Here is a 141,494-nt window from a genome sequence, read left to right as displayed (position 1 = left end):
CCTCGGGCACTGAGAAAGAAGATTATTTTCCGCTGGACCCATCCGTTCCACACACGCCCCACACACGACCCCACTGGGAAGAAGGCCCTGGTGAGTGCTCCCCAGGAGCCATGTGCCCCATGGGGCAGGGATAGGCAGGGAGGGTCTTGCTGAGCCCATGATGCTGCTGAGTGAGGGGAGAGAGGGTCTCATGGCCATAAGGCCCATTCATACCACAGGGTCTACAGGGATAGGCATGGGTCAGCCTCATCTCCATCTAGGGCTGACTAGGCGTCTGCCCTGTGGAGGTGCCAGTGTGTATGTGTTTGTATGACTGTGAGTGTGTGTGTGTGCGGGGAGGGGGGAGGTTGGCACAGTTCAGGGGTACAGAAATTCAGTCGTTGCTCCTCTTTCACTCTCTCCCCCTCCCCCTATTGCAATGACAACCCTCCCCTTCCTAGTGTGTCCTGGAGTCCTCGTGAAGGCAGAGAAGGTTGGGGTGAGCTAGGACTGCAGAGGAAGTGGTGGGGTCACGTGCAGGGGTTAGAGCTAACAATTTCCACTCCAGGTCAGGTTTAATCCTTAACAGAGGAGCTGTCCCCAGGAAAAGTGGGCAGCACTTGGGGCCGCTGAACGGCATGTCCTGTCCCAACAGCCCCACCCTTCCCTTCCGGGGTGCTATCAGTGCCTGTGGGCAGTAGCCTGGGGCCTGGATGCAGGGCAGTCCCCATGGAGGGGTAGTATGGACCATGAGGGGGTTTCATGGGCCCTGAAGGTATGTCACCACCAGGTCCAGTGGGGCCCAGACAGTGGCAGAGTCTTTGGAGCCCCACCTCCCCATGGCCTCTTCTAAACCCCACAGTGAACTTGAAATCCTAAATCCAATGATTGGAGAGGCCTCTGCCCAGGGGTCTCAGAGCCCCAGAGTTTTTTTTAAAAATCCATGCCAGATTCCTTCCCAGACCTTTCTCCAGAGATTCAGATCCCACTGGGCGGGGGGGGGGGGGGGGGGCCGGGGGCTCAGGCCTCTCTATTTTTAAAGAGCTATCCGATTATTAGGGTCGCTATGAGTCGGAATAGACTTGATGGCAGTGGGTTTGGTTTTTTTGGTTTTAGTATCTGATTTTTTTTTAACCTTTTTGTTTGGAAAAGCTTCAAGCCTACAGGACAAATAGAGGGAGCGATACAATGAACACTTGCATATCCTGCACCTTGACTTAAACAATTATTTAAGTTTTGCCATATTTGCTTCATCTACTTGCTGAAGTATTTTGAAGTAATTTATGGACATCACAGCATTCCCCCTGAAGTATTTCAGCCTATTCTTACATAACTCCAATACTTTTTTCCCTGGACAAAATTAACAATTCCTAAACAGCATCTACATTCAGTCTATGTTGAAACGACTCCAATAGTCCCCTAAATGTCTTTTAATGCTTTGTTTACACCAGAATCCAGGCAAGCTACATTTGGTCAGTATGTCTCTTAAAAAAAAAAAAAAAGCCTCTTTTAATCTAGAAGAGTCTTTGCCAATTTTTTTCCCCCATAGCATTGACTTACTATATTGAAGGGCCAGTCATCCCATAAGTGGGTAAGAACATGGCTGGGTCAGACAGCTCTCTGTACAGATGCAGAAACTGAGGCCTGGACAGGGACAGGGAGTCTGAAGCAGAACCAGGTCTCCTGGGTCGCCTCTGGGCCCTTTCTCTGTGTCCCTGCCCCAGGTGCTCCCACAGAGCCAGCCCCTTACCAGGGACCTGACAAGAACTCCCCTCTGCAAAGGGCCATGGCCCTGGGACCCGCCCTGTCCTCTGCCCCAGTGCATCGAGGAGCTGCAGGCCAGGCTTCATACCCACCCCAGGCCAGCGGCAGCCCCCGCTTCCCCCTGCTCTGAGCAGGGCACTTGAACAAATCCTTCCCATGCAGAAGTCTGTATGGTTGCTAACCGTTCACCAGCAGCTGCAGGGAACGGTGATAAACTTTATGAGCATTGGTTGTTCCAGGAAGGAAACCCAAGTGCTGAATGGGGGAGGCGGGGAGTGGGAGCAAGAGGAGAGTGTGGGGCAGGAGGCGTTCCCAGGGTGGATGGGGGATGGCACCCACACCAAGCTGCTTGTGCCTTTCTTGCCTCATACTACACTCACTTCCTCCTCCACCGGCTGGGGAGGCCAGGAAAGCCAGATTTGAAGCTTATAGGGAAAGAACATGGGTCCACCTGCACCTGGGCAGAGGGGTTGTGGGCAGAGTAGGGGACAGGGCCTGGAGGGGGTGGGACTGGGCCCCCTCTGCCCCAAACACGGGGATGGGGTGCTTGAGTGAGAACCACTTAAGACCCCAGCCTGCTCTGCTCAAATGCCTCTCAAGTGCCTGGCCCCCCTTCCCCCTGGCAGGCCCCATCCCTCTTTTTGGGGTCCTTCCCTCTGCGAACTGACCCAGGCCAGACCTAAAGCCTCCCCTAAGGCCTCCCACCTCAGGAGGTAGTTCACCCAAGGCAGCTGAGTGGCTCTGGCCCACCAGGAAAGCCCTCTATCCTGCCATCCCACCCCCACCCCCTAACTCCCTCATTCCTCCAACCCCTCCCCACCTGTGCCACCCAGCCACCCCTCTCTGCCAGCCAGACAACCTTTAAAAGTGTTTGTGTGACTGTGGAGTCGGGGGGGGGGGGTTGTGAGAAATCTAACCTTGATGATGAATTCTAAGCTTTTTAAAAAGTCTGCCTGGTAAAGGCAGGAAAACTTCAGCTGCCGTTCTAGGCTCTCTGAGGATAGGCCTGGGAAAACCCACAGTGATTATAAGAATGTCCCCTGGTCGCTAGGGCAAGGAGGTGGTTGCCGGCCTGGAGTTTTCAAACTGAGTTAATCCCTCCCTGTGCATTTCTGGCAATGACAATGTCTGCTGCTGCCCTCTGCTGGGAAAAGGCCTCGCTTGCGGTCTCCCTGAAGAGCTGGCCAATTCAGCGGTAGGGTCTGAAGGCCAGTAACACACACACACTTATACACACAAAAACAAGTTTGATCACCATTATTGTGCTTTGACCCTAACAAGCTGTTGCTTCTTGCAGCCATAGACTACCATGCTAACCACTGGCAAACCCTCACAGCTCTGGCCTCACAGGCCCCTTGCATAAGACGGGTGGCTGATCGTATTACTTAGAGGCAGAAAGGCGTAGGGAGGTGTGCTGGAGTTGGGAAATGTGTAGGTCTGGGTGTTTAGTAATATCTGAGATCCTGGGTGCACCTTCAAAGGGGTAAGGTCTGAAGAAGCCAAGAATGTCTGGCAGGGGGCTGTTAAAGGTGTTACTAAGGAGCCCAAGAACCCGCCCATGCTGTATATGAAGTCAGGAAATATTAGGGATCTTGTGGGGTGGGGGGAAGTCTCACTCTACAGGGTCACTATGAGTCGGTATCGACTCAACAGCAATTGGTTGGTTTGGTGGGGGGAAGAAGCCCTTCCAGCCTCTGTCCCCCACCCCAAGGTGCAGCCCTTCTAGAAGGTTCAGCTTTTTGAGTCATCTTCCCCCCATGTTTCTCTCGCTCTGACAGCAAGATCAGAACATTGCTGGTGCTGCTAAGTACATCTGTCAGTGGCTGAAGGCTTCTAAACTAATAATCGCTGTATTAATATCATATCTGATCCACAAGCTGGAGAAATTTGGGGAGATTTTAAATGTTAAGAAAAAAGGAGAAAAAAAAAAATCTCCCCTCAAAGGATAAAATCGGCCCCGAAATAAGTTTCCGCGATGGAAGAATATGAAGTATTGTGTTGGAATTCTGGAAATCAAGCCTTCCCCGGGAAACGGATGCTCTCCAAAGCCACATATTTCAGCCTCGCCTGGGCAGTTGATGTGTGAAGTTCCCAAGTGTATGTATTAATCCCACTGAGCCGGGAGCCCCGGGCTGGGGGAGCCAACAGGCAGAGGCTGCACCCTCCTACGGCCCTGGAGTCATTTTCAGAATGGATTCTGAAACTTGACTTTTTTTTTTTCCTGGAAAATAATTTTGTGTCTTTGCAGCCTGGATGGCCCCAGATTATACACAGCCCTCCACCCTGTGAGAACCTCCACAACTCTCCTGCCCATTACCACCTAAGCATTTTTAAATGGTTTTCTGATCCTCTCATCTCTAATAGATTAAAAAATGCTCCCTTGGGCGTTGCAAAGACATTGACTGGTACTTGTAGGGAACCTCTGGCTCCGAGAGGCCTGTGACATGTACATCAGAGCTTCGGAGGCAAGAGGGCAGGCCATAAACCACGCTGCTTTGGACGCTGCGGCCTGACACATTCCGTGTTGCAGGCTGCTTCCGCTACCAGCGCCTTAATTATCTGCTCCCAGAACTTCCATCCCACCACCTCAGATTTACTGGGATGTTGGGATGTGGTCCTGGAGGCTTCAGCACCTCAGTGATCTCAGGGGACTACCTCACCCCTAGGAGTAAGCTCAGGACCAGACACACAGCCCCACCCCCGCCACTTTGTGGTGGGGACGGAGCGCAGAGGCGGCAGCTGCAGTGCAGGGGAGGGCGTTAAACTGGGCAAAACCAACCCCAGCACCTCCACTCCACTGTCCTCACACAACCCTCCCCCCACCAAGTCACTATGTCTTGGCCTGTCCTTGCTTGTCCACATTGCTCCCTGTAAACAAACTCTCCGAAGCAGGCGGTCCCCTCAAGCGCCCCAAGGCCGAGCCAACATCTCCCCTCCCTCCGGACCTCTCAAACCACTGCCACCCCAATCTCAGCCGAAAGCAATATATCTCATTTTTCAGCTTAATTTTTTCCTAGCAGTCCCCATGCGACACTCATTATACTTTTAGTATCTGTTGATGGAGAAAATGATGACAAAAATGACCAGGAATTCAATAATGCCTTTAAATCAATTTGTATTTTGGTAATCACCAAGCGCTTACATCCATTTGAGAAATAATCATGCTCCTTGGGTATCGCTTTTCTAGCCTGCAAATACTGTTTGTAGGGGTGTGGATTTGGGTAAGGTCTTGACCCACGCACAGCTGGGGAATGCCTCCCCCGCGGCACTGTGAATCCACACTGCACAGTGCTTTGTCAAACAGTGTCCCTGGAAGACCCTGGAAGGCTCCCATTTCTGATGTAAGTCCTGGGCAGGACCCTGGCCCTGTGAGCCTGACTCAGGTCTTGGGACTCCCAGAGGAAGCCACTCCTCCTCCAGGGAGGCTGCACACCGAGTAGGGCAGCGTGGACATCGACTTTAGAAGGAGGCGCACTTGCTGCTTCTGAGTCCCAGCTCTGGTGCTCACTAGCTCTGACCCCCAAGAAAAGCCTCCAGCTTTTCTGACCCGCAGTTTCTCCATCTGAAAATTATGTTGAGAAACAGAGGATGACTGTAATGCCAGTGGTCCACAGTAGATACTTCGTCGTTATTGTTAGCTGCTGTTGAGTTGGATAGGACTCATGGAGACCCCATGTGCAATGTTGCCCAGTCCTGTGCTATATTCACAACCATTGCTATGCTTGTCTATTTTTGCAGCCACTGTGTATTCTGAGTGCCTTCCAATCTAGGAAGCTTGTCTTCCAGCACTATATCAGACAATATTCTGTGTGATCCATAGGGCTTTTATTGGCTAATTTTTAGAAGTAGAACTCCAGGCCTTTCTTCCTAGTCTTAGTCTGAAAGCTCCATTGAAACCCATCCAACATTGGGTGACCCTGCTGGTATTTGAAATTCTGATGACATACTTTCCATCATAATAGCAACACACAAGCCACCACAATATGACAAACTGACAGGTGGTGGGACGCTTCCTAAGAGTGGCTATTATTATACAGGATATATTTGTGCAATGAAATATTTGAGTGCCTGACTCAAGTGAAGTCTCTTTCAACTTAAGGGCCCCACATTGGGTATTTAGCTGTGAGTTGATAAATTAGTCAGGATGGGCTAGGTTGTGCTGCATAACACACAATTCCCAAATCTCAGAGGCCCAATATAGTAAAGACTTATTTCTACCTCATGCTGTGTATTGAACAAGTATAGTCACTCAGGGACCCAGGCTGACAGAGGCTCCATCTCAGCACTTGCTTCCAAGATCACCATGGCGGGGGGAAGGAGATGTGGGGAACTGCTCTTAAAGCTTCCACCCCAAGTGACACATGTCACACTCATCCACATTATATTGGCCAAAGCAACTCATATGGCCACACTTACCTTCAAAGGGGAAGGGAAGTGCAATTGTACCACACACCCGTAGGGAAAATCATAGTCTTTGTGAATAGCCTTGACAACAACCACAGTGGGCCAGTTTGTTTCCAGTTATGAGGAGCTAACAGGCTTTGGTAAGATAGAGTCCCTGACTAATTTATTTCAAGTTTGAATCTTTACAAGTTTGATTTATGGTTTCATCTGTCATTTATTCCTAAGATGGGAGTGGCAAGTTCTAAAAGAGGTGTATCATCTATAATTTTTAATGGACTCAGATTTAGCATGCGGGTAGAGGTTACATATACAACGGCTCTCAGGAAATAAAATGTGCCGACTCGGAAGGACAGACAAGTTACTTTGCCCTCATCCACCTCCACTTGATGGTTGGCATCTGTCATTCTGTTTGGCATAGCGAGGTCTAGGGTTCTTAGAATCACTGGTATTGTCATCTGTCCCCACTCTGGAAGCCAAATACAACTGCAGGCCCTGTTATCTGTGTCACCCCTTCCAGACCAGGGATTGTCTTGCAACCCTGAGGCAGACTGGCTGTCATTCAGGCCCCCTGGGGCTGCAGAGAGGATGTGTTCTGACACAGACAACCTATGGCCTCGCTTAACAGCCAGGCTCCATGGCCAGGCCCCATCAGCAGAAATTAGCCCTTGAGTCTCCTGGAGCGGGGCCTGGAGTGGTTTCATTCAGGACACGACCCAGTGATAGGGCAGGAGGATGCAGGGCCTGGGGCCATTTGTCCACTCTTGCTGGGACTCTAAGCAGAGCTTTCCTGGCTGGGTATCTTGCCCCCTTCCCTCCTCCTTGCCTCCTCCTTACCCCCTCCTGTGCCTCCCCAAGGAGTGCTAGAAAAGGATGCTGGGCAGGGGCCTGGGCCATGGGGCTGTGGGAGGTGTAGGCTGCAGAAAGGGACATCTGCTTCCCTTGAAAGCACTAAGGGGAGCCCAGGGTATTAGGCAAGTACATCAGGATGGAGGCATGAGCCCTGTCTCAGGCAAGCACCTCACCTGCCTTCCCAGCCCCCAGGCTGACTCATGGGAGTCAGTCCTTCAGTCCTGAGAATAACCTACGCAGTGACAAAAGCCTCACATGGTGGAGATACTTGGTGGCGGACTCTACAAAGGATCCTAGGCGTGTTTTCACTTGAGCATGGTGACAACGCTGCAGCGGTGGGCGGCAAACCAAGGCTCAGAGCGGTGGTGACCCAGTTCATCCCAGGTGCCTCAGTGAGCAGGTGGGGATGACTGGGACAGACCCTGGGCTCCTGACTCCTTGCCCAGTGCTCTTAGGAAACAGAACACGGCACAAGAGACTGGTTGAAGGCCAAGGCTATGCTGATGACAGAAGGTCTGGGCTCAGAAATGTCCTGTCAACTTGAATTATTTATGGAAGGAACGGAAAAAATGGAGGCCTTCCCCACCCCGCCCCCACAGAGCTGGAGACCACATGTAAAGACAGTGACAGAAACCTCCGGCTTCCTTAGGGGTCCAAGGTCAGCATCAATGCCAAGGGGAGGCCGCATGCAAAGCCCACGCTGCCCAGCTCAGGCCCACGTTCAGCTGCTGAGGCCACCCTCCCTACCAGCCTTTGTCAGAATCGCAGACCACACACCTCAGGAGCCGGAAGGCCCTCAGACACCACCTAATCTACCCCTTCAGATGACCCTTGAGAGAAAGGGCCTCAGTTTGCCCAGTTGCCAAGCCCAGATTTTTAAATACTACAGGCTGGCTGCCCAGCCGACACCCAATTACTGCCAATCCACCCCAAGTCTAGGGGCAGGAGAGTTTGCATTGCTGTGGGCTGTCTTGGAGGCCCAGGGGTCTTCCTAACTTGCTTTGTGCTGAGAAGATACAGCTGGGGCTTCTGAGAATGTCCAACGGTGGAGGTGGGGAGAACATCACAAGGTTGCAGAGGAACCAAGTTGGTGCTGGGAATGACAGCATCCCTCAGGTCTGGCTGACGTCCCTGCCAGAAAGCCTAGGGCAGGTCAATACCAAGCCCCAGCTCTAGGTAGGCCTCCCTCGAGACCCCTGGAGATGGCTTCCACAGAGGTGTGGGAGTGATGCTCTCCCCACTCTAGCCCGACTGCCACCAGGATGCACACTTACTGTCATCGGGTGGGGAGGGGAGGCCAGGCGGTTGTTAGGGTAGGAGTGGACAGGCCTAGAAAAATTGAGTCCCTGTCCCAATGCTGCAAGTGACTTCCAGGTGGCTTTGACCAAGTCCCAGCCTCCTTGGGGTCAATTCTCCTGACCTTCATAGTAGATAACAGCCCTCAGCAACCCTGCAGTACGGCAGGTGAACACACAGACTCTGGAGCTCACGTGCCTGAGTTCAAGTCCCTGCTCTCCTCAAACTAGCTGGGTGAACATAGGCAAGTTATTTAACCTCTCTGTGCCTCAGTTTCCTCATTTGTAAATGGGGTTGATATCCCATCTCACAGGGTAATTGCAAGGCTTAAATGGGTTAATCTGTATATTTAGAATATTGCCAGGCATGCAGCAAGCACTGTGTGTTTGCTACTACTTATTATTTCTTCCCCATGCTGCCACTGTGAGGCGATACCCACATCCTTAGAGCTCCCTGGGGGGACAGGAGCGTGCAGGAAGAAGAGGTAGCATGAGGACCTGCCTGGGACACCACGTGGACCAGTCTGCACAGCTGAGCTTGCATCTGGGAGGCCAGGTCTGGTTAGTGCTGGACCAGCCCTGGGGAGACATGTGAGGGATGAGGGCCTGGGTTCCTTCCAGGAGTGGCTATAAATGAATTTTACAGACTGGTTACCAGATGTGCCTCTGCCTCCCTCCCCCCAGGGACAGGTCACTGGCAAAGGGCGGCATGCAAGTGAGGCCAGAGAGAGAAGTGTCAGGCTGCTGTCTTGGTTTTTCTCTTCTCTCTTCCTTTATATTGTCTCCAAATTTGCAATTAGGATTGGGTTTGCCAAGCAACTACATCTTGCCCAATAACCGAAGGAGACTTAAGATATCGACTCATCTCTAGATAGCGACTCATCTCTAGGTTTCTCTCCACCTCTAGATACCTCCCACCAACTTCTTTCCTCAGCTCCGGGAGCAGGCTCCCAGGGGGGCTCACTCTGCTGCACTGGAGCAGAGCTGGGGGAAGGCCAAGGTTCTCCTCTCAGGCACAGCCACTCATCATTAGACCTCAGTCCTCCCCACCCAGGGCCTCACCCCAGCAACCTCAATCTCCGCCATCACATTCCAGCCATGCAGGCCCCTTCTAGAAGACTTCACCCTACATCCTGCCCTTCGCCTTCCTATAAGGGGCACTGTGGGCCTGCAGGACAGGAGCTGACGCAGGAGAGGCCCCACGTGCTGGGGAATGACAGGGCCGGGCTGCGGCTTTCAACGCTACAGCAGGCTGAGGCCCAGGCAGGTGGGCCTGAGCACACTGATGGACACCGCTGCAGGTGGAGCCAGCCGGCTGTGCCCGGGGCCCGGAGGCCCGGACTAAAGGTCAGAGGGTTAATCAAGCCTAGTGATCCCCCAGCCTGGTGGAATACTTGGCTGAGAGTCCAACAGAGAGAGAGAGAATTAATAACTTGGTGGTGACGGGCACTGCTGTGGGGGCATCCTTTTGGGCAGGATCATCTGAGCAAGAAAAGTCTCCTGGGTACTCTCCCGACAAAAGTCAGGACGTCCATAGGGGCTGCATTTCCAGCCCAGGGTCCCTCTATAAGCCTGAGATCTGGTAAAGCCACCATGAGGAGGGTAACGGGAGCAGCAGGTAGAAGAGGTGGACCCAGCCTGGAGGGCGAAGCGACCCCCGCTTCACTTTTGGATCTCCTCTGGAATAGCCAAGGACCCTGAGCAAGTCATCTCAGGCCTCAGCTTCCTCACATGCAAAGTAGTGGTGCTGAAGCCTGCCTTTTCTGCGGCCCAGAGCTGTTGTGAGAACCTGACCACAATGACAATAATGCTAGCCCAACCCACCACCATTGAGTCGATTCTGAATCACAGCAACTCTATAGGACAGAGCAGAACTGCCCCATAGAGTTTCCAAGGAGCACCCAGCAGATTCGAACTGCTGACCTCTTGGTTAGCAGCCGTGGCACTTAACCACTACATCACCAGGGTTTCCAATAATGCTAGAAATAATGACCGAGTCCTTTGTTCTGGACACTGGGCTGACTGCTTTACAGGCCTCATCTCAATTTTGTCTGCAATAATTCCATTAGGTAGGTATCATTATTATCCTGTTTCACAGATGGGGAAACTGAGGCACAGAGAGGTTTAGTCATTTGCCCAAGGTCACACAGCAACTATGCAGAGGAGCTATGAAGCAAACAGATGCTGCCCAGCTGTGCTGCATGACAATAAAGCATTCCTATCCCCCAATCTCCCTCAAGACAGTCAGTGCCCCAAAGGCAGGGACTGCTTTCTTCTTGTTGGGCCTGGGCTGGATGTTCCCAAATGGAAGAAGCAAAAAGGACAAGAGCAATTAACACACAGCCTCTGCACTCCAGGAACTTAAAGCCGTGTGTATGCTTTGATTTTTTAAAATGTTTTAATATTTAAATTCAAAAGGTACAAGATGCTATTTCGTGAAAACCCTCTCTCACACCCCTGCTCCCCAGAGGCAACCACTGTTAACCAGTTTCTTGTAACAGATTATTCCAGAAGTAATCCATGTGTATGTACAGTCGTGTTTAACTACCGCTCCGGGCAGTGGCTGCAGTTGTGTGGGCCCTTCCACATCTGCCTCCCCAGCACACCACCTGCCTCATATGATTTCCACCCTCCTCCTCCGCTTTCCAGAGGCCACCAGTGAGAGCCTGCAGATGGGAAACCACTGTGCTTTGACAGGGATAAAGGCCAAGAAGGAGAAAGTTGAGGACCGCTGACAGCCCCAGGTTGTGTCCAAGAGCTTCTACTTCCCTTCGTGCCTTCCTCACGCAGACTGTGCCAGGTGCCCCACTCCCTGTGCCTCACCATGGTCATACAGGACAGCACTGATGCAGGGGATGGAAGAGTAGGCGTGCGACTGGAGCCCTTCCTGCACCAGGTCGGAGGCCACCTGAGTGTGATGCAGTATGACGAACACACCGTGTGCAAGCCCCTCATCTCCCAGGAGCAGAAGTTCTATGAGTCCCTGCCACTAGCCATGAAGCGGTTCACTCCTCAGTACAAAGGTGAGTGTCCTGGAGCCAGGCCGAGGGGGTGCGCCACACGGGGCAGGGCTTGTCTGCACACACCCACTGCTTTCTCACTGCTCTGTGCGTGTGTAGGGTTGCCATGGAGACGTGCCCCTCTCCTGCAGCAGCGATGGATGGCCTTAATTGCCCTCGCTGCTCTTAACTCCTCAACCCTCCAGGTCTGGAGTTGAATGCCATTTGGCTTCCTTGCAATTAGCTCAAGCTGCCAGGTTTTGAGGAATTCAGAGTGGAATAGAATGATACCCCAGCCTGAGCCCATCCCATGAGTTTTCTGGTCTGTGCCCTGGGGGTGTCATGGCCAGGTCACCTGACCACGGCTGGTAAACACAGGACAGGTGGAGGGCCCCTTAATCTCCCTCAGGAGGCCCAGGCCTGGGACAGGATATGAAGGAGATGAGAGCAGCTGGTTCAGGAAAACAGAACCCCCACTCTCAAGCAGGAAGGGCAAAGCTGGTGGAATGGGCTGCCCTCCAGGTATAGCTGGGGCAACTTCTGTTTGCACTGTGTGTGGTCCACATCTGGGCACAAGATGAGCTCTGGGGACAGGGGGCTTCATTAAAGCCTCCTACTTGAGCATCACCCCAGCCATGAGCTCTGCCTCACCCTCACCACAGGTAGTGTAGATGATCAGCTATGCAGGCTCATCTGAGGGTGCCATGAGGGGCCCTGACCCAGTTTTCTCCCTCCTGGCATAGAAACACCACCTCCTGTGTGAAGCCCCGAAGGTAGGTGGTGGAGCACCCCGCTAAGTGGTGGTACTTTAATTATGACGCCTTGGCTCAAATTTATCAAGTTAGCAGAGCCCCCAGGGTTGGTCAGTTAGACGGTTAATCAAGGGTTCATCAAGCATGGCATTGCCCCAGCCTGGTCACACCTTTGGCTGCTTCACCCACACCCAGCCTCAGTACGTGAGGCTCACCAGGTTCAGGGTGTGGCTGCCAGGAGGCCAGCCCCAGAGATGGGATGAGGGCTCAGGGGAAAGGCCTTCTTTAAAGGATTTTAGACTTCATGGCTGCGAGCTTCTGCCCTCATGGTCCAAGTATCTGTGGCGCAGTTAATGATAATATCAAAATAAGTCTGTCAGAAACTTACTCAGTGCTAACTGGGAAGCACGGGACTTATCTATACCAGTGTTTCTCAAAGTGTGATCTGGAGGTCATTGACTCTGCCAGAACCACTGATCACTGGCAGGTGTAGGGGCCATGCAGGCTCCCAGCCTGTACTCCAGACCTTCTGAATCAAAACCCCTGGGGGCAGGGCTCAGGAACCTGTATTTGGTATGCCCCAGATTGGGAACCACTGGTAGAGGTGGCCAAGGCCTTGAGTCCCAGGCCTTGCTTCCAAGCACTGTTCCACACATGCCTGAACCTCAGTCCTGCCTGCAAGGACCTCTGGAGCGTCTGAGACAAGATCTATCAGCACCATACACAGGTCTAAGGCTCTCCTCCTTTCTCAAGAGATGGGGGGACAGTCAGTGTGCTGCCTGTGCAGGCCTCCTCCATCCCCCAGCTCTGATCTCCCCTGTGGCCCTTGGGGTCCACAGGCTGAGTATTGCCCAGCTGGTTGTGGGTCACTGCCCATCTTGTCAGAGCACCCACTGGAATTAATGCCTGTCCTTTCGTGGCTGAATTCAACCCAGCAAAGGGGTGGCAGGACCTCATGTGGGGCGGCATTTCACACTTGTTAGACACAGCTCTGTAGCTGAGATGGCCAGGGCAGCCTCAGGCAAAGCAGGCAAGTCAGGGAGGCTTGGCCAGTCTTCTAGGGACCCCAGCCCTGTTCCCTGTCTCCTTAGAGCCCATGTCCCTCTGGGGGTGAGGGGTGCCACTCTCAGGTACTGGTCTACTGTCCAGACCTCTGCTTCTCTGCCCTCTTCTTCCCTGTCCGAGGTGCTACCCCCTCAGGGCTCCGCTAACTCGATAAATGAATTTGAGCCAAGGTGTCATAACTAAAGCATCACTTCCTACAGCAACGCTCCACCACCTGCCTTCACATACAGAGGCTTCATACAGGAGGTGGCGTTTCTACACCAGGAGGGAAGGAACTGGGTCAGGGCCCCTCATGGCACCCTTATATGAGCCTACATAGCTGACCACATACCCCACCTGTGGTGAGGATGAGGCAGAGCCCACGGGCTGGGATGATGCCCAAGTGGGAGGTTTCAATGAAGCAGAGATGCGGATTCACTGACCAGAACACAATTCATGTGGTACCATTGTCCAGGGACCAACTAACGAAATATGCACGTTAAGGGGACTAGAGAAAGAAGCCCTGGTGGCACAATGGTTAAGCCCTTGGCTGCTAACCAAAAGGTCATCGGTTTGAACCCACCAGCCACCCCACAGGAGAAAGATGCAGCAGTCTGCTTTTGAAAAGATTTACAGCCTTGGAAAACCTATGGGACAGTTCTACCCTGTCCTATAGGATTGCTAAGAGTCGGAACTGACTTGACAAAAATGGGTTTTTTTTTAAATGGGTTAGAGAAAGGCCTAGAACCAGTATCCTCACACTCCCAGACACTTGTGGAGAGGCAGGAGAGAGGTACTGGGGTCAGGTTTCAGACAGGAAAGAGAAAGCGTCCCCAAAGGGCTCTCAGGCTCTTCAGGCTTCTTGTTTCGCCTAGTGAGAATATCCTCAGCTAACCCCTAGTCCTTACTGTGTCAGATACTACTGTTAATAGTTAAAAAAAAAAGAAAGGTTCTTTACCATGTACTAATTCACGTAATCCTCACAACAACCCTCTGAGGTAGGTACAATTATTAGCCCCTTCTCATTGATGAGGAAAGTGAGACACAGAGAGGTTACCTGACTTACCTGAGGCCACAACCAGTGAGAGGTGGAGCCAGGTTTCTGAGTAGGGGCTTTCGGACACACGGGCTCCCAGCTACACAGTTACTGAAGAGACATACTCCTGGGACGTCAGTGCTCAGGGGGTCATTTAGCCCAACGAGGAAGGAGATGTGACTTTCCCAGGGTCACCTGGTTAATAACCTTAGGTCAGGGAGATGAGAATGCTCAGGAGGCTGCCCTTTCCTTCCTAATAGGGATAGTCCCCCAGAGAGAAGAGCAGTTTCTGAAGGGACCACGGCATGCAACAGGGCACACCCTCTCCCACCTCACCGCCCTGCACACAACGGCGGAGAACACTGGGCAGGGACGCCATTCCATTATCAGAATCTCACCCTGGGCCTTTCGCCAGGCTCCTCAGAAAGGACAGCATCTGGGGGCTGTGTCCCTCTGCTTCCCAGTTGACCTGGGAGCATGAGGACATACTCCTAGGTCCAGTTGGTTAACGGCTGAGCCAGATTCATATTACAGATGGTGGCAAGTAAAGGCTCTCTCAAGTTTAAAAATAAATACATGACAGAATATTAACGGAGGCTGGGGAAGTTGCTCAGCCAAACCGAAATTGCTGAGATGTTCTGGGCATGCCAACCATGGCAGTAAGCACTCTTGTCTGGATTGAGGTGTTGAGGGGGAGGGCTGGTGAGTAGGCAAATGGGGGCCCCGGCTGGGCCTCTACTCTACTGATCAGTTAGCAGCAAGTGCCAGGAGCACATGGGCCTTGAGGCCCCTTCCTCACGGACCCTGGGACACACATGGTAGGCTGGAGGCCAGGCTGGAGACAACATCACTCTTGGTTAAAAGAATAACCCAAGCACCAAGGCTGTCTGGATCCCACTGACATGTGGCTCTTATCAAGGGTGGGTAACTTGAGACTATTTGTAGGGGGTGGTCTGCCCTGGGTCCCATACAGCGAGTCCCAGGCTTTGGGGCAAAGGACTGAGCTGAGCCATAGAGGGGGTGTATATGTGAGAGAGAGAGACAGACACAGGAACAGTCAGAGGTACAGAGAGAGACAGAGACAAGGAAGACACAGAGTCTGGCTGGGCAGCTCTGACTATATGAGAAATAGAAATGACTTTTGGATTTTATTGGTTTTGGGTTATTTGCACCTCTGCTCTCCTCTGTTCATTCAGACACAGAACTGATGAGATTAGACAAGAGCTGGAGCTGGGAGATGCTGAAGAAGGTCACATCTCTTGTCCCTCCAGGGAGGCCTCCTGTGTCTGGGGCGCCCTGACACCATGGTTTCGGGTGGGCCTGTCGCCATAACCTCACAGTAATTGTACAAGTGGAAAAGCCACGGGGCTTGAACTCTAAAGATCTGAAGAGGCCCTGCCCTTGGCCAACACACCTTCCGGGCTCCCCAGGCAGCCGGGAGGCCTCGGAGCTCCCCAAAGACAAGCATGGGGGCCAGCGAGCCCTCCCCTTCTTGCCTCTGGAGGGATTGGCTCTGGGACCTGGTTTAAGTTTCCAGAAGGTCAGTCCTCCTCCCTGGAACAAGCACAGCAACTCTCCTGTCTGAGGAAACGGCTGGAAACGTAAACACCTTGTCCTCTAGTTCCTGATGCTCCCAGCACTCTGTGCTGATGACTCCCTTGTGAGAGGGGGAATTATGGCTCCTCTGTTTCCCTCCCCTGGAACAGAATGACCTAGAACAAATGTGACGGGGGATGCAGCAAGAGCGTTCCTCAACCACTCACAGCGTAAACACGAGTGTGACACTAGGCTCTCCCAAAAAGCCCTTGGTCAAGGGTTCCCTGTAACAGCTTGTTCCTTCTCATGTCCACGCTACCAACTGAGTGGCCTTGGGCAAGTTATTCAATCTCTCTGGTTCTCAGTGTTTACATTCAATTAGCTTACAGGTTTGTTCAAATTTAGAAATAACAAATGAAGAGCCCCTAGAATAGTGCTGGTGCACAGTAGGCGTAAGGGACACAGTAGTTACCATTACTGTTGTTTCCCAAACTTGCTGTCAGCCCCTTGGTCTCATGAGCAGAACAGCTATGGTGGGCCTGGCGGAGGTATGAAAGCCGGTGTTCAGGTAAACTGTAAAATGCCAGGCTGGTGTACAGCACTGGTGTAATTATCATTATTACTTCACAGGACACAGAAACCTGGGGTGGGGTGAGGAAAAGTGAAGTTATTTAGGAGCTGGGGAGAACTAAATGTCACTCTCAGGCTGCAAAACTAGGCCACTGGGAATCTGAGACGACAGGACTGGCCCAGGGAGACCGCTGTGCGAGGCACGGCTGGCTCTGAAAAGCAGCTTGCTGAATTATAGAGCAGCCCCGAAAATGAGTGTCTGCACTGACCAACCCAGGAGGCCTGGGCAGGGACGTGAGCAGGGAAATCAGCTACCTTGACTGGTTGCTCAGCAGAAATGACCACTTACTCTGAGAAGGTGACCAAGTGGCCATCCCAGAGACTTCCAGGGTAGTTTTAAGAAGCTGCTAGGGGCCTGGGCACCCTGAGCCCTGGGTGGGAAGGGGAGAAAAATACCCTGGAGAACATGGTCACACGCAGAACCCCCTCTCCCCAGGATCCCAGCGGGAAATGAATGGTGCATTCCAAGGGGTTTAACTGAAGAGAGTTTCAAGGGAGTGTCTGCAGAAATGCATGCAGGATTAAGGGAACAAGGGATGGTATGACACCCAGGGACTAGCGACACTTGGAAGCTGTTATCACCCCTAGGCCTGAGCCCAGTAAGAGTTGAGGCTGTAGGGGAACACAGCCATGACCAGAACCACAGCAAACAGAGAAGAACCAGTGGAATAAGTACCCCAATGTTTCTCCCCACAGCCTCCCATCTCCTGCCAGTGCCTCCCATTGTGAAACTAGAGAGCAAGGAAGCCCACTGGTACACGGAGTCAGCCTCTCAGACGTGGAGCAAGGGGGAGAGTGGATTATGGGTTGGGTGAGGGAGGAAGAAAACAGAATACACGCAGCAACAGTTGCAGGACAAAAAGGGAACCAAGTGCTCTAGAGACATGGGTTCTCACAAAATCATTTGTGTAGCTGTGTCCCGTGTCACTACCAAGAGTATGGTTCCCTCTCCAGCAAAACTCTGCAGAGGCCGCCACCCACTGAGTACCACATCCCATGGAGGAAGGTCTGGGCTCTGCCACTGGAGCACAAAGTCTAAGGAGAGTGACCACAGAAGCAGTGATGTAGATGCCAGAGCTAATTGCCAATCTGGCCAATGCTCCAGAGGAGACCAATTAGCATGTTTGTTACATGGGTTTCCGTGTACTCTCCACTTTCACAACCAGTGATTGGAGTAGGATATTGTGCCTTGATTTCAAACATTGATGGTTAGGAGGTAACATCTGTTGGAAATTTCATAAGTCTTTGCTTCATTTCGAAGAACCACCTTCACGTGCTGAGGTGTCTAACCAAAGGAAATGGCGAGTATTAGTGTTAAGGCCAGACACAGCACGGAGGTAAACGAAGGGGCAACTGAAAGGCCTGATCCCCAAAAGGCTGTATGAGGAAGGCTCCCTGGAAGAAGCTGGTCAGTAAAGATAAATCGAGGGGGCAGAAAGGATGATGGAGGAGGTAAATGGGAAGGGGATGGGCCTCAACTTCCTTGACTGCCACTCTGCAGCACACCCCTCACCCTTCCTGCCCTGACGCTCACCAGTGCACCAGATGGTGCCTCTCCTCACAGAGGACCAGCAGCCCTGACGCTCCAAGGTTGGGCATGGTTTGGTGGGCTGTGGCATGCCTAGGAAGGTGTGACTGTGCAGCAGGAACAAAATGTACAGGACTGGCTTTGTTTAAAGTACAAACGGGCAGGGAAGTGGGATAAAGCCAAGGCAGTGCAAAGACTAGCCCAAGGCTGTTTTCTGTAGATTTCTTGAGTTGGCTCTGGGCTCATTCTGGAACAGGATGGAGTTCAGGTCAAACCAGGTTAGTCTCCATAGCTCTTCCTGGAGAGAGGAGCTGGGGGAGGAGGGGAGGTTGGCAGTACCATTAAACTACAACTCACAGTGATGTCACCCACTGCCTAGTGTCACTTGGAAGTAAATCCCCCCGTCTCTCCCCTTCCCCTCTCTTTGTGTTTTGCAGGCACCATCACAGTGCACCTCCGGAGAGACAGCATGGGTCACCTCAGCCTGGTTGCCAACCCACTGAAGGAGAACCAGGGGCCCTTCAAGGTCTCCACTGAGTCGGCAGCAGTAGCAATATGGCAGACGCTCCAGCAGACCACCAGTGGCATCGGCAGTGGCACCCACCCCCTCACCCAGTGGCAGCACGCCCAGCTGGCACACTCGCTCAAGGAGAGGTAAGGGTCCCTCAGTAGGCTGACAGGTACCTGCACAGCTCCCACCTGTGCCCAGGGCCGGCGGCTCCCCATTAGGGCTGGAGTCGAGAAAATGAGAAATTCAGATGAAGGTTCTGTTTAGAATAACCAGTGTGACCCAAGAAAGGAATGAGTTTTCTTTTATGCCACTTCTAGAGGGAGGGATTACAACGTATTTTATCTCCGAAGCTGATGTGAAGGCAGGTATTGGGCGTACATTTGTTTAATTAAATACCTGTTTCACTGAGACCGTGAAGTGCCTCCGGAGGAAAAATGCACAGAGCAGGAAGCTTAGGATAGTTTACATAAAGGAAGAAGCGGGCTTATTTCTCTCAGAAGCCGCCTTTCTCCTTCGCCCTTGGGACAGGCCCAGGAGAGTGGTTAATAAGGCGCTTGGTGGGCTCTGGAAGAGCAGGAGGCTCAGGGCACTGGAGGTCCTTGGAGAGGTCGCCAAAAACTCTGAAAATGCGAGCTGACCTTTCTTATACGAAAAGCCTCCCTGGGGATTTTTAAAGCATTTATGGGAAACAAAAGGGAGATAATACAACGAAAATTCCTTTCCCTAAGGAGCACTGCGGATCTAACTAAGCCTCTTGGCTCCAAGTCAGGAAGCAGGTGTGCATTATCTCCATTTCACAGATAGGGAAGCCAAGATGCCGAGAGGGCAGATAGGGCAGGAGAGGAAGGGTGGATGAAGGCTCCATGACTCCCACAGTCCCCATGCACCACCTCCCCCCCGCCCTGTGCCATTTGGAGGTCTCAAAGAGGTGTTACAACCATTGATTTACATGGTCCTCACAGTAATCCTTTGGGGGAGGGGGAAGGGGAAGGTAGATCAGGCCTTGCTACTCCATTTCACAGATGAGGGTACTGAGGTACAGAGAAGATAACCACATGACAGAGTAACAGATCCTAAAACCCCAGGCTACTGATTCCTAGGGGTGTCGGGTGGAGTGGTGGCCAGCCCCATACTGTGTCGCCTCAAGAGTAAGATAATTAATCCAGATCACTTAAAAGTGAATTTAAACTACCTCAGCCCTCTGAGGGGGTGACATCTAACAAATTATTCTGAGGTTTAGAGAACCACCACCCCCACACCCCCCCCCACCCCCCACCCCCGCCCCAGAGAGCTGCAGTGTGGTGTGTCTGGCTCGGGGGTCTTGAGTTGGGTAGAGAGGGCCCTCCAAGGTCCTGCAGGCATCTCCGGCAGCCTGGTGAAAGCCCTCAGGAGAGCAACCCTCAGGTCAGCCTGAGTCAGAAGCCATCCCAGGAGAGCCCGGTCAGTCACCTCTGACCTACGGCTTCCCTGATTGATGGCACTGTGCTTCCCTCACCAGCCCAGCCAAGGCACTTCTGAGGTCCGAGTTCCACTTCAATGCTGAAGTCTCCTCACCAGTGGAAGACACCAGTGGGGACCAGGCCGCGAGAAGGAGCTTCAATCCGTGGGGCCTGCACTGCCACCAGGCCCACCTGACCCGGCTGTGCTCCGAGCACCCAGAGAACAAGCGGCACCGTATCCTTGCCCGTCCTCCCCACTGCATGTGGCCTGAGGGACAAAAGGCCCACCCAGTGGGGGGCAGGAAGGGTGAAGGGCGAGACAGAGAAATTGAAAGAGACAGACAAATGTGGGGGAGACAGACAGACAGACAGACACACACACATACAGGGCTGCAGGAAGAGGGGACAGGGCGAGAGAGATTTGAAGGGAAGTCTGAACAAGCCCTCAAACCTGAGACCTATAATAAATCAATCCCTCCAAAAGAAAAATCAGAGTATGGGTGTCACAATGGGAGTTGAGCTGAACACAGGGCCCCTGGTAGGGCCACTGGCTGTGTCTCTGCTACGTGGGCAGTAAGGCTGGGCTGGGGATCTCTGCAGGCACACAGGAATGATTGTTGCCACCCTGGATGGGGGCAGCAGGGGCCCAGAGGGCTCGCTGGGTCCCCCACCCCCACGTTGGCCTCCCTTCTATCCTTCTGAACTCGCCCTGCAGACATCTTCCCGAGAGGATGGTTCCTCCTTCGGGGTGCACTATGCAGGGAGGTAGACCCCTCATCTTCCAGCTGCCATGTTCTCAATGTAGGCTTGAAATGCCCCTTTATTACCGCCGGGCTCTTTCCTGCAAATTGGTGGCTGGTTTCACAGTATTTACTAAGATACATCTGCAACCCTAATCCCTAAGAAGCTTTTACAGGATAACTACTCTGCTGAAATTAATATTCCTGCAACTTATCTTCAAAGCTAACATCAACCTACTTCTCCCAAAAGGTACTGGCCCATTCAGTGACTTTAGGTGTTAGCCTTATGATTTTCTGCCATAAAATATAAATTGGACACGGCCTGCCAGGGATTTCATGCCTGCATTTGATTCCAACCTAAGAGCAAAAAGGAAAAGGGAAAAAACCTTGTGTACTCATAACTCCCCATAAATAAATGAACTTATTAAAGCAGCCTGCAAAGTTAATACTGTACCTTGAATTCTCAATAGCAGCAACGGGCTTGTCTGTAATAGAAGAAATGGGAGTGAAGGGAAGATGCTCTGAGCAGGGAATTTCCAGAGCATCTTCCCAGGCATGATGGCTGCCTCCTGGGAGGCAGCGGCCTCTATGTCCTTGGAACTTTCCTTAACTTAGCGTGACGAGGGTTCTTGTTGCTGGAAAACGTGGTGTCACAGTATAAGCATCCCTGCATCTTGGACCTGAAGATGGGGACACGACAGCATGGGGACGACGCGTCAGAGGAGAAAAAGGCCCGCCACATGAGGAAGTGCGCACAGAGCACTTCCGCCTGCCTGGGCGTACGCATCTGTGGCATGCAGGTGGGTGGCAGAGGGCTGGCTGCAGGAGTAGCATCCTGGCATGTCCACTGGGGGGCAAGTGTGTCTCCCACCCAGACACCACAGCCCCCGACAAATCCTTCACTTTGGGGAGTAACAGAGGAGGGGGCCAGGCGCTGCTCTATCAACAAGAAAATGCATATTCTGGAATATGTTACATTGTGGTTTTTTAAGAGCAGGATAAGCCAGTACCATTTGCCATCGAGTGTCAGAGTAGAATCGTGCTCCATAGGGTTTTCAATGGCTGACTTTTTCGGAAGTAAATGGCCAGGACTTTCTTCCAAGGCACCTCTGGGTAGGTTCAAACTGCCAACCTCTCCGGTAGCAGCTGAAGGCATTAACCATTTTCATCACCCAGGGACTCTTCTGTCAGGACAAACAAAACAAAAAAACCAAACCCACTGCCATTGAGTCAATTCTGACTCATGGAGACACCATGCGTTGCAGAGTAGAACCAAGCTCCACAGGATTTTCTTGGCTGCAATCTTTATGGGAGCAGATCACCCGGTCTTTCTTCTGTGGTGCCACTGGGTGTGTCTGAACCAACAACCCTTCAGTTAGCAGCCGAGCAGTGTAGAAAACACACCATTTTTTAATTCTGTCTCAGTCTTTGGCAGCTGAAACTTTCCACAGTGGCTGTGTGGGTCTTGCCCATGTTGAGAGCTGCCCTTTGATGCCAGTGTGTGAGCAGAGGCTGGGAAGAGAACTAAGAGAAACAGACTCTCTGTGCACGCCGTGGCTTCCTGCTTTCCCATTCTCTTGAATGATAAAGCTGAATCCTCTTCTCAGAGGCTGTAAGACAGTGTGCTCTCTGAATTCTTATTAGCCATTCCCCCTTCTTAATCCACCTTTTCTGCTGCTTTTTGCTATCTGTTCTGGTTAACAAAGTGGGAAGGTTGTAACTTGCTAAAGCCACGCAAACAAACAAAAAAAAAACCAAACCCACTGCTGTTGAGTTGACTCCGACTCATAGTGACCCTACAGAACAGTGCAGAACTGCCCCATAGTGTTTCCAAGGAGCGGCTGGTGGGTTCAAACTACCGACCTTCTGGTTAGTAGCCAAGCTCTTAACCACTGCGCCACCAGGGCTCCAAATCCAGGCAAAAAAAAGGGCAAAGGAGCAGTTAATTTTTTTATTCGCCAGGCTCCATGCTTCATTTTTGCTGCTCTTATGTGGCTTATGGCAGGGGCTGCAGGAGAACAGAAGGAAATCAATGTCCTCCACTCGCTCACCCTTATAGGCTGTCTGCTCAGAGCAAAACCAGACACCCATTTGATGGTGAACGTTATAGCTTTCCTTAATTGAAACTGCCACCTCTTGAAGCTGGAAGTGGAGTCTATAAATTTGCTGCACAGATGTCCCTTGCGAGACTTGGAATGCAGTCCTCAAGAGGATGGAGTGTGATGATTTGTGGGGTAAATGGAATCTCTCTCTGGACTTCAACCTCCGGAAATGGATCTGATCTATTTAGAAAGTGAGGCCTGTCATGTATTTATGACAGCTAATTTAGCAGCTGATCTCCAGCCCTCCAAAAGATAACACCAAGTTTATCATATCTTGCTGATTTTCTTCAACATTGGCTTTCCGTAAACATATCATGTAATCTGAAGGTAGGAGGGTCCTACAGAACTGTCTTGGCCAGGTATGGGCAGCCCTTGCCAGGTGTGCCAGGTGGAGGTGTGCCAAGTCACCCTCTGGCCATGCCCGCCACTGGCCTTGGTTCAGCCTCATTGGAATGAAATGGGGGCGGTTGCTGCTGTCCCTCCATCAGCATCTCTCTTCCATCTGCTCCCTTCTGGTGGCCAAGACGTGGCAGGGGAGGGGAGAGGGGATGGTGCCAAGGAGGGAGCCACCAGCACCACAGAGTTGTGAGCTTCCTTCTTCCACCCAGGCCCCCTCAGCTATATGAGGTTGCCTAGAAACTCCATCCACATCTGATCTAGCCTGTCTTTTTATCTTCCTGCAATTCACCCCACTCTACCCCCAAGAGCCATTCGTTTCCTTCAAATCTGCAGAGAAAGGACTTCATAAACTTTGTTGGGGAAAAGGTAATCTAGTTGGCTTTCTAAGGCCATTGACTGTGATTTCAGATTCCTAGTAAAGCTTTCTAGCTTGGGTTTGCTAATATTTGAATTGAACAGGGCCAGATGCCAGGTCTTAAATCATGATTTGGAGGTTGACATTGGAAATTCACAAGAGAGGAGATCCAAGCCTTTTCATCAAGGGTGGAGGGTCACCTCTTTAGGGTGAGGGATCTCGAGACCTTGGATTACTATTAAAGGCTTGAACAGGAAGCACTTTAAAATGGAAAAGCTATCTACATTGCTGCTTGATGCAAGATCATCTTGCCATTCATTTCAGCCACCCTCGGAGCCATGGTGGCACAGCGGTTAAGAGCTCAGCTGCTCACCAAAAGGTCGGCAGTTCAAATCCACCAGCTGCTCCTTGGAAACCCTACAGGGCAGTTCTATTCTGTCCTATAGGCTTGCTATGAGTCAGAATCAACTCAACAGCAATGGGTTTGGTTTTTGGTTTTGCCTTACTTCTCCTGGAAATCTGTTTTATACATCACGTTAGCTTGTGATGCTGCAGCTGTAGCTGATATAAGGTTTTTCCAAGTTTGCAACTGTCCACATTTTCTCTTTCTTTTTTTTAATGTAAGGTTTATCAAACTGATAAGAAGTACTTTCTCTGCAAAGACAAATACTATGGAAGAAAACTCTCAGTCGAGGGGTTCAGACAAGCCCTCCATCAGTTCCTGCATGATGGGACCCGCCTCCGCACAGAGCTCCTGGATCCCATTCTGCACCAGCTCCGGGCCCTCCTCTTGGTCATTAGGAGCCAAAGCTCATACCGGTTCTACTCCAGCTCTCTCCTTATCATCTATGATGGGCAGGAGCCCCCAGAAAGAACCCTAGGCGGCCTGCATCCTCAAGAGGCTCCACAGATGGCCCTCACCAAAGTTGACATCCGGATGATCGACTTTGCTCATACGACATACAAAGGCTCCAGGAATGAGCTCACCACCTATGATGGACCAGACCCTGGCTATATTTTTGGCCTGGAAAACCTTATCCAGATCCTGCAGGATATCGAAGAAGGAGAATGAGACTCACTGGGCCCATGTGGATTTTTCTAGGGTACAGATCTCAAAAGGGACTTACTGGTAGCTAGGGCAGCCTAGACAGCCCTCAGCTTTGTGATAATCACATCTACCTTCGAAAGCCACCTCTATACATGTTTATATATATAAACAGCAGCTAAAGAAACCAGCTCTGGTGGTAATTCCCCATACCCTGGCATCTTGTAGAACGGACGATCAGTACCAAGTAGAGCCATTTTGAAGAACGTTGGACAGGCGCAGCATGAGTTAGAGGCCAGTACTACAACGAGGTTCTGGAGTATTTGCATCTAAAAACGCTGTCTTGTCATGCTGCAATCCTCGCAAGCTGTGAAGCAAAAAACCTTACTTGAAGAAGCCTTGATGCTCATGAGTTTTCTGCTCATATGGGCTACCTGCTCCGAGAGCAGGTAGAGCTAATGAATGCTTCTTACCTCCCTGAGAGGCATTTTAGGTGGAACAGGATGAAGTGGGACAAATCTGCGCACTGCCTCACCTTGCTTTGTCCCCAGGTTCTGAATGGATAAGAACAATCCCAGACCAGAGCCCTGGCAAACCAAGACCCCAGGTTCTCCATTTCTGCCTGTGGAGAAGGGGTCTCCTTACAGACTTCTGAGTGCCTATTGGAGGTAATGATCCTGCCAGATTCTGACCATGGAGAGGCTCCCACCATAAAAACGCAGCTTCCAGTGAGGGTGGAATGCACGTGAGGAGGAGACACGAGCATTAAACTACATTCTTTGCTATTTATTTATCTTGGGGGGTGGGCTGGGAGAGTCAGAGAGAGGAGCCCTGGAAGACCAAAGAATCCAGGGCAATGTTTACAAGACTGGTGGACAAGTGTAAAAATGCAATGAACAGCAAACAGTTCTAATTAATTCCTTCTTCTGCAGTGTGGAAACCTATTACAATGGCCTTGAGTCAAGCACTGAAATATGTTACCCAATTAGGGAAATAAATTTGTTAATAAAATTGCTGAGGTCACCAGTAATTATTTGGTGCACCTTATCGCCTTTTCTGTTTGTTTATTCTAATCATCACACTGTATGGTGGTTGGAATTTATGGGAGACTAAAAAAAAAAAAAAAAATTATTATTTTTTTTTTTTTTAGAGTATACAGCAAGAATAGTTCACCAATTTCCTGCAATCCTTCAGGGAACCCGAGTGGCAAATGGTAGCTAATAAAATATTTGCATGTATCCGCAAGGTAGGCAGGCACCAGGCTTGAGAAGTAAGTGGTCCTTTTGTGTGAACCTTATAAAATGTAAGATTAAATCACAATTTTTGGATTCTCAGAGGTAATTACCATCAACTTTCCAAAATCCACACTACTAGAAGCAAAGAGTGGCCTGGATAATTAAAAAAAAAAATTTTTTTTTTTTTTAAATTTTAGAATACATTAAATGGAATTGAAAACAGGTTAACTTGCCTAACTGTGTTTGGCCTGGGTAATGATACAATTAATTTGCATGCTCTGTGCTCATGGTGGGAGAAATGAGTCAAAGCATGTTGGGTAGTGTTATGGATTGAATTGTGTTCCCCCAAGTGCGTGTCAACTTGCCTATGCCATGATTCCCGATATTGTGTGATTGTCCATCATTTTGTCATCTGATGTGATTTTCCTATGTGCTGTAAATCCTACCTATATGATGTTAATGAGGCAGGATTAGAGGCAGTTATGTTAATGAGCCAGGACTTAATCTACGAGATTAGGTTGTGTCCTGAGTCAATCTCTTTTGAGATATAAAAGAAAGAAACAAGCAGAGAGATGGGGGACCTTCTACCACCAAGAATGAAGAACCAGGAGGGGAGCATGTCCTTTGGTCCCAGGGTCCCTGTGCTGAGGAGCTCCTAGAGTAGGGGAAGACTGATGACAAGGACCTTCACCTAGAGCTGACAGAGACAGAAAGCCTTCCCCTGGAACTGGCCCCCTGAATTCAGACTTCTAGCTTCCTAGACTGTGAGAGAATAAATTTCTTTGTTAAAGCCATCCACTTGTGGTATTTCTGTTATAGCAGCACTACATAACAAAGACAGGTGGCAAAAGGAAGTTAGACTAAAACTAAATATTTGCTAATGACAAAAAAGAGCCCTAAATACTGCTTGTCATGGGCCACTTCCTTGCCTGAGAAGCTTGCACCTCACGACCAAGTCCAAAGTTGCCTGGCTTAGCTTCTGATTCCTCTACCACTTCTCAGCCCTGGACATGTGGGCCTTAGCCGAGGGTGGGGGTGGTGAGGGAATGATCAGCTGAGATCTAAGTCTTTGAGGGCTGGTCCATCCCATGTCACTAAATGTGCCACAACTGCTCTCCATGGGCTGTGCCTTTATCCTGTCCCTGCCCACATGATGCTCCCTGCCTGCACCATTCCTTTACCCCATGATGCCCTCCGCGTATGAGGCCCTCTTCCTCCTCTCCACATCATTTGAGGCCTGGCCCAAGTTCCCACCTCTCCCTGAAGAGGTGCCAGCCAAAATACAGTTTGTTGCAAAGAAAGAGACAAAGCTGGTTACTGGTGTTACATCCTTTTTACAGGGCTGCTGGACTCAGTAAGTCTGGAATCGCGTGTACAGTTTTGTGGATTGAGAAATTCAGCTGAATAAAGACCACCTAGTTGATCACAATCTGGAAGAGGGAGAAGAACAGAAAGGTATGGAAAGAAGAGAAGATGATGGGGTATGAATGTCTCCAATCCTCACTTGAAAATGGCAGGAGTGAGGGAGCTCTAGGTAATCCAGCAATCAGCAAGTGTACACTGCACAGCTATCCCAGTGAATCTCTTTGCTAAGTGTTGTAGAAGGCTCAGCTCTTCGGGAGCTTAGATTCCAGTTAAGGAGGCAAGAATAACACACATGAACCGACAATAAACTACACAAGCTAGTACCTAATCATACAGGGGATTAAACTGTGTGGTGCAGATGATCAAGCCTATAATTTAAAGTTGAAGATGCAACTGAGGGCAGACTCATCATGGAAACTGTTGGAGGACGTGGGACCTCATCTGGGTCCTGAAGGACGACAGGAGTGGGGAAGGGGGCTGGGTGATCAGTTGTGGGGGAGGGGGAGAGAGATAAAGTCCAGCATGCTCATGGGTCTGTGAACAGACCAAGCCATTCGGAATGGGGGTTCTGTGGTTGCGAGGAGTGGAAATGAAGAAAGGGTAGAGGTAGAGTGAGGCCAGATGGTGGAGACACTTGAAAACCTGGCTGAGTAGCTCATTCATTTGTTTGTGATTTCATTAATCTGTCCTTCCTTTCTTCCTTTTTTCTTTCCTTCCACCCATCTATCTAGCCATCCAACAAATATTTACCAAGTATCTGGTACATATGGCACAGTGCTAGGGCCTATACAGTAAACAAGGGAAATGTCAAGATAGTGACTTTATCTTTAAGAACCTTATAATTGAACAACAGACTTAAGACCCCCATATGAAAATACAATGGGTGCTTTACTAGGAGATGAGGGCCACGTGCTCACCTGTGCACAGTGTGACCCAGGGGTGCAGAAGCAGTGAGGTCCCACTGCCACACAGGGTGGTAACAGAGGTAGTGTTTGAGCTATACTTTGAAAGTGAGTCGAGTCTGACAGGTGATATAGAAGGGGCAGATGTTTTAAGAAAGGACAGACAAGCATGGAAATGGGAAATCAACCATTCTTTTCAGGGAACAGCAAGTGGTCTTTGTTGGCTGCAAGGGGTCGATGTACAGAGGAGCACAGAGAGAAAAGACAGAAATGGAGAAACTCCAGAACCTGAGAACTAGAAAGAACTTCTGACCTTTCATCTCTGCTGTTCCCTATTGCCTGGAACACTGTAAGAGGCTCTTGGTTGGCCTCCCTTCCCCACACTAGGTAGCTTTCTTCTTTGTATGAATTAACAAACACACAGGTATTAGTCAGGATAGGCTAACTGCTCTAATAATGCCCAACTCTCAGAAGCTTAACACGTTACCATCCAATGTGGGCAACAGAGAGCTTCTGTTCCACACAGTCATCCAGGGACCTAGGCTCCTTCTATCATGACACTACCATCTTCAACACATAGCCACAAGGTCCTGCTGATAGGTAAGAGTTAGACAGCATGGAGAAGGGAGACCACAGTCCATGGACTAGAATTAATCATGTGGCCCTACCCAGATGCCAGGGGACTGAAATATAGTTTAACTGTGTGCCTAGGAAGAGGAAATGAGTTTAATGAGAACTCAGCCAACCTCTGCCAACTCCCCTTCTCCATAAGCCTATGTCAAGATGGTACCTCACTTAAGGAGGGAGAAATAGAGAGATAAAGAATAAGTGGAGAGTGGGAGGGGAGATCCAGGCCTGGCAGTGCCAGGGCTACGGGTTCTGATCCAGATCCTTCCCTAGCTGTGTCCTCACATACCACTAGTGTGCTAGGACCCTGGGTTAGCATCTCCCTCTCCCTCAGTTTCCTCCTCCTCATAGGGACTGTGGCTTGGTTCTCGAGAAAGGTGATATGGAAGAACAGTCGTGGACAGGGAAGAGCAGATGCGGGTCATTACCACGTCAGTAGAGCAGCCTCCCCGTGACCTCCCCGCCAGGAGCAAGGACAACTAGGAGACAGACATCCACCGTCCCCCTGGTGCCCCCTGTGTGATTAAAGAGGTGCCTAAAGAGCAGAATGTTATTACAGCTTCTCCATAATGGAGTGTCATCAGGAAGCCCTGGGCTCTGGGCAGTACCCTGGCAGCTGCATCACTCTTCCCAGCTGCACGGAGCCTCTTAGACCACGCCAGGAAGGGTAGGAAGCAGTCTCAGAAAACAAATGGCAAGGCAAGACCGCTCATCAGCAGCTTTTCAAAATGATCTAAACTTTGGACTTTTGATTTAAATCCACATCCTCAGTGGCCAAAAACATAAAGCAGAAGATGAGGGAAGGAAATCAAATGAAAGCATGGATGCCAAGAACTAGAGGGTAGGGAGAGAGGAGGAGTAGCTGCCTCGGGACAAAATAGCACCGGGCGAGAGCCAGGTTTGGGTCTTTTTTATTACGCATCTCTCAGTCACCCTCTCTTCTTTATGAAGCTGTCCCGAAATGGGACAGAAAGTTTGAGAGCTAATCCAAGATCAAAATCTGGAAAGACACCTGCCTGATTTATTCTTAGCCTTTCTCCCTCAGTCCTCCAAAGAGGAATATCTTAATGGGGCAGCCAAGGTGGGGTGGGGACAGATAGGCAAGGAAACCCAGACCTATATTCTAACATTGTTCTCTTCAGAGTCATTTATTCGACAAATATTTATTGGAAGACTCCTGTGTGTCAGGCCCTGTTGTTAAATAGTGACCAGTACTCTGAGGCAAAAGAGAACAGAGGGTGATACGAGGAGAGGGGGCTGGGAAGGCCTCCCTGAGGTGACATTTGAGCTGAGAGCAGAGTGAAGGGAGGGAGGCAGATACCTGGACAGATGACAAGATGTCTCAACAGCTGAGGAGCTCTGAGTGTATCAGGACGGCTTTAGGGCCCAGCTGAGGCCCATCCCAGCACACCTCAAACAGCAGCTGTCTTGAAAGAAAGGGAAAAAATGCTCACCTCCAGAATAAGCCAGCAATCTACTGCCGGCCTGACCCTTTCCACGGGGCTACCTTCATGTGGGGAGATACAAGGCTAGGTGCTCTCACGCAAGTCCAGACCCACTTTCTGCTGTAACCTATCTGGGTATTCAAAAATATTGCAACCAATCATTTTCTCCCGCTGAACAAGCTGAAAGAGGAAAAATCAGGCAATTGGGCCCTGCCATGCAGCTAAGTATTTAATTCCTTTTTAATGTTTACATTATTAACACCAGCTTTACAAAACGATATTTTTACTTTCAAGCGATTTAAATAGGCAATTCGGTGTCTAGATCACTGGAATCATTATAGTGTGAAAAACTAAAGCGGTGCTCCCCTCCCTCCCTGCTCTTTCCCCTGATGGTGCCTTGTTTCTATAGAGAGCAAATGGGGCCTCATAAAGCCCAAATACCCACTCCAAACTACTCAGAGGTGCGGGGTGGGCGGGGGGGGGGGCGGTGTTCAATGAGCCAGGGGTGGCAGCATTAGGGTTTGGGGTTTGGAATGAGTGACAGCCAGCAGGTGGGTGTTAAAATGGTCATCGACTTCCTGAGGGGCTGGCACCATGAAGCCACATTCCAAGCAGTGCCTATTAATGTGCCCAGAATGGCGCTGGGTGATTGACAAGCCAGTGAGCCCAGACTCTGGCTCAAACCACCCACAGGTACAGGGGGAGGGGAAAGAGGCTGAAATAAAACAAGGCGGGAGGAGGCCCTGGAGCCCCCTGGAAAATACTAAAAGCTACTACGGTCTGCTGGTCTACTCTGTGCCAGCACTGGCCAAGCGCTATAAAACTCAAAACCAAACTCATTGCCCTCAAGTTGATTCCAACTCATAGCGACCCTATAAAGCGCACATAAATACACCATGTGGTTTCCAAGGACAATGCCGCACACTGGCCTGAAGAGGCTTCCTGATGGAGCGGTGAAGAGAGGGGCTCTGGAGCCATTCAGCCCAGGGTTCAAGTCCCAGCTCTGCCACTTACTAGCTGGTGTTCTTGGGCAAATCCTTACCCTCTCTGAGCCTCAGTTTCCACCTCTGTAAAATGGGGATGATATTGACACTTATCTCTGAGGGCCACTGTGACTAAATGAGTCAATATGTGTAAGGCACTTAGTGCCTGGCACATGCCCTGGTGGCGGAACAGTTATGCACTCAACTGCTAACAGAAAGGTTGGCAGTTCAAAACCACCTAATGGCTCTGTAGGAAAAAGACCTGGCAATCTGCTCTAGTAAATATTACAGCCTAGAAAACCCTATGGGTCAGTTCTACTCTGTCACATGGGGTCGCTATGAATCAAAAATCGATGAGACAGCACCAAACAACAACATAGCATATACTCCGGGTCATTGAAATGCCCATTTTAAGATGAAGAAACCAAAGCTTAGGGCAGTTAACCCACCCAAGGTTGGCTGCTCCAAAGGCCTTTGCCTTTGTTGCCCCTCTGTCTGGAAACCGCTCTTGCTACCTTCATGTGGCTGCCCCCGGGATGACTCAGACCTCTGCCAAACATCAGCTCCTCTGAGATGGTCACTGAGACCACTCAGACCCCACCCCAGCCCCAATCACTGTGGGCCTGGCACCCTATCTTGATATCTCCCTGGCACTTAATCACATCGGAAATAATCTTGTTCACTTATTAAATAAAACAAATAAAGCACTTAGAACAGTGCCTGGCACAGAGTAAGCATTCAGTAAATAGTGTCAATGACCGTCATCATTATTATTGTATGTTTGCTTGATTGTTGACTGCCTCCTCCCACTTAAATGTAAAATCCAGGGGAGCAGGGCCCTCATCCCTCTCATCCCCCATTCCATCCCCAGTTGCTAGAGAAAGCGTCACCACATGAAGGAGCTCAGGGCTGGCTTCGAGCATGAGTGGCTGGGGCAGTCACACAGGGCCCTGCAAGCACAAGGGCCCTACCAAAACAAAACCAAACCCAGTGCCATCAAGTCGATTCCGACTCATAGCAACCCTATAGGTCAGAGTAGAACTGCCCCCATAGAGTTGCCAAGGAGTGCCTGGTGGATTTGAACTGCTGACCCTTTGCTTAGCAGCTGTAGCATTTAACCACTACGCCACCGGGGTTTCCTACAAGGGCCCTACACTTGGTTTAATGCTCTGCTGTTGCTGTCCTGAAATCCTTAACGCTTTTTAAACAAGGCCTCACATTTCCATTTCGCACTAGGCCCCTGCAAGTTACATGGATGGTCCTGGATGAATGAATGAGCAAGCCCAGATTCCAACCCAGGTCTGCCTGACTCCAAGATCTCGATACTTAACCATCAAGCCAAACAAGCCTCCAGATGGGGGAAAGGAGGGTGGGAGCCTTAGAAGGAGGCATTTGTCTGAGTTTCCCCTGGCGTCCAGCTGTTCTTCTCAACTTTCCATAGCACTTGTGCCTCATGTGGAGTGAAAACCATCTGCTGTCACTTAGTGTCACTCTTCCTCTTGGTGAGGACAGGGGAACCTCAGTTCTGGCCTCCCAGGATGCTGCCTGTTGTGGGGCGGGGGGGGGGGGGTGGTTCTCTTAAACCCCCAGCCACAGTGGGGCCTCAGGGCACCCAGCACAGCCCTAGGCGCCTGGAGTTTGCTAGTAAAGGGATACAACCCTTGCCCTTTGGGCTTCAGGGCAGCCATAAAAACCATGTGGCCATGAATACAGCTGTTGCAGAGAATGGAGCAGGGGGGTATTACTGGGCTGGGAAGGGGGCGGGGTTCACCAGAGACACTTTCTGGAGGTGTCCTGCCCTTGAGTGGATTTTCTACTCCCCTTGCACTTTCCCTACACCTCAGGGTGGGCACCAAACTCCCTGGGTCCCCAGAGGATCTCATTCACTAAGACTTTACTTTTAAGCCTTCAGAACAGTTTCTTGTGGCACCCTGCTGAAACCACTGTTGATCTTTGCTCCAGTTAAACTCCTCCCTCTTCCTCTAGCTCCCATTCCTGCCCCAGGCCTGGCTCTTGCTGCTCTGTGTCCTTCTATTCCCACACATACAAATTCTAACCATCCCTCCAGCCCAAATGCCATTCTCCAGGAAGCCCTCCCCGATTGTTCTCCTCCTACTCCTTCCTTTCTCCAAACGACCTCGCATTCTCTAATACTTCAATTAAAGCCCTTGTCACTTTGAACTTTGTGTTTTTGTTAGGCAGCCACGCCCCAATCCCACAGTTAACTCCTTGAAGGCAGGAGTCTCCTGGGATTCCCCTTTACCAAGTATGTGCATCGAGAAGGAAGAGGTAGGTGGAAGCTAAAGCAACGGATGGCACTGGCTGAATGCAGGGCCCGGAAGACATCGAAGTGGGGTGGAGGCTTTCTTGCGGAAAATCTGGAAGGTGGGGCAAGATCCTGAAAAGAAAAATCAGGATACTCCTCATCATGGTGCAGCTGGGGATGTATAAGAGGAGGTTCGGTAAAAACGGGTTTTTCCAAACTGAGTCAATCCAGCTGACATTGCTCACACTAGGAAACGGGAAAAGTGCCCGGTTGCGGGGGGTGGTGGTGGGTGGCAGGCACTAGAGGCCAAGGAGGGATAAAAAATAGAGGCTGGGGAGAGAGGGACAAAAGCTGAGGAGCTCTAAAGAACGAATTGTGGCGGAGTGCCAAGTGATAGTGACAGTGACAGGAACAGTGGCCATGAGGAGAAAGAATGCGAAAGGGGGCTCGAACAATGTGTGCAGGCTACGTGTTTAAGTTCAAACACATCTCCATCGAATAACAACCTGTATTTACATGCAAATATGTTCACTTATGCAAATTGGCAGAGATCTCGGAGGAAGGTTTTTTAGTCTCGAGTTTATGCAGTCATTGAAAAAGAGAAGCAAAGCTGTCCCTGGGGTGCTCCACGTCTGACTCGCCCCTGGGAAATGGGCCTGTTCCAGGAGAACGCAGACTCAATAGCTCAGCTTGCAGAGACAGGTGAGCAGCGCCCCTAACCGGAGAACGGCTTGCGCCCGCGAAGACGCGCATGCTCACTCCTCCCTCCCGCCCCACCCCGGGAAGGGTGGTGAACCTTAGTGCGCACGCGCTGTGCCCGCGCCAGCTCCACCTCTGGGGCGGTGACAAGCGGGGCGCAAAATGGCGGCTAGCCGGTACCGGCGTTTTCTTAAGCTCTGTGAGGAATGGCCCGTGGACGAGACCAAACGGGGCCGGGACTTGGGTGCTTACCTGCGGCAGCGGGTAGCACAGGCCTTTCGGGAGGGAGAGAACACGCAGGTGACCGACCGGACTGTGGCGGTTGGGGAGAGGGGAGGTGCGGAAAGGACGAGGCAGGGCGGGGCTGACGCACGGCCCGATGGCGGCGCGTGCGCATGCGCGCCTTCCCTTGCAGACCACGTGTGCGCGCAGATCCTTCCCTCCCGGTGCTAGAGAGCGGCAGGGCCCTTCAGTGGTCTCACCTGGCTGCACCTTGGCATCACCGAAGAAAGTTTTTTAAAATCTAGGTGCTCCAGACCCACCACACCATATTGAATCAGAATCGCTGGAAGTAGGTATTTTTAAAAGCTCCCAAGCGATTCAAGGTGCAGCCAGGGTTGAGACCCACAATACCAATCGCAAGGTGGTGACCGTCGCAGATTTGATCCTCCCATGACACGGTGCCATTTACCTGGACTGTTGTGCATTGATGGAGGTGAACCCCAAGAGCCCCAGCAGGGCCCCCGCTAAGCCTTTGTGTTTTTCCTGGGCCCGTAATGTAAGTCCGTGCAGCAGGTTTAGGTTCTAGATTGATGCCCCCGCGTGTGACTGGTAATGCTCTGAGGTTTCCTCATTTAGCACAGCACCCACCATATGCCAGGAACTGTGCTAGATGCTGGGAACATAGCTATAAATTAGATCAGGTCCTCTGTCATGAAGTTTACATTCTAGTTCAGGACACATGAAACAAATATAAAACAGTGCAGATAAGTACTACCATGAATATAAAAGAGTACCATGATAAAGGAGTAGCAGTTATGGCAGTCATGAGGCCGTTCTGAGGAGGAAATGCATAGGTGAGATTAAGGAAAGTGGATGAGCTAGCAATGTACACTTGACTGGAAGGGCATTCCAGGCAGAGGGAACAGGTAATACAAAGGTCCTGAGGCAGGAAGCAGATTGGCATGTTAGAGAAAGCCAGAGTGGTAGAGGGTAGTGACTGAGGTGGAGTTTGGTGATAAGAGTTGAGGCAGACAGAGAACGGCAGGAGCCAGGCACAGTAGAGCGTTATAGGCCATGTTTAGGAGTTGGATTTTATCATAAGCGCTGTGGGAAGCCATTGGGGAGGTTTAGTCAAGATACCAATATGACCTGATTTAATTTTTTTTAAAGACCCCTTTGGTTGTATGGAGCCCTGGTGGTGAAGTTGTTAAGAGCTATGGCTGCTAGCAAAAAGGTCGGCGGTTCAAATCTACCACCTGCTTCTTAAAAACCCTATGGGGCAGTTCAGCTCTATCTTAGAGGGTTGCTATGAGTTGGAATCAACTCGATGGCAACAGGTTTTGGTTGTATGGAAGTCCGTGAGTGGTGCAAACAGGTAATGCATTTGGCTGTTAACTGAAAGGTTGGCGGTTTGAGTCCACCCAGAGATGCCTTGGAAGAAAGGCCTGGCGATTTACTTCCAAAAAATCAGCAGTCGAAACCCTGTGGAGCACAATTCTACTCTGACACAAGTGGGGTCATCAGTTGGAATCTACTTAAAGGCAACTTGTTTTTGGTTGTATGTGGTGTATGGATTATAGGGGACAGGAATAGAGGATGGAGAGAAGGCTACTATGGTAACCCAGGCAAGAGGTGGCAGTGGCTTGGATGAAAATGGCAGCACAGAAGGTGGAAGTAGCTGGAATCAGGTTGTAATTTGAAGGTCAAGTCAGCAGGACTTGCCAGTGTATTAGATGTGGGGCAAAGGGTAAGAGAGGAACCAAACGTAACACCTAGATTTTCTTTTTTGTCCTGGTGAAAGACGGTGCCATTTACTGAGATAGGAAAGACTAGATCAGGTGGGGTTCTGGGAAGACCGTCTTGAGCCTGGTGTTAGACATATTAAACTTTAGACGTCAAGTGGACTTACTTCCAAGTGGAAATATCGAGTAAGCAGTGGGATATTTGAGCCTGGGGCTGAGGCAAGAGGTCTGAGATGTGACATAAGATACGTACACACACTCTAAGGAAATGACTTTTAGGAAACTTGGCCAGGACCTGTCAAAGTGAGAACATGTTCGTTTGCAACTTAGGCCAGCACAGAGCCCAGACCAGCCCTGATGAAGCAAGAACATGCCTGATGGCATCATTGTAACCGTATTACTGACTGGGTGGCAGGAGTGGAAGGTGTCTGGCCCAGGGCCTCTGTATGTGTGCGGTCGCATTACACTCGGGGCCCTCATGTCTGTTACGGTGGCCTTCACTGGGCCAAACTATAAAGATCTTGAAGGCAGAAATCATATCCAGTTCCAGCTCTGCAAACTGTAGACTTTAGAGCTGAGCTCCCTACGAATCTTTAGTGTGAGCTTTTTGAGAATAGAGATGATGCCATTTTCATCTTTCTCCCTCCAGTGTCTACAGTAGCTCATAAAAGACACTCAGTAAATGTCTGAACAGAAGTTAAATGAATGATTGGTTATGGCTGATGAGGTAGGAATCATTTGAATATAGTTGCAGATGTAGCAGAACTAGATGGAAGTATTTCTGTGTCTTGAGTGGTGAGAATGAATTTGAGGGCTTACTGTGTTTGGGGAGTGCAGGAACCACAGAAGGGGCACATAACCTGGTCCTTACCACCAAGGAGCTTATACAGGCCTATAAACAATATTCAAGTAGCTAACCCAGCTGGCAGAAGACACGGAGGCTAGATCCTTGTCTGCAGGCTGCTTCCTTGGTGAGGTGAGAAAGCACGACATTCACCTACTTGATCATTAGGGGAGAGCTTTCTCTTTGGGAGTTGTCATCCTTTGTCATCACCTGGGGAGATGGTTCAGGATCAGCCAAAGGCCCACACAGGTTTGAGTCATAGCTGCAGCTGATGAACGCATTCCGGGTAGGGGGAGCCAGTGCATCATGGTGCAGCAGGCACATTACTCAGGACCATTGTCATGCTGCTTCATCCTGGTGTCACCTGAGAATGCACCTGGGCTTAGGAAATCACACCTGGGCTTAGGAAATCACACCTGGGCTTAGGAAATCGGTGCTATGATATTCGGAGGGAGCAGTTCTTTGCTGGAAAGGAAAACACCTGGTGAATCACTCCCTCTCATACCCCTGGAACATTTACAGAGACCTTGAGAAAGAAAGGTGGTCTCGGAGGCTCCTCACTAAACTGCAGCAGGCGGCAGTGGCTAGACCCGTTGGCTGACCGGTATGGAGCTCCCTCCTTGGCTATGCCAGTTTCCAGAAAGGTGGAACTGGGGGCGGGGGAGTTCGGTGCAGTTCTGCTCCTGTAGATTTTTTTGTTTCTTTGTGGGGGAGAGATAGGCAGTTTTCCCCTCAGCCTCTTGGCTTCCTACATCTTAACAGTAACATCAAATGGGCATACTTTGGCATGCATGATCTCATTAATTTACTCCTTAGAGCAGCCAAGTGAGGTAGCTATTATTCCCATTTTACAGACAAGGAAACAAAATCAGAAAAATAAAACTACTACTTCCGGGTCCCATGGGAGTAAGAGACAAGATTGGGTCAAGGCCAGCCACCCTGGCCCTGGTCTGGCATTGTCTCCATGGTGCCTGACCTGCCTTCAGCTGCCATTCCTCCCGAGTTATCTCTCCTTGTTACAACTGCCTCCTGTTCCACAAACATCAAGCCACTGTCTTGCCCTCTTTTCTTGCTCAAACCTTTTTGGACCATGGACAGTTTGAGCAAAGAATAAAACACCTCCCCATGGTGACCTTAGCTGCTTACCTTGCCCCAGCCATGACCTCCCGGTATGGATGGAAAGAAAGATGGTTCTCAGGTGGGTTACCAATGCAGAAAGACCAGATTCACTAGAAAGCAATTTAATAATTCAGACTGTAATACAGAGTACGAAAACCACTGCCTCGATTTATTCCACCTCACATTGCCCTTTGAGGAGTCGTCATGTTCCACCCTGAACCCACCAAGAGGGGAGGAGATGGTGGGAAGCAGGAACACGCATACCACCTCTCACACCCTACATCCTATTGTAAGGTTTTTTCAAGTTAGCGTTTGTGGGTCTGTCCCCTTTGAATACAGCTTCCTTAAGAGAACACGTGTTCCCTACAGCACTGAGAGCTTAATCAAAGAGAATCACAACATGGGGGAAGGTGGCACAAACAACTGTAATTGTTGACTTAACTACAGGGAAAGGAGCACATCCCCGTAATGAGTTTATTAGGTGCCCAAACAGCCTTCCAAAAGATCCCGACTGCACACCAGCACCCACTCACCTAGCGGGGGCGCAGCTCTGAGGAAGGGATCTGGAGGGGCTGCCACCCGGCAGGGGCTTGCCCACCGGTGAAGTCTTATGATGGCAATGTATCCAGGTTTAAATAAAATTGGCCCAGTTTGAAAGGATTTAAACTTTGTCTTGGGTTTATAGTAATGTAAATGATATTTCTAACTTCTCAGAGGAGAATGCAAAGGTTTTATCTAATCGTGTTTTCTTAGTCATCCATTGGAGGACTGGCCGTTGGCATTCCTTGACGTAACAGGGAGCTCCCCAGCTGTCTGGCACATGCTGGCAGCGGTAAAGACATCTCAATATGACCCCTCCCCTGACACATCTTTGTACTTATAACATTGAACCCACTCCAAAACGAGTTGGGAGGAGAATCATCTCTAAGAAGGAATGCAAACATCTCCATCTTTCTGTTGTTTTTTGTTTTTGTTTTTTTTTTTTGTTCCTGTTTTTGAGAATGGGTTAAGGTGATGTTTAGACAAGGGCTGGCGTTTACTTGTACATATTTAAAGATCTAGGTGCCCCTTCATGAAAGGTAAATGAGTGAACATTTTCAGTGGGTCACCAGCTATTCACAGGTCTTTTGGAGGCTGCCCATTCCCTCCTAGACAAGTCGCAGGCAGCTTTGTGAGGCCATCAGTGCCCTCTGATCTTTGTCCCAGCCTGTTTCCAAGTTCGCTTTTCAACACCCCAACATGAGCCCCAGCTTCAGTGAGGATGTCTTTTCATTGCCTCCCAAATTGCCTGTAGTGTACCCAGAAAAAACCCCAGTGCACCTGTAGTATAAGTAGGGCTTAACCTTTGAGAGTTGAGAGCAAGTTCTGAACTTCCACACCACTGCCATCACCACCAAAAAAAGAAAAGCCCAATCACACAGAGCTTGCCAAAAATTTGGTGGCTTCCCAGGCCCTTGAGGCCCTACCTGGGCTCAGCTTAAGCCTGAAACATCCTTGTCCCCATGCCTTTGTCATACCTTCTAACTCCCAGTCACTCCTTGGATCCTCACCCCAGCCATCCTGAGGTCCAGCTCAGAAGTCTGCACAGGACTCTGGCTTCCCCTCACTCTCAGGAGGCCCTCCATGGACTGTCTCTGCAGTAACACTCAGGTCGTCCTTCCCCGCCACGCCTGCCCTGTTAGCACGGCCTGGTGACAATCTCCTGCCTTTGATCCCTGCAGCATCCCAGCGTTCCATGACTGGCAGTTCATTACAGGCTGCCTGTGGCATGTTTAGTTGTTAACATGAGCATGTCTTGTCTCCTCAGCTTGATTGCCAGCTTCTCCAGTGCCAGGACTGGGTCTTCCTCTTTATGTCCCCCACAGCCCCCTGGCAGAGCACTCTGTATAGTAGGTGCTCAAGAAATACATTTTCAATCAAATTGAAGGGAATAGGCTCCCATAACAGAATGAACTCATTTCAGAAGTTCATCACCAAGTCATGAAAACCTTTTTTCATAGATCCCCCTGGACCGAATCCAGCTCTACCTTAATTAGCAAAGCAATTTGCAACACCCTTTCCCAAAAGTGCTTATACGTCCCTTTGTGTGACTAGAATAGGGGCCGCTGTACCAACTGCTGTCACCACCCAAAATTCAATTTTGAAAATCGAAATCAGTGCCTGCGGCACTGATGGAGATTTGTATGTATAAAAGTTTAATACGGTAAAGAGAAATTTACTGATGACTGAGCAGGGGAAATGCAAAAAGAGCAGAAACAGAGCTGTAGAGGACACTTTGTCAGCCGAACATCTATTTTATCTACATTTAGGGAGCAGCGCTGAATTTTTTATAATGTCCCTACTGCTGCCATTTTCAAACCCAGCACTGCTATTAGTCCTAAAATGTCCGTAATCTCATTAGGTGTGAATGCAAAATCAGGTAATTTAAAGCTCATATATAGGAATCTTTCTAAAAATACACAGTACATTTCATCAGGAAAACTGTATATTTCAAAATACAGGAATGTTTGTGCTGGAGTCTGTGAATAAAGTGTAGGGCCTAGGTGTGTGGCAAGGCTTCTGGAATTAGACGAGTGTCTCAGCTCATTTCCTTTAAAGTACTAAACCAGACTGTTTTCATTGCTGAGCCTGGGTTGAGTGTGACTGTTGTTAGCTGCCATCAAGTTGGCCCCCAACTCATGGTGACCTCATGTACAATGGGACAGAATGGCTGAATGGATCTGACCATTGCGATCCGTGGGGTTTTTCATTAATTTTCGGAAGTAGATCGCCAGGTCTCTTCCTAATACGTCTTACTCTGGAAGCTCCGCTAAAACCTGTTTAGCATGATAGCAGCATGCGAGCCTCCACTGACGGGTGGTGGCTGCGCAGGAGGTGCCTTGCCTGGGAATTGAACTTGGGTCTCCTGCATGGAAGGTGAGAATTCTGCCACTGACCACCACTGCCCTCTTGAACCCAGAATTGGCCATGGTGCCATCTCTCCTTAGACGGTAAGAACTTGGCTAGAAAGTTGGCAGACTTCAAACTCCCGTCACCTCTACTACGCTACTTTTACAGCCTCATGTAGACACATTCCTGACTTCAAACGGGAAATTAGATGACGAGTCCATTTTTAGGACTTACAGGTGTTTGGTTCCTTCTTACATTATTAATTAAGCTCTAGGCATTATGTAAAATATCCAAGAGACTGTCTATTTGACACTGGAAATTTTAAGAGGTTAAAGGAGCCCAGAGAGTCACAGTTTTTATACCTGGACCCTGCGACCACTCATATAGAAACGTTCTGCAAGGGTGACCCCATCCTCCCTCTCTGCCCCTCCTCTCTGCCCAGCTGCCCTGTCAGAGACAGGAAAAGACGGAAAGAAAGAATGACACCCTTGTAATCCACTTGAGGTTGTGGTAAGAGGTAACTGAGCAGACCTCTAGCAAATTCTCACTGTTAGAGAAGTTGGAGGAGACGCAAGAGGGAAACTTTGGCAAGATTTCTGAAGGCGAAGATCTGGCTGAGATGTGGGTTTGGTAGGAGGCAGTCTTAGAAGACTTTCCCAAGCTCTGTCTTGGTGGTCTGACAGCAATGTGGGGAGCCAGGAGAGAGACGCCTAGAGGAAGGCAAATTGGTGGCATGAACTTTCCTCAGAGGTTGGCTGGGAAAAGGAAGAGATGGTGGAAATAGTGGTGAAAGGGGAAGGTCCAGGTGACAGGTGAGTGGTCATTAGGTAAAGAGCGGCGTGGCAGACATCTCCTCACCCGCTGCCAGGCAATGTTGTTCCACCAAGGGCAGACCATGGAGCGCTCAGTGATCACAGAGAGCCACGAGAGACAGGTATGGGAGCCTAGTCAGGTACACTGATCCACTGATAATGTCCTTACCACCATTCCTTGGACACGGGCTTAAGGAGCTCCCCCCACTTCCTTCTTGGTGGCTGTCTGTCCAGCAGTTCTTCCCTGGCTCCCCAAGCAGGGTCAGGTGTCCACCTCCACCAGCCCACAGCACTCTGGACACACCTCCTTCACTGCGCTTATCCCCAGAATGACCGTGACCTGCTTCTTTCCCTTTTTAGTGTATGAGGTGGAGAGTTGGATCTGTGTTTACTACCATGACTACCATCATTACCACTAATAATAATATTTTTGTTGGGTAGGTGCCGTCAAATCAGTTCCGACTCACAGTAACCGTATGTACAACAGAACAAAACACTGCCCGGTCCTGCGCCATCCTCACAGTCGTTGCTATGCTCGAGCCCATTGTCGCAGCCACTGTCAGTCCATCTCGTTGAAGGTCTTCCTCTTTTTCGCTGGCTCTCTACTTTACCAAGCATGATGTCCTTCGCCAGGGACTGATCCCCCCTGATAACATGTCCAAAGTATACGATACGTAATCTTGCCATCCTTGCTTTTAAGGAACATTCTAGTTGTACTGCTTCCAAGACAGATACGTTCGTTCCTTTGGCAGTCCATGGTATACTCAATATTCTTTGCCATCACCACAAATCAAAGGCATCAATTCTTAGATCTTTCTTATTCATCGTCCAGCTTTCACATGCATATGAGGCGATTGAAAACACCATGGCTTGGGTCAGGCACACCTTAGTCTTCATGGTGACATCTTCGCTTTTCAACACTTTAAAGAGGTCTTTCACAGCAGATTTGCCCAGTGCAGTGGGTCTTTTGATTTCTTGACTGCTGCTTCCGTGAATGTTGATGATGGAGCCAAGTAAAATGAAGTCTTTGACAGCTTCACTCTTTTCTCCATTTATCATAATGTTGCTTATTGGTCCAGTTGTGAGGGTTTTTGTTTTCTTTATGTTGAAGTCTAAGGGCTTTTGTTTTCTTTATGTTGAAGGCTGTGGTCTTTGGTCTTCATCAGTAAGCACTTCAGATCCTCTTCACTTTCAGCAAGCAAGGTTGTGTCATCTGCATAACGCAGGTTGTTAATGCATCTTCCTCCAATCCTGATGCCCTGTTCTTCTTCATAGAGTCCAGCTTCTTGGATTATTTGCCCAACATACAGATTGAATAGATACGGTGAAAGCATACAACCCTGAGGCACACCTCTCCCGACTTTAAACCACACAGTATCCCCTTGTTCTGTTTGAACAACTGCCTCTTGATCTATGTACGGATTCTTCATGAGCACAATTAAATGTTCTGGAATTCCCATTCTTTGAAACATTATCCATAATTTGTTATGATCTACACAATCGAATACTTTTACATAATCAATAAAAACACAGGTAAACATCTTTCTGGTATTTTCTTTCAGCCAGGACCTATCTGACATCAGCAGTGATACCTCTGGTTCCACGTCCGCCTCTGAATCCGGCCTGAATTTCCAGCACTTCCCTGTCCATATACTGCTGCAGCTGCTTTTGAGTGATCTTCAGCAAAATTTTACTTGCGTGTGATATTAATGATATTGTTCATTAATTTCCCAATTCCCTTGAATCACCTTTCTTGGGAATAGGCATAAATATGGATCTTGGCCAATCAGTTTGCCAGGTAGCTGTCTTCCAGATTCCCAAATGGTGTAGACAAGTAACTGCTTCCAGTGCTGCATCCATTTGTTGAAACATCTCAATTGGCATTCCATCAACTGCTGGAGCCTTGCTTTTTGCCAGTGCCTTCAGTGCAGCTTGGGCTGCTTCCTTCAGTACCATCGGTTCCTGATCATATGCCACCTCCTGAAGTAGTTGAACATCAGCCAGTTCTTTTTGGTACAATGACTCCGTGTATTCCTTCCATCTTCTTTTAATGATTCCCGTGTCATTTAATATTTTGCCCGTAGAATCCTTCAGTATTACAACTTGAGGCTTGTTTTTTTCTTCACTTCTTTCAGCTTGAGAAATGTTGAGTGTGTTCTTCCCTTTTGGTTTTCTACCTCCAGGTCTTTGTACATATCGTTATAATACTTTTCTTTGTCCTCTTGAGCCGCCCTTTGAAATCTTCTGTTCAGGTCTTTTACTTCATCATTTCTTCCTTTTGCTTTAGCTACTCAGCGTTAAAGAGGACATTTCAGAGTCTCTCCTGACATCCGTTTTGGTTGTGTCTTTCTTCCCTATCTTTTTAATGACCTCTTGCTTTCTTCATGTATGATGTCCTTGATGTCATTCTACAACTCATCTGGTCTTTGGTCATTAGTGTCCAGTGTGTCAAATCTATTCTTGAGATGGTCATTAAATTCAGGTGGGATATGCTCAAGGTTGTACTTTGGCTCTAGTGGATTTGTTCTGATTTTCTTCAGTTTCAACTTGAACTTGCATATGAGCAATTGATGGTCTGTTCCACTGTCGGCCCCTGGCCTTGTTCTTACTGATGATATTGAGCTTTTCCATTGTCTCTTTCTACAGATGTAGTCAATTTGATTCCTGTGTATTCTACCTGGCAAGGTCCACTTGTGTAGTCGCCATTTATGTTGGTGAGAAGAGGTATTTGCAATGAAGAAGTCGTTGGTCTTGCAAAATTCTATCATGCAATCTCTGGCATAGTTTCTATCACCAAGACTACCAATTCTTCTTTGTTTCCAATTTTTGCATTCCAATCACCAGTAATAATCAGTGTACCCTGATTCCATGTTTGATCAATTTCAGACCGCAGAAGTTGGTAAAAAATATTCAGTTTCTTCATCCTTGGCCTTAGTGGTTGGTGCATAAATTGGAATAAGCATCATATTAACTGGTCTTCCTTGTAGGCATATGCATATTACCCTATCGCTGACAGCATTGTATTTCAGGATAGATCTTGAGATGTTCTTTTTCATGATGAATGCAGCACCATTCTGCTTCACTTTGTCGTTCCCAGCGTATGGACCATATGATTGTCCCATTCAGAATGGCCAGTGCCAGTCCATTTCAGCTCACTAATGCCTAGGCTATCAATGTTTATGCGTTCCATTTCATTTTTGACGATTTCCAATTTTCCTCGATTCATACTTTGTACATTCCAGGTTCTGATTATTAATGGATGTTTGCAGCTGTTTTTTCTCATTTTGAGTCGTGCCACATCAGCCAATGAAGGTCCCGAAAGCTTTACTCCATCCATGTCATTAAGGCTGACTCTACTTTGAGGAGGCAGCTCTTCCCCACTTGTTTTTTGAGTGCCTTCTAACCAGAGGGGCTTATCTTCAAACACTGTATCAGACAATGTTCGCTGCTATTCATAAGGTTTTCACGGGCTAATTCTTTTCAGAAGTAGACTGCCAGGCCCTTCTTCCTAGTCTGTCTTAGTCTGGAAGCTCAGCTAAACCTATCTGCCATGGGTAACCCTGCTGGTATTTGAATACCAGTGGCATAGCTTCCAGCATCACAGCAACTCGCAAGTCCCCACAGTACGACAAACTGACAGACTCTTGGGGGCTAATAATTATAATCCTAACAAAAACTTATCAGTCACACCTAACAGTGCCGTTCCAGACACGAAATTCAGAGCAGTCATTACCTCTATCCTCACACCGCCCTCGGAATTAGGGACTATAATTATCCTCTCTTTTAAAAGAAAGGTTAAGTTGGTCAGTACTCTTCAAAAATGTGGATGCATGAGAGACAAAGTAAGGCCGAAGAACCAACCCAGATTAAAGGAGACGAAAGACACACCACAACTAAGCGCAGCAGGTGATGTTGAATGGAGTTGTTTTCTGTAAAGATTATTACTGAGACAAGTGACAAAACTGGAGTAGGAACAGTGGATTAGCTAATAGCATCGTATCAATGTTAAAGGCCCTGAATTTGATCGTGGAACTCTGGTTATGTAAGAGAAAGTTCTCATCCTTAGGAAATACACACTGAAATATTATGGGATGGGAGGGGCATTCTGCCCTATTTTAACTCTCAAATGGATCAGAAGAAAAACGTGTCTGGATAGAGCTAGAGAATGATATCCACTCGACGGCAACTAAGAACAACAGAATGATAAAGCAAATGTGGTAGAATGTTTTTTAAAGGAGGAGGGTGGTTAGAAAGCATTGAGTGTCTGTTGATGGTGATGGAACACTTGGCACCAGATGCTGGTGATGGTTGCACAACATAATGTAATTGGTGTCACCGAATTGTACGGGTAAAACATGTTGACTTGGAGAATGTTGTGTTAGATATGTTTTTTATAACAATAGGAAAAAAGACGGGGGTTTGAGTGATTTGCCCAACATCCCATAGCTAATACATGACGATGTTAAGATCTGAGCCCAGCAGTTTGACTCCATGCTCTCTCCAGCCATGGAGATGCTTTTTCCTTAGCATCCTCAGCTCACGGAGGGCCAAGCACAAGCAGGTCTCAAGGAATGTCTTGTTGTTGTTGTTGATAAAATATATATAACATAAAATTTATCGTTTTAACTATTTTAAAATGTAAAATTCAGTGGTATTAAGTGCATTCACAATGTTGTGTAACCATCACCACTACTATTTCTAGAACTTTTTCATCACCCCAAACAAATTCTACCTATTAAGGAATAACTCATTTCCCACTCCTCCAGCCCCTGGTAACTTCTATTCTACTTTCTATGAATTTGTGTGTTATAGACACCTCATAGAAGTGGTATCATACAATATTTGTCCTTTTGTGTCTGACTTCTTTCACTCAGCATAATGTTTTCAAGGCTTATCCATGTCATAGCATGTATCAGAATTGTACTTCTCTTTATGACTGAATGGCACTGGCAGTCCCCAGGTTATGAACATCCAACTTACGTACAACCCATAGTTACAAACCCACCCTGTAAAGCCTATTAAAAATTCAAGGCACATACAATGGTTTGTAATAACAAATGGGCACCAACATATTATTACTACTGTATTATTATGTTAAAGATGTTTTTGTGTATCTGGAAGTGTTTAATGTTTTTTATGCATACAAAGGTATACTGTATACTTAGATAAACTTTTGACTAACTGATGTTAGATACTAACTATTCCAACTTACGTACAAATTCAACTTAAAGATAGATTTAGAAACTGAGCTAGTTCATAACCCGGGGACTGCCTGTATTCCGTTGTATGGATAGAACACGTTTTATTCATCCATTCATCTGTTGGACACTTGAGCTGTTTCCACCTCGTGGCACTTGTGCACAATGCTGCAGTGAACATCAGGGCACAAGTGTCTGCTTGAGTCCCTGCCTTCAAGCCTTTGGGTATATACCTAGGAGTGGGATTGCTGGATCATATGGTAATTCCTGAGGAACCACCAAATTGTTTCCCATAGTGGCTGCACCATTTTACACTCCCACCAGCAATGTACAAGGACGAGGTTCTTCAATGAACATCTTTTCAATTTAAAAGTAAACAGATCTGCACAAGTATGAAGAGAGCAAAGAAAAGATGAAATGCACAACTATCTTCTGATAATCTAAATAATATTCTTTCAAACTCCGTGCCAGCATTATTCTTCTTTCCCCTTGGTGTCATGCATGTTCTGTTCTCTTGTTAGTTCTTGGTTATGCATGGCCTGCTGAAGAGAGAACGTTCAAATGCTTTGCTCCGCAGTGTGTGCTGCAGAACCAGGTTCCAGCTGGACTTTCCCTGGAAGACCCGACCGTCCAGGAATTAGAACTCAACTGCCAGCCTCGTATTTTCCCATTTGCTCTTTCTAGTCAGCCTTAGCCCCAATCCACTCAGATAACGCCTTTGATTATTATTCAGTGGACAACGGCTACCTCCTCAGCCCATGATCCATTCTCCTCTGATGTGGCTACTTGGGCATTCTCAGGATGAGTGGCCTGAACCTGGGGAGGGGTCAAGTGGAGCTAAATGACGGATCGTCTTTTTTGTTTGCTGTGAAATGGGGACCTCATTTGACACACACAGGCAGAAGCGGAGCTGCCTTATTAAAACGCTTAACTACTGGTTTATTTATGCTCTGCCTTCTTCGAGAAAGGATTTAAGTTGGAAAGATCCATCATTTGAATTCAGGGGAAAACGTAAAAGACAAGGTTTTGTTCCAGGCAGCCTTCAGAATTCTTGGCAGAATAAGGAACTATAGATAAATAATAACAAGGGCAGAAGGAGGGGGAATTAAAAAGAAAGGTGTGAGAGAAAAAACCACTTCTCTGTGTGCCCCCTGTCTTCCCTGGAGTTTCCAGCAGGGGTACCCAGACTCTTTCTCCCCCCACCACCCCCCCCATTCTGTTCACAAGGTCTCCACCTTGGTGTCCGGGCCTTGCCCCTTTTAGCAGAACCTGACTGGAGTCTGTCTTGGTTCTCCTTAGTTCACCTATTTCGTCTTAAAATACCACTTTCTTTTTTCTTTCCTTCTCGTAAAATTTCAACAGCTCCCCACTTCCCACAGATGAAAGCTCAGATGATTTTTTTTTTTTTTAATTTCACAAAAGACTCTTTCTTTAATACATTTCATTTTGAAGGTCTAACTGAAAAAGCTTTTTCTTTTCCTCCAGCCCAGTTTCTTCTACCTGTATTCAGGCCCTCAGCTAGACTGGGTCTGATCTGAAGCAGAGCAGAGCATCCTGCCTCTTCTGCCTGGCCCCCCACCTGCTCCACCTGGAAGCCCTGGCTCCATTTAGAGCCCGGTCTAGTCTCCCTTCATGCACTGACCACTTGAGCACATGGGGACCCCCCGCCCGAATTCTCGTAGCCTACTCTGCCTCCAGCACACCCCAGGGCCCACCTGTATGAGGCAGGACCTTCAATACTGAATTTTTATTATAGGGTCTCCAAATAGCAGCTGGCATGGTGGTTCATAAGTTACAGGTGCTCAGCAGATGTTTGTTTGGCGGTTGATGGATGGAGTTTTTCCAGCAGGTTGGAGAGCTGATGGGGCGGAGCCATTACTCCAAAGAGGGGCTTTTTCACAGCGGGAGCCTCAGGCAGGCTTGCTTCCCACGGAGCTGAGTGGAGCCAGGGAGTGCTGGCTGCAGACCTGCCAGCGGTGAATGCCTCACTGGATTTCTGGTCAGCGGGGGCCGGGCTCCTTTGCTCATGTCTTTGGGGTTCTTTGTTTTTCAGATTGCAGAGCCTGAGGCCTGTGATCAGATGTACAAGAGCTTAGCACGACTCCATTCAAACTATTACAAACACAAGGTGAGTGGGCAGACAACCAATAAGAGTAAGTGGAAATCTGATTATTCAGTGTTTTGTAAAGAATTATGGTTTCGTTACTTTCAAACACGACCAGTAATTTCAACCAAGCCAACAAAGGTACCTGGTAGCAGCTTTTAAGGCACCTAAATAAAAGCTATAAGTATGAATAAAAGCCATGTATTTTATATGCTAGAGTATGTTTCTGGAAGTAACTGACAACTCTTGGGCCGTATACAGATTTTAAAGGAGCCCTGGTGCCACAGTAGTTAAGCACTCAGCTGTGAATCAGAAGGTCTGTGTTGTGTTATTCCATCCAATCTGATGGGACTGTTAGTCTCCCACACTCAGGTGATAAAGGTGGAGTGATTGGGGAAGGCCCAGCCCGGCTTTTCCTCAGATCCTGACGTAGTTACTGTCAAATTCCTATTTAGTGAGGTCTCTCTCCCAGGCTTGAAAAGTGTGTTCAGTAACCCCACAAGTAGGCCAAGCATTTAACCTGCACGGGAAAGGGATTCCTTTTAAATCCTTGCTACTCAAAGTGTGGTTCGTGGCCCAGCCATGTGGGCATCACCTGGGTGCTGGTTAAAAATGCAGATTCACAGGCCCTGCCCAGAATTCCTGAATCAGAGCCTGAGTTTACCAAGATGATGGAGTACTCATTAAAGTTGAGTCAGGGGCTCTCAGTGATAAGAAGAGAGTGCCGGTTCTTGGGAGGCCAAGCCCTTGACCTCAAGGTGGTGCTGCTCTTCTTGCCACACTTCCTGGCCTCTGACCACCCAGCCTAGGTGGACAGCAGTGGGAGAAATCGTCATGTCTTTGGGTCGAGCTGCAGAACTAATCTCTCCCTTCTCTCTTCCCCTCCGCTCCGGGTGACCAGTACCCACGCCCCAGAGACACAAACTTCAGTGGCCTGCCCTTGGAACAGTACAAACTCATCCTAGCCTCAGGTATTGAAAGCCCAGCTGCACTTTTCCGATTGGTTTGCAAAAGATTCTTTGCGTTTGAGCGGCAAAGGGGAATTGTCTAATAAAACAGCTTTGCTTTGATGGAAGGTCTTGTGGAAGAGCCCATAGGAAATTCTGAAGCTACAGGGCTCATGCTTTTTGGCCGTAGAATGTGGGGAAGGTCAAAGAGATTATTTAAAAAAGAAAATCCATCTTTAGTGCTTTTAAACTTGAGGCTGGGCAGCAAGGAACAGGGGAATACATATTTGCCAAATGGAAGTAGTTGAAATCAGGATGGAAGGAAAATAATTTCATTTTTATGGTCCTAAGGGGGCTTTATAAACAATAAGGGTTTTAATTAAAACGAAAAGGCTTTCAATAATTGTGTATGGGGATATCCGCCTACCAGTTATCTGGCCCAGGGGACATGGTCTGTGGGTTACATGTGGATTTAGCTAGGTATGTTTGGAGTTGTTGGCAGAACCTGATTAACAAGAAAGGAAACTCTGCCAAACCCATCCCTTCCTTACTTCCCCATCTCCATTGTCACTGAAGGGGGTAGGGGAGCCAGGGTTGAAATAGGAAGGTTCTGGAATGCTACTATTTTTATTGCCAAGGATACTGTATACAAAAATAGGCTAACCTTTTCTGGGAGGGCATGGAGCCTTCTGGTGCTCTAGAAGTTCCTCTGGCAGCCTTCAGCAACTAAGTTTTGCGGATTTGGCCTTCTAGAAAACTCTTACCTTCTGAGCAGATCAAAGCCGGGCGGTGTCCCCTGCTATTGTGTGTCGACTCTGACCCTATTTTTATAACAGTACTCTCTGGGAAACTGGGGTGAGGTTATTTTGGTCAGGCAGAATTGCTTTATTGTCAATTCTTTTTTTAAATGTATAAATTTTCTCCCATGCCCCTGGGCCCATGTAATTACCATCATGGATGCATGGTGCCACTGTGAGGACCCTGGGGAGTGTGGGTGAAGTTTGAACTTGAAATTAGAAGGAAGGTAAGTTCCAGAGGCCCAGCCTCCTGGCCTCTGTTACCCCTCAGGGCAGCCTTCGTAAGTGGTGGGAAACAGCAGTGAGAAGGAGTGGGAGCCAGCAGTGAGAAGGAGTGGGAGCTGCGTGGCTCCCCACCATTGGCCTGTGCTGCGGCTTGTTCTGGCTGGGAGTTCAGCTCCAGGAAATTTGCCGATAATTGGTTTTCACAGCAAGCCTCATATTTTTGCTGCCACTGTGTGGAATAAACTTAATGTTTCCTCTGACAGGGCAAGAAAAGGCCTGCCACACCTTGTAGTGGGAGGATTTAAGGGCCTGGCAAGTCTGAGATATGGCCGGGGCCTGGGTCCTGAGTGCGCCTGCCCCAGGCTGAGGTCATGGGAGGCTCTAAACCAGGCCTTGTGGCTTGTAGTTGGACAGGGATCATGTTTTGTGCATCACACGGGAGCCTGGGACTTCTAGAACAGACGCAGGATACGATGCTTGTATTCTAATCCAGTCAGGAGTCCATAGCATTGTTAATAAACAATGGAAGTTACCTTTTCTTTTCAAAAAAGGTACTCTTTTTCTCCATAAGTTTTAACAGACTGAAATCCAGGCTGTGAAAGCTAAGCAATACATGTGAAAATCTAAATTTGAAATACAGAGAAAATTAGGTATCATGGAACTTTAGCCCTGGAGAAGTCTTCAAACCAGTGATTATTAACCAGGGGGGATTTTGCCCCCCAGGGGACATGGGACAATGTCCGGAGACATTTTTGGTTGTCATAACTCCTCAGTTAACTAGTGGGTAGAGGCCAGGGTGCTGCTACGCATCCTACAATGCACAGACAGCCCCCTACAACAAACGATGTTGATAGTGCCAAGGCTGAGAAGCCCTGCTTTAGTTCCTGTGTGCGTGTGTGTCTGTTTCGAAACAAAAGGCCTCAGTGGCCCTAGCCAGCTCCCTCCTGCCTTCATAGCAGTGAAGATGGCTATGGTTTCTCAAGTGCAGGCCAGGTGCCAGACACATTTGCCTCCATTATGTCCTTTAATCCTCACAACTTTCAAGGTGTTTTTATCCCCATTTTACAGATGAGGAACCTGAGGTTCAGAGGCTTAAGTCACTTGCTGGAGGTGACTCATTGGGAAAATGACCAGGCAGGGATTCAAGCCTAGGGCTGTAGTCATCCTCACTGACACCTGCTCCATTCCACAGCATATGGTGGACCCATGCAGCCTAGGTTCAAATCCCAGCTCCACTACCTTCTAGCTTTTTGACGCTGAGCAAGTTACTTAACCTCCCTCTGCCTCAGTTTCCACATCTGAAAAATGGGGATAGTAAGGTCTGTATGGGCCAGGCCAAGCTTTGAGATAAAGCCTGTGGGCTGCATATGACGCCGTCAGGGCTATTCTTTTGCCCTTTCTTTCTTCGCCCTCATGTAGAGCAAAGCAAGGAGAAACACACCCTGCTTAGACGCCGAGCGAGAGGAGAGTAGTGAGACGGCTGTGGGCATGTGGTGTCCTCAGCACGGGGCCCAGTACACAGTGCTCAGTAAACATTAGCAGTGTTTTTTATTTCTGTTACCCTATTTGATTTGCTCTTCAAAGGTTCAGTTTACACTTCTCTTTTTCAAGAACACACTATGTATAAAATGAGGCACGCTTTTATCAGGGAGGCCTGCGAGGCCAATCAAGTTTTAGACTTCACTTTCTTTTTTTTGGTCTTTCCGCTTTTGCAGACACCTTGGAAGAGTTTAACGTAATGAATAAAGGCATGTGGAAGAAGCTGCAGGAGAAGTTTGCCCCCAAGAGTCCTGAGGAGAAGCATAAGGCCTGGGCTCAGGCCTTATCTCGTCCACGTACATAAATGTGGGGTCTTGTATGTTTCCATCATAAATAAAACTGCCCCAGTTTCTCCCCGACCTCAGGGTTTGCGAATGTCATCTGGCCTTCACAAAAGGAAGCCTGTTTTCTAAAGTTCCATTCTGAGAAGGGATGCCTTTTGAGCTGTCCTGTCTGCAGGGCCCTCGGTTGGGGTAGGGAAGTCTCCTGGGGAGAGGAAATGTCTCTCTGGGCCCCAGAGTCTGGACAGGGTGTTTCCTGCACGGCCACAGGAGCCCTGCCTCACCAGCAGGGGTCTGGCTGGTATCTCCTGGCAAGATCCTCAGGCTACCTTTTGTTGTAGGAGCTCCTGGGAGGAAGCCAAAAATAGCGGTCAGTATTGAAAAAAGGCATCCTGTTGCAAACAGAAAGCAGTGGGGAGGTGGTAGGGCAGAGAGGTGGAAAAGCCTGCTTGGCCCTTGGTCCCACTGAGTTGGAGGAGCAGGTAGCTCAGTCCCTTGCCCCTGACTTTGCAGAAACGCATATTCCAAGTTGGCCTAAGGGACCACGTGAAGCCATAAACAGGCCTGGCCAGGCAGGTCCTCAGATAGCAGTTGGATTCAGCACTGTGGGCAGGTTCTGGGAGAGACCCCAGGACAGAGGCACCCTAGCTGGGGACATGCACATGTGTCACCTTATTATTCCACAGAGTCTGAGCTCCTACTGGTGAATGTTCACAGCCCCTACTTGAGCTTTTTTCTGTTTAGAATAGAGCTGAGAGCAGGGGCAGTGTGAACAGCACCCCTCAGTGGTGAAAAGTGGGAGGGAGGAAGTAGTTTTTAACCTTGTTTGTGTGCTAGCCTCAGAATGTTTTTAAATGCATAAAATAAAATACATGGGATTAGAGGAAAAACCAGTTTCACTGGAATGTAGTTCCATCCAGGGTCCCTGTACAACAAGATATCACTCAGCATCTCTGGAGAGCCTGAGGAGAGGCCTGGGCCAGTGGGGAATGGTTTGTATTTCCATCCTCTGTCCACATGCCTCGTTAATCCCACACCTGGGGGAGGGGGGCAGAGGATGCAGGAAACAATAGCCCTGTTTAATGAACTAGATTTTTATTAATTTATTTAAGGCAATTAACATATTAGTCCTCAGGCCAAAGGATTTGTAAAACATTACACCCAAAGAAGAAGAAACAAGCAAAAAAAAAAAAAAAAGCTGCTCTAACACACCCAGCTTTCTCACCTGGGCATGCAACTTCCTGGGAAGAGCCAGGTCCAGGAGCAAGGCCTCTATCCTTGGGTCGCCGGTCCACCTGTGGCCAGACAGGGTGACCTGGGCACAGACAGGTCCACAGCAAACGAGGCACCAAGGGAGATAGGCGGGTGGGCGGGCAGGGCTGAGAACGGCACCCTTAGAATAAGTTAAATAACAAAGCCCTAAAATCACTTAGTAACAGCATTACTGCCACCTCCCCCAGAGGCAGGTAGCAAGCAAAATGTAGTGCTTGGAGATAAAGAGGTGACCCCGTTCCTAATCACCCACAAGGAGGGCTGCAAAGCAGTGTCAGTTACTGCTTTAAAAGACAACGGTCTCCAGGACTTATCTTCATCTAAGGCATTAAGGTAAACTGAGTCCCAGTGAAATTCTCTTTAAGAGCTCTAGGCAGGACTGTTAGTGCTGAGGCTCCCCAACCCCAATGCTGGTCAGAGCCTTGGTTTGGTTTGGGGTGTCTGCCAGAATGGGAGCTGGAAGCTGGCAGACACCTAGCCAGCTGGGCCCACAGCCTGAGGGAAGGGCAGTGTTGTTCCCAGTCAGCTCTCCAGTGACGAGCAACCCTTGCGGCCTTTGGTGGCTCTCCTCAGCGGCTGATGCAGTTCTGCACATCCACGAAGCCCAGGCGTTGCCTGCGTTTCCTCTGTTCCGTCATCTAGGGTTAAACATGCCAACAGGTCTTCAGACCACCTGGTGCCCTTCTTTGTGGGCACTGCCCCCCCAGTGGACCCAGCTGCCGCTCAGTCCTGGCAGCAGGCCAAGGCCCCTCAGGGTGACCAGAGGATGCCAGCCCCCACACCCATGTCCTCAATTAGTCTGTCACAAACCCCCAATTTGGTGCAGCTGGGAGCCACCCCGCCTAAGAGAGGGGCTGCCTAACCTTCATTTAGTAACCGCCAGGTGGAAAGGAGCTGGCTCTGGGCAACAGGTGGGGCTTGAGAAGTGGAAGGAAGCCTTTAAACCTCCCCCATCACCAGTGACCCCCTTGAGGGACCACCACATAACTGTACCAGGGTGTCTCAGACACAGGCAGGGGTTGCTGGCCCCAGTCTAACCTCCCATACACGAGGCAGGCAGGGCTGTGACCTCAGTGATGGCCTAAGGCTGCCCAGCGCTGTGCGTACCTGCTCCTTGAGCTCATTGAGCTGGGCAGTGAGGTGTGACACCAGCTTCATGGTGGAGTTGAGCTTGTCCTGAAGGAGCCGGATCTCGTTCTGTTCCCCCTCACCCTCGTTGCTCACCAGGGACATGGCCCTCATCCGGGGGAACCAGTCCAGATTCTTGTTCTGAAAAACAGCACTGGTGGGTAAGTGGGCTTGGGCCCAGCAAGGACGGCCTCATTAGGAGCATGGTAGTGTGGGGGAGGCTGCTGCCACACCCAGACAGGACTCCTTGCCAGGATGCGTCATTGGGAAAGTCTGAGCTGACCTGGGTCCTCCTGGGCAAGGGTGAGCTGGCAGGGAAGCCTCATGCTTGTGAAGGGCTGCAGCTCTGTGACAGGCCGGCTCCCATTAGACCACCTTACACTAGTTATCAGCACCATCTGTTTACTCTCCTGACACCTCATGAGAGGAGGAAGACAAGGCCTCTGAACTCAGGCCCTGAATTTCCTTCCTTCCTTCCTCCCTCCCTCACCCTACGCCCCGCCCTGACGTACATCCCACACCCAGGAAGATTAGAGTCAGACAGATGGCAGATTGAGGACGAGGGAGGCTCTGCTGAGGAGACTGGCAGCGACGTGCATCTCAGAGGCAAAGGCACCATTTCCCAGGACAGAAGAGCAGGAAGAAAGGAGTCACCTAGAAGTTTCTCAGACCAGCAGATATACCTGTACCCAGAGATCAGTTCAAAATACAGGTCTAGAAGAGAGAAACTGAACTTTCCTTTTTTAATTATTCACTGCCTTCCCTCCCTTCATTACTGTGGAAATTGACTAGATGACATTTGATTCCCTCTAAGTCTGAAACTAAGTTCTTCCAGGCTCCTCCTTGGTCTTGGACCGCCCAGACTTTGGGGAAAGTTGCTCTTCCTCCACCAAGCTAGGAAAAGCTCCCCAAGTAACCCATAGGGCAGTGGTCTCATGCAGGGTCTCCCCTGCTCCCACAGGCCTGGGGGCACCACACACACATGCCCTTCTGGGCTGATGGGTTTGCCATGGGCTTTTCCCAACACCATACCTGGCTCAGAAGAGCAGTGGGCAGCTGGCAGCGCTCCAGGGAGCAGAGGGCTGACTCCAGCTGCTCCCCTGCTGGCCTCAACAAGTGTCTGCAACTGTTTGAACCCCTCCCCTAAGCCTCTGAGATTAGTTATGCAGACAGATGTGGCCACTGCTCTTCGGGGCCCTGAGGACTAGAAACCTTGGCCACCAGGGCTTCTGGTGCAGTGGCAACCCTAAGGCCAGAAGCACCTGGTTTGGGCCCCTGGGGAGAGCTGCTCACAGACCCCCTGCAGCCCCTGCTCACACCTTGATCATCTGGGCCACGTAGCTCTCGGGGCCTGTGTAGTCCGTCTTGTTCTTCACCCGGACTAGCACGATGAAGTACAGGTAGTTCCACATGTTATGCTCCAGCTTGATGTGCTCCTCAAATGACACAGTCTTGTTATCAAACTTGTCCCTCTCCAGACCTGAGAAAGCAGAGGGTGAGGGTGAAGCCACCGGGTTTCCAAGAGCCTTAGGGGAAGCACCTAGTGTGGGGGCGGGGTCTTGCTGCACGGTAGGGGGAAGTGTTCCTCTCATGTGAAGAGGGCTAATGAGTGGTTCCGACAGCCCACTCGGGGCTATTTAGCCCACTGGTTCTATTTAAAGCACCAGCCACTTAGCCTCAGAGATTCTGCCCTTTCACGGCTGTAGCCCGCCCACAATGGCTGTCAAGGACTGGGAGCAGACGGCAGAACTCCCACCTCAGAAGCAGGAGAAGCTGGGTGAGGGATTTCTCCTACAGGTGACACCTGCTCCTTAGCCAGGGTGGCTGGGGAGGGGACTAATGCTTCACACCAGGGGTGGGAACAGCACTGCATTGAGATCAGGAGGTTGAAGCCACTCATTGGGCTTCAGGACCTCTTCTGTAGACCAAGGGCTTGAAGGAATGGTTTCTGAGGCCCCTCCCTACTCCCCTTTATTCTTCCAAAGTCAGGCAGCTCATGTTCTCCCCAGTTCTGGGATAAGCCAAAGAGGCATCCAGGGAAGGTTCCCCAGTGGCTGCAGGGACTGGGAAGGGCCACACTGAGGCTGCCACTGCCCTCAGATAACGTCCCATCCACAGGTCGCCCCGGCCCAGCACGGCCTCCAACAAGCAGGAACCTGGCCTCACCACAGATGAAGCATGTTGTCTTGAGAATCTCCTCCTTCTTCTGCTTCTCACTGCGCAGATCGGCAAAGGTGTCAATGATCACCCCAAAGATGAGGTTCAGCACAATGATGATGACGATGAAGAAGAATAGGAGGTCATAGACCACGCGGGCTGGGAAGAGAGACTCCTGCAGGGGCGAGACAGGGAGGCTGGGCCTGCAGTCCCCAGTTCACCGCCTGGACCGATGACTCCAGCAGGGGTCAGGGTCAGGGCTGTGATAACGGGGCCCAGCCCCCGCAGAAGGAAACAAGGGCCTCAGGCGTGGGCCGTGAAGATGGCAGAGTGAACCCTGCCTGACTCCAAGGAGCAAGAATGGCACCAGACACTCTTAAGTTTGGACGCTCTAAGTTGTCTCCAGTCGGAGACAAAACCCTGTAGGAGTTAGTATGGGGAGCTAGGACTACAGGTCTAGGCCTGTCTCTGCCCCTAACTTTTAGTTAGGTCTGAACTCTGCCATACCCACAGGATGCCTGGCCTCACACATCTAGAAACTATCTGGCTAGAGAGAAGACTTCTCATTCCCACAAGACTGGGGCAGGCTGACATTCTGGGAATGCTGAGCAGCCCAAGCCCAATCATGAGGTATCCTTATGAAGCCGACTCAGTCCCCCCACTGCCCTCCTGCTGTGGGCTGGGCTGTCGCCTGCCCCTTGGACCAGCCAGTGTGCCCCAGCACAGCTCTAGCCTGCGTCTGACTTCCTAGCAAGGAGCAAAGTACGATTGCGAAGGTCCTTATGGCGTCTGCAGCGAGCTGGTGGGGGTGCCAGAGCAGACTGGGGACTATGCTATCTTAGCACCAGGGTCACTGTCAATCCACTGGGAGTGGGGAGCGGGAGGAGGGAAGATAAAGGGAGGGGGCTTTCTGCAGTGAAGATCGACAGGAGAAGCTGCCCTGACTGGCTGTGACCTGAGGGCCGACTCTTCACAGTGCTGATGGGGACAGGGACTTGAGCCACTTGGATTGGGGGGCAGGGGCGGGGCCGCTCACATCTTTGGAGGGCTTGCGGAGAATGTCGCCCACGCCACCCCCGTTGCGCAGCCCATGGTTCATGACGGTGACAATGCACATCAGCAGCGTGTCACACGCCCGCTCCGTGCTGTCTGGCTCCTCGTCCTCTGTGAACAGAGCGGGTGCTCGTACCTCTGCCAGGCAGGCCTGCCCCCACCCTACCTGGACGCCCGCAGACACACTGCCCTCACCTTCCAGGACCTCAGGCACTGAGACCCCCGAGACACAGTCCGTCTTGTCCCTGCTGCATGTGCCCACAAATGCGGCAGCACTATGTGGCATCCCCAGGGGGTTGGCTGGAGGGGACACACACGAATCACAAGGTGCTCCAAATGCCCAGCTGAATCACCCCTCAGGACCTGGCCCCAACATCACAGCATCCAGGAAGCCTTCCCCGATCCTGCCTGCTTTCCACTCTGGCTACAAGTGATGGGTCTTTAAGCCCTGACTCACATGGGCTGCACACTGAGGGCAGGAGGGGCCTCTGATCCTGAGCCCCGCACATGGGCAGCCTTTGCAAATACTGAGCTTAACATGAATGGTGGCCTGCAGGAGGCTCCAGCTGTCTAGCAAGTAGCTCCTAAAGAAGCTAGAGACCCAGGGCTCTCCCGCCCTTCGGTCTGTTCCAGGAATGAGGGAAGTAGGTGGGTATGAGCTAGGCCTCCCCACCAACCAAGAGGAGAACCTGAGGCAAGGATCCTGGTGGGACAAGGGCTGTCAGGTCCTGGTCCTGATGCCGGTCATTTGTGCTAGCCAGACCTCATGGCCCTCACACCCACCCCAGAGGGAGGCCTCCTAGACCTTTGGAGTCGTTGCTGGGCAGCCGGTCAACCTCAAGGATGAAGTCATCCTTCAGGAAGAGGAAGCCCACGATGGAGAAGAGGTAGACCAGGATGAGGGCCAGCAGGGCAGTCAGCAGGATGGAGCGGCCATTGCGGGTCACACTCTTGATGACGTTGAATAGGGTCTCCTCACGGTAGATGAGGTCAAAGAGCTGCAGGGACAGGAATGGGACCTTGAGGGGCTGGGCGGGCCCACCTCACTGGGTACCCACTGGACCCCTTCGCCCAGCTCCAATGGTTCACCACAGCTTCCTCCGCTGTGTTTGTGAAAGAGTAACCAAGGCTTTTCAGAGGAACCTGGAGTTCGCAGGCCACCAAAAGGGGAAGGTGAGGGGTGCAATGGGCAGGCGAATACCAGCCACAGTGGGAGAAGGATGGCCAGTTCTCATAGCGCACTACATACCACAAAACACTCTGGGTGCTTCTCATGCATTACCTCATGTAACCCTCACACTTGTTCCAGAAGGTAGGTGCTGTTGTTATCCCCATTTTACAGATGGGGAAACCAAGGCACAGAGCAGTTTAAAAACTTGCCCGAAGTTTTATAGCTAATTTTTTAGTGACCAAGCCAGGATCCAAACTCAGGGGGTCTGGCTCCAGAGTGCAGGTTTATACCACCACTGAACTGGGGAGATGAATCAGACAGGGGCCAGCAGTGGCTGCCAGGGCCCTGAGGGCCAGGCCTAGTCAGGTGCAGGAAGACTCGGAAAACTCACTCCTTGAAGCCCAGCAGCAAGAGGACTAAACAGAGGCTGGTGCTGGGGAACTGCTGGTAACTCATGTGAACCCCAGCCAGCCACGCGCCCCTACCGGGCCCCACCCAACTCAGCAGCCTCACCAGGATGCTGTAGAAGAGTTCGTGTGCGAAGAGGCCCAGGACACTAGTGAGGATGTAGCCCACGTGGTAGAGGAATTCCATGTCCATGACCATGGCCTTATAACCACGGATGAAGGTGCCACGGTTGCCCACGAAGCTCACAACGAACACGATCTTGTTGGTCAGCTGGGGGCGAATGCAGGGCACGGGATCAATGCCCACTGCCCACCCTGAGTCTCCCTGGCCCCTGCTACCATGCCCACCCAATGCTCAGCCTGGCTGGGTGGCATTAGTGAAAAGTGCTTTCAGAAATACATCTGGACCCCTGGAACTCAGAGTAGAGGAGAAGCCCTTTGGGTCCCCCAGCTTCAGGAGAAAACTGAGGTGCAGATAAAGCAGAGTGGGGACAGAGGCCACACCTGGCCTGTACAGTGCTTTGGGAAAAGGCACTCTTTGCCCAAAGCACTTTATTTCCACCTGTCAGGAAATCATAATAGCAAATTTCTGATGTCTACAACGGGAACACTGACGTTGGCAGTGCACAAGCAGCCCAAGTGTATACAGCAGCCATGAAGCAGGTCCCTCAAAGTGACTCCTGCCTGCCTGAGCACCAGCTGCCCCCAGCTGTTGAGAGAGGGAGGAGGCGTGGAATGGTCCCGACTGCTGGTCTAGAATGAGCCTGGGATCCCAGCACAGGGAGGAGGGAGACGGGGCACAGCGGTGGCTGCCGGGAAGCTGCCGTTCTGACTGCATGAGAACAAGGGAGTGACCTGGGGGTGGGGCTCCCCGCTGGCACTCACATTGAGGGCGCCCAGGATGTTGAGCGTGGGCCCGATGCCCAGGTAGTAGATGGAACGCAGGATGAGCGCCACGATGAGGGGGCGGATGCTGTAGCGCTTGGTGAACAGGGCCGCAATGGAGAAGCAGATGAGGATCCAGAACAGCAGAGACATGAGCGGGGAGCCCAGCACGCCTAGGGGCCAGGGCAGGGGATGAGCGGGCCTGCTCAAGCCACCACAGCCCCCACACAGGCCTGGAGGCCCCGAGATGCCATTCCTTCCCGGAAGCCTTCCCTATTAAGTTCCTGGTCACCTGGTTTTAGCCACCTCCTCACACCTGCATCTCTAGGCCTAGGTGGGAGGCACTATCCGCTGCTGCTATGGAAACATTTGCTTACATCATCTACATTTTGTTTCTGGCTCCCTTATCTGTGAGTGTGTGTGTTAACGCATGTATGTGACTGTTTATGTGTGTACAAGTGTGTGCTTCTCCAACTAGGCCAAGTCTAGCCCAATCTGGCCCAGACGTCAAAGACCTTGTCCCTGTCTCGCGGGTAAGTGCAGAGCCCAGAGGGCAGTGCAGGGGACCCCCTTCTCCCCATTCCATATCTGGGTCCCTCAGAGCCTGGCCAGCCCCAAGGCTCTGCCCTCCTCTGGGAGGGGAATGTGGTAAATTCTAGGCCCAGGCCCTGCCTGCCAGCCTTGCATTCTCACCTGTGGATGCGCCCTCCACATACGGGTAGAAGAAGGCAATGATGATGTTGATGAAAACGGCCAGGTTGAAGGAGATGCTCCCCCACAGGGTCATGCGGCGGGAGAACCAGTAGATCAATGGCATGCCTGGGAGGGGACGCCCAAGAGCTATTAACGCCCTCTGCCCACCCCACCCGGGCCGAAGCGTCCCTCCCTGGGGGTGGAGGCGGGATAGGCTTCAAAGGTGGGCTTTCAAGCACCCACCAGAGAGGGCATCAGTGAGTAACTCCGGAGCCCCGCCCACCTGCCCGCCCCGCGGTCCTTACTGCGGAGCTTCCGCTGCCACTCCATCTCGTTGTGCAGGAAGGAGGACTGGTCGAAAAAGTCGCTCACTTTGCTGCCCTGCTCGTCCTGCTCAGTGGTGGTGAAGAGCCGGTGCTTGGTCTCCTCCGTCAGGAACTGGCAGATGCCAGGCACCGGGAACACGATCTGCTCCATGCTGCGGTCCTGCCGCACGATCTGGACACACACCGGGGCGTCACACCGGTGCCCACAGCCCTTCACTCACTCCCACCCCTGCCATCCTCGTGCCCCACCTCAATCTGGGACGTGTGGTTCTCGTAGTAGGCCAGGGGGTCCTCCTCCTCCTCCTGTGCCGGAGCCGATGACTTGAGCATCTGAGACAGCTGCTTGTTGTTGAGGCTGAGCTGATGGGCAGGACAGCCAAGATCAGGCTGGCAGCCTCCGCAATCCAGCCTAGTATCTGGTCCCGACCCAGGTCCATCTCTGCCATGCCTGAGCCCAACCTGAGCCTAGCCCTGAACTACACCCCAGTGTCTGCCCTGCCGGCCCTAGGCCAAGTCCAGCCCAACTAGGGCCCCAACCCCTAGAGTCTGTTGGGGGGCAGAAACCGTACCCAGAAGATCCTAGAGGACAACCAGCGGCCTCCTCAGTGCTGCCCAGATGTAGCCTTGGCCCTGCTTGAGGCTTCCAGACCCATCCCAAACCCACTCCAGCCTGGCTCCCACCTCCAAGTCCAGGTTGTACCCTTGGCCCCCTGTCTCACTCTAGCCTCCCTGGGCCCCGCCCCCAACTCTAGCTCCATGCTCAGTTACAGGCCTTGCTCCCCCTAGAACGCAGCTCCACCCTGAGTTCCTGGCTTAGACCCCTGGTCCGAATTCTAGCTAGCCCCTCAGTTCTCAGTTCTGCCCTCATCCTGGCTCTTGGGTCAGAGCCCTGCCCTCAGTTCCCAGTTCCCTCCCCAGATACTAGCCCTCCCAATCTCCCACCAGCCCCGCCCCTAGATTGAAGCCCCGCTCCCAGTACCAGCCCTGCTCTTGGGCACCCACCATGGAAGAGATGCCCTCGGCCTCCTCCTCTTGGATGCGCTTCACAGGCTTCAGCAGGTGCTGCAGCTGTTTGTTGTGCCTGGAGAGCTGAGCGATAGAGCAGAGCAGTCATGCGGTGGGCACGGCTGCTGGGGGCTCAGTCACTGGGGTGGGGCACCGGGTGGGGCTGGTACCTGCAGTGCCAGGATGTAGATGTTATGGCCCACTTCCCGTGGGCTCACCTCCGAGTTTTCCCTCTCTTCCTCCTGCAGGTAGGCCTTCTTGATGACGTCCACCTGGCAGGACAACATCTGCTCAAATGGCCTCTCCTTAGGTGGAAAGGCAGGCCGAGCTCTAATCCCATCCCAGCCCACCTGCTCAGTGCCACCTGCCCACCTGCCCAGCAGCCCAGCCTCACCAGCTCCTGGGGCCGCAGGCTAATGAGAATGCGCTCAGCATTTTCACTGTCATGCCGGCTTTCCATCAGAGCCAGGAGCAGCTTGGAGGCATTGTCCTGAGAATAAGGGGGTGGCCACAGTCTGAGGGTCCCACTACACCTACCACTACCCCATAACAGCCCCTTCTGACCCCTAAGCTGTTCTATGCCCCCACCCCAGGCTTGCTGAGAGGTGTACTGCGTACCCAGCCCTGTGCCTGTCTCCCCACCCACACGCCTGGCTTCACTTCCACCCTGTGGCGGGCACACTCAGCTCCCCAGACAGCAGACACATACGAAGGAGGCCCTCAGGTAAAACAGAACTCGCTTCTAGTGTATGTCCAGCAGGTTTGCTCACACGTTCACTATTGTGGATGCACAAACATGTGCATATTACACATATGTATCACCACATGCGTCACTGCACATACAACACGTGATACCCATATCACACACACACACATCACTTCCCTACAACCTGCACCCATCATACACAATGCTGACAGCACACACATCACACACACGCCCTGCACACAACGTGGACCTGCCCCAGCCCCACCTTGAGCTGCAGCACTAAATCCACGCGGTACTTGCACAGGGGGCTGATGTCATTGAGAATCAGTGCAGTGATGATGTCTATGCCATTGGACTCATGTGTCACGATGCAGGTCTGGAAGAGGGCAGTGGGGGACACAGGGCCCAGGCCCCTCAGACTTGTGGCAGCTCCAGAGGCCCCTAGCCCAAGCCCCATTCCTCACCCACCCAGGCCTGCCATCCCAGCTGCCGCTACCCTGGCAGCTCACCTGGTTCTCATGGCAGGGGCCCTGGCAGTACTCAGTGAGGGTCTCCAGAGTCTGGATGACGAGGCCCACATTGTCCTCATTGATGTAGAGCCCTAGCAGCCCTAGGCCACCCGTGGTGCTGCCACACATGATGTCCAGGAACTGCAGCGTTTCACACACCAGGTTGTAGTTGGTCTTGTTGTTCTGACAGCGAAGGAAGTTCTGCAGGACACAGGAAAGGTAGGCATAGGGTGGCTCTGCCCGGGACCCGTCTGCAGGGGGTGGGGGATCACCAGCCACAGGGCATTGGTGCCGGGGCTGGGTGGCAGGGGTGGAGTCAGACGCTGGCTGGGTGGCAGGGCAGTGTCATGGCACTCACCTGCAGGTCCCGGTTGTGGTTCTCGCACAGCAGCTGCAGGAAGCGCAGGATCGGCTGCATGATGAGCACGGACGTGCCCATCTCGTTGCTCTGCACGCGCTCCTCCACCTCACGCCCCCGGCGGAGGCTGGGGCCCAGCGAATAGCGGGATGGGGAGCCAGGCATGGAGAAGGAGGCCACGCGGCCTGCGGGGTACGGCCTGGTGAGGCCAGACCTTCACCCTGTTCCCACCCTACCCCCCACCTTCCATATTTTGCCTTGTGCCCTCACCTTATCCCTCCCCTGCACACTCTGACCCTTGCCCATCACCCCCATACTGTACTCTGTGCCCCCCATGCCTCTGACCTTTGGCAACAGGGTCTGGCTCACGATCCTCACGAGGCTGGTTGCCCAGGTCACTCATGTTGACAGTCACTGTGGACTTGGTCTCCTGCTGGGCCCGCTTCATGCGGTCGTGCAGCACCTTGAAGAAGCGCTCGGACTTCTTGTCGCTCGTCATCAGGTTGTAGAAGGATTTCTGGGGGTGGTTAGTGGGGTGGAGGCAGCCTTAGTACTGAGCCTGGCCCCTAAGCTCTGCCCTGTGCTGCAGGGACAAGGACAGGGGCAGATGGGGTCCCAGACACACTCAAACCAGAAGAGGCTGGTGGCAGAGAGATGGCCCTATGCACTGTAACTAAGGGGGAGGAGACAGGGGAAGACAAAGGGCCTGGAGGACCAAACTGCTGAGGCAATGCTGGTGGTCGGCTGCACCAGCCTCCTGACCAGCCCCTCTTTCTGCCCTCGCCCCTGCATCTCCCACACAGCAGCCAGAGGGATCCCCCTCAAGCAGGGGCAAATTACCCAATAAGCAAGGTAAGCACGGGCTTGCTTACTAGTGCTTACTTACTAATCTGTAGTGAACAATTTCACATTTTTTTCACACACCAAAGGTTTTGCTTCTAGGTATGGCTGGCATCTGTCTCCCTCCCAACCCCAGAGCACCTTCCTAAGAATCAAAGCCTCTCTTCAAATTAACAATCCCTGACAGGGACAGAGTACCGAATAAGCAAGGTAGGCACGTGCTTACTAGTGCTTACTTACTAATCTGTAGTGAACAGTTTCACGTGATTTTCACCACCTCTTTGAAAGTCATGTGAAATCATTCACTACTGATAGTGAGTAATCACAAGTAAGTCCTTGCGTACCTCGCTTACTAGGTAATCCGTCCCTGCCCTCAAGTCTAAGTCACATCCCTCCTCTGCTCAAGACCCTACAGTGGCTCCCATCTCACCTAGAGAGAAAGCCATGACCTCCCCGTGCCCGCGAGGCCCACGTGATGGCTGCTCCCTCTCATGCCCCATGTCCCACCACCTGCCCTGTCTCCCCACTCTCACTACTCCAGCCACCTCCCCCTTCATGGCCTTTGCACTGGCCATTGCCCCCCTCGGGGACTCTGCCCCAGTGTGTCCACAGCCTTACTTCTTCCTTTAGGCCTTTACTCAAATGTTCCCTGCTCAGGACCTTCCTGATGCCACTGTTTAAGACGACCCTTTCCCAGCCCACAGCCCCTTGCCTGATTTATCACCATCTGGGATGTGCTCTCCATACTACATATGGAATTAGGTTTACTCATTAACACACACCCCCACTGTGATGCAGGTGCAAGGAGAACACAGGTCTTTGTCTCTTTTGTTCACTGCTGAACCCTCAGTGCCTAGAACACTGTCAGGCACACAGAAGGTGCCAGTGCAGATGTACGGAATGAATGAATGAATGAGGATAAAGAAATCAGAGATGGCTTCCTGGAGAAGGTAGGCCTTGCGTTGGGCACAAAAGGGTGAAGAGGATGTAGAAAAGGTAGGAAAGTGGCCTGAGCAGAGGCTGAGAAGCAAGAATGAGAGACAGGATGGTGAAGGGACAAGAGGCTCAGGCTGACTGGAGCAGAGTGGGGTGTGCAGGGATGGAGAAGGGCTTGCAAGACAGACCAGACCCAGCGAGCAGATGTGAGAGATGATGCCTGCCAATGGGTAGCCAAGACTTGCGCTGGCCGCTAGCACCCCAGCTCTGCAGCCAAGACCCCACCGCCTCAGTGTCTTGGCACACCTGTCCCATCTCCTGAGTGGGAGGTGCCCACCCAAGGGAGGTGAGCATCAGCACCCCCACCACCCACCCTGCCCCACCTGGATCTCAGTGTTGCCACCATCCAGCAGGCGGATGGCCAGGCCAATGCTCTCCTGGAAGATCTTCTCATTCTTGGTGCTGGTGATGAGGTCACACACCAGCTTGGTGGCCCCTTCCTTGTCCAGCCGGCACTGGGTGGCCGAGATTGCTGACCAGTCCTGGTCCAGGCCTGGAATGGGCAAGGGGCTCACTTGAGTGGTCCTGGTGGGGTGAGAAAGCAGAAGGGAGCGCGAGGGCAAACGGCCATCCAGAGGCACAGCAGAGGCAGACAGTACTAACCAGCACCCATGGGGTCCGACAGGTCTCCCCGTGAACTAGACTTCCGGTTCTGGAGATAGTTCTGTAGCAGCATCTTGCGCAGCTGGTTGCCCTGGGAAAAGATGGGAGTGAGGCCCTGAGTGGACCCAGGGCAGCAGCTGTTGGTCAGCCACAAGGACACATTTCAGCTTTTAACGACCGGCCCATCAGCTCTGGTCCTGAGGCTCCAGGCCCACCTGGTCAGGCCTGCCTGGTGTCTGGCCCGCCAGGGCACTCACCCGGTCCCCGTACTTGGTCTTCTTGAGCAGCATTTGTTGCAGGGTCCGCAGCACCTTGATGCACAGCTTCTCCTCGGACTCCATGAGGTCCTTGGTGTGCTGGATCAGCCTGGGCCGGCAGGGAGCGGCATGCTCAGGGCTGCCCCCTGCTGCCCCTTCCCTGCCCCAGGCAGGCACACCCCAGGCCCTCTGAACCCGCGGCCCCCACCCCTGCCCGACCGGGTGGGACGCACTTGGACAGGAAGCCCCCGCTCTCGCAGCGCTGGTAGGCCTCACTGCCCTCCAGGAAGAGCAGCTCGGGCCAGTGCAGCACATCCACCAGCACAGACAGCTCGGCCTGCACCAGCGGCTTCAGCCGCTCCTCCAGGGCCGTGATGATGTCCTGTGGGGGCAGCGCAGGGTCACCTTGGGCAAGGGGCTGGCCGCTCAGGCCTGAGAGGTGCCCAGGGCTTGGCTGCCACACTTCCCCTACCCAAGCACCAAACAGCCCCATGAGTCCTGAGTGTGTAAACCCTGAGTCTGGCTGGGGACAGGGCAGGGCTGAGGCCTAGAGCAACAGAGCTACCCTGGACAAAGCATAGTGCCTGTCTGCTCAGAGCCCCTGGCTGGAGGCCGTGAGCTGTGGCTTTTCTCCTAGCCCCTCCTCCAGCTGTCTGTGTGACCTTGGGCAGACCCCTTGCCCTCTCTGGGCCTCAGTCTCCTGACTTGTGGGGATAGTGACCCTACCACATCCCCTCCACAGGGGACAAAACAGCAGGCAGGAGTGTGCGACAAACTGGAAGATGCTGTCAGGAGTGAGAGGTGGTCCCAACCCCCTTCATGAGCTCTGGCCCCACTAGCAGGGCCCCCCTGCATTGATTCCAGGTCCCCTTGAATGATGCCCCTCAATCCCCTGCCCCAGGGCCTGCCCCTAGAAGCCCCCAAAGAGGGGACGAGTAACCAGCCCCTTCCTGGGAAGGTGTAGGCAATACAGGAAGGGACACCCCCAGAGAACCTGCCCTTCTGAAGGGGAGAACTGCCCAGGCAACCACGTAGCTCCCACAGGGGGTGCCAGGCAGCAAGGCAGGCAGCGGAGTATGGGGGGAGGGAGGGGCGGCAGGCCCACCTGTAGCTTCTCAATGATGTTCTTGTAGTCCCACTGGTTAGCAGTGGGGGTGACACGGGGGAAGGACCGGGTGGCCGCCTTGTAGTTGGAAACGTTCCGCTGGGCAGCTGCGGCAAGGCTGATTCCACTGCTGAGCAGCGAGCTGATGTGGGCATCCAGGTCCATGGGCAGCAAGATGGCCCGACCCTTGGCTGGGTGGGGAGAGGGGTGGGGTGCTAGAGGGCTGGATATGAGAGGTCGGCCAGCCAGAGGGCCGGGCTCGGAGCTGCCAGACTTGGGGCAGGGGAACTACACTGAAGGCCTGGGGGGCAGGGACTCTACCCTGGGTCCCACCTAAGAGACCATGGGGCCCTCTTCCCCTTTTTGGGCTAAGAAGAGGAAGTTTCTGCGTCTTGGAGTCTCTGGATGCTACAAACAGGTAATGTGCTTGGCTGCTAACCAAAAGGTTGGAGTTTCTAGTCCACCCAGAGGTGCCTCAGAAGAAAGGCCTGGCAATCTACTTCCGAAAAATCAGCACTGAAAACCCTATGGAGCATAGTTCTACTCTGACACACATGGGGTTGCCATGAGTCGGAACTGACTTGATAGCAACTAGTTAACTGGTTTCTGCATCTTGGTTGCATCCTGGCTCCACCCTGACTCCTGCCCTCCTCCCTCCCACATTCCTCCTCCCCTTCCCTAATAATCTACAGTCCTCCCTCCTGTCTGACTACCATTTACAAGTGAAAAAAGAAAAAAAACAACTCTGGGGAATACCCACCCACCACCACCCAGCATGTCCCTTTCTCTCAATCACAGAGGTGCCAGTTAGACACTAAGAAGGACTTACTGAGAACCCCTGGGGGCAGGTGATGGTCGAACTTAAGGATAAGGTCTGGACTTTGAGGGCAGATGTCCCTGTGTGAAGGGGTGGGGGTTGGGAGCTGGCCACGCCCCGGCACACTCACCCACCATGGCGAGGGTTCGGATGCAGGCCTCCACAGAGCCCTTGTGCTGCTGTTGCAGCCATGGGCACTCCAGCAGCCGCGTGGTGGACTGCAGCAGCTGCACCACAATTGTCTGGTGTGTCTGGAAGAGGCCACACAATTGCTGCTGCAGCCCAGCCCATCCCCACCCTGGGCAGCCCAGGTCCAGTGACCTGGGCTCGCCAAGGCCGGGCGTAGGGTAGAGGGACAAGGCCTCGCTAGCCACCACATGCCTTTGCACCAGTGGGAGAAAAGTACCCCCTTTTCCCAGAACTCAGCAGTACACAACCTGCCCAACTATACCTGGCAGCCCTGTTAGTGAACCTCCCCCTCCAAGGTCATAGCCCTGTTGCTGACCCTTTTCTTCCTTTAAAAAAATTTTAACTAATTTAATTAATGTTGTGAACAGCTAATGTATTTACATGGTTCAAAAATCAAGAAGCTTTATAAAAAGGTGTACTTCAGAAAGTCTCACTCCACCCTTGTCCCACTGCCTCCACTCCCCGCACCCTGCCCCGGGGCTGATGAGAGGTGAGGAAAGGGGGTACAATTTACCAGGGTCCTGTGGCCCCAAAGAGGTCCCAGGGTCCAAACACATGTATCAAAACAAACCCACCCCTTGATGGTTGTCACTGAAATGTATGTGTGCAAATGATTTAACTGGCAAATATTTTGTTATACATATTTTACCACAATAAACATTAAAAATAAATAAATAAACCCACCCTTGTCAGGAGGGCAGGACCCAACGTTCTTGTCTCCCCCCACCTTATCTATCTATCTATCATCTATCTATCTAATCTATCTATCTATCTAATCTATCTGGAAGCCCTATGGGGCAGTTCTACTCTGTTCCGTAAGATCGCTATGAGTCGGAATCAACTCAACGGCAACAGGTTTGATTTTTTTGTTTGGTTGTTTATTATTTGTATGTGTGTGTACATGTATATGGTGAAAATATACACAATAAAACATCTACCAATTCAACAATTTCTACACGTGTAACTCAGTGACTTTAATTATAATTCTTCATGTAGAACCCAATATTCTACCACTCTTAGAAGCACTCTACCCAGACCACCCCTAGCTCCTTGGCCCATACCAAAAAACCAAACCCCTTGCCATCAAGTCAATTCTGACTCATAGCAATCCTAAAGGACAGAGGAGAACTGCCACATAGAGTTTCCAAGGAGCACCTGGTGGATTCGAACTGTGACCTTTTGGTTAGCAGCCATAGCTCTTAACCACCATGCCACCAGGGTTTCCCACAGTAGCCCGTTTTGTTGGTTCCTTGTGTGTCCTTTGTTGTTTCTTTATGATTTCAGTAGTATATACAGCAGGGTCCTTCCTTAGGGAGACTCTGCCTCCCTTTCATTTCAAGGGGTTCTGGATGTGTGAACTGGCTCAAATTTGGAATCTGGAAATTGATCAAGGGATGGCGACTCTTTCTGTCAAACTTCTGTTCACTAGACTTAGTAGACCTTTTCCGCGTACACAGACCAAGTAAGACTTTAGGAGGCCATCTACCTATTTCAGTTCTAGGGGTACCATGATCAACTAAACCAGTTATAAGTAAGTAGATTCTAACACATGGTGACTGTGCTCCATAGCGTTTTCCATGGCTGATTTTTCAGAAGTAGATCCCCAGGTCTTTCTTCCAAGGCACCTTTGGATGGACTCAAACTGCCAACCTTTGGGTTAGCAGCTAAGCATGTTAACCACTTATACTACCCTCCTCCTTCCTACATTCCTCTTCCCCTTTCCTTGATAATCTGCAGGCCTCCCTCCTGTCTGGTACCATGATCACTTAGCCAGAGCCAGAGATCTCTGGAGTCAGACTGTTTAGAATACCGCTTTGGCTCCGCTGCCCACTGCAGTCAACATGACCACCTTTTCTTTGGCAATTAAGTGCTGCCGCTTGGCCCCTGCTGCCCCAGGATCCACCATGCCCACTGAATTTGGAAATTCCTATTCAGTGGTACAGTTCCCACTATAATCCTGACCCACAGAAACTGTAAGATAATATACATATGTTGTTTTAAGCTGCAAAACTTTGGGAAAATTTGTTACACAGCACAGATAACGAATACACTTGTGTCTCCTCCTGCTATTTCTCAAGGCAGCACAAGCAAATTTGAATACATGTATGTTCTGATTTCTCCCTTCCCTACACAAAAGCGGGACAGGAGTTCACCTGCAGGGAGGTGCTGTTCTCAGAGAATGGAGAGCTGAAGAAGGCGTTGATGGTGTCCAGCACGACGGTCAGCACATACTTCTCCAGGGTGGGGTCAGACATGCGCTTCTCCCGCTTACTGCAGACCTGATGTAGGAGTGGGAGAAGCCTGGGTGAACCAACACACAGGTCCCCTCTGCTCCCACCTTCCTGGGAGTTTGTCCAAGCCCACACAGCCCACCTCTAGGCCCACGCCCCACAGGGACTGACCCGAGCCATGTCCAAAATGAAGCTCTCAAAGAGGGTCCAGATGTGGTTGCTGGTGTAAATCTCCTTCATCTCCACCTCTGTGTCCACATAGCAGTGGTTCACAAAGTTCACGTAGGCCATTTTCACCTGGGCAGCCAGGGCGGGAGGCCAGGGTCACGAGCCCTGTCACACACTCTGGCACCCCCTCACCTCACCACACCCTCCCCTGGCCTCCCCCTTGCTCCACTGTCCCACGTCCCCACCACGCTCTCCCTGCACCTCCCTCTTCCTGTCCCAACACAGCAGGACAGAATGGATGTCCTGCTTGGTTCTCCTGCTTCGTCCTCCCGCTGCAGCCTTCTGCTGCCCTCCAGCAACCTCTCCCAGTGGGTCTGCATGAGGACACACACACACAGGCCCCACCTCAGTGATGCAGTCCTCATGTGTCACCACAGACACCACGTCCTCCAGGGGCAGCAGGGAGGTGCACTTGATTTCAGTGTAGACGTTCTTGCCCTCGGCACAGGCGGCCAGCAGGTCTACCAGGGAGATGTGGTACATGAGAGGGCTGTGGTCCTCCACGCCATCACGGGCTGCCTTCATCATGTCCAGCAGGTGGGTCAGTGAGGCCTTGTCATTGTAGAACACGACCACATCGTCACCTGCATTGGTCAGCTGTGGGAAAGGGGGACATGTCAGGCACTCTCAGCCCACCACGCTGTGGACCCCCACCCCTCTCCTACATTTAACAGGGAAGCAGCCCTTGTCCAACACCCAGGGAAATGCTCCCCCATCTAGAATTTTTGGGTTCCCTGGCCCTTAGGGGCCTAGGCTGATATCTCAGACCCTCTGCCATCAGAGACACTGGTCCCTCAACCCAGAAAGTGCCCCCTTCTCACCTCTGGAAAGAAGTCCCATTGGGGCTCATCTCAGAGGTGCCCTTCTCCAGGAAGCCCTTTCTAATCCCACTCCACCCGGCTCACCCCCTTCCTCCCCTGTGGATTTAAACCCAGCTGTGATTTAAACCCTCATGGAGCATATGGCATCCTTCTCATGCTAGCAATCAGATTATTCACAGTAATACAATAATAACAAGTAATAATTAACACTGCACAGCATTCCCAGTACATGGTGTCTCGTCTATTATGTCCCTGGTCTGACTTCAGTGCCTGCACCCTTCCTCCCCCGACACTGTAAGATGCTCAAGGACAGAGATGTCTGCTCGAGATTTAGACTCAGCCCTTCATCTTTCACACCTTAGTTAGCAAATGTTTACTGAATACCTACTATGTGCTGGACACTAGGGCTCAAGTGATGAACACAAAGGACGTGGCCCCCACCTGCTTAAGCCTGAGCCAGTTGCTTACACTCAAATGACTTCCTCCAAGCATACATACTTCTTGGCACATAGTAGGTGCTTCAGGAATTTTAAATAAATGATACAGGAATGAGTACTTGAGTTCTTTAAGGCCTGTTGTTTGAATTCTTCTAGGCATCCTGCCTAAGTTCTACTGCGTCCCTGCTTGTGTTGGGCCTGTAGCCTGAGTTCTACTAGGCCTGGGAGCCTTAGTTCTCCCTCTGTGGCCTGTACGTTGAGATTCCCCCCCCACAGTCCGCCGCCTGAGTTCTCCTTTTGTGACCCACTGTCTGAGTTCTCTGTGACACACTGAGTTCTTCCTCTGTGGCCCGCCCCCTGAATTCCCCAGGCACCCAGTTCCCCATGCAGCCAGCGCCCCCTTTGGCCGCACCCTCACCTCAGTCATGATCATGTCCTGGCACTTCTTGACGTACTTGCCCTCGGCCTTGATGATGGTGTGCAAGAAGTCCAGGTACTGCACATGGCGGCCATGCGTGGCCAGCAGGTGCACGAAGTGCTGCAACACGGGCTCGCCGATCTCAGAGCACAGCTGGTAGTTGTTCAAGAAGATGTGCTGCATGGTCTCTGCCTCCAGGAGCTGTGGGCAGGCAGGCGGGGCATCAGAAAGGGCTCCTGACCCTTCCCCGCAAGGTGCCCTCACCCTGCATCCTCACCCCCGGTGTGAGGAAGAGGTGCAGGTGCTTGTGCAGCAGGGCCTGGTTGCCGGGGTTCCCCGCGCAGAACTTCTGCAGGAACTGGTGTGTGTAGCGCAGGATCTCCATCATCTTGGCATCGCCCTGGGCACAGAGAGGATGGACGGGAGAAGGTGCTGGGCTGGACACAGGGAGGAAGGCCAGGCCGAGTCTGGGTCCGAGCTCAGACTAGGTGTGGGGCTGGGTCAGGGATTGGGATTTGGACCACAAAGAAGCCAGGTTTAAGGTGAAGGCTGGGCCTCCAGGTTAGGAGTTGAGGGTCAGAGGTGGAGATGAGGCTGGCTGAGACCTGATGAAGCGGGAGTGGAGGGGCAAAGGTAAGAAGTCAGGGTGAGGTAGAAGTTGGGACAGGTCAGGGTCCGGAGTCAGGGTGAGGTTTAGGACATGTCAAGATCAAGGTCATTCAAGGTGCGGGGTTCAGAGTCAAAGGTTGAGATGAGGCTAAGATTAGAGTCAGGGTCCAAGGTGGGTCTGGGGACAGGTCAGGGGAAGAGGTCAGGGTGAGGCTGGGGTAAGAAATCCAAGTCAGGGGTCAGGACAGAATGAGGCCAGAGTTGATGTCATGGGTCAAGGAGAGGCTGGGGTCAGATTAGGGTCAATGTGGGTCAAAATGGTAAGGGGATTGAGGGTCAAAGTTTGAGATGAGCTGGGATTTTCAGGGTTAGGTTGGAGTGTGTGGGGCAAAAATTGGGGTCAGGGTAAAGAATCAGGGTGAGGCTAGGGTCAAATCAAGGTCAAAGCGGATCAGGATGCAGGGTAGAGGGTCAAAGCTTGAGATGATGCTAAGACTGAGTTCAAAGGTAAGGTATATCTAGGGACGGTTCTAAGCACTTCACCTGATCGCTCATTTAAGCCTTACAACTGAATTAAGTAGGTAGGTGACGCAGTGGTTAAGAGCTATGGCTGCTACTTGAAAAGCTCAGCCATTCGAATCCACCAGCCACTCCCTGGAAACCCCATGGGGCAATTCTACTCTGTCCTATAGGGTTTCTGTGAATCAGAATAGGCTCAACAGCAATGGGTTTTTTTATTATCGGTACCCTTGGAGCCCTGGTGGTGCAGTGGTTAAGAGCTCAGCTGCTAACTAAAAGGTCAGCAGTTCAAACCTACCAGCTGCTCCTTGGAAACCCTATGGGGCAGTTCTACTCTGTCCTATAGGGTCACTATGAGTCGGAATCAACTCGACAGCAATAGGTTTAATTTTTGGATTTGGGGCGGGGACTGTCAGGGTAAATGGTCAAGGTGAGGCTGTGTTAGGTTGTACTAGAGGTTTAGTGTGCAATTTGGGTCAGGTCAAAGTTTAGGGACTGGCCTGGGAGGTCAGAGGTCAGAACACAGAGGTCAGGATAACGATGGCCCTTGGCAGTACCTTGTCATAGGGGATCTGCAGCAGGTCCAGCATGACCTTGTGGGCATCCATGTTCTTGAGCAACCGCTGCTGCTTCTTCCTCATCTGCTCCCCAACGCCACACATCTTATTCAGCCGCTCCAGGATCTGGAGGGGAGAGGGGTGAACCCGGAGCCCCTTCCCTCCTCCTCAAGCTTCCTGTAAGCCGGGCCCACCCCCCAGGGCTGCTCAGAGTGTCCTGCCCACCACAGCCAAGTCCCAGCTCACACTGGAGACAGGAAGCCGAAAAGGAGACCAGGGCCACTGAATCACAGCATCGCAACCAGCCAGAGAAGCGCTTAAAAACCCAAACCCACCCATGGGAATAAATACAGCAATATGACTATGAAATGGAATTTCGTTAAATCCCTGCAGTTTGAAAATAATCCCATCTGGCCATCGGCAGCCTTGTTTCTAGCACACAGGAAAAGCTGGACGATGCTATTTTGAGGGCCAGTGGCCCACAGAGGGGGAGGGGGAGGGGGAGGGGGAGGCGGAGGCAGAGGAGGAGGAGTCGGGCCAGCTGCAGCCTTGGGGCTTGTGGGCTGCAGACCCCGCCCTTGAGTGCCCTCGCCACTTACGCCCTTGACGATCTGGTAGTTCTCACTGCTCTTCTCCCCATGTGGGTGTAGAAAGCCCTCCTCATCCGTGGGCCGCTAGGGGCAAAGTGACGGCCCAGGGTTAGCCAGGCCCAGCCCTCACAGGGCGTCCCGCCCCACCTCCCTACAACCCTGCTCACCTCCTTCTTGTCTTTGGCGGCGCCTGCCTCTACCTCCTCGCCCTTTCCGCTGCCCTTTTTGTCCACCCATAGCTCCGACTTCTCAACCATAGTCCGCAGCCGGTCCAGCTCTGACTTGATTACCTTGTAGTTCTCCACATCCTGGGCCGAGATCAGCAGCTGTACCTGAAGGTCAAGGATAGGGCTGACTAGTAAGACCTAGGTCCAGTGCCACTTAGACGACTTCCCTCTTCCAGGTCTCGCTCCTGGTATCTCCCCACCACCACCTGCACCTCTCCACCAAGCCAAAAATCCTACTCAGTGTTTACAATCCTGCCACAAGCCCACCTCCTCCAGAAACCCTCCGTGACAGGCCTACGCACTCCCTGCCCTGAGCTGACACACCACCTGGCTTCAGTTCCTCGCTGACTCATGTCACACACTACTGCTATAGCCTGTCACTTGCTCACTCGGACCCCAAATGGAGCAGGGCGAAGCATATTGGCATCACTGAATGCTAGCTAAAGAGGGACCTGAACCCTGAAGACCCGGGCCGGAGTCTGGATCTTACTTTACTGGCTCTGGGTCAGTGGGCAAGGAAAAAAGGCTCCCTGTGCCTCAGTTTCACCCATCTGCAAATAGGGAATGAGAGTAGTAACCATGTAGTCAGGGCAGTTGCAATAACTCCATGATATAAGCACAGCGTTCAGTGCCTGGTACACAGTAAGCACTCATTAAATGCCAGTCTAGTCCCGGTTAATGTAGATCTTACACAGGGAGCTGTCCAGGCCACATGACTTCACAATAACAACAACCAGTCACCCTCAGTGAGGGCTACGTGCCAGGCATGATTCAAAGCCCTTCACAGACATGTATTTAACATAGTTGGCAAACTGTAAAGTGCTATTCACATCATAAGAAGTTGTAGACTATGCCAGGAGGTACTGAGCCAGGATGGCAGGAGACAAAGGTGGCCAAGACTTGGTCCTCACCTTTAATGAGCTTAAAATAAAAAGAAGTTGCATGTCAGCTGCACCTCATGGCAAACCCATGTGTGTCAGAGTAGAACTGTATTCCATAGGGTTTATATAGCTGGTTTTTTGGAAGCAGGACCACGTTTTTCTTCCAAGGTGCCCCTGGGTGGACTTGAACCTCCAACCTTTTGGTTAGCATTTGAGCGTGTTACATTTGCACCATGCAGAGACTTCTTAAGGAGCTTTTCTGACTCATGGCAGCCCCAGGTGTTACAGAGTAAAACTGCTCTGTAGGGATTTCTTGGCTGTACTCTTAATGAGAGCAGACTGCTAGACCTTTTCCTCTATGGTCCCACAGCCGATCACGAATTGCTTGTGCCACCCTAGAGTGCATCTCAAGTCCCCCCCGAGCTTACTCCCAGTGTCTAGCAAAAACCTAATGGAGATCCAAGCAGGGGGTCAGGGTGCTCAGGTGGGAGGGCAGGGCAGTGGTACCTGCTTGAAGGTGTGCATGGCCTCCTGGCGCTGGCTGAAGTGTTTGAAGAGCAGCTGCAGGGCGCCCGAGACCAGCGGTGCGTAGTCGTGCATGGTGAGGTGGATAAGCACACGCAGGAACATGCGGCCGCCCTCGTCATCCACCTCCAGCATGCTGCTTGTCTTTCTGTGGGTGGGCACGGGGCAGGGGTGTGGAGCGTGGGTGGCATGCTCCCTGCTGCCCGAGGGGGGCACGGGCCCCTGGCCCTGCCACCCATTCAGCAGATGCATCGCCCAGTATAATCTTTATTCAAAACACTGACTTTTTCCCTAGTATTACATCTTTTTAAAAAATTATATAAGACTAAATGGACAACAACTATCCTAAAGCCTAGATGAGAAGGTCGGGGCAGAGAGTGTTAGTCAATGAGAGTGAAACCACTAGAAAAGAAATAACAAAAATGTCAACACAATGTGAAGACTGTAACCAGTGTCTCTGATTTTTGTGTCTAGAAACTGCTGAATGGCAGTGGATTTTGCTATGTATATTTTCACCCAAAATAAAATAGAATATTCACATCAAAAGAGAAAACATTAACGTTTTCTCCCCAGCTTGTGAAAAAACCACTGCCCTGAGCCCCCACCCCAGTAATCCGCATGTCCCCTGGGATCCCACAAGGCAACCCTTGATTAAATAGCCGAAGCAGGGGCTCTTAACACGGGGCCCACAGGCCTCAAGGGGATTCAAGGATAGAAGTCAGGTCCACGAACAGAGATGGGAAAATGACATCTTTATGTTTACCAGCCTCCACCAACCATGAGGAAGGCAAGAAGCAAGCTGCAGTGCAGGGTATGAGTGGCACCTGTGACTCTGTCGCCAACAGAAAGCAACCACAGATGTTTGCCCATCACCTTAGAGTTGTTACAGAAATCGTGAAATCGCACTTACTCTCATCACAACTTCAAGTCAGTACTAATCAGACCCACCGCTGCAGCTTGTTATCAAATGCCTTGATAAAGAGGCGCGAGTGTAACTGTCACTTCAAATTTGTTTTATTCAGTATTTTGGTAACTATATTTCAACGTCATTGGTTTACTTTGTAACTGTATGTACTTTATTTTATGAATTTAAAAACCTGATTTTGAAAGGGGGTCCATAGGCTCCACCAGACGCCAAGGGTGCGACACAGAAATGGTTAAGAGGCCCACCTCCAGAGAAGCCCCTCCTTGCCACAGCCCCAGCCATCCCAGATGTTCATTACTCTGGCCAGCACTCCTGGGGAGGGTCATCCTCTGTAGAGAGGAGCCTGCATAGCTCCCACATCTCCTTCCTGCTGTGAGCTTGGGGGAAGTACTTCCAGCTACCTGACCCAAGTCCTGCTGCATAAACATAGGCACAACTGCCCTGGAGGGAGGCACGGGACTGACTAGGAGGACACCGGGACCCAAGTGACCCCTACATCACCAGGGTTGGGCAGAAACGGGGAGCAGAACGCAGGGAGAATCCCAGCCACAGAGGTCTTTGAGGGCAATGACAGAGGAGGGAGGGGCTATCTCCCAACCTGAGGAAACCCAAATCATCCCAAGCAGGGGTCTCTAGCCTGTGTCAGCAACACCCACACAAACCCCCACCTCAACCCTGGCCTCACCCCACTCCAAACATGGCTTCCGCCTGCTCCCCAATGCGATCCAGGTTCATGTTGGCGGCTGTGGGGAGCAAGAGGGGACAGATGGAAGCAAGTGGTAGCTCCAAGCCCAGGAAGAATCGGGGGCACAGGGGTAAGAGAACAGGGAGAAGCCTAACCCACCTCTTGCCCTGCACTGGTCACGGTACAGCCCTTTTGCCTGTCCCTCCAAACCTCTCCCCACACTACCTCTGCCTCCCTCTTCCCAGGGGTGGAAGTGCAGAGCTTCCCAGACGGAAGCAAACACGGCAGGGACCAGACAGTCCCAGCTGCCCTGCAGGGCAGTGCCAGGACGAGCAGGGCTCCAGCTGGGGGTCAGAAGACTAGGATCTTTCCGGTCTGGCTCAGCCTGACTGGTTGTGTTACCTTGGGCAAATCCCTGCCCTCTGTGGACCTCGGTTTCCTCATTTAGGAAATGGAGGAAATGATCCCTTCTCTCCCCTACCCCTTACTGGGGCAATTAAATAAGACAGTGGAGAGAAAGACCTGTGCAGACTGGAAAAAAGAGGCAAGGCTGGGAGCCTACCCAAGGTGCCCCCAGGCTCCAACCTACTGCTGAGTATCCCTGGGCAAGTCTCAAAGCCTCTCTGGGTCCCTCTGGAGCACGAAGGGGGCTGTGGAGGGGTGAGGGAGGGATGGAGGCTCACTGGTGGAGTCGAAGGCAGGGGCCGTGCCGTCAGCTCCACTGTCCTGCATGGGGAACACCTCTACAAACTCCTTCTTGAAGACAGACAGCAGGTAGGAGATGCGGTAATCCAGGCGGACGTTGAGGATGAACTGGAGGGTGGGAAGAGGACAGACAAGGACATTCTGAGGTCAGGGCACCATTCCTGCTTATGGAGGACAAGCAAGCACCCCAGATGACCTCTGGCCACTCTTGAGGCAGGGACTCAGCACAGATGTTCAGGATGCTCAGGGACATCACAACCAACTGAGACCTCTCTTCCCAGGAAGGTTCAGGGCATCCTCTCCCCAGCTCCTGCCCCAGTGGCGGGGTTAGTACCTCCCCTCAGAATAAGGTAGGCAACCCCTGCAGCCCACTCAGAACCTCATTCCCAGGCTGGACGTTGACAGCAAAAGGAACTAAGCTCCCCAGGTCAAAGGCCACCCTTGCCCTCCTACCCGCTCTGCCAAACAGACCCCAGAGTTCCCAGGGAGTGGGGGAAACCGAGGACTGTGAGTGGAGCCAGAGAGCAGCCACTGTGGGGTGGCAGGTAAAGACACAGGGTTTGCAGACACCCTTGAATGGCGTCATCCTCACAGGCACAGAGACTCTGGCCATACCCAGGACTGAGACCCTCCAGAATGAGTCAGAAGCCCCCTCTTCCAGCTCCCTCAACTAGGCCCTGCCAGAGGGGGTCCCCCATGGAGGTCACTCACATCATCTGGTGGCCCCAGGGCAAAAGCAATGGTCCTTAACCCTCCCCTACAAGCCCCTTCCCCAAGTGTTGCAGGAGGGTCTCAGACAACACCCAGAACAGGAATGACTATGTCCACCTTGCCGGGAAATGGGCCCTGAAATGTCTAGCTCTGCTTTGAAATCTCTGTGTAGCCTGGCAAAGTCCCCAACCCAACCCTCTTTACTTTGCTCATTTGTAAAATGAGAGGATTAAGCGCAACTTCAGTGCGCATTGGAATCACTACACAGATTGAGAGCCCCGCCCACGGGGTTTCTGATTCAGCCGGTCCAGGGTGGAGCTCGAGAACACGTTCCCAGGTGATGTTGCTAGTCCGGGGACCACACTTTCAGAACCACTGAGCTAGACATTTATCATAGTGGAACAATACTGCAATGTGACAGGGGTTCACCTGCCCCCCGCATCCCTTACCCCATTACCTACCCCCATTCCCAAAACCTCCCACCCCAGTCCCAGCCCAGCCACCTGCAGGATTTCCAGGGTCTTCAGCTTGGTCTCCATCACCACAATGTCCTCATTCTCCTCAAACTTGCTTCGATCCAGGGGCTCAGCAGCACCGGCGCCAGGGGGCAAGTTGGGGGCGCCAAAGACAGACTGCTTGCGGCTCAGCACCATGGTGGACATCATGTGCCCCACGCCCTGGATGGACCGCCGCACATTCTTGCCTGTGGAGCAGGGAGCAGAAGGGGGTTACAGAGGCGGCACAGGAGGGGTCTGCTCTGACAGGGTGGCAGAGTGCTCACACTGTCTCTCACTGTCAGCTGCAGGGCAAAACCATGCTAAGGAAGGGGCAGGGTGGGGTGTGATGGTTCACTTTTGTGTGGCCTTTCTAGCCATGGTCTTGTAACTCCCACCCAAGTGATTGGGCGGGATCCTGTAATAAGGTAAATGCGGCCCACAAAAGGGGTTGGTCAGTTTTGCCACCCCCCTTGGCTTGAAAAGAGCAACCCCAGAGGCAGGAAAAGGAAAAGAGCCCACCACCACCAAGGAAGGAGAGACTGGCAAGAGAGACTCGCAGGAGAGACCTGTAGGAGACGGTGCAGTGGGCTTCCCAGCCCACAGAGCAAGAAAGCTGAGCGCCTTTGGACAGAGACTGAGGGCCAGGGAGAGGCGTGCCTGTGAGAACGGTTGGGAAGAGTCTGTCCTGGTGGAAGAACTATCCTTGAGTGCTTCTGAGCCTGAGTTATAACCTGTTCCTTCCCTAATAAACGCCATAATCATAAGTATGGTCTGTGAGTTCTGTGTGGCCACTGCAATGAATTATCAAACCCAGCAGAGAAGTAGAGAGAGCCATGGGAGGGAAGGTTGATATCAGAATTGGTAAAGATGGCGAAGAGAGAAAGCATGTCTGATTGCCACCTCATAGGAAATAGCCTTGGGCTGTTGATCTTGATTTTTCTTCCTCCTTGTGAAGTTAGAGAAGGTCAGACACTGCCCCCATGCCATTTCTACACATGGCAAATCCAGGAAGGCTTCCTGGGGGAGGTGAGCTTTGAGCCAAATCCAGGAAAAGAATGGAGGGCTCAGGCAAAGATGAGTTGTGTGGGAAGATCAGTGAGAATTCCCATATGGGAAGCCATGAGAGCAGCTACAGAGCATGGGGGGCTGAAAGCACACTGTAGGGGAGGCTAAAATCCAGGCGCCATTCTTTATGTGCTTTTGTTTAGATGAGTTTATGCAGCCCCATGAGTGTCCCTGAGGCAGGACTGTGGCTCAACCCTCAGACAAGCTGTGCCTCCCTTCCTCCTCCATGATGACGATGACAGGGCTGACTCTCCTCTCACACTGTGGCTCCATGAAGGCAGGATCTGTGTCTCCCCTCCTCCCTCCTTATCTCCCCCGAGTCAGCCTGTGCTGGAAGGCAACTCTCACAGACCCTGGGTCTCCACCGCTTCTGGGCAGGGGCTCCTTCTAGTGCAGTCCGGGCTGGAGGGGGTAGGACCCAAGACGCCCCCTTGCAGCAGAGCCAGGAGGCCAGCTGCACAAGGTATTGATCAGAAAGGATTTCCGGCGCTAGGAGGTGACCGAGTAAGGCTGGGGGTGGGTGGCCGCGCCCGGCCTCACCGCCCGAGTCGTCGTAGGCCTGCAGCATGGATGGTGGACCCTGCACGCAGTCAATGATGCCCAGCAGTGTGCGTGTCAGCCGCAGCAGCTCGCTGAAACTGTAGAAGCCGAAGTAGATGAGATTGTGCGCCAGGCTGACCACCTGCGGGAAGGGGGCGGGGCTCGGTGAGGGTGGGGCGGGGCCTCGGGAGGGACGGGCCAGGGCAGGATAGACCAGGGCCAGGGGCCAGGGCAGGGGAAGGCAGGGCTGGGGAGGGGCATAATGAGGGTGGGGCTTCCGGGAGGGTGGCTCTTTGGGAAAGGCAGGGTCTCTGGGAGGGCAGGGCTGCTCGGACACAAGAGTCCAGGGTCCCAGAAAAGGGCAGCCTAACTGAGGAAAGGAGGCCTGTGCCCAGCCCTTCGAGGTAAGTTGCTCTGAGGGAACAGGGCAGAAATGCAGGAAAGAGTGGGGGCCAGATGGGTACTTGAAAGGTCTGACTCCTGCCAGGAGTCTGAGACCTGACCCTGGGCTAATGGCCTGAGGGGATGACAGGGAGGGGGCCCTCTCTCAGACACCTCAGCCATCTATGTGGACCCTGTGCTGGCTGGGGCTATGAGGGAAGTGGGGTCATGGGTGCAGATCGAGGCTCAGTGAAGGGCCGAGGCAAAATCCCACTGACCCCCAAGCCCCGGGGCGCTCCCCCAGCCCACCTCAAAGGTGAGCTTGTTCTTCTCCTCATTGGCAAAGGGCACAGCCTCGCTGACCACGTTGTTGAGGTAGTCCTCCACAAACTCCATGGTGTTGGCAAACTTGTTCTTCTTGTCATCTCGGGAGGCGTTGAGGTTGGAATCATAGCTGGGGGCGAAGGCAGTGATGCATGAAGGTCCTTGTGATCCTCCCACCCCAGCCTCTGCCCTGGCCATACCCCCACCCGCCCGACTCCCACCCATCTCACTCCTTGATGGTGATGGCCGTTGGGATCTCAGTCCAGAGGCGGGCGAACTTGACGGGTGTGACCAGCTCCTGGGGGTCACGGTCCACATGCACATGCAGCATCAGGTGGCAGAAGGAGGCACGCAGGTCAAAGGGCAGCATCTCGTCTGCCATGCACAAGAAGATCAGGTCAACACCCAGCTGCTGGGAGATCTCATCAATGGCCAGGTACTGCCGGTCCAGGCACATGCGGGCAAAGAGCTTCAGCTGGTACCTGTGGGACAGGAAGACAGTGAGAACACTAGCAGAGGGGCTGCTACAGCTTGTCTGGGTTTGCTGAGGGCTGGGTGGAGTGCCCACTATAACAAGAGGGACTCAACTCTGAGGAAGAGAAGGAAGAGGAAAAGCAGTCTGCTGAGAAGGAAGAAGTCTGGGTGGTACAAGTAGTTTGCGATTGGCTGCTAAACTAAAAGTTGGCAGTTCAAACCCACCCACCAGCTCTGCAGAAGAAAAGCCTGGTGATCTAATTCTGTAAAGAAAAACCCTATGGAGCAGTTCTACTCTGTAACACACGGGGTCACCATGAGTTGGAAAACACTTGATGGCAATGGGTTTGGGTTTTGATATTTTGCTCAGGAGGAAAGACGCTTTGCTGGCTCAGCCAGGGCAGGTCTATATGGAGCTGACTGGAAAGAGGGATGGCTGAGAGATGAGAGATACCTGAGAGAAAGGCTAAAGGAAGGGGAGAAGAGTGAGGAGGGGGGAAGAGCCAGCCTGGTGCAGGGAGGGTGAGGGCAAGACAGGGAGAGCAGGGGAAGTCAGGCAGCTGGTGCAGGTGTGAGATTCTAGTGAAAGAGATGTAAACATGAGGAATGCAAGAAGTTTTGCTCTGAACCATGTAATGCCCTTAGTTTAGCCACTGCGTCAGAGACCTGAATTACCTACCACAGACTGTAAAGCCAGATGCCCTGGGTTTAAATCATGGCTCCAACACTTAAGGCTGTCCTACGTTGGTCAAGTTCCTTTGCTTCTCTGTGCCTCTGTTTCCCCACCTTTACACTGAGGGTACTGATAACGAAGCCCATGGCCATAAAGTCTATTCCAACTCATAGTGACCCTACAGGACAGAATAGAACTGTCCCATAGGGTTCTAGGGAGCAGCTATAGAGTTTTCAAGGAGTGCCTGGTGGATTTGAACTGCTGACCTCTTGGTTAGCAGCCATAGCACTTAATCACTACGCCACCAGGGTTTCCGAGGGTGCTGATGGAAGGAAGGAAGGTGCTGATAGTACCCACTTAATACAGTTGTTATGAGGCTTAAATGAGTGATCAGGTGAACTGCTTAGAACAGTGGCTGGTATATAATAAGAATTTAGTAAGTGTTATCTAATATTATTATTTAAAAAAAAAAAAAAAACACATATGTTGGGAGACAGATTTGGGTTTCCTCTAAACCTGGTTACTGTGCTAAGCCTGGCCCCAAGGCCACCCAGTGATATTTGGGTTACATAGTCACCCTTCACTTATCTTCCCCAGGATAAAGGAGTGAAGGCAGGAGCCCCATGTAAAACTGGTACACCTCATACCTGGCAAGAATTGGATGAAGGCCTGCCGAGATGGCTCACAGGGCACAGAAAGCAACAGAAGGGGGAGAAGGAGCAAGTAAGCACCTGTAGTAGCTGAGAACATTCTCGTCATGGGCATTGCCTGCCCGCGCCTCCTGGGCCAGCTGCCTCACACTCTTCTCATGGTGCTCATTATTCTTGTCAGTCCAAGTGAGCCACACTTCCTCCTCTGAGTACTCGATGCTCAGGTACTCATGGGACTGTGCCATCTCCTTCACTGGCCGAAGCCTGTGGACCAACATCCCATCACATGGAGCCAGGAGCAGGGCCAGGACACCACTCTCAGGCGCCTTCCCGGAGCAGGCTCAGCCCCATGGCCTAGTCCTCCCTGAGCTTATGAGAGCCAGCTCAGGCCTCTGCACTGCCCTCCATGGGTACCTTAACCATCTTGGGATCCCACCCAGACCACAAACTTCTTGAGGCCAGGCTCCTAAGCCCTGGGCAGAGAGCCAAGCGCACAGCAGGCACTGGGAGTGTATGTGCAGAGAACAAGGGTACCACCTCTAGCCTGAACCCCTACATAAGGCCCAAGCTCTAAGGCCACTGAGGAGCTGGGTGGGTGGAGCCCTGGGTGTGAGGTGCTGGGCTGTGGCTCACTCAGTCTGGATGAGAATGTCACTGTTCTTGGGGTCCAGCACACACTTGCAGATGAGCTCCTGTGTGACGGGAATGGCAATGTGGTTGGACACACACAGGTCAGAGAGGTAGTCTAGGAACCTGGGGTGGTAAAAGCAAGGATGGGAGGGGTCAGAGTCTGGCCATAGTGGGGATGAAAACTCCCTTCACCCAGTTGGTGGCACGTCCTCCCTGGAACCAACTGGCTGCTCCCGCCCCTTCCCCCAGGTGGGATGGACTCATTTCCAGCTGCCCAGGGAGGGACATCATTCTGGGGCAGGGGGAAGGAGAGATGGGGGCCCAAGGGGCCAGGGTAAAGGAGGCACAAGGGCAGGGGTGATATTCAGAATATTCAACAACTGATTCAGTACAGGCCCTGACTTTGGCACCAGGGAAGCATCTTGGGGGGTCTCCTGCTGTATCAGGAGTCAGTCCTCTTGTTGCTGGGTTGGGCCAAGTTTGGAGGGGTCCCAGGGAAGGGCTGAGAAGGCCAGGGGCTCAGGGAGACAGCAGTTTACCAGCAGGTACAGAAGTACTTCAGTATTTTAACAGCCAGCACCAGGACGGGAGGGAGGAGGGAGGAGGGAAAGGTGAGTCGGCCACCTGGGCTCCCGGTTCTTGCGCACGAGGCTGACGAAGGTCTCCACCTCGGTCTTGGTGATGTGCTTCTCCAGAAGTTTGCGGTTGTTGTGCAGAAGGGCAGTGATGGTGTCCTCGGCCAGGATGTCATAGCCGATCTGGGACTGCATCATCCCAAACTGCTTGGCAATGTGTTCCTGGGGGAGACTAGCTGGCGTCACAGGGAGCCATAGCTGGGGCACAGAGGGCCCAGCACTGCTCCAGGACATCACCCCCGAGCCCCGAGACAGGGCCCTGACACAAGCAGCGGGCCCAGACCCTGAAAAGGTGGAGGTCCAGGACAGAAGGCCAGTGCCGAGCAGAAGAGCGGATTATAAAAAAAAAAAAAAAAAAGTTTTTATATTACAGAGTTATTTAGCTCGTGAAAACTCCACAGGGTAGGAACTTGATCTGTCTGGCAGGACTGGCTACCTAATTTGTGGGGCCCAGTGCAAAATGAAATAACAGGACCCTAATTTGAAAATTATTAAGAACTTCAAGATGGCAATAGCAGAATTAAACCAAGCGTGGGGCCCTTCTAAGCACCAGGCCAGGGAGCACCCCATGGAACTGACCCTGCTCTCTGGTTCCCCACTATATCCCCTAAAACTGCACCTGATACACAGTATGTGTGCCTGGGTAAATATTTGCTGGATGAATGGAACAGTGAGTGAGTGAGTAGGTGCGTGCATGATGGGGGCACACGGGCCAGGGAGGGCTCAGGCCCAGGCCAGCAGCAGGCGGCCCACCTGGTTCTTCCGGTAATCCTCCTGGGAATGCCGCAGCACCCGGTAGCAGAGCCGGAACATATGCTGATAAGGGGCATTCTTCTGGTCTGACAGCTCTTCCAGCCGCACGAGGGGGCCATCACCCCCCTTGTCGCGGAACGGGGCCTTCAGAATGCCAAAGATCTGGGGGAGCATGAAGGATGAGAAGGAATCCCACACACCTGCCAGCACCCTTAATAATCCCAGGAACCTGGGCCTCAAACCGGCCCTGGCCCAAAGCCATCCCTGACATTAACCCAGAGTTGATGCCTAAGCTGGGCTACCACCCCATCTCACCCACAATTAGGGCCCTCATTCTGGCCCTAATTCTCCCCAGTCCTGGCCAGAGCCTGCCCCCTGGTCTGCCCCCAGCCCATTCCTCCCCCCGACACGAATTCTAATCCCCTCTCAGATGTAGGCCTTGCTCAGTGTCTGGGGGAAGGGCAGGGGGTCACACAGCTCAGGAGTCTGAAGCTAAAGAAAAGGTAGGCCAAGCTGGTGTGGCCAGAGCTGAGAAACAAGACACAGGCCTGGCCTCGCCATAGAAAAATTTAATACAGTTACAAATTTTTTTAAAGGCAGGGGGTGAGTGGGTGTGGAAAAACTATCCTAGAACAGAGACCAAAGAGACTGAGCAACTGAATGGAATGAGACAACGTTGGTTAGATTCTGGCTCAAAACAAAACAAGCTTTAAAAAGACATGTGGGGGAAGTTCCAAACCAAAAAACCAAACCCACTGCCGTTGAGTCAATTCTGACTTATACCAACCCTACAGGACAGAGTAGAACTGTCCCATAGGACAGTAGAACCGCCGGGAGCGCCTGGCGGATTCGAACTGCCAACCTCTTGGTTAGCAGCCATAGCGCTTAACCACTATGCCACCAGGGTTTCCGTGGGGGAAGTTACGGAGACTTAATATGGACTGGGTATTACTGCTAATTTTCTGAGGTGTGATAATGATATGCCGGTTATACAGGACAGTGTCTTTATTCTTAGGAGATTCAGAGTGAAAAATTTAGGGGTGAAGTTTCATGGTACCCACAACCTATTTTGAAATGCATGGATGGAAAAAAGATAGGAAAAAAGTTACATAAAGCCAAACTGACAAAATGGTAATAAATGTTGAATTCGGGTGGTAGACATACAGTGTTCACTGTACTCTTCTTTCAGTATTTTCTCACTGTTTAAAATGTTTCATAATAAAAATTTGGAAAAAAATAGCTTCAAATTTTTTTAAAGATACAAGTTCTGGACCAGGACATCCTGAGTTCAAATCCTGGCCCTGCTGCTTCCTAGCTGTATGACTGCAGTCAAGTTTCCTCACTGGTAAAATGGGGGTAATAATAGCTTCCCCAGGGTTGTGACAATTAACCCATTGCTTTCGAGTCAATTCCAACTCATAGCAACCCTACAGGACAGAGTAGAACTGCCCCATAGGGTTTCTAAGGCCGTAAATCTTCATGGAAGCAGACTGCCACATCTTTCTCCCTCTGAGTGGCTGGTGGGTTCGAACTGCCGACCTTTCGGTTAACAGACGAGCACTTAAACCCCCGTACTACCAGGGAACCTTTTGTGAGAGGTAAATGAGTCCATACAGGTAAGGCACTTAGGGCAGTGCCTGGCACGTGGTAAGGGCTCAATAAATACTAATTTTTAATAAAGAGGGTGATGAGACAACCACAGAGAGACTGCAGCTCAGCTGGAGACAGGAAAAGGCAAATTCAGATCTTAAAAAAGCACCTTGTTCCTCGGCCACCCGGCCCCTTGCCCAGATTCTGCCACTGCAGGTCCCCGCCCTCTCCATGCCCCATGCACGCATGTGGACACAGGCACCTGTTTGAGGATGTTCTGTTCCCTCATCAGCTTCTGCCGTTCCCGGTTGGGCTTGGTGACCATGATGTCCAGGACATTCTGCCCATTGTTGGGGACATCACTGACAAAGAACACCAGGTCCTCCAGCAGCTGGATGACAAACCTGGGCAAGGAGACACCAAGGATAATGAGTCCAGGAACCTTCCCCAGGACCCACTGAGCACATGCCCCCGGAGGGCAACCAGCCCTTCCCAAAACACAGCTTTCAGTAAGTTACTCACTGGCCCTGTTGCCCCAAGCACAAAGTCATTAGGCTTCAACTGCCCAGCTTTACTCTGGCCTCCTCTCAAAACACACCCCACGTCCCACCCACCCTGGATTCCAAAATGCCCTCACGACAAAGGATCTCAGAATAATCTGGAAAGGAGGAACACAGTACAAGGCCGGATACTTGGTGTGAGGGGGGTCTGCATTCCATCCTGCCTCTGCCACTTACTAGCTGTGCAACTCTGGGCAAGTCTCTTAACCTCTCTGAGGCTCAGTCCCATCATCAGTGAAACAAGGGTAATGATGGATCCCTCACAGAGTTACTTCTGGGAACAGGGAAGCAGGTACCAGCTTTAGGGGCCCACAGTCAGCCAGCATCAGCCAGCGCCCCATAGAGACCAGCCCCCACCTCAACCTAGCCCAGCCCAGCCTCCCCTACCTTCTGTTTTGTGACCCCTTCATTCATGAGTGCAGACCCAGGAGGGTAAGGCCACTCAGACAAGCTCGAGACCCTGCCCCGCAACCCACCTGCGGTCGTTCTGGCTGATGAAGCCCTCATTGAGTTTCTCCACCGCACTGGCCAGCATGGAGCTGGCATCGTTGGCAAAGTCCAGGTCGCGGATCTCAGACACAGGCACTGACACGATGGCAAAGGCCTCCTTGTCCTCCTTGGTGGGGCAGGTGCCCAGCTGCAGGGACAGGGGTCAGCAGGGCAGCCAGGACAGGCTCGGCCCGCCCCACCCACGCCCTGCCCAGCAGCCGCACCATGAGCCTGATGGGCCGTTCCTCCTCGATGTCGATGGGCACATTTGTGCTCTGGATCCACGTGTTGGTGCAGAGGTGCCGCAGACGGACGTACGAGTTCCTGCAGGCAGAGCGGAGGGCAGGGGCTCGGGAGTGCACCCCACAGCTTCACGCCTTCCACCTCACCTGAGGCCCTCACTGGCCGTGGGGAGCCAGAAGCCAGAGAGAGCCACCAAAACAAACACAACACCCAGGCCCTGTTCTAACCACTGTACTTACACAGGCCCACATGCCTAGCTACACCTCCAACCCTCGAAATGCTCCAAAACCCAAAGCCCATTTGTAAACTTGGGACCAAAATTCATTTGGACAAATGAGGCTCTTTTTAGACTCTTTTTCCCTTTTAGCGTCAAGATGCGTACATTGCAAAACAGAAATAGCCTCATCTTTGATGGTGAAATATACAGCGTGCATTCCCTTTCTGAAGTGAAAAACAATCTGAATTCCCAAATGGACCTGGCCCCAAGAGTTTCAGGTAAGGGATTGTGGCCTGTATTGACTCAATTAATTCTCTCAACAGCCCTGTTGATGGGTCCCATAAAACCCACGGCCGTCAAGTCAATTCCGACTCATAGCGACCCTATAGGACAGAGTAGAACTGCCCCGTAGAGTTTCCAAGGAGCACCTGGTGGATTCGAACTGCTGACCTTTTTGTTAGCAGCTGTAGCTCTTAACCACTACACTACCAGGGTTTCCTGTTGATGGATAGACTTGATAATTCCACTTTGTGATGAGGAAGCAGAGGCAGAGTGATCGAGTAATCTGCCTGAGTTCGTTCACACAGGTAGTAAATGCTAAGGCCTAGATTCACCCCCAGGAAGTTTGTAGATGACGGATTCTAGAATCTCAGGGTTGGCTGGCAGGGACCCTAAAGGTCAGGGAGGTCAATCAATGGATCCTGCTGCTGCTGTACTCTGTCATGCAGCTGTGCCTGAATACCCAGACCAAGTAGGATCAATGACCCTTAAGAGAAGGCATTTGATAAAGCAGCAAGCCCAAGGCCCAGCCATGTGCAGAGCCCACTGCCGGGGACACAAGATGTGCTCAGAGATAGCCAGCTGCCCTTAGGTTGCAGAGCTGGACCCCCAAGGAGCTAGACATGCAAGGACCCCAAGGCCAAAGGATCTCAGGAAGACAGAGGAGTGGGGGATGTGGGACAGGATGGTCCAGCCTGGGCACCCTGGTGAGCTCCCAGTCACATGGTGCATACCCACCGGGGCACAAATGAGTCAGTTTTCTGCAAAGTGGTGGGGTCCAGCTCAAAGAGAGAGGCAATGTCGTTTCCATGGGGCACAGCCACCAGGCGGTACTTGATCTTCTCCCCAGCGTTCCTGCGACCTGCACGGCCCTGGGCACCCTGAGGTGAGGACCTCAACTCAGCCAGAAGCACCCCTCCCCTAGACCCTCCACAACCACCTGGGATCCCACCTGAGGAGCATTCTCCTTCCAGCCCATCTCCCAGGTTTCATGGTCCCCCTGCCCCTGCCCACCCCTGTGGCAGGCTCATGGTCACTCTTCCCCTGGCCCTGGGCTCTTGCTTTGGTCCTCACCGTTCCTGCTGCCTTGGGATCCGAGGCATCGCCCTTGTAGCTGGGGTTCTCCTGGATATGACACGATGGGGAGGAGCTGCTGGACACAAGCTACACCCACATGACCCCATCCCAAAACAAAGCCCGCATAGCCCTGGGCCAGGACAGATAGTCCCCATTCTCCCTCAAAGCCCATGTCACTCCTGGGGGAGCTCCCAGGCCTTTCCCTTCATAACCAGTCTCTGTAGGCCCACAAACGAACATATACCCCAACACATACATATACACACCAACACACACACACACAGAAGTGCCCCCTGTACACACAAGCCTGTGCACATATAGACAGACATGAACGTACAATGTAAGTTCCACAAGGGCTGGGAATTTTGTTCACTGCTGTATCCCAGCACCTAGAATAGTACCTGGCACATAATAGGTGCTCAGTAATATTTATTAGGCTTATTTACACTCATGCATTATTTAATAACATCTGCTAAATAAATGCATGAGGGCAAATAAACAAGGGTCTGTGTGTAGCACATGGGCCTGTGTGTGCAGATACATGCACACCTATGTGTACAGCCAGGCCCTGGGCACACTGGTACGGGGCATGCCCACCTGTGCACACACACAGCCTGTGCTCCCAGAATCCCCTTTGCCTCCCTGCTCACCTCAGCAGCCAGGTAGTTGCCTGTGGCCAGGTGCTTGAAGCGGTACAGGCCATTCCAGTGGCCAGCTCCTCCACGGCAGGGGTCATGGTGGACCACCTGGGGGGAGTGGTCAGAGGTGAGGCAGGAAGGAGAGGCTGGCCCGGCAAGGGGAGCTCAAGCCCCTGGAGATCTAGGGGCAGGGGGGGGACCTGGACCATCCCTGGCCCCTTGGTCCACAGAGGCTCAGAGGAGAGATGGGGGTAGACCTCCACTCTCCAGGGTGTGAGGAAGAGTCCGAGTGTGGATAGGGTCCGAGGGTGGAGAGAAGGCCAAAGGTTGGGTAAGGGCTGGGCTCTGACCTCCACCTCCCAGAGGGCGTTGGAGCTGGTGGCCGAGGTGGCGGACTGGCGAAGCGTGGTGCGCAGAAACACCTGCAGCTTGCCCCTGTACTCGTCACATGTCAGGAACTTCTCCTGCTCTGCGTGGAACAGCCGCACCACATCTCCCTGCAGGCAGAGGGGTGTGGGCATGCGGCCAACATGGCCCCTCAGGCTCAAGGATCCTCGCAGAGGCCACCCCTACCTGACTTAGATGCAGGCCACTGCCAGCAAGCAGAGGGTGAGAATGGAGCTGGACCCCCCCAGAGGGCAGCCAGAGCAGAGGCCAGCACCTCAGCTGGGCGCTGTGCCCAGTCCCCAAATCCCAAACCTCCAGATAGTTTGGGCAGGACTCTTGCCCAGAGCCCTCCCTAAGTTCCCATGTTCATACCCGCCTTCAATCTCCTCCCCTATTTGCCCTCTGGAAGCCCTGCCTGACCTTTAAAAGCCGATTCAAGTCACCCTTGCCACAAAGGAAGACGGGATCTCCCACTCCTCGGGTCTCCCAGGCCCATGGCTGCCCTCCTCCTGGGGCCCTTTCTGCCTGAATATCAGTAGTCTGTGCATGTTCCTTTTGCTTCCCTGCTGGACTGGGGCAGCTGGAGGGTGGGGGCCATGGCCGGTTCGTCTTCACGGCTCCAGATAGAGACCAAGTTTGGATCGTGGCTCTGCACTTAGGAGCCGTGTAACTCTTGCAAGTCTCTTAACATCTCTAAGCCTCAGTACTTCTATAATATGGGAATACTATGACCTACCTTGCAAAAAATGTGAGGGCTGTGATAATATGTATAAAAAAAAGTAATATTGCACACTTAACCACGGGCTCGCTACGGTGCAGAGCACTTTACATGAATTTTCCTCACACTAGCCCTCCGGAATTTACATCATTATTCCCATTTAAGGGGGGAAAAGCTCAGGACAGAGAAGGTAAGTGCCTGGCCCAGGGTCACGTAACTAGTGGCAGAGGGAGATGCTAATCTTTCCACCATGCTTCCTCCCACAGCGAGCCTGTACCCAGCCAGGTCGCAATACAGGGCTGCCGCAGCCATTCTTACTGCCAACAGCATTACCTGTCTTCCCTAACAACTGAACACAGTGTTGGACATAGAGTAAGTAATCTGTGGAATGGATGCATGAGTGAGTGAATAAAGGAAGGAGAGGGAGGGAAGGAGGGAGGGAGGGAGGGAAGGATGGAAGGATGGAAGGCAGTCGGGAAGGAAGGCAGGAAGGCAAGAAGATACACAGTTTGGGTCAGTTACTACGGCAGAGCCTAGTGACTTACATGCCCAGGTAGTGTGGGGTGAGAGCAAGAAAGCCATGGGCCCTGTACACGAAAATCCTGCTCCTGAATTGTGTGGAATCTAACTGCAGAGTCGTGACAGATTCACCAGAAACCACTCTAGACAGTACCATGGGATTTGGCCCAAGTGATGCTGCATTTTCTAAGTGCCGCCCAGATTCAGGGCAGGAATGTGCAATCAGGGAAGGTTTCTGGGAGGAGGTGGCCTGTGGGCTGAGCCTTGACTGATGTGGGGACTATGCACAGGCTTAAACGGAGGGAGGGAGGGAGGGAGGGAGGGAGAAGGCATTTGGGCAGAGCATGGGAGGACAGGAAACAGCCTGGGAGATTGGGGTGGGGGCGGGGGGGACAAGGAGGGCAAAGGGAGTTGTGTCTGGGCAGGTGATGGGGGGCAGGAAAGTCTGGCAGCAGCCTGGCTGAGGCAGGAGGGCTGAGGGAGCCACTGCAGGCTTCTGAGAAGGGGAGGGTGCAGTGAACATGGGCGCCTCCTCAGGGCTGCTCTTGGCATGTGGCCTGTCCCTCTAACAGGTGTCACAGACAGGTGTACCTGCCTGTGCCCCTAGCTGATGAGCCCCACCCTCCCTGCCATCCCCCGGATCTGCCCTCCCACCTGCCCCTCCACAAAACCACCCACACTGCACCCCAACAGGCGGGTTTCATCCTCTGCAGCCCCACTTAGGAAACCTCTAAATGTTCCTCTCTGCCCCCAAGTCTGGTTTTCAGGGTTTCTCAGATGGTCTCTCCAGTGCCCCCACAGCCCTCTGCCCTCTGATCTGGTCCCCCCCCCAAGTCCTTCTGGTGGTCTTTCCCAGCCCACCCTGCTCCCCACAGGCTCATCCCTTCCCCTTCTCCCCTAGTGCCCATGCTAGCATGTCTGGAACCCTGGGCAGATGGGACAGCCTCAAAGAGGGCACAAGGCAAAGATCTATGGAGCAGGAGTGGGGGAAAGGACCCCAGCCCATCGACACCCCCTTAACGAGAGAGAAAACTGAGGTCAGCCAGATCTGGGAGAGAGTGGAGAGGGTTATGAGGCCAGGGACAAGAGAAGGGGCCCTGCAGGGGGTGAGGCGGGATGAAGATATGCAGAGCCAGGGGTGGGGGTAGGGTATGGCTGGGAGGGCTAGACAGGGACCAGAGCTGAGAAGACAGAGAGAGGGATTTGTGGGGGAGGGGCTGGGCAGCCAGCAGGTGGTAGGGGGTGCTCTCAGTCCTTACCCCTTTCAACACCTCCTCCAGGTGGTCCCGGAACTGCATGAACAGGTTGATCTTCCAGCTGGTGTTGCAGTTTACAGAGTTGACCTAGGGGGAGGTGGAGAGACCCATAAGACAAGGCCAACCCCAGGCATTGGGAGGTGAGCAGTGCTGACGGCCCAGCTGTGGGTTGGAGAAGGAACCAGCCCAGGCCCCATGCTCCCAGCCCAGCTCCACCTCAGGGCTGCCAGCCTAAGGGCTGGAGAATGGGGAACAAACATTGGGGGGACAGGTCAGGGAGCAATGAGGTCCATCTCATCCACTGGGGCCAGATGGGGTTGAGGGCAGACAGCCTGGTGGGGTGGGGAGGGGCGTCTATGCCCTCAGGTGTGTGGACCTCCCTCCCCTGAAGGGCGTCCACTCACCTCCTTGCAGCCAGCATTGTCACTGAGCTCGTAATTGCTGGCGTGTAGAGGCTGCCCGGCGTTGACAGGGTTCAGGATCACCTTGTCCCCCACGACCACCTATGGGAGGCAGGTGGCGCATGGTCTCTCACCATGCGCCACCTTCCCATTGCCTGACCTCCATGCCTCTCTCTGGGCCTCGGTCTGCCCCCTAAAAAATGGGCATGACCTCATCCTGTCCCCACACGGAAGAAGCCCCCTCTGGAAGTTATTGCCCCTTCCATTCCAGGCCCCTCCCCCGACCCTGCCCTCACATTGTCCCCATTGCTCCGCAGCTTCCAGAAGGGCTGGATGAAGAGCCAGGAGCCCTCGTTGCCCGTGGCGTCCAGCGTCACCCGCATGGCATTCTTCTCCAGCAGGGCCGGCAGCCGCTTGTTCACAGTCAGGTACTTGTTGCTCTTCATGTGCAGGAGCTGGGGATCAGGTGGGATGAGCTGAGGGCCAGGGCCACCGGAGGCCAGCCCATGAGGGAAGGACACTAGGGGACACCCCACTGGGCCCTGGGTCACAGCCTTGACACACCTCGTGTCAGACCCACAGCCACAGACTAAGACCCACACAGCCACACATATAATCACACACCAATGTGACTGCCCAGCTGGCCCCCAGGTGACCACTAAAGAGAAGCTAGCACTGTTCGAAGTACATCGCATGTTTTAGCTCATGTAACCTCACAACAACCCCAAGAGGGAAGTACTGTTATTGGCCTGATTTTACAGATGGGGAAACAGAGGCACCGGGAAGTTAAGTAACTTGCCCAAGGCCACATAATTAAGGAGGAGCAGAGTCGAGATCTGAACCCAGATGGCGTGGCTCCTGAATATGTGCTCATGACCACCGTGCAAAACACACACCCAAGGACACAGCTATGCAGGCCACACACAGCCAGGGACACAGAGTCAGATACACAGTCACAAAGGCTGTGCAGGAGCCCCCCATTTGGACGAACACACACACACACACACACACACAGAGCGTATGTCTGCTGGCTCCCTTGCCCTCATCCACCTCCAGCCCAGGGCTCCTGGGCAGGGAGAGGGGAGGAGAGAGGAGAGATATGGCATGCTGTCTCACCTGGATCACACTGCCGTACTTCACGACGTCCCCATGCACCTTCTTGTTCTCCGTGTCGTTCTGCTTCTGCTCCATCTGGGCTGCATGCTGTGCAGACACACGCAAGGGTGAGGGGCAGGCTCAGGAGCCGGCAGGGAGACATCCCCACCATGCACACACACATGCCAAACTCCAGAACACCTTGAAGCCCCACCCCAGCCCCCGGCACTGTACCCAGAGTGGCCCTCGGAGACCATCTAGCCCACTCTCTCTAGCTATTGACGAGAAACAGTCCCTGCGTGGCACAAACGGTTAAGCACTAGGTTACTAGCTGAAACGCTAGTGGCTGGAACCCACCCAGAGGCCCCTTGGAAGACAGGCCTGGCAATCTGCTTCTGAAAGGCCACAGCCTTGAAAACTGAGGCCCAGAGCAGGGAGGGGCCAGCCAGGAAGCCAAATCCCTCTCCCAAGCCCCATGCCATCCCCCTGGAAGGTGCATGCCAGCAGGACCTTAAGCCCCCTTACACCTCCTAACACCCTAGCACACAACCTAAAGCTGTGCTTCACTACCCCCATCTCACCAGACTCCTGATGCCCCAAAACAGGACCCCTGCCCCTGCCCAGCCCTGGCAGGGATGTGCTTCGTGCCGTTTCCTGGCTCCCTGCTGGCTCTGACGAGCAGTGGCCCTGTGTGTGCCCCCAGGTCCCCCATTCGTACAGACAAGTGCACACCTGCACACATGCACACACCTGCAACTTCTGCAGCAGCACCACGTCAGCAATCTTCTCCTTGTCCTGCTTGGTCTGCTTGGCCTTCCAGTACTGCTTCTGGGCTGAGTAGCGGTTCATGGGGCACACCTTGAAGAGGCAGTCTGCAGGTAGGGAGGGCCGAGGGACAGAGAATAGGTCATCCCAAGCTCAGGGCCCTCCGTGGAAAAATCCCGCCTGCAGCTCTGCCCCCAAATCCCAGCCCTCGATGGATTCCACCTCTGCTCCCCAATCGCTCCTCACCCCTCTGCACTACTACAGGGTGGAGAGGAAGTGGTGTGAGAAACGCATTGAATGTGGAGCAGCCTGGGTGACGCTGAGTAAAATGGGAAGTCCCAGAGCAGGTTGAAGAACACTGGATCTCAGCTGGGAGGTGGACATGTGTCCCTCCCTTCCCCGCAGGGGGTTTATCACAGGCTGTTGAGACCCCCCAGAGTCCCTAGGTGGTGCAAACAGTTAATGCGCTCAGCTGCGAATCCAAAGGTTGGTGGTTCAAATCCACCAGAGGTACCTCAGAAGAAAGGCCCAGTGATCTACTTCTGAAAAATCAGCCACTGAAAACCCTAGTGAGCACAGTTCTACTCTGACACACAGGGGGTCACCATGAGTCAGGAACGACCCAGCGGCAACTGGTAGTTGTCACCCCACTCCTACGCCCTGTCTGTGCCCAGCTACTGTGGGCATTGGCTACTGACAGCTCACACCTGCATCCCTCTTTGGACCACTGCCTTCACCAGTGGAAGCCATCTTCCCCAGAGATGCCTGGGAAGTTACGCACCCCCTCTCAAGAGGGCAGCCCAGATCCAATGACTAATGCAGGCATATCACAGCTCAGCCTCTCGAGGGAACCATCTGTGGTGCGATTCACACTCCAGAGCTCCCTGTGGGATCAGGCAAAGGCTTATCTTCACTTGAAACCACATCCTCACTTGGTTTTTTCTCCTCCTTCCATGGTTTCTGCACTCTCTTCCCCTGGGACCCCTCCTCAATAATTCACTCCCATAAGAATCCCCCACTTAGGCTCTGCTTCTAGAGAACTCAACCTCAGACAGAGCATATCAAAATTCAAGGGAGTAGAAACGTGTCCACTATTACAATTTCATGCCAAAAAGCAGATAAAACACCTACCATTTTCATAATCCCAAATTCCAGAAAGGGTGTCAGATTTTTCTACATATCAAAAGGAGGCAGGTATTGGAAAATCCTATTACAAAGTGTGATGGAAGGGGATCAAGGATTCTGGGTCACGGTGAAATGCTGGAATGGGCGACTGCAGCTGTGTTGTGAGGTAATGAGTTCCCTGTCACAGGAGGAAGTCACACCCTAGGCAAGGAGTTGGACTCAGTGGTCTCTGAGATCCCTCTTCCGTTGCCGTTCTGTGATTCCATGATTGCACTGTGCTCTAGTACCATGCTGCACAGGAGAAAGACAGTCATGCTGGGAGGTCTGGGGGTGGGGTGGGCAACTGGGGGAGAATGTCACGTAGACAGGGAGCCCCTTCCTTCATGGCCTTCATCTACCCTCTAGAAGGAAGACTGTGCCTCCCACCCCCTACCCCTGTCAAAGCTGGTCACCAAGCCCCTGGCAACTAAAAGCAAAACTGAATTTTCCATCTAGCCCAAGGGTAGGCAGAGTCCTCTTGGTGCCAATGGGAAGAAAACAGGTGAGTCAAACACCAGGGAAGACAGAACTTCCTTGAATAAGAGACAGGGGAAAAGTGGCAATTGCAAAAGCAGATGGGACGGGTGGGTATCATGTGAGTGGGCAACACATTTTTGCAGCTGGAGAGAGTATGCGTTTGCAGGGTTCTGCCCAGCTCTCTAGATGCAGCTGATGCGTCACCACCTCCAGGAAGTCCTCCTGCTTCTTCAGTCTGGGTCAGCGTTTCCAGGGCTCTCCTGCGCCGATCACCACATTTATCTCATGCCTTTTTTTTGTTTTGTTTTGTTTTGTTTTGTTTGAGTTCAGAGGTTCCCAACAGGAGTGGAAGGGGGGAAGTGGAGTCACACCAGGGGGTACTTTGGAAAGGGGGTTCTTTAATTGTCCCAGTGATTGAGATCACAGCTGGCATTTAGAATTGTCCAACATCCTGCTAACCACAAAGGTCCTGTCACACACATTGGCAGGTGGAAAACCTGCTGGCAAAGCTCCGGGCCCAGAGTTTCACACATAAACACAAAGTATTTTTTAACCGGTTTTAGTAAACATTGGCTTTTCCAGGAATGCAACTCCAATATAAACTGAGAGAACACCAAAAGAAAGACAAACAACCCAATCAAAAAATGGGCAAAGAACTTGAATAGACATGTCTCCAAAGAACATACACAAATGTCAACAAGCACATGAAAAGATGCTCGATGTTATTAATTATTATGGAAATGCAAATCAAAACCACAATGAGAGAACACTTCACTCCCACTCAAAAAAATCCAACCTAACCCACTGCAGTTCCAACTCACAGTGACCTTATAGGACAGAGCTGAAGTGCCCCATAGGGTTTCCAAGGCTGTAATCTTTACAGAAGGGGCCCTGATGGTACAGTGATCTAAAGCAATCGGTTGTTAACCAAAAGGTTGGCAGGTTGAACCCACCAGCTACTCGGGAGAAAGATGTGGCGGTCTGCTTCCGTAAAGATACATAGCCTTGCAAGCCCTACGGGGCAGTTCTTCTGCGTTCTACAGGGTCTCTATGAGTCGGATTGACTTCGCAGCCGTGGGTTTGGGTTTAATCTTTACAGAAACAGATTGCTACATCTTTCTCCTTCAGAGCAGCTGGTGGATTCAAACCACCAACCTCTTGGTTAGCAGCCAAGAGCTTAACCACTATGCCATCAGGTTTTCTAGGATGGCTATTATCAGAAAAACAGAAAATAACAAGTGTTGGTGAGGAGGTGGAGAAATTAGAACCCTCATGCCTTACTGGTGGGAATGTAAAATGGTGCAGCCACTGTGGAAAAGTCTGGTGATTCCTAAAAAGTTCAACACTGAACTGCCATATGGCCCAAGCCATTACACTCCTAGGTATATACCCAAGAGACCTGGAGACAGGGACTCAAACCCAATACAGGTACACCAATGTTTACTGCTACATTATTCATAATAGCCAAAAGGTGGAAACAACCCAAGTGTCCCTCAACAGACGAATGAATAAACAAAACCTGGCATATACATACAATGGAGTATTATTCAGTCATAAAGAAAATGAAGTCCTGAAACATGCTACAACACAGATGAACCCGGAAAACATCAAGCTGAGTGAAATAAGTCAGACACAAAAGGGCAACTATTGTACGATCCCATTTATGAGGGGTCTAGAATAGGCAAATGCATAGACACCAAATCTCATTTGTGAATGCCAGGAGTATGTGGGAGGGGGCGTGGGGAGGTAGTGCTTAAGGGATACTGAGTTTTTGTTTAGGGCGATGAAAAAATGTGGCAACAGGGGCTGACGGTAGCACAACACGGTATACATAATTAACGTCACTGAATTGTACATATAATAATGGTTGAAATGGTAAATGTTTTGTGATATATATTTCACCACAATAAAATTAGAAAACAGAAAAACTAAAAGAAGACTATCCTTTGTTTTGTTCAAACTTGACCAAAAGTTTTTCGCCAGAAAATACGTTACTCGCAGCCACTCATGGCTGCAGCTGCACTTAGGGCCGTCATATTCACCACGACTCTGCCATAACAGAGGCAGGCATCTGCCTGCTTCCTGGGGTCTTCTGGTTCTGCCCAACATATACTTCTAAAATAGATGTTGCTTTATTATATATTTTGTTTCTCCTTTTGTAGCATAGGCTCCAGGTTCACTCAGACTGAGCCCTGGATCTTCCCATTTCATATTAGAGAAATACGTATGTGGGAAGGCTTATTATTTATGAACTTCTTTTCATAATATTAAGGGGCTCTGGGTCTGATAGGCTGACCCATTTGGTTTTGGCCTCCCTCGCCAGACTCTGAGAAGCAGGCAACAAGGTCATGTTGGACTAATCACTGTGTCCCCAGTAAATGCCTGCTGGGTGAATACATGAATCTAGAAATGACTCCCTCTTCTAAAACCAGGTGAGGCTTGGATTTAGCTTTGAAGGAAGGAAGAGGGATGAGGCACTGCAAGTGGAGGGAACAGCAAGAAGTGGAAAAGGACATGAGGGGTCTGGGAACTGGATGGAGACCCTCCTGACAGGCAGCAAGCGTGGGGGCCGGGGAGATGGTGTCAGGCAGGAGAGGTGGGGAGCTGGCCAGTCACCCGTCAGGCCTGGCGAGCTGAGACCAGGGGTGGGAGAGGTCTAGGGTCTGAGTCTGAGTGGGCCGGGAGTCAGGGGAGGGAAGCGAGGCCAGGAGCCTGAAGGCCTTGGAGATAGTCAGCTAGTGGATCTACGCACAGCCCATGATCCCCACTCCACTCCTAACCCAGAGAGGGGAAAAGAGAGAAAGAGACAGGGACTGCCCCAGGTCACCCTCGAACAAGGGTTCTCAAGCTTTTCTGACGTTGACCCACCTAACAAAAAACCAAACCAAACCCAGTGCCCGTGGAGTCAATTCAAATTCATAGCGGTCCTACAGGACAGAGTAGAACTGCCCCATAGAGTTTCCAAGGAGTGCCTGGAGGATTCGAACTGCCGACCCTTTGGTTAGCAGCCGTAGCACTTAATCACTACGCCAGCAGGGTTTCCTAGAACCACCTAAGACAAACATTTTAGGTCACCACTGCTTCCTGTCCCTGGTAATGGTGGCCAGGCCCTGGGTAGGCCAGGGCTGAGAACCACGGTTGTAATCTGTTCAGACCAACCACCTGCACAAAACAACTAAAACAGCCAGATGTAAAAAAAAAAAATGACATTATTTTAAAACTTCTTAAAGAATTGGCAAAACAATGAGGAACTATCCAGCCAAAACATAAATCAAACAGGAAACAAAGGAGATAAAACACACCCAAACTACTTTTGCCCTGAAGGCATTTGTTGATTCCAGAAACCTGAACTTTTATTTTAACAGCTTCACCAGGGGATAGTGGCAGGAATCTCAGCCCAGGTCCACAGAAGGTGGAGAGTCTAATCCATTCAATAAGCTGAGTCCCCAAAAGTGCTACACTCTCATGGGAACACTGAATCCAGGGTAGAACAGCCCCTACAGGGAACTAGAACACTGTAGGAATTGTCCCAGGTGGTTCAGGAAACCTCAAAGCTGAGTGTGGTTTTAAGTGGTCTCTTACTGGTAATACCCCAGGAGTCTGTATTAGGATACGCAGATCCTCTCTGGAGGAAGGTACCGTCACCCTAGTACACAATTACATGTATAAAAATTTTCAAGTGCAATAACCAGTATACAATCAGTGATAACGAGGAACACTTGGGAACTAGACAGCATGAGGGAGAACAGCTCCCATAACAAACACTAGAAACAGACTTGCAGAGGCTTCAGATATGGACATCAATTGTAACAGATACACACACTAAGGCAAGATGTTAATAACGGGAGACTGTGTGAAGGAACAAATTTTCTGTAAATCTAAAACTTCTCTAAAAAATAAAGTATAATAGAAAAGTTAAACCTGTGTACCAACATTCACTGCAGCACTTTTCACAATAGGCAAAATGTAGAAACAACCAAAACATCCATCAACAGGTGAATGGATAAACAAAATGTGGTATATACATAGAATGGAATACTATTCAGCCATAAAGACAAATTAAGTACTGATGCATGCCGTAACGTGAATCTTAAACACATCGTGCTGAGAGAAATAAGCCAGTCATGAAAGGACAAATATTGTATGATTCCACTTATATGAAATAAGCAAACATCGAAATCAAAGATTATCAGTAGTTTCCAAGGAGGGAGGGAGAATTTTTGCTTAGGGGGCTTATGTTAATGTGATGAAATGATTTGGAAAAGGATAGAGTGAATGGTTTGCACAACTGGAAGAATATAATCAATGTCACTGAATTGGACATGTAGAAATTAAATTGTTGAGACAGCATATGTTTTCTTAGGTATATTTTCACCACAATAAAAAAAAATTTTTTTTCATTGACGTGTTGTCAGGTGCTGTCGAGTTGGTTCTGACTCATGGAGACCCTATGTACAACAGAACGAAACACTGCAAGGTGCTGCACCCTCCTCACAATCGCTGCTGTTTGAGCCCATTGTTGCAGCCACTATGTCAATTCATCTTTTTGAGGGTCTTCCTCTTTTTCACTGACCCTCTACTAAGCATGATGTCCTTTTCCAGGGACCGCTCCCTCCTGATAAGAAGTCCATCATCTTCCTTTCTAAGGAGCATTCTGACTGTACTTCTTCCAAGACATATTTTGTTCGTTCTCCTGAAGTCCATGGTAAATTCAATATTCTTTGCCAATACCATAAATCAAAGGCATCAATTCTTAGTCTTCCTTATTCATTGTCCAGCTTTTGCATGCTATAATGTGACTGAAAATATCATAGCTTAGGGCAGGCCCACCTTAGTTCTTAAGGTGATATCTTTGCTTTCTAACACTTTAAAGAGGTCTTTTGCAACAGATTTGCCCAACTCAATAATTTTGTGACTACTGCTTCCATGGGCGTTGATTGTGGATCCAAGTAAAACAAAAGTCTTGACAACTTAAGTCTTTTCTCCATTTACCATGATGTTGCTAATTGGTCTAGTTGTGAGGATTTTTGTTTTCTTCATGTTGAGGTGTAATCCATACCAAAGGTTGTACTCTTTGATCTTAATCAGTAAGTGCGTCAAGTTCTCATCACTTTCAGCAAGCAAGGTTGTGTCATCTGCATATCGCAGGTTGTAAATGAGTTTTCCTCCGATCCCGATGCCACGTTCTTCTTCATATAGGCTTATCAGATTTGAATAAGTCTGGTGAAAGGATGCAACCCTGGCACCTACCTTACCTGTTCTGTTTGAACAACTGCCTCTTGGTCTACGGACAGGTTCTGCATGAGCACAAGTGTTCTGGAATTCCCATTCTTTGTAACATTATCCATAATTTGTTATGATACACACAGCTGAATGCCTTTGCATAGTCAATAAAACACAGGTAACATCTTTCTGGTGTTCTGTGCTTTCAGCAATGACATCCCTCATTCCACATCCTCTTCTAAATCCAGCTTGAATTTCTGGCAGTTCTCTGTTGATGTACTGCTGCAGCCATTTTTGAATTATTTTCAGTATAATTTTACTTGCATTTGATATTGTTTGACGATTTCCACATTCTGTTGGATCACTTCTATTTGGAATGGGCACAAATATGGATCTCTTCCAATTTGTTAGCCAACTAGCAGTCTTCCAAATTTCTTAGTATAGACAAATGAACGCTTCCAGTGTTACATCCATTTGTTGAAATGTCTCAATTGGTATTCCATCAATTCTTGGAGCCTTATTTTTTGCCAATGCCTTCAGTGCAGCTTGGACTTATTCCTTCAGTACCACCAGTTCTTGATCATATGCTACCTCCGGAAATGGTTGAACATCGACCAATTCTTTTTGGACAGTGACTCTGTGTATCGCTTCCATCTTCTTTTTTTTTTTAATTTTTATTGTGCTTTAAGTTTACAAATCAAGTCAGTCTCTCACTTCCATCTTCTTTTGATGCTTTCTACATCGTTCAATTTTTTGCCCAAAGAATCCTTCAAGATTTCAACTCCAGGCTTGAATTTCTTCTTCATATCTTTCAGCTTGACAGATGCCCAAGAGTGTTCTTCCCTTTTGGTTTTCTAAGTCCAGGTCTTTGCACATGTCATTATAATACTTTGCCTTCCCAATCCACGCTTTGAATTCTTCTATTCAGCTCTTTTACTTCATCATTTCTTCCTTTCACTTTAGCTACTCTACATTCACGAGGAAGTTTCAGAGTCTCTTCTGACATCCATGTTGGTCTTTTTTTTTTTTAATGACCTTTTGCTTTCTCCATGTATGATGCCCTTGATGTCATCCCACAACTCACCTGGTCTTCTGTCATTAGTGTTCAGTGTGTCAAACCTATTCTTGAGATGGTCTCTAAATTCAGGTAGGATATACTCAAGATCATATTTTGGCTCTCATGGACTTGTTTTAATTTTCTTCAGCTTCAACTTGAACTTGCATATGAGCAATTGATGATCTGTTCCACAGTCAGCCCCTGGCCTTGTTCTGACTGATGATATTGAGGTTCTCCATCGACTTTTTCCACAGATGTAGTGGGTTTGATTCCTGTGTATTTCCTCTGGCAAGGTCCGCGTGTATAGTCGTCGTTTATGTTGTTGAAAAACAGTATTTCCAATGAAGAAGTCATTGGTTTTGCAAAATTCTATCAAGCAATCTCCTGAGTCGTTTCTGTCACTAAGGCCATATTTTCCAGCTACTAATCCTTCTCCTTTGTTTCCAACGTTCACATTCCAATCACCAGTAACTATCTATACCTCTTGATTGCATGTTTGATCTATTTCAGGCTTCAGAAGTTGGTAAAAATCTTCTATTTCTTCATCTTTAGCATTAGTGGTTGTTGCATAAATTTGAATAACAGTCGTATTAACTCGTCTTCCTTGAAGGCGTATGGATATTATCCTATTACTGACATAAAAAAAAAAAAAAAACCTGCTGCCATCGAGTCAATTCCGACTCACAGAGACTCTATAGGACAGAGTAGAACTGCCCCATAGAGTTTCCGAGGAGCGCCTGGTGGATTTGAACTGCTGACTTTTGGTTAGCAGCCACAGCACCTAACCACTATACCACCAGGGTTTCCTATCATTGATGTAGTAGACTGAAAAAGAAAAAAATAGAATTTCTAGAAATAAAAAAACTTCAATAACCAAAATGTAAAACTCATTGGACATATTTAACAAGAGAAAAGATACGGATAAAGAATCAAACAATAACAACCCTTACTACATTTGATGCATTCTAATTATTGCCTATCTATGGTGTAATGAATTACCTAATATGCACACAATGGAATACTACGCATCGATAAAGAACAGTGACGAATCTCTGAAACATTTCATAACATGGAGGAACCTGGAAGGCATTATGCTGAGCGAAATTAGTCAGAGGCAAAAGGACAAATATTGTATAAGACCACTATTACAAGATCTTGAGAAATAGTATAAACTGAGAAGAACACATACTTTTGTGGTTACGAGGGGGGGAGAGAGGGAGGGTGGGAGAGGGTTTTTTACTGATTAATTAGCAGATAAGAACTGCTTTAGGTGAAGAGAAGGACAACACTCAAATACATGGAAGGTCAGCTCAATTGGACTGGACCAAAAGCAAAGAAGTCTCTGGGATAAAATGAATGCTTCAAAGGTCAGCAGAGCAAGGGTGGGGGTTTGGGGACCATGGTTTAAAGGGACTTCTAAGTCAATTGGCAAAATAATTCTATTATGAAAACACTCTGCATCCCACTTTGAAATGTGGCATCTGGGGTCTTAAATGCTAACAAGTGGCCATCTAAGATGCATCAATTGGTCTCAACCCACCTGGAGCAAAGGAAAATGAAGAACACCAAGGTCACACGACAACTAAGAGCCCAAGAGACAGAAAGGGCCACATGAACCAGAGACCTACATCATCCTGAGACCAGAAGAATTAGTTGGTGCCCGGCCACAATCGATGACTGCCCTATCAGGGAGCACAATAGAGAACCCCTGAGGGAGCAGGAGATCAGTGGGATGCAGACCCCAAATTCTCAAAAAAAGACCATACTTAATGGTCTGACTGAGACTAGAGGAATCCCGGCAGTCATGGTCCCCAAACCTTCTGTTGGCACAGGACAGGAACCATCCCTGAAGACAACTCATCAGACATGAAAGGGACTGGACAGTGGGTGGGAGAGAGATACTGATGAAGAGTGAGCTAATTATATCAGGTGGACACTTGAGACTGTGTTGGCATCTCCTGTCTGGAGGGGGGATGGGAGGATAGAGAGAGTTGGAAGCTGGCAAAATTGTCACGAAAGGAGAGACTGGAAGGGCTTACTCATTAGAGGGAGAGCAAGTGGGAGTACGGAGTAAGATGTATATAAACTTATATGTGACAGTCTGACTTGATTTGTAAACGTTCACTTGAAGCTCAATAAAAGTTAATAAAAAAAAAAAAAAATTACCTAATATGCCCCTTTTTTAGCCATGGTGATTCTGACTCACACACAATGATTGAGTGGGACTATGCAAATAAGCTATATGGAACCTGTGATGGTTGGAGTTATCTGTGAACTTGGCTAGTCCATGATTCACGGTATTGTATGGTTGTCCTCCATTTTATGTGCTCTAAATCCTAACCTCTACTTGTTAATGAAGCAGGATTGGTGTGGGATGTATCTTGAGTCACAGCCTTGCAGGAAGGTGTGGCTCAAGTCCCACTCTTACTCAAGTTATGCCCTTCCCTGGGGTGTGGCCTGCATCCAAGGTATATATGTGGGTGCCCTGGCAGGGCTGTCTCTCTGCATCTGGATCCTGCATCCAGTTTGTCACTGTATGACCTCCAGTTCCTAGGACTTGAGCCAGCGGCCTGCTGTCTGACCAGCCAATTCAGGGATCCTACAGCTTCCACAGCCCCATGGGCCAGTGGCCCATCATCTGACCTGATTCTCCAACTTCCGCAGCCTTGTTAGCCAGCAGCCTGTGGTCTGATCTGCCAGCTTGGGTTTATCAGCCCCTGCAGCCACTTGACCTGACCCATGGATTTGGGACTTGCCAACCTTCAAAACGGGGTGAGCCATTTCCTTGATAAGGTTTGTGAGTTCTGTGAGACATTGGAGCAAATTATGGAAACCAAGGACAAGAGGGAGAGTACTGAGGAGAAGAGGAGTAGCTGATGTTAGAGAGGAGGGAGTGGTGCAGCAGTTTGGAAAAGCTGGACATTTGGGACATCTTTAACTTCTGCCTCACAGGAACCAGCTTTGTGCTGATCCTTATATGAGAAATTATTCATTTACTATCTAATTCTTTAAATGACGCTTGAGATCCATTAAAGTGATTTTACAACCCACTGATTTGTCAGAACCTGCACTTGAAAACCACTGCCCTGGAGCATCCCCAGTAGAAGGATGAAGTCAGAAGTGATTCCTCCCTGCTCCCATTCCTTCTGTGTCTTTCTTGGAAACTCACTACGTGGAACTTTCCAGATTCGTCTTTTTCTCTTACACGGGGCCTCCCTTACAGCCTTGCCCACATTACACATCAGAAAATGCTTATGGAACAAATGAATGAACAAATAATTCGGGCCCTTTAAATGTTTGTAGTTCCCCCCACCCCATTCACATCTCCATGTTTTTTCTGTGCTGTGCTCTTTGTCCAAAGGCAGCCCTGTCAGAACCCAAGACAGAGCCTAGCCCCCTCTTTCTCATCAAACCTTCCACGGGGCACAAGGACAGAGAGGAGGAGGGAGGAGCAAGGGCAGCCAGGAGACTGAGCTTCGAGAGACTGGAGCAACAACATCAAAGGCCTAGAGAAAAGTCTGAGGGTCCAGGGCAGTTTCCTACAGGAAGGATTATGTGTGCTGGGGGCATGTCCCTATGGGTGAGGGGGCACAGGGCTTGTGAGACGGCAGATAAGAGGACATTCGCTTATTATATAACATCAGTCTACAGTCACCAGAAACTAAGGCATGCAAAACACTCCCCCCAAAAGCCCGCTGCCACTGCAGAGAATCCTCTGGGCGTGAGGGTGGGGAGCATTAAAAAACACAAACTCTCAGCTGCCCCATAAATCTTGCCAGATCTGGGGTGAGGCCTAAACCAAAACACCAAGCCTACTGCTGTCAAGTCAATTTCCACTCATGGCAACCCCTGTGTGTCAGAGTATAACTGCACTCCATGGGGGTTTCAATGGCTATAATCTCAGGGGAAGGTCCTGGGTGGTACAAATGGCTACAAACCCAACTACTAACCTAAAGGCTAGTGGTTTGAAACCACCCAGTGACTCAAGCAGACACATGAGACTATGTGGGCAGCTCCTGTCTGGAGGCGAGATGAGAAGGCAGAGGGGGACAGAAGCTGGTCGAATGGATACAAGGAATACAGGGTGGAAAGGAGGAGTGTGCTGTCTCATTAGGGGAAGCGCAGCTAGGAGTACATAGCAAGGTCTATATTAAGTTTTTGTATGAGAGACTAACAGATTTATAAACTTTCACTTAAAGCACAGTAAAAAAAAAAAAAAAACAACCCAGCAGCTCCATGGAAGAGAGGCCTGACGATCTGCTTCCATAAAGATTACAGCCAAGAAAACCCTACGGAGCAGTTCTGCTCTGTAACCCACAGTGTGGCCACGAATCGGAACTGACTCGATGACAACGGGTCTGGATTTTGGTTTAATCTTACAAAAGCAGATCGCCCGGACTTTCTTCTGCAGTGCCACTGGGTGGATTCAAACTGCCAACTTCTTGGTTAATAGCCAAGAACAAACCATTCGTGCCACCCAGAAATATGTGTTTTTAAAACACCCACCCCCACCCCCAGATGGTTCTGCTGCTCAACCAAGGTTGAAAAGCACTAGTGTAGAGGCCTCATGACAGGGCAGAGCACAGGTAATACAGTTATACAGTCACTATCATGTGTAAAATCATGTAAAAATCCCTTTTTAATTTTTTCAACATTAGACTCAACCTACAGAACAAAACACAGAAGACTTCGCTATGGTTATGGCACAGAACGTAAAGGTTATTTAGTCTTATTTTATTGTGGTAAATATATATAGAACAAAACATTTGCCATTTTAACCATTTGGTTATTCAGTTTGCTGATGTAAAAATAATGTACACACAGCAGTAGTTGGTAGGGAGACGTGGGGTGAGTGCTGGAGGAGGTGATGGGATAAGGAATCCAGGTGTAACTACGATACTTGGGTTTAAAGGTGAGAAAGGAGAATCTAAGACAGCAACAGGATGGCATTGGGGGCATGAGGGAATGGGCAAGTGAACTAAGTTCTCATCCGCTTTAGTGGGACATGAATGTTGCCGTTAATTGCTGTTGAGTCGGCTCCGTCTCATGGAGACTTCATGAATAACAGCGAAACGTTGCCCAGTCCTGCACTGTCTCCATCATCTGTGATATATTTAAGCCCATTGCTGAGGCTATTGTGTCAATCCATCCCACTGAGGGTTTTCCTCATGAATAGATACTATTTAAAATTGGTAAATCAAGAAATTGTGGATAAAATGGCAAATGTTTTGTTATGTATTTTTTTCTCACAATAAAATTGTTTTAAAACGGCAGAATAAGCATTAACATTTGGAGACATGGGGGTGACTAGCAAAAGAAACAATAAAAAGTGAATGCTCCCTCTTGTGCATTGCCAGCACAAGCGCACCGGGGAGCAGCTGGCGCGATGGGTGAGAACCACAGACGTCTCCGCCCTTTGACTCAGCAATCCCACTGCTGGGGATGCGCAGAGGGCGCGCCTGAGCTTGTGCGAGAGGATGATGGACAAAGGTCTTCGCTGTAGCCCTGTCAGGAATAACACAAGAATGGAAGCAACCCAAGTGTCCATCCAGAGGGGACTGGTTAAATAAGTTAGGATAAAGCCACACAATGAAACACGGCGTAGCCATGAGAAAAAGAGAGCGAGCAAGAGCAGTGAGCTTTCTGCACACTAATTCTAGAAAGATCTCCAGTAGGATCTGCCACTGTAAGGTTTACAAAGTAAAAAAGCAAAGAACAAAGTGTGTATAGAATGCTACCTCTGTGTAAGAAAAGGGGGGAAATCTGAATATATGTTCTCACACTTGCATAAAGAAACACTGGGGGATACATAAGAAATGAAAGAAAGTGGTGACCTGAAGGGACAGCAGAGAAGGAGGGAACTGGCTGGACAGGGACAGGGGTGGAAGCAAGACTCTCAGTGCATATTGTATATATGCCTTGACTTTTTCACCATATGAATAAATGACCTGGTCTGATTTTCTAAAGTGGTTGCCTCTGAAAAAGGAGACAAGATTGGTGAGGGTGGGGTGAGGGGACAGTTAGTTGCTTTCATCCTAATCCTAGAACATGTATTTGCATTACTGTTATAAAAAGGGGAAAAAAGGAATAAGAACAAAAGGTGGCCAATAAATATATGAAAAGACTCTCAACCTCCCTAGTACTCAGAGAGATGCAAATTTAAACCACAGTAAGATGCCATTTCACACCCAGCGGGTTGGAAGTGATTTAAGTGGGACAAAACCAAGTGTGACAAGAATGTGGGTGGAGCACGGGGATGTGTGGTGCAGTGAATTAATTAATACGGCCCCTCTAGTAACTCCACCAAATGATTCAGTGAGCTATGCAAATGAGGTGCTTGTGGCCCACTGAGGGGATTGGATAGATTGCTAATAATACAAATGAGGTGCATGGCATCCTTGTCAGGGTAGGACCATGCAAATAAGGTGCATGGAACACTAACAAGGGGATTAGTTGGTTTTGCCATCCCACTAGGCTTAAAAGAGCAGTCAATCCTAGAGCAGAGCGGGGCCTACTACCACCAATAAAGAAAAGCCAGGAGTGGAGCACATCCACTGGACCTGGGAGCCCTGGGCTGAGACCTCCCAGACCTAGAAGACAGAGAGAGAGAGCTATAACACCAAAGACAGTGAGAGATAGTGAGAAACAGCAGCAGAGAAATGGCTACAGCAGGGGCAGCTGAACCAGGAGACCAGCAGGAGACAGCACAGTGGGCTTCCTGGCCCACAGAGCAAGGCGGTTACAGTGGGCATGCCGATCTATGGAGCGGGAGAGCTGAGCACCTTCGGGCCAAGGCTTACTGGCACAGTGGGGTGCCTCCCAAGCACTTAATCAGCAGAGCCAAAAGAGTTTTGTAACATTTGGGCAGAGTCTGAGCTGAGGGGCCAAGAAGCTGAGAGGCCGGAGAGAGGCCTGCCTGTGGGCATGGCTGACAGGAGACTGTCCTGATTGAAGAACTATATCCTGAGTCATATCTGATCCTGAACTGTAGCCTGTTACTTCCCTAAGAAGCCCCATAAGTGTGAGTATTGTCTGTGAGGTCTGTGTGGCCACTGTAATGAATTATGGAACCCAGCAGAGAAGTAGAGAGTGCCATGCGGGGGACGGCTTGGTGTCAGAATTGGTAAAAAGGTTGGAGGGTGGAGGCATGTCTGACCTCTGCCTCAGGAATCCATCTTGAGCTGTTGATCTTGATTATTTTTTCCCCTCATGAAGTTAGAGGAGGTCAGACACCGCCACTACACCGTTTTTACAAGGTGTAAACAAGCACAATCCTATGGAAGGCAACAAGGTCATTTCTCATAAGATAGATGAGCATTCCTCCCCGCTAGCAATTCCCCTCCTCGGAAAAACCCCAGCAAGCCCAAGGAGATGGGTACAGGAATGCTCACTGCAGCATCTCCGGCCAAAGCCAAAATCTGGAAATGAGCTAAGTGCCCACCGATAGAAGAACTGACTAATGGACTGCAGTGGATTCACCCAGTGGAATATTACACAGCAATTAAACTGATGAACTACAGCCACATGTATCAACATGGAGAAATCTCAAAATAGTGCAGAATTTAAATGTACAGAAAGATTTATAGGACTCGGTTTCGACTTGAGGGTAACAGGTTTTCTTTTTTTAATTCTTTTAATACATAGGGTTTAAAAATGGAAAACAATGCTTTATATCATTCATGGAAGCACCCCTATGCATTAATGGTAAAAGCACAAAAACAGGCCCCAGAATGACACACACCAATTTCTGAAAAGTGTTTTACCTCTGGAGAGGGAGAGGGGAGGAGATCAGGGATCCGCGAGAAAGATACAGGGGACTTCAGCTACAGCTACAAGATTTCATTTCTTTAAAAATAAAAATACCTGAAATAAACATGGTGTGCTGGGTTGAATAGTGTCCCCCCAAAATTCGTGTCCGCCCAGAACCTCAGAATGTGACCTTGTTAGGAAACAGTGTCTTTGCAGATGTAATTAGGTAAATTAAAACGAGGTCATACTGGATTAGGGTGGGCCCTAAATCCAATGACTAATGTGAAAAGATGGCCATGTGAAGATATATATATATATATATGTATGTTTGTGGTGTGCCATCAAGTAAATTCCTACTTAAAAGACAGGGTAGAACTGCCCCATAGGGTTTCCTAAGCTGTAATCTTTATAAGAGCAGATCACCAGGTCTTTTTTCCCCACGGAGCTGCTGGTAGATTCAAACCACTGACCTTTCGGTTAGCAGCTGAGCGCTTACTCATTGTGCCACCAGGGTTCCTTTTATACATATATATTCATGGAAGAAGGCCATGAGAAGATAGAGGCAGAGACTGGAATGACACAAACCATGAATGGCCAAGGATTGCCAGGAGCTGTCCGAAGCTAGGAAGAGGCAAGAAAGGACTCTTCCCTAGAACCTTAGGAAGGAGTATGGCCCTGCTGACATCTTGATTTTAGACTTCTAGCCTCCAGAACTCTGAGAGATGAATTTCTGTTGTTTTAAATGATTCACTTTCTGGTAAATTTGTTTTGGCAGCTCTAGGAAGCTAGTACTCATGGCAAAAAGGATTTGACAGAGCTCAGTGGTGGGTACATGGGTGTCTGTCATTTTTCTCTTTACTTCTGTGTACAGTTGAAATAGGTCCTGGTAATGATAAAATTGACAATAAAGTGGGATCGGAGCATAGACAGGCGAAAGCGGAGGTGTAGAGCGGTGAGGGGAACATGGGCAAGTGGAATGAGGAAGCCATTGCATCACCCTCCTCCCTGACCCCTGCCCCAGCAGTCTGAGCAGATAAGTGACCCCCACACACTCCTCACCTCACCTGTGCCATGGGGGTCTCTGCAGGAGGGTATATGAGCACTGAGCTTCCCCCAGATATGCCTGGAGGTGAGGGCCACCCAAGTACTGCTGCACTGGGTGTCCTCTTACCCCAGCTTGGAGGAGGAAAAAGAGAATTGGCTTGTGGGAGGGACAGTATGCTCCCCTGGGCCTTCTCCGGGGAAGCCATCCTCTCACCTCAGGCCCAGCCAGCAGTGCAGGACTTGAAGCAACCATAACCCCCAAACCCCTACGGAAAAGCAGGGGTCAGGGAGGCTTGGGGAGGAGAGGCTGGGTTGGTGTGGGGTGCTCCATACATTCAGGCACCAGCAGCCTGGGCCTGAACATTTTGGAGCTTTGGGTAGCCTAGAAAGGTGGCTAGAGCTGAAGTCACAAACAAGGAGCCAAGCAGGGGCTTCACGGGGCTTCAGTAGCCCAGCCCGGGGACCTGGGGGCATACAGGACCGACAGGTGAAGGTGGGAGGGCAGGGAGCTGGGCAGGAGGCAGTAGAGAGAGGGAAGGAGAGACTGTCATTCCCAGGAATCACAAGGCCTACCCCAGGGCGATGGAACAGCACTTCTGGGGACCTTGGGGCAAGGCCAAGACCTATAGCCAACTTCTAAAATGCCTGTCATGGCCCCATGCCCTTGCTGGGACCTCCCCGTCACGGCCAGGGTGTTTGCAGAAGAAACACCAAAGAGCCAGGACCCCCAGATTTGAGACCAAGCTCCACCTTTCCCCTCTCTTGGGCTTCAGCCTCAAAATTGCAGAGTTTGGAGTCCATGTTTCTCGTCCCAGGTGCTAATGCTCCAAAATGTACCCACCAGCAACAGGGCTACACAGAGACCTGGTCTATCCCAGAAGCCAGCCCCACCCCACCTTCAGCCCTGGTCACAAGCAGAAGCTCAATCCTGGCCAGGACTGAGGAGGAGGAGGGTTAGGCAGCCCCCTGAAGATGTAGAGAGTGGCACCCAGGTTGGGTTTTCCACCATCCATGGCCTGCTGGAGAGGCCTGGGAACCTAGGCTTGGGACCTGGAGAGAAGGCCCCAAGCTGGAGCCAGATACCACAAAGGCTGGTAAGCACAAGGCAGCCCAGGTTCTCAGCCCCGTCCTGGGGTGAAATGACTCCTCTCAGGTTCGGATAGTGCCCTAGGGAGTCCAGAGGGGCCTCTGCCCACCTCAACAAGATACCACTGCCCCATGGCAGCAAAGACCCAGAGCAGAGGATGAAGTGGGGGCTGAAGTCTAATTTCCGCTCTCCCATCTCACAAAGCTGGCTGCACCCAGTGAGGCTACGGGGACCACTGAGCAGCCCAGGGATCCTGGGGCGGCCCTGTTCACAGGCTTTGGGAAAACAGAGAGGAAGAGAAAGAGGGGAGTAGGAAGGAGATGGGGGAGGAGAACAAGAAGTCAAAGGAGCATTTGTTCTGCTAAGTGGCTTTTTTGTTGTCCAAAATTGGCCCCAAACTCTGACCACTGGAACCCTGGGGCAAGTCTTCATCTGCCACACCCACCTCCCTGTCACACCACAAGGCTGACGACACACACCTGACACATGCCCACACGCCCCTTTCAGTCCTGGCTCCTTCCTCTGTCCTGGCAGAGCCCGCCCTCTGGGCCCCCGCTACTTCCTCTCTCTCCAAGTTCTTCTCAAGAACATACCTCAACCCCTCAGCTAGAGGCCTCTATCCACAGCTTCAAAGTCCTCCTAATTCTGGTGCCAGGAGAGAGGCCTGGGCCTCCTGTCCACATATACCTTCAGGGACCCAGGAGCAGGTGAGGCCAGAACTGCACCCCCAAGCACTGGGGCCCACACGAGCACCATGAAACCTTCAAGACCTGGGCCCAGTGCCTTCGAGGCTCAGCTCAGCAGAGGAATTATGGATGGGTCACATCGGACCTGGAGCAGCCACGCCTCAAAGAGGGGTCAGGGGCAGGAGGAAGCTGAGGAGGGGCTCAATGGGTGCCTTTATCCCTCCTATGTGTACCAGGCGCACCCATGGTGGGCAGACACTGCAAGCACAGCAGTGAACACAGTCAGAAATCCCTGCCCTGGTGGGGCTGACCTGCTAGTGGGGGAGACAGATGAGAACACCTAAAACAAACTGATGGAGTATGTCTGGTGGTGATCCATGCTACGGAGAAAAATAAAGCAGGGGAGGGAGATGGGGAGAATGGGTACAATTTTACATTGTGTGGTCAGGGAGGCCTCTGAGGATACAGGCCCTGAAGCTGGTGAGGGGGGCGGCCATGTGGATATTTGAGGTAAGAACATTCCAGGCAGAGGGAACAGCAAGTGCAAAGGAGCAGAGGTGACAGGTGGCTGAACACAAGGGACAGCAGGTGTGGCTGGAGGGGCGAGAGGTGAGGAGTCAAGTAGGAGAGGGGTGAGGGGTAGGTGGTGAGATGAGAGGGGGTGATGGGTGGGTGGTAAGGTGAGGGGTAAGGGATGAAGTAGGAGAGGGGCGAGGGGTGGAGGGTTAAGGCGAGAGAGGGACAAAGGGTAGGTGTTGAGGTGAGAGAGGGGTGAGGGGTGGGTTGAAAAAGGAGTGAGGGGTAAAGGATGAGGTGAGAGGGGGCTAGGGGAGAGGGGTGAGGGATGAGGTAGAAGAGGGGCAAGGGGTTGGAGAGTGAGCTGAGAAAGGAGTAAGGGCTAAAGGGTGAGGTGAGAGAGGTGGGGGGGACCAGATGTGTAGGGCATGTAGGACCTCCTGGTGGGGAGGGGGTGCCTGGTGCCAGAGGCAGTTCCCACATACCCGGGCACGTCCCAACCTAAGATCCCAAACAAAGCCCCCACTCAGAGGCCTGTGATGGAGGCAGGAACAGAACAGTAGACATGGGGCCCCTCTGCAGGCTGAGAGGAGCCCCTCTATCTCTTCCCACCTCAGTGTCACCTCCCACACTCTGATTGATGGACAAAGCCCAAGCCGACAGACAGCCAAGATGCCACAGGACTATTATATCCCACTCACCTCCCAGCATGCCTGGGGAGGACAACCCCAGCTAATCTCCCAGAGAGGTAGAGCCTCGTGGGCAGACGTGGTAGCAGCGAGCCCGGCATGTTCCTGCTTGCACCCACCCTGCCCAACACGCCCAGAATCCATCTGTGTGGGCCTTCACTGGTAATCACAACAATAACACCTTATCCTGGCTTGGCACGTTCATAGGCAGGATATCATTTAATCCTCATACAGGCCCACGGGCCAGCTGGAAGGGGCTGGGGGGCCCACTATCCATGGAGGACGTAGACACTGAGAAAGAAGGCACCTGACCAAGGTGAGTCAGCAGAGCCAGGACTAGGTTCTACACCCCCCTAGGGCAGGAAGCACCACATAGCACGGGGTTGGGGAATCAGCGGGGTTCAGGGAAAGGGTCCAATCCCATCATCATACAAATGAGAATGAGGCCCAGAGAAAGGCTCTCACCCTGGGCCTCCCAAAGCCTGAGGCAATTCTCTCTTCTACCAGTTCCCTCAGAAAACGTCCAGTCAGGCAAACAAAGAAAGCCCTGTGGCTGGTGGGGAGTTGGGAAGAGAGTGCCCCCCCAGAAGTGGGTGTGTGCCCGGAAGAAGTAGGACATGGCCACAGAAACAAAGGGAGAGTCCTGCTGTGCAAAGATTGTGGCACTGCAAGCAGACTGGGATGCCATATCCAGCAGTGTGAGGGCTTCAGGGCAGGCCCTTATTAATTCAGCCTGCTGGGGTTGAGTTGAGGTTGAATGAGTGCAGTCCCAGGCCCAGAACTCAGCAGCTGGGAGGGGAGTTGACAGTGGGAGTGGGAAGTCTTACCTCGGAACTTCTTAGGGGGGTTGTCCAGGTCCCCAGCCGCGGGCTCCACCACACAGCGGTCATCCACCAGCCTGGGAACAAGGAAGCTCGGTCAGTGTGAGAGAGAACACCCATCTCCCCACAGCATCCCTCCCTCAGGGTGGAGGACTCCAGGGCATCAGAGAGGCCCCCAAAGCAACTTCCTCCTTCACCATGGAGTCATTCTTGGGTTACACATAGCCCTCTCTTGGCCCCACTGTTAAAACGCAAGGTCTCTTGGGGTGAGGTTGGGGAAGTCCATGCACCTTACATCCCCAGGAAGAGCACAGAGACACACCCAGCCCACCCCCGACACACCCTCCACCCTCAAGGAGCTGGAACTGTCCTATGGGGGGGCGGTCTGCTGCATCTAGGCTGTCCTGCACTGCTGACATAACTCCTTCATAGCCCTGGGAGCCTGCTGCCCAGCCCTGAGAGGACAAGAGGTGGGGGAGGAAGGGACAGAGAAATGAAGTGAGACAAAACCAGAGACAGACACAGAGAAAGAGGAAACAAGAGTTAAGTACAACAAGGGAGGGAAAGAGAGACAGAGAAAAGCAGAAAGACAGAAATTGAGTCAGAAAGACAGAGAATGGGAAACAGAGGCAGAGAGAGCCTGGAGACAAAGAGATGAGAAACACTCATTAGTGAGACACCAAACTAGGGGGATGAGCCTTGGGTCTCAAAGGCAGGACAATGAACCTCATTCCTCCCAACCTTCAGTCAGGGACCATTTCCTACTCTCCTCTTTGGCCCACCCTTCCAGTTGCCATTGAATCCATTCTGACTCATTGAAACCCAAGTACGTCAGGGAAGAAATGTGTTCCATTGGATTCTTAAGGCTAATTTTTCTGAAGTGAATCTCTAGTCTTCCTTTCAAGGTGACTTTGGTTGGAACTAAACACCAATCTTTCAGTTAGCGGTCAAACCCATTAACCATATGCCCCACCCAGACTTTTTTGGCCCACCCTAGGGCCTGGAATGCCCTCCTTACAGCCATTTAAAAAAAAAAAAAAAAACCATTGCCGTCAAGTCAATTCCGACTCATAGCGGCCCTATAGGACAGAGTAGAACTGCCCCATAGTTTCCAAAGAGTGCCTAGTGGATTTGAACTGCTGACCTTTTGGTTAGCAGACGTAGTTCTTAACCACTATACCACCAGGGTTTCCGTAGCTGGGGTTAATCCTGCACCTCTGGAGGCCATCCACCCATCTATCCATCCATCCACCCACCCAACCACCCACCCTTCCATCCATCCAACCATCCACTCCTGTGCTTAAAACCCTTCGGTGCCTCCCCATGCCTCTGGGATAAAGTGATGATAATCACCCACCATTTCAGAGGCTAACTCATCTCCATCACTGCACATCTGTTGTCTTGGAGTTCTCACCAACCTCCCCGAAAGGGGCTAGTCATTAGTGTCATTTTACGGAGGTAGAAACTGAGTCTGAACATTAAATAACTTGCCTGAAGTCACAGAGCTAATTCTAAATCCCATGCTCCTGTACCTCCTCTCCCTGAGTTGGCTAACAAGACCTTTTGTGATCTGACCTCCCCAGCCTCACAGTTCTCCTGTCCCAGTTGTGCTGAACCTCAGGCTGATCCCAAGTTCCCTGGACCTATTAGGCTCTAAAAAGACAATGCAGCAGTCTGCAACGCCCTTCACACCCACCTCACAGCAGCCCCCGCAGCCCTAGGCCTAACAAACCTCCATTCATTCTTCTACCCTCAGTTCTCTTCTCACCCCTTTTTGTGAAGCCTTCTGTTGCCCCTGATTGCTGAGGCAAACAGTAGAGCTAAGGTCTAGGGTCTCTCAACTGCAGCACAAGCAGGGTGTATGCAGCCACCAACCCTGCAGGGCATGACTCGTTGGCCATAAGGGGCCAATACTCACTATTGAAGCTGACCTTGCTGTGTCTCTATAAGCGATGTTCCAACTAGTGTGTAACCTGTGGTTTTGGGGGTTCTTTCGAATTTTTTATATTAACTCATTTATTGTCCTTTAAGTGAAAGTTTACAAATCAGGTCAGTCTCTCATACAAAAAGTTATACACACCTTGCTATGTACTCCTAGCTGCTCTCCCCCTAATGAGACAGCGCATTACTCCTCTCCACCCTGTACTCTCCGTGTCCATTCAACCAGCTCCTGTCCCCCATCTTCCTTCTCACCTTACCTCCAGACAGCAGTTGCCCACATAGTCTCATGTGTTTACTTGAGCCTAGAAGCTCACTCCTCACCAGTATCATTATCTATCTTATAGTCCAGTCCAATCCGTGTCTGGAGAGTTGGCTTCAGGAATAGTTCTAATCTTGGGCTATTAAAGAGTCCAAGGACCATGACCTCCAGGGTCCCTCTAGTCTCAGTAAGACCATTAAGTCTGGTCTTTTTACGAGAATTTGAGATCTGCATCCCACTGTTCTCCTGCTCCATCAGGGGTTCTCTGTTGTGTTCCCAGTCAGGGCAGTGATCGGTGGTAGCCAGGCACCATCTAGTTCCTCCAGTCTCAGGCTGATGGAGTCTTGGGTTTATGTGGCCCTTTCTGTCTCTTTGGCTTATCTTTACCATGTATCTTTGGTGTTCTTCACTCTTCATTGCTCCAGGTGGGTTGAGACCAATTGATGCAATTTAGACAGCCGCTTGCTAGCATTTAAGACCCCAGACGCCTCTTACCAAAGTGGGATGCAGAACGTTTTAATACATTTTGTTATGCCACTTGGCCTAGATGTCCCCTGAAGCCATGGTCCCCAAACTCCCATCCCTGTTACTCTGGACTTCAAAGCATTCAGTCGTATTCAGGAAATTTCTTTGCTTTTGGTTTAGTCCAGTTGTGCTGACCTCTCCTATATTGTGTGTTGTCTTTTCCTTCACCTAAAATAGTTCTAGTCTACTATCTAATTAGTGACCCCTCTCCCTCTCTCCCTCCCTCCCCCTTCTCATAACCATCAAAGAATATTTTCTTCTCTGTTTAAACTATTTCTTGAGTTCTTATAATAGTGGTCTCATACAATATTTATCCTTTTGCAACTAATTTCACTCAGCATAATGCCTTCCAGATTCCTCCATGTTATGAAATGTTTCACAGATTCATCATTGTTCTTAATTGTTGCATAGTATTCCATTATGTGAATATGCCATAATTTATTTATCTATTCATTGGTTGATAGGCACCTTGGTTGCTTCCATCTTTTTGCTATTGTAAACAGTGCTGCAATAAACATGGGTGTGCATAAACCTGTTCGTATGAAGGCTCTTATTTCTCTAGGATATATTTCAAGGAGTGGAACTGCTGGATTGTATGGTAGTTCTATTTCTAGTTTTTAAGGAAGCACCAAATCGATTTCCAAAGTGGTTGTACCATTTTACATTCCCACCAGCAGTGTATAAGTGTTCCAGTCTCTCCACAACCTCTTCAACATTTATTATTTTGTGTTTTTTGGATTAACGCCAGCCTTGTCGGGGTGAGATGGTATCTCTTTGTAGTTTTGATCTGCATTTCTCTAATGACTAATGATTGTGAGCATTTCCTCACGTATCTGTTAGCCGCCTGAATGTCTTCTTTGGTAACCTGTGCTTTTGTTGGTGACCCCAGACCTCGGCTCAACACCTTCTTTGTTCAATCCCCAGTCACCCTTTGGGTCTCCCTCCCTTGTTTCTGAAGAACCTGGTCCTGGCCTCTTATGCAGCCATGTCTCTTTCTACTGCAATTACTTGCTGTATCCACACAGTGAGTTTCTTGAGGACAGGACCCTTGTGTTTTTCCCTTTGGAATTACAAGCACTTTGCACAATGCCTGTGGTCCATAAAAAGAATAATAATAATACTGTCATGGATTGAATTATGTCCCCCAAAAGAATATGTGTATCAATTTGGTTAGGCCATGATTCTCAGTATTGTAGAATTGTCCTCCATTTTGTGATTGTAATTTTATGTTGAAAGGATTAGGGTGGGATTATAACACCACCCTCACTCAGGTCACCTCCACAATCCAAAGTAAAGGGAGTTTCCCTGGGGTGTGGCCTGCACCACCTTTTATCGCTCAAGAGATAAAAGGAAAGGCAACCAAGCAGAGAGTTGGGGACCTCATACCATCAAGAAAGATGCACCAGGAGCAGAGCACATCCTTTAGACCCAGGGTCCCTGAATGAAGAAGCTCCTTGTCCAGGGGAACACTGATGAGAAGGCCAACAGAGAGAGAAAGCCTTTCCCTGGAGCCAACGCCCTAAATTTGGACTTGTAACCTACTAGACTGTGAGAAAATAAATTTCTCTTTGTTAAAGCCATCCACTTGTGGTATTTCTGTTACGGCAGCATTAGATGACTAAGACAAACAGCAATTTCGTTTCTAATACTTGACATATGAAGTTGTTTAATTTTCTAAATTCATTTAACTCTTATTATTTCCATTTTGCAGGCAGGGAAACAGACTACAAAGAGGTTAAGAAAGCTGACCAAGGATACACCACACCGCCAGGAAGCAGCAGAGCTGGGCTTTGAACCCAGGCCATTTAGCATCAGAGCAGGTGCTCCGGACCTTTGGAGGAGGCAGCGGGCAGCTTGCCCCGTGAGGGGACTCTCAGTCTCCTTTCCTCTCCCCAACCTCTAGCACTGGCTCAGTCCTTGGCCCTCCTCCCTTCTCCACTTGCACTCATGCCCTTGGTCATCTCAGCCATACTCATGAGTTCAAAAGCACCATTTGCACACTCACTGATACTCCCAAATTCACCTCCTCTGGTCCTCTGCTGAACTCTAGACACGTAGACCTAACTGCCTACTTGATCTCCACACTTGGATGTCCACAGGCATCTCAACTCTGCAGGTTCAAAAACTAAGCTTCTGGACTCCCACCTACACGCACCTCCCTTGAAGTCCTCCCCGTCTCAGTTGATGGCAACTCTATCCTTCCAACTTGGGCCATGTTAGGGACTGAATTGTGTCCCCAAAAAATAGTGTTGTAAATCCTAACCCCTATATTTGTGGAGGAGCCCTGGTGCCACAGTGGTTAAGAGCTCAAGCTGATAACCAAAAAGGTCGGCAGTTCGAATTCACCAGCTGCTCCTTGGAAACCCATGGAGTAGCTCTGCTCTGTCCTATAGGGTGGCTACGAGTCGGAATCTACTCAGTGGCAAGGGGATTGGTTTTTCTCTTTATACTTGTGGATGTAATTCCACTTGGGAACAGGGTTTTCTTTGTTGTGTTAATGAGTCTGTATCAGTGTTTAATGTGTCTTAAGGCAATCACTTTTGAGATATAAAAAGAGTAGATCAGGCACAGAAGCAAGCCAGCACAGATGGAGGAAGCCAGATGCCACACCACATGAAGATCACAAAGGAACCAAGGGAACAGAAGCTGGAAAGAGACAAGGCCCTTCACCCAGAGCTAACAGAGGTATCCAGTCTTCCCCTAGAGCTGGAGCCCTGAATCTGGACTCTAGCCTCCTAAATAAACTGTAAGAAAATAAATTTCTGTTCATTAAAGCCACCCATTTGTGGTATTTCTGTTATAGCAGCACTAAGTAACTAAGACAGGCTCCAAGCCTTGGACTGATGCTTGGCTCCTCTCCTCCACTCACCACTCACACGCCATGTCTCATGGGTCAGGAAACCCTGAGGGCTCCATTTCCAAACAGATTCAAATCTGACCTCCTCTCATCACTCCCACCAGCACCCTGGTTCAGGCCCCCAACAGCTCATTGGTCTCCTCCTTGGTCTCCCAACTCCCCCATAAACCCTTACAGCCTGTCCCCACGGCAGCAGAGGGATCCCTTTAAAAGGCAAGTCAAATCAGGGCAGCCCTCTGCTCAGAAGCCTCCAGAGGATCCTATCTCACTCCGAGTGAAAACAAAGAACTCAAAATGGCTTAACAGACTCCCCATGATCTGCAGCCCCTCATCTCTCTGACCTCATCTCCTCCAGCCCCACAGCCTCCTTCATGTTCTTCAAACCTTCCAGGCAACTTGGCACCGGCTCTTTCCTCTGCCTAGAATGCCCCGTCCCCAGACACCCTCGTGGCTCCCTCCCTGACCTCCTTCGGATCTCAAATGACCAATTTGAGGCCCTCAAATGGAGGGTAACTTAATTATCAAATTACTCTATTTTTATAATTATTTCTTTATATTTAATTGTATTTTATATTATAAGCTTAATAAGGAAACCCTGGTGGCGTAGTGGTTAAGCGTTACAGCTGCTAACCAAAAGGTCGGCAGTTCGAGTCCACCAGGCGCTCCTTGGAAACTCTATGGGGCAGTTCTACTCTGTCCTATAGGGTCGCTATGAGTCGGAATCGACTCGACGGCACTGGGTTTGGTTTTGTAAGCTTAATAAATATATTAAAATATTTTAATAATTTATACATTAATAATTATTTTTAATTATTAAAGTATGATCATTTTAAATAGGATAGAGACCCTCCTTCCCCAACCTACTTACAATTATAAACCAACTGCTTCCTCCCCCACTTCTTATCATTTCCCTGCTTAACTGTTCTCCATAACACTTATCCCACCTCACCTGCTATAAAAACCCTATAGCCACCCTATAGAACAGGGCAGAACTGCCCCATAGGGTTTCCAAGGAGCAGTGGGTTGATTTGAACTGCCAACCTTTTGGATAGCAGCCGAGCTCTTAATCACTATGCCACCAGGGCTTCTGACCTGCTATAGGTGTTACTTCTTTGTTCACCAGCCCCCACCCCCAGCCCAGGGGATGTAAGTTTCATGAGGACAGGGCTGTGTCTGCTCTGTTCCCTGCAGTTTCTCCAGCACTTAGACTGCCACCTGGTGCAGAGCGGGCACACCAGGAATACATGTTGAATGAATTAAATCATGTTCCCAGCTGCTGAATACACGAGAAGTAAAAGATAAGGTCCCTGCCTCAGGGAGTGTAAAATCTCATTGAGAAGACAAGTCACATACTCAGAAGAGTGAACAACACGAGAAGTATGTATTGGTGCCAACCAGTGGTACCAGATGTGGGTTTTGTCAGAGTTCAGAGCTTGACCAATCACAGAAGGTGTGAAGGACGACGCAGGAGCAATGCAGAGCATTGAAAAATTCATAGAATTTCCTGTAAGACATTAGTGAATCAGATGAGCTGGTTGTCTCTTAGCACAGCCCTGAGGGGAGGGGACACAGGATGAATAAATTTTGATTGAGTGGGGAGAAAAAAGCATTGATGAGGTCCTGGCACTGCAAGGGGTGCTGGATGTCTAAAGGACAACATAACTTGGTGAAACTGAGGAGAGGCTGGGAGAGCCCCCGAAGTAGCCCACCATCTTTGCCAATCCACAGGGCCTTGTGGAGGGTGGGGGGCAGATAAAGAAGGCCAGAGTCCCCCTCCTCAGAGACCCTGCCTGAGGCGGGGAAAAAAAAACCCTCTCTATCCCAACCCCCCCACACTCCCCCTGGGAACTCTTTGTCTGGGTCATATGTGCAGGAAACAGACATGCAAAATCAGACGCCTTACACACTTTCCCTAATCCCTCTGGCACAAATCCACTTGGTCATTATGTGGATGTCCACCTGTGTCTGCCCACGCTCTCACAGCTTCAGAGTCCTGAAGTCTCCGACTCAGTCCCTCCCAACCCCAGTGCCCAGCGGGGCTGGAAACCCAGCAATGCCCTCAAACACAAGTCACGTGGAACAGCTGCAGCACATCTACAAAGCCGGGCACATTTGGGAAGTGCACACTGAAGCCAGCTAGAGAAGAGGATCAGTCAGGAGGGGCGCCTGTCCTCCAGAAGGGTTTCAAACAAGGTTGGAAGGAAAACATCCCAGGCCTGCTACTGAGAAGGGACAGGAAGTCTGTATGATGGATCAGAACAGAAAAGGAAGCCAGGTGCTAGGGAAAAACAGCGGGAAGGGGCACTCCTGGCAGACACCAGGAAAACAAAAACAGCAGTGAGGACTTGAGAAGCTTCCTCCAGGGCCAGCAGCATCAGCACCACCTGGGAACTTCTTAGAGATGCAGAACCTCAGGCCCCACCCAAATATGCTGAATCTGCATTTTAACAAGATTCCCAGGGTGATGTCTATGGAAGTAAGACAGCCCGGACTACATTCTGTACCTCGCCCCAGTAAACTTGTCAGGATATTTGCAAGGCCTCAAAGGCCCCTGAAAGTCCCTGAGTGGTGTAAATGGTTTGCACCTGTTTTTTTTCTTTTACTAACCTAGGTTCCAATCCACACACAGACGCCGGGAAATAAAGGCCTGGCAACCCGCTTCTGTACATGTTCCAGCCAAGAAAACCCTATATGGAGCAGTTAGTTTATTATTTTTTAATTTAATTGGTTAAAATGCCCCCAAATCAAAAAAACCAAACCCGGTGCCGTCGACTCATAGCGACCCTAAAGGACAGAGCAAAACTGCCCCATAGAGTTTCCAAGGAGCGCCTGGTGGATTCGAACTGCTGACCCTTTGGTTAGCAGCCGTAGCACTTAACCACTACGCCACCAGGGTTTCCAAAAACGCCCCCAACACCACTCAAAAGCCTCACGGGCACATACTCATTAGGACTAAGGCATCCTAAAAAGGTGCTACCAGGTGGGAGGGGCGTAAAGCCATTAAGAGATTAGCAGGAAAGCGCTTATCAGATGGACTACTGGAGACCTGGGGCCAGGAGGAGGTCCTAGGGCCGGGGCACCAAACAGGTAAGTTTTCATGGAGGAGACGTCTAGAAGGCGAGGCCGCGAGTTCCGACAGCGTCTGTTTGGTGGCTGTCCAGTGCCGGGGTTCCACCCTCAGGACGCCCAGACGCCGCAGACAAGCGGAGGCAGCTGCGCGCTTTCCGGGAGGCCCGGCCCTGGCCCCGCCCCCGCCCCCACGGCGGAGCGAAACTCGCCGTCCCACGTGCAGCCGTCGCCCCGGCCTGCCTCTGACTGCGAGCAGCTGCGGGGACGCTGGGCTTCCGCCAGGCGCGCCCTGGGGCGCTGGTGCCGCCGCAGGCGGGGCGGGTGACGTGCCACCTGCGCCTGCGCCTCCCTCCCCTCCCGGGCTCGCTGCCGCAGGGGCTGGCTCCGGGGACGCCTTCCCACTGGGTCGCACCATTGTCCCGGGCCGTAACCCACCCCCTCTTGGCCTCCCTCTCTTTATTAAGCCAGGCCAGCCACAGGTGCCCGGCGTCGGGTGCGCACCTGGCGCTGTAACCAGAGCCGAGCTCTCCAGGGGGAACGAGCCGCATCGGTTCACTTCCCTTCCTGAGCGCTTCGGCTCCGCCCAAGGTCCCGGGAAGGGCACCGCCTACCTCCAACCCTCCGCCCACCCACTGATCTCTACACGGTCCCGCCTCCAAACCTTTGGCCGTCGAAGTCCTGCCATCTTCAGCGCTTAGGCCGGTACGGAGTTTCCTGCTCGTCCCCAACTACAGCCATTGCCTGTTATCTAAAAGCCCGTGACATCCCAGCCAAGATCACGTTGGTAAAAACAGTCCCTCAGATGTGCAGAACACCTTATAATTTGTAAATGGCTTTACATCCGAAGCCTCGTTCCCTCCTTTCCACAGCCCTGAGTGGGATTATAGAAGCTCACAGAGTGGATGGGGCCACCCCGACCACAAAGCTGGTCAGTTGGTGGCACATATACGATCCAGATCTCCATTCAAGGAAACCTTACTGCGTGCTTGTTATACGCTGAGTGTGGTCCCCACCCTCAGGGAGCTCATTCCACCATGAGGAGGGTCCTGAGGACAAGAGCTCCGTCCTACACCCATGCCCCCGTAGCCAGCCCAGCTGACACTCAGAGCCCTAAGAACAGTCCCTGCTATGAGCCTTCTGTCCACTGGAAGACGCAAGACCAGCTGGAGCCTGCACTGGGCAGGGCTCAATGGGGGCATCAGCAGAAAAGGCAGGGGGATGAAGGTGAGAGGAGGAGGATCTGTCTGGAGGCCTGGGCAGGGCCACCCTGGACTCTCGGGGGGAGGAGCTGATTGGCAACTCTGCTCTAGAAGGGTGTGAAGGAGGGTGCTGTCTCTGGGATGCCTGTGGAGTCTGCACCCCAAGACCTTGGTCTTAGGGAGGAGGGAAAGCCAAACCATCCCAGGACCTGGGTGGCCCTATTCTGCCTAGGGTGGACTTTGAGATCCTGGTGGGTGCCCTGGAAAAGGCAGTGGGAGGGTCAGTGCTATCTGGAAAGATTAGATAAGGAGCAGGAAGAAGGGAGCTAGAAGTGGGGCAGGTGCTAAGTCAGAGGCGCCTCAATCAAAACCTGCACCTACCAGCTTGACCACCATCACAGCAGCCAGGGGAGGGGGAATCACAGACTGAGCAAATGCCCAAGGGACCATGGACACCCCTCTCTCATCTAGTCCAACCTCCTTTGTCTATGGCTGTGAAAACTGAGGCTTGGAGAGGAAGGAAACCAACCAGTCCAGGTCACTCAACAAGTTAAAGGAACAGCCAGTTCCAGACCCCAGGTCTCCTCACTCCCAGCCCAGGTCACTGGCCACCACCCTATAATCTAGGTCAGACCCAAGGAAGACCACTTCCAACAGTAGGCACTGTCAGAACACTGGGATGGGCTAGCTGTGGATGGGAGGCACTGGGGACCCTTTCTCCAGGTACCCAAAGTCACACAAGCTAGAAGGGGTGAGAGGAGGAATGCTGGAAGGAACCGATTCCTGGCTGGCATCCTGAGTCATCAGCAAAAAGAAATTCATGCCTGCATCCCTGCAAAAACGTCCAACTACCGACCTTTTGGTTAGGAGCTGAACTCAACCACTGCGCCACCAGGGTTCCACAACATGTGTAATTTACCATAAAATATTTCCACAAAACCAGATGCAGCAAATATAGCAAAATGTGGACAATTATTAGGTCTGAGCAATGGGCAAGGTCCCTAGGTAGCATAAATGGTCTGTACTTGACTACTAACCTAAAGGTTGGCAGTTCAAACCCACTCAGCAGTGCCACGAAAGAAAGGCCTGGCAATCTGCTTCTATAAAGATTGTGTTGTTGTTGTGTGCCATTCAGCCAATTTCGACTCATAGCAACCCTATAGTACAGAGTAGAACTGTCCCATAGGATTTCCAAGACTGTAATCTTTACAGGGAGCACTTGTGGCGCAGTGGTTAAGTGCTCAGCTGCCAACCAAAAGATTGGCAGTTCAAATCCACCAGCTGCTCTTTGGAAACCCTAGGGGGCAGTTCTACTTTGTCTTATAGGGTCAGTATGAGTCAGAATCAACTTGACAGCAATGGGTAATCTTTACAGAAACAGACAGACACATCCTTCTCCCACGGAGTGGCTGGTGGGTTCAAACTGCCAACCATTTGGTTAGCAGTTGAACTCTTAACCACTGCACCACCAGGGCTCCTTCCATAAAGATGACAGCCAAGAAAACCTTATGGAGCAGTTCTACTATAACACATGGGGGCGTGATGAGTTGGCATCAACTTGATGGCAACTAACAGCAGGTGGTGGGCATGTCTGTGTCTGAAATGATTCTATCTTTCCTGATTCTCTCTACCTTACACCGCGGACAGGTGGTGAGGGGTCAAGGCAATGGCACAGATAAAGGCGGAGCCACCCACTGTCAATGCTCTGTGTAGTGTCTTTACACTGCCATCATCATCGTGTCTGGGACACAGACTTCATTCTCCCTCCTTGACCTATATCACCCCTGTCACCTGTTTCTACATTCAGTCAGACCCTGGAAAGCCTGGCTTTCCTACAGGCTGGAGGAGGGGGTGACAGCTGGCTGAGTGATGGGGAGAAGGATTTGCTAACCAAATATATACAGGTGTCTGTCTACAGGACACCTGCAGCTGGTCCTGGGCTCAGATTTGTGTTTGCTGCCCCTTCTGACTCTGCCCACCTGCCAGTCAGAAAAAAAAAGAAAAAAAAAAAAAGTACCTTTACACACCCCTGTGATCATTTTACTCCCCTACTCAAGCCCCTGCAATGATTCCCTCCTGCCTGTCTCCCCAAGTCAAGACCCCTCTGTCTGGCTCTCAAAGTCTTCTGAGAATCGGCCCCACCCAACCCCAATTCCCAGCCCACCCCCTGTAAACGCCCAGCCTCATTTCTGCCCCCACACTTTCTGTTGCACAGCCCCCAGGCTTGAAAGGCCCTGCAGGCTTCTCTCCAAGAACCCAGGCGACATGACCCCAGGCAAGTCATTTTACCTGAGCCTGGGGTCCTCCTCACAGCAGGGAACTGGGTACCACTACCACTCCTGACATGACATGCTAAGGGGGCCTCAGAGATGACATTCAGAGGCTGTAGATGAACTTACTGGAGCTCTGGGTTCTGCTCTCCTCCCCGCCCCCCAGGCCTTCTGCTGTCCCCTCCCACAGCATCCACTCCCAAGGAGGGACCCCCCCAGCTCCACATGGGCTGATGTCTTGTGAGCAGCGTTGGAAGGAGACACGCAGAGACTCCAGACGTGGGTGCAGGGGTAATCGAAACCCAGAATCCTTCCCCCAAGCCGAGCGCTCTCTCGGTAAAGGCTGGCGTGGCCCCACCCTAAAATCCAGCACTTCAACCCACCCCCAGCCCAAGCCACTGCCCCACCCCACAGCCCCACTGGGCCAAGCCAGGGAGGGAACTGCGGGGTCAGGAATGTAGGGCAGGGCAGAGTGAGTGAGTGGCTGAAACAGGATTCTTTGGGACAGAGCTAGATGCAGCCTGAGGCCCAAGGTGGGATCTTGGGACTGGTTCAGTCCTCAGGCAATACCCACATGGCCCCTCTCAGCTTCACCCCCTCTCCCCAACACATCACATCAAGGGAAGGTGAGGCTGGTCTTACTCCCCACACCCCCTGTACACCACTGCCAAACACATGCCATGAAGTGGTTCCCATTTCCACCCCCTCCCTACCCCACCACCACCACCAGGGACAACACACAGAGTTAGAGAGATTGCCTTCCTTTTGATCTTAGAATTCCACTTCTGGGAGTTTATCCTGAGAGGATAACTGGACAAGTGTTTGGGCATGTACGGACAAGGATGTTCAGTGCGAATTGTTTACAACAGCGAAAACGGAGACACAGCCTAAGTGCTGAATATGAGGGATGGTTCAATAAATTAAGGTGCATCAGACCATGGGATACAATGACATGTTGGCCTGGGAAAATACAGCTCACCGAACCCGAAAAAAGACAGGAGACAAAACCAAATGCAAACGTGCAGTGTGATATTGTTTTGTAAACATTTAGTTATGTATACAAAAGACTAGAAAGAAAAAAAAAGGCCAGAGGTCTTACACAGAATGCTAATATGTTGGCTGTAGTGTTACAGATAAATTTTATTTGCATTTTTCAAGTTTTCTCCATGGAATATTATAATTTTTTAATCAGAAAGAAACGATTTGATATAATGAGTCTGTGGCTAGGGCTAGATGAGGCCAAGGCCCTGCCTTGGGGTACCGGCAGGGGTAAGTCCAACATCTCATTCCACTGAAATCACAATGAAATGAAAGCCAAGGGCAGATCTGAAACCCGCCTGGGGAATGTGGTTAGCACAGGAGGGGCAGTCCTACCTCCAGCAATTACTCTGTCCCAGAGACTTAAGGCTCAAAAGGCCCTTATAGGTCACGTCTCCCAGGTCCCCACTGTAGAGGATGGACACAGAGAAACCAATGGTGTTCAGAAACCAGGCCCCCTTTCAGCCCACCAGGTACCACCCCACTACTCATTCATTGCCCAGCCTCCGATCCTATTCTTGGTACCCCCAAGACACCCTCTGCCCACCATGCCCATCTCTAGATTATCCCAAGGTCCTAGGGGCCCTGCAGAAAAGTTAGGCTCGGGAGGAGGAGGACAGTGGCAGAGGGAGAATGGGGGCTGAGTCTCAAAAAAATAATGCAAGAAAAGGGGCTGGGGGCTGCAAAATAAACCTCACAATCTCCCGGCCCCCGTTGAGCCAGCATGTATGAATCGTACTATGGGGCTGCATGCCAGGCGACAAGGACTCCACGGAACCCCAAAGGCAGCAGCCAGGAGCAGTGAGGAGAGGCCCCATTTCTGAAAGTGGCTAAAGAAAAAGGGACCCTTTAAGGTCATCCTGAAATCCCACTTGTCTCCTAAACCAAGCTGTACCCTGGAGGGTAGGGGCCAGCCTGATCACTTCATATCCAAGAGCCTATCCCGGGGCCTGGCATACAGCACAGGCTCCATGAATGCCGGAACTCTCTTCAGGAAGCCTTGCTGATCTGACATCTGCACCTATGGAGGCAGGGGTAGAATTCCTGCCTTCCATGCCAAAGACCTGGGTTCCTTTCCTGACCAATACATCTTATGTGCAACTGCCGTCTGTCAGTGGAGGCTTGCGCATTGCTATGATGCTGAACAGATTTCAGTGGCGCTGCAAGACTAAGAAGGACTAGGAAGAAAGGCCTGGTGACCTACTTCTGAAAATCAGTCAATTTAAATCCTATAGATCACAACAGTCCAGTCTTCAACCCATTATACACACGACGGAGACCAGGCAGCACTTCATTCCGTTGTGTGCAAGGTCACCATGAATCAGGGCCATTTCGATGGCAGCTAACAACAATACAGACCTCACTGGCAGGCTCTGACGGAAACCCTGGTGGCGTAGTGTTTAAGTGCTACGGCTGCTAACCAAGAGGTCGGCAGTTCGAATCCGCCAGGCGCTCCTTGGAAACTCTATGGGGCAGTTCTACTCTGTCCTATAGGGTCTCTATGAGTTGGAATCAACTTGACGGCAATGGGTTCCTTGGTTGGGGGCGTGCTCTGAGTATGAATGCTTTGTTCCTAGTTAAAGTCTCATGTGACTAAATTTTACCTAGACTACAAACTCCATGAGGGCAGGAATGTGTCCTATACCTTCCTGAGCCCTGGCTCCCACCTTTCATTCAGGCCCTGCCAAAATGTCACCTACAGAGATCTTTCCTGACCATCCTGGCCAAAGATTCACTGCATACTACCCCCTATCTCTTTCCCTGCCTTACCATTCTTCAAAGTTCTTATCACTACGATATAATATTTGTTTTAGTCTTCTCCTTCTAAAATGTAAGCTCTTCAAGAGCAGGAACTCTGTCTTGGTTACTACTGAGTCCCCAGTGCCTAGAACAGTGCATGGTACATAGAGGGTACTCAACAAACATTAGTTGAATGACTTAATGAAATCTGACAAGGGCTAAGAGCTGGGCTCCAGAGCTGAGGAGCAGGCAGACCCGACTGGCAGGCTTCCTCACAACCTGACAACTGGGAAAGGACTTCAGATCAGGGATCCCAGCCCTGGAAAGACATTAAAACCATCTGGGGAGCTTCTAAAACATCCAACACCCAGACCCCACCCCTAAGATATTGATACAGTTGGTTTGGGGGTGAGACTTGGGAGCTGGAATCTTTTTAAGTTTCTAAAGTTCCCCAGGGGATTCTCGGGTGCTGCCAGAGCACCTTAGGGGACATCCAGGCTGACAGAAGCAGGGTCTTGCAAGAGGAACAGAGAGGCACCCTTCCTGAGAGCCATGCCCCTGGGGACCAGGGTTTGCTCCACATTTACCCTCACATCTCCTGGGTCCTGACTTCCAGTGCTTACCCTCCTGGCAAGCAGGTCAAGCTGGAAGGTGGACAGGGAACTCCATGGTGGGGAGGTCCCTTCTGACCCTACTCCCTTAATCACCCAGCCCTGGGCTGTGAGCTCCAGAGGCCCTGAGAGCCCCCCACCCCTTGGTCCTCCAAAGCCCAGCCGTGGGGTGGGCAGCGGCAGTGTGATCAACAACAGGAAGTCAACTTCAAGACCCAGCACACCTGCATTTCCCCGATTTACTCCCTGTGGGTCTGGGGGCTGCAGTTCTGGCCATTCAAGAGAGACCTTCAAGGGACTGGTGGTGAAACGGCAAAGGGTCTGCCTGCCAGTTCCCCACAGCTGCTGGCCCGGAGCCACCGTAGGTCTTCCACCTTGTGCTTGCCCATGAGCCACTCCAGCCCTGGCCTCTGCTGCCTCCCACCTGGGTGAGGGGTGAGGCAGGGGCGCAGGGCACAGGGCACGCTCTCCTGCCGGGAACAGGCATGGGCCTGCTTTCCCCTGCCAGCTGGAGGTCTCAGCCCACTCAGGGATTCACTCCTCAAATCCCTCCCACCTCCCAGCCCAGAGTTAATGTACAATCTTCACCAGGAGCTCTAATTATCCAGGCGGCTCTGACCGGCCTCCTCCATTGTGTCTGCTCACAGGCCTGATCAAAACCAAAGGCTGCCCAGCCCCCTCTGTCACCAAGGCTCTCCTTCCCAAAATCCCTGCTAAGTCGGCCCCTCTGCCCACCATAGCCACCCTGTCTTCAACAAATTCATTTCATCATTATTGGATACCTTCTGGGTTTCAGGCACTGGGCTAGCCTGAGAAATCACTCAAATCACCCTCCGGGCTCCTGGATACGGGCACCAACAGCCCCACTGAAGGTAGAGAGGGCCAGAATTGGTAAGAGGCAGAAAGATTCTGGAGGAGGACGGAGTAGAGAGAGAATCACTTAGAGCAATGCTTCTCACACTGGAACGCACTCAAATCCCCTGGGGACCCTGTTAAAATCAGATTCTGATGCAGTTGGACTGGGATGGGGTCCAAGCCTCTGTATTTCTAACAAGCTTCTAGGTAAGGCTAAGGCTACACTTGGAGTAGTGATGACTTCCAGTGCTTAAAAATCATCCATTCATTGACTCTCAAAGTTCCCAGAAGGCGGGAAGTACAGCTCCCCTACTTGCCCCGAATCCCCAGCGCCCAGTAGTGCCTGTGGAGGTGCTGAGTGGATGAACGGTGTAATTAATTAGTTAATCCTGGCAAAGTGCCCTGCGTCAGAGAGGCCTACAGGGAGACCTCTGGCTAACTGCAAAACAACGTTATTAGCACCGGAGAGGGGTTTGTACAAAGCAGTGCTAAAGCACAAAGGAAAAAGGGTTAACTCTGTCCCAGGTGAGATCTTCCAAAAGAAGCCACACTGCACTAGGTCTCAGGGAGCAGGACAGATTTACCCAGTGGAGAATGATGGACGGCAGGGGCAACAGAGGAGCAAAGGTAAAGAGAGGCAGCATGGAATGGGTTCCAGGAATCAGGAGTAGTGTGGTGCAGCTGGAGCTCTGGAGTATGAAGAGGGAGGTGAGAAAAATCCAGAAAACTTGGCTGGGGCCTGAGCATGCCCATGCTAGAATGCCAGGCTGGGAAGGTGGGAAATCAGGAATGTTGGAGGTGTTTGCACAGGAAAGGGGCGCCCTGGGAAAGAAGGGCTCTCAGATGTCACCAGGTCCTGCCCCAGGATCAAAGCGGACTGGAGGACCCAGCTTCCTGGGCAGGAAGGGCTAAGGGAAGAGGGAGTGACATTATGAGGCACCAGAGGGAATCCCCTCTGTGGGGATGAGGCCTGCACAAGGGCACTCAAGGGGGAATAAGATGATGTTCTCTGAGTCTGTTAAATTCCACAGGTGCTTAAAAAGCACCCACTGTGTGCTCAGCTCTGAGCCAGGCTCTAAGTAACAGAGGAAATGGTCATTCCCTGAAAGCCTCCAGTGCTGCTCAGGTTCTGTCTACATAGGGAGGGGGCTTTCTACACCATCCAAGCTCCCTATACCTCCATGATCCCAACACTCTCCACACCCTCCCTTTGTCCCCTCAGCATTATCAGAGGTATTTGCTGTGCACTACTATGTGCAAGCCCTGGCCTCAGGCAAAAGCCCTGGATGGGGGAGGCCAGCACAGATGCTGGCCCTGATGTGGGTCCACTCTTATCCTTTGTCACACTCACAGCACAGGAGATGTCAGATCGTGTGTGTGTTGTGTGTCTGTTGTGTGTGTGTGTGTGTGTGTGTATTGTGTGTGGTAGGGGGGTTGGTGAGTGGCCAGGGGATTCCACATCTGAATGAGGAGGTAAAGGCGAGGCCTGGGGTGTGCAGAGATAAGGAGAGCAGGGTATGCTACAATTCCCAGATCAGAAGCCCCTGCAGGCACAGACAGTTCTCCAACCCCCCCATCCCCCCCACCATCGATTCCCTTTCCAGCAGAACTGAAGCTAAACTTTCAACAACCCTGAGAGAGACCAAGTGAGCCAGACTGTCTCTGACCTCCCAAACTCAGTGATCCAGAGCCAGCCCTGAGCTGAGGGTGCCAGCGCTGTCCTCCAAAGCCCCCAGAGATGAGGCACCTCATGACAAACAGCAAAGCACGGTCAGCAGAGGAGGGTGGGTTCACCCCAAAGGGCAGCTGTGTGTGGTGAAGAACATGAGATTCAACTAACAAGGGCTCCAAGACTGAGAACGGGACAAAGGTGTCAGGCCCTGCCCTCAGTGGGAGCTGGCTGGAGAGATGGAGGAAGAACTCAGCCCACCTCCACCCCCACCCAACTGCTCCTCTGAAAATAAACCCCTTCTCTCTGCCTAAATCCTCTCCTGCCCTATCCATGCTTCAGGCCTGACCCTCTCCAGGGATGTGAATTGATTCCCTGTTTATCCAGCCCAGACCCTGGGGGGTGGCAGCCAGAATTAATTATGTTTGTAAAGTACTTGAGAGACCCTGGGACCAGGGACCAAGGGCGCCAGAGGAGCAGCGCAGGAAATTGACGGAGGGAGGGGAAGAGAAGGGTAACTGCTGCCTGGGACCTGGGACGCCTGAAAGGAAGAGTTGAGAAGACACTGCTACTGAAGGGGGATGGAACAGAAAGAGCTGTGGGGAGAAGATGTGACTCCGCTAAGGGGCCACAGGATGCAGAATGAGGATTCCGGGCTCAAGGCTGAGCCTCACCCGCTACAGCTCTGCCCATGCCAGTTCCCAGCGCATCCAGGCCCGGATGCCCTTCCCCAACTCTGGCCCCAGCCACCCACCTGCCGGACCCCGGGACCACCTGCAGAGGAAGTCTCTGGCCCTCCGCCTCTCTGAAGAGAGCTGAGGGTGGAGGCTTCGCGGAGGGAGCCTCCCACCAGCTCCGGCAGGGCGCCTATCTCCTACCTGAGCAAACATTTCACTTCCTTTCTCTAAAAGAAGGAGGCGAGCCATTCTCTCCGCTCTTCGAGGCTGGGGACGCCCAGCACCTCCGCCGGGGGGTGGCGGCGGCGGGACGCACGCATCTGGCACCCGGACCCACCGCGCCCCCCTCCCCGCCCAGGCCCCCCTCGATCTCGGTTCACTCACCCTAAAGTGCTGATGAAGCCATTGACCGAGCCCTCGGCGTACAGAGAGACAATGTCCCCGATATGGAGAAAGCTGGACATCTCGCTCATGGCTGCTGCCCTCCGGGGACCGGGGCGGCGGGGACTCCGGGGGGCGCGCTGCTAGGCTCGGTGCGGAGGACAGAGACGTCGGGGGCGGGCAGGGGGAGGGCGCCCCCTCCTTAGAGCAGGGCGCTTGGTGCGGCCGCAGCGGGTTGGTGGCCGGGGGAGCGGGAGGCGGCGCGGCGCGGCCCGGGAGCCGGTAGCGGCGTCCGGGTGAGGAGGTGCCCGCGTCTCGGCGCACCGGCCGCCCGCCCGCCCGGCCCGGCCCGCGCGTACCTGCAGAGTAGAGAGAGCAGGAAGTCTGGGGCCGCCACACACAAATGCAAATCCCGCCCGGGAGGCGGGGAGGCCACTCCCCACCCCACCGCCCCCCCGCGCACCCAGCCCGGCCCGCCCGCCGGCACACGTGTGCGCCAGCCCGCCCCCCGGCGCCTCGCGCCCCTTGCGCGTCCGCACCCCAGGCTCCCGATCGTCCAGTGCGCCGCCTGCCCTCCCGACCCCCAAAGACGCCCTGCCCGACTCCGGGGTGCCCCAGGACTCTAGGGACCCCCCGCCTGCGGGCTCCCCAGGGCGGAGTTCCAGCTCCAGCAAGTCCCCAAACGGACTCAGAGAACCGCCATCCTCCCGGCTCCTACTCCGCCGCCCATCTCTGGGAGGTTCAGCCGTAACTCGGGACACTCCGCCCTAGAGGTCCTAGAACTGCTATCTACTCCCCAGCCCTTGTATTGTAGAGCTCCAGTTGGGGCGCCTGCGGAAGGGGGAATCCAGCGCCCTCGCAGGCGCTACCACCAGCCGCGCACCAGGGACGCGGCTGTCTGCCGGCCAGCGCGCGGTCTCCATGCCCATTTGAGAGCAGTCTCGCGCCGAGCCGCGCGCTCATTCCTTCGCGGCACAAATCGAGATTCATTTTTCTCTACGTGAAAAGCCTTTCCATTGCACAACAGAAAGTGCTCGGGCTTGGAGGGGAAATGAAGCAATGGGGTGGGTTTTGTTTTTTTCTCTCTGCATTCCTGTGTACAAAGAGATCCAACTTCCGAATCAGTTCAGCCGCTCCCTCTCCAGGAGTTGGCTCCAAAACTCCTGGCTCCTTCTGTCTTTCCTTTAAAAAAAAAAAAAAAGGTGCGGTGGCGGGGATGAAAGCTACCTTCTAAAAAACTAGTTAATAGTGCATCCGAGCGCCAACAAGGACAGGGCCGGTGCGGACCCTCGGGGAGCTACCGGCTGGGACACCGCCGCCATCTCTTGCTGACAAAGTCCTGCCCTCAGACTCAGGTCCCCAGCTCGCCAACTTTTTGTTCTGTTCCCCGGTGCTAGGGTGTTTGCTCCCTAGTTTTTTTATTTGATCTGGAGTGCCCAGTGCCATCTCCATAAGATCACATTTACTCCCTTCTGAACTCCTCCCCCCACCCCAGGAAGCTTCCTGGGGCGTGGAGGGGGGAGGCTACTTATCCCAGGGAGAAAGGGAGGAGGGGACTCCCAGGCTGAAGCAGGAAGAAGAAAGACCCGAGAGAAGTGGAGACAATTAAGATCATAGAAACAGCTGCTGACCCAGGGGGAGGGGGAGAAGAGTTTCTCCGGTGTGTGGCTTTTTCACAAAGACCCCCATGATGTGGGAGGAGAGGACACCTCCAGGATGGCTATTCAGTGTTTTATAGTTTTTTCAGCAGAACTCACAGTAAAAATACAAGTTTTACATCCCACCAGTCCACACCTTCATCTATATATAAGCAAACAATAGTTTCACAAAACAATACTTAGCCTTATGACCTCTGATACATTCTGAGATCTTCTATTCTATTTCAGCGTGTGTTTGGTTTTTTTTTTTTTTTTTTTTTAATGCTGGTTGTGGCCCACTAAATTGCTTTTTAAAAAATGTACCAAATGAGTTGCAAACTGTAGTTTTAAAAACCTTGTTCAGGCCACTCTGCCAAAAAGAGAAAACCAAAGCCCAGAGAGGGAGCATCAAGCCCTAAGGTCACACAGCAGTTCATGGACACTGGAGGCCTAAGCCAAGCCCCTGATTCCCAACCCAGTGCTCTCTGGGGTACCCACCCCTCAGTGCACTGAAGCTGCAGCTGCCCAACTTGGAGCAACTAGGAAGGGGCCAGCCCCTGGGGCAACTTCATTTGCTTCTAGGAGTCAGGTCTCCCCTGTTGTAAAAATGGCCTGGTGGAGATATGTGACCTCCTCTAACTTCACATGTTATCAGCATTAACAGCCCAAGGCAGATTCCTACAAGGAGGAGGTCAGACGTACCTCAACCAAGCTGTCCCTCCCATGACACACTCTCTACTTCTCTGCTGGGTTTGATAATTTGTTGCAATGGCCACACAGAGCTCACAGACAATACTCTCGATTATGGGGTTTATTAGGGAAGTAACAGGTTACAATTCAGGATCAGGGACAACTCAGGATACAGTTCTTCAATCAGGACAGCCTCTTCTCAGCCATGCCCACAGGCAGGCCTCTCTCTGCTCCTCCACCTCTGGGCTCCTCAAGTCTCTTGGGCTGGCCTGGCCTCTGCCTTGCTCCGGCAGGTGTTAAACAAAGTTCTTTAGCTCCACAGGTAAGTGCTCAGAGGCACCGGACTCTGCCAGGAAGCCTCCTGCCTGAAGGCGCTCAGCTTGCTCTGTGGGTCAGCACACCAACTGTAGCTGCCTCTCTCCGTGGGCCAGGAAGCCCACAGCACTGCCTCCTACCGGTTCTTGGTTCTGCTGCCTCTGCTGCCACCATTTCATTGCTGCTACTTTTCTATGTCTCTCACTGTCTCCGGGTGTTACAGCCCTCCTTCTCTGTCTCCTGGGTCTAGGATGTTCTCAGCACAGGGATCCCGAGTACAAAGGACGTGTTCACTCTTAGCTCTTCTTTCTTGGTGGTAGCGAGGTCTTCCACTCCTAGGTCTTCTTGGTGTTGTGAGGTCTTCCTCTCCACTGCTAGGATGACTCATTTTAAGGCTAGAGGGATGGCAAAACTGACCAATCCTCTTGTTAGGATTCTATACACCTTATTTACATGGCCCCACCCCCCACAAGAGTGCCATGTACCTTATTTGTATTATTAGCAAGCTGTCCAATCCCCTTGGTAGGCCACAAGCACCTGAATTGCATAGTCCCATCCAATCTTTTAGTGGGAGTTACAAGACCATGGCTAGAAAGGCTGTGTAAAATCAAACAAATCACACCATGCCTATCTTTCCAGGTTTAGAAGAGAAAGACACATCATTCATTCCATAAGCATTTATCCAGGGTCTACTACATGCCAGGCCTTGGCTGTGTACCAGGCTCTGACCAATTGCCTTTTCCTCTTCCCCAGACAGCAAGAATGACTAGGAAAACACCGGAAACACTCACTCCAGTGGCCTAACTCGGGACTTGGGTCTTCCTTGCCCTAGCCACATTCAGGGGCCCATGTCCTTCCTCTCCTGAAATTCAAATATATGGCTCACAACTCGCCCAGGGTTTCACAGCCAGCAAGTGGAGGTCAGGCCTATGCACATGCCACTGGTGTCCCCTACCCCCAGGCTGGGAGTGCTCTGAGCCTCCAAGTGCCTCTTCACCAACCAGAAGGACTCAGAGGCAGGGACCATGCCTCCCCATTAGGCTGGGAAGTCCTGCGTAAGGATGCCATTAGCAGCCTCCTGCCACTCACACTGCTTCTAGGTATTTTCTGGAACATGATGTCCATGCTGTATTCCCAGGAGGCCATCCCAGGCTCTAGGCCCCAGTCACCTGCTTCTGCCAAATCAACTCCACTGTAAATTCTTTTGTATTTTGGGGTTCTAAGAATTTGTTTAAAGAACAGTTCAGCTGGTTAAAAAAAAAAAAATTGAAGAAACATGATATACTTCCTTACCACCAACAGAATAGGGTGTACATGCCTTTGCCCAGCACACCAGGCCCTGCATTCATGCCTCTCTGTCCCGCGCCCTCCCTGCCCTTGCACCCTCTGCAGACAGCAGAGGAACCATGCTGTGGACTGGTCAAGAGCACCAACTCTGGCTCTAGTATGCCTGAGTTCAAGTCCAACCTGCCACTTTCCAGTGCCTAGAAAAAAATTTTTTCCATGGAGTTGATTCTGACTCACAGCAAACCCATGCGTGCCAGAATAGAACTGTGTTCCATAGGGTTGTCGGTGGCTGATTTTTCAGAAGCAGATCCCCAGACTTTCCTTCTGAGATGCCTCTGGGTGGACTCGAACCTCCAAACTTTCAGTTAGTAGTAGAGCACATTAACCATTTGCCTCATCCAGGGACTCTAGTTCTTAACCTTGGACAAATCACCTAAGTTCTCTCTGCCTCTATTTCCTCATCTGATAAATGGGGAGAGTAATTATACCAATGTGTGAGGATAAAGTAGGATAAAGCCCTCACCACAGTGCCACCCAGTTAGGGAGGGCTCGGTGTGTTCATTCTCATGTCCCAGGACCTCATTCACTTTCATCCCTCTGTACCTGGGCTTATGTGGCTCCCACCACCACTTCCTCTTTTCCATTTCCACCATAAAAATAAATTCTCCTTTCCTGAGGCAATTTTTTTTAAGTATTATGATGAAATATTTTAAGAAATAATAGAGAAAAATGTAGTGAGACCCCCCTGTATATACCCTCAGCTCTGTCAAATTTTAATATTTTGCCAATTTGTTTCCTGTTTTTTTTAAAGAACTAAACCTTAAAAGTTCAGTTGAAGAGCTTGACCAAGGCGAAGTCATAGACATTTCCTAGACACATCCAAAATCCTTGAGGGACCAAGTTGCTGGGGC

General features: G+C 51.2%; 3 protein-coding genes across 4 annotated transcripts in view; 2 read left to right on the top strand and 1 right to left on the bottom strand.

Annotated features, from left to right (window-relative positions):
- Positions 1-25,202, top strand: part of IP6K3 (inositol hexakisphosphate kinase 3) — a 25,256-nt gene extending 54 nt beyond the window's left edge. Inside the window, exons 1-6 of the mRNA XM_049890332.1 lie at positions 1-90; positions 10,941-11,314; positions 18,254-18,470; positions 19,826-20,001; positions 21,131-21,306; positions 23,988-25,202. The exon at positions 1-90 is cut by the window's left edge and continues 54 nt beyond it. Of these exons, the coding sequence (XP_049746289.1) occupies positions 11,116-11,314; positions 18,254-18,470; positions 19,826-20,001; positions 21,131-21,306; positions 23,988-24,434 (1,215 nt within the window). The 5' untranslated portion in view covers positions 1-90; positions 10,941-11,115 and the 3' untranslated portion in view covers positions 24,435-25,202. The remainder of the gene's footprint in view (positions 91-10,940; positions 11,315-18,253; positions 18,471-19,825; positions 20,002-21,130; positions 21,307-23,987) is intronic.
- An 8,848-nt stretch (positions 25,203-34,050) lies between these two features.
- On the top strand, positions 34,051-52,671 carry LOC126079366 (ubiquinol-cytochrome-c reductase complex assembly factor 2). The gene is made up of 4 exons (XM_049890342.1): positions 34,051-34,229; positions 48,809-48,883; positions 49,761-49,830; positions 52,544-52,671. Exons 1-4 carry the CDS (start codon positions 34,092-34,094, stop codon positions 52,669-52,671), a joined length of 411 nt encoding a protein of 136 aa, XP_049746299.1. The 5' UTR covers positions 34,051-34,091.
- A 1,123-nt stretch (positions 52,672-53,794) lies between these two features.
- On the bottom strand, positions 53,795-136,994 carry ITPR3 (inositol 1,4,5-trisphosphate receptor type 3). 2 transcript variants are annotated; one of them, XM_049890308.1, is made up of 58 exons: positions 136,658-136,994; positions 117,570-117,640; positions 97,036-97,157; positions 96,307-96,393; positions 95,487-95,645; positions 95,194-95,292; positions 94,793-94,876; positions 92,260-92,406; positions 91,922-92,017; positions 91,269-91,319; positions 90,933-91,075; positions 89,680-89,779; positions 89,443-89,603; positions 88,669-88,810; positions 86,817-86,978; positions 86,053-86,225; positions 85,432-85,551; positions 84,880-85,062; positions 83,232-83,483; positions 82,987-83,131; positions 82,297-82,438; positions 80,698-80,897; positions 79,462-79,591; positions 78,779-78,836; positions 77,151-77,316; positions 75,703-75,867; positions 75,545-75,619; positions 74,946-75,071; positions 73,538-73,660; positions 73,261-73,461; positions 71,930-72,181; positions 71,528-71,653; positions 71,279-71,404; positions 69,067-69,187; positions 68,120-68,310; positions 67,248-67,396; positions 67,015-67,123; positions 66,758-66,848; positions 66,478-66,647; positions 64,664-64,835; positions 64,319-64,503; positions 63,961-64,161; positions 63,717-63,827; positions 63,140-63,235; positions 62,916-63,050; positions 62,743-62,829; positions 61,990-62,100; positions 61,720-61,912; positions 61,415-61,540; positions 60,722-60,894; positions 59,943-60,107; positions 59,064-59,256; positions 58,454-58,558; positions 58,242-58,369; positions 57,215-57,380; positions 56,368-56,528; positions 55,028-55,189; positions 53,795-54,558 (listed from the first exon to the last, which is right to left on the bottom strand). In XM_049890308.1, exons 1-58 carry the CDS (start codon positions 136,744-136,746, stop codon positions 54,490-54,492), a joined length of 8,046 nt encoding a protein of 2,681 aa, XP_049746265.1. In that variant the 5' UTR covers positions 136,747-136,994; the 3' UTR covers positions 53,795-54,489. The 2 variants fall into 2 exon arrangements, with proteins under 2 accessions (XP_049746265.1, XP_049746274.1); XM_049890317.1 differs by having other exon boundaries at positions 62,916-63,017.
- Between the last annotated feature and the right edge of the window lie 4,500 nt (positions 136,995-141,494).

This window comes from Elephas maximus, chromosome 1, assembly GCF_024166365.1.
Source record: "Elephas maximus indicus isolate mEleMax1 chromosome 1, mEleMax1 primary haplotype, whole genome shotgun sequence".
NCBI lineage: Eukaryota > Metazoa > Chordata > Mammalia > Proboscidea > Elephantidae > Elephas > Elephas maximus.
The sequence above is the reverse complement of the archived record's forward strand: the minus strand, read 5'-3'. Positions and strand labels throughout refer to the sequence as shown.

Coding starts and splice junctions, on each gene's coding strand:
- LOC126079366 (XM_049890342.1), top strand. CDS start 34,092: ATGGCGGCTAGCCGGTACCGGCGTTTTCTTAAGCTCTGTGAGGAATGG. Junction 48,884..49,760: donor CAAACTATTACAAACACAAG/GTGAGTGGGCAG, acceptor CCGGGTGACCAG/TACCCACGCCCCAGAGACAC. Junction 49,831..52,543: donor CAAACTCATCCTAGCCTCAG/GTATTGAAAGCC, acceptor CCGCTTTTGCAG/ACACCTTGGAAGAGTTTAAC.
- ITPR3 (XM_049890308.1), bottom strand. CDS start 136,746: ATGAGCGAGATGTCCAGCTTTCTCCATATCGGGGACATTGTCTCTCTG. Junction 88,811..89,442: donor ATCAGCCAGAACGACCGCAG/GTGGGTTGCGGG, acceptor CTCCTTGCCCAG/GTTTGTCATCCAGCTGCTGG. Junction 71,405..71,527: donor TCATTTTGGACATGGCTCGG/GTCAGTCCCTGT, acceptor CTCCTACATCAG/GTCTGCAGTAAGCGGGAGAA.